Here is a 144,179-nt window from a genome sequence, read left to right as displayed (position 1 = left end):
GGCACACACACATGGCTAAAATTGATCATTCATTTAATGTGAATGCTAATAATTTGTTTATTAATCTTGGAGCAATGTATTGTGAATGTCAGCTCTTTAAGGCAATGTAAATGCCAATGCTTCTTCCTATACTGGGTGGTTGCTAAATGTGAACTTGTTGATTTAACCATATTAGTTTTAGTCATCACAATTGACTTGATCATTGTTCATTCATCCACTTTTTTAAAGTCTTCATCTCTGTCATTGGATTTGTACTTTTAGGCCAGCATTCTATTTGTTCTAAAACAATGATAGTTGTAAGGATGCTTGCATTGCCTTTGTTAGATTCTTTGGAAAGTAATTCTAGAGGTTCACATATACCCCCTAAAATTTCCGATCAACATCTGATTTTATTATGTAACAACATGATGCAAAACCCAAAACATGACCTGCATAGTTTTCAATTCATATGACACAAAACTTGATTAGACAACCTATATATTTGCTGCAAAACATATGGGAAAAAAGATAATCCCACATTTTGCCTGTAGTAGATCATTAAATAAAGTTGATTCTTTTTTTTTTTTTTTTGGATAAGCAAGAAGTAATTTAGCAGAAGCAAATGTTTAGTTGAAGTCACATGGATTGATTGGAAGTATACAAAAGAAAACCCCTCTTTACATTCCTTATGTTTGGGTGAAACAACAGAAACTCATGAGCTACAAAAGCTCCGTTAATCACTAAAGCAGAAAACCAAATCATTTAGAAAAGATGGGTTCAATTCCAAGACCTTGTTCAAAGTACTGGCCATGAACCAGATCTAATCATGTCTAGCAAGCATTGTCTTAAAAATATCTCAAGTTGAAGTAGGAACGTTAAATGGCAAAGGGTCTAGTGCTTGGTACAGGACCCCAAACTAGAATGTGTATGCATCATATTTCAACATACAACTATTGTAAAGAAAAGAAGCAGATAAATATATTGAATCCAGGTAAATCTAGTTTGAGCTGCAAACATACCTTTATGTACCTCCTTATCTGCTTAATAGAAGCTTACTTGTTCCCTTTCATTTCTAATTAATTTCCAATCATTATAAAATTCTTATCACCCTTTTCTTCATTTATTTGGAAATGTATACAATAAGAAGGAAGATCACTGGACAACAATCATGCTATTAATTTCCTGTCCTCATTTCCTTTACCATGATATGAAATATGGAGTTATAAACATTTGGCAATTTATGCTGAATGTATGGACACAAAGTTCCTGGGTTGAGGTTGTGCTTCATTGTTTATTTTCCCCAAGTGAAGAGTAGGCCAGGAAATTTATAAGCAGATGATTTTCCCAACTTGGCTTATGTAGTCCATATTGTGATAACAACAATCTTTGTCTATAGTTTTCTAGTATATTTTTTTACCCTGAATTCGTGATAAATATATTCTGGTTCGCCCTGAAACTGAAAAAGACTTGGATTTTCCCCTGTAGATTGCAACTGGACGTCGAGTTTCTTTTGACGCTAAAAGGCATTCACAATAGCCTTTGTTTGTATTGTCATTTGTTGAGCCATTTCAGCCAGGAGTGAGCTGAAACTCGACTTTGTCTATTGGTTATTGAAGGTAACCACAACATCTGCATCTGCATTTGTGATTCCTCGTTTTACTTTCGTTCCCACGAACTCTCATTTCATATATGGATGTTTTATGGCTTTGTGAAATAAATAGAACCATGCTTCCTCGTTACGTTGTATACTTCTCATATCCAACTTGTTTCTCAGTTTGTCGCATTACTTATGACTTTTCTCTGCTAGTTCCAGGGTATGTATGACTATACATATATAGATATGTATAGTTAGTTATACAATGCCTATATCGGCACATTCCTAGTCAGGGTGGTGGACATGTAGTTGTTTCAGATAGTTAATACTATCACATTCCCACATATATTTTCTTAGTATTGGCATGTGATTTGTAATCTTTCTTCATGGCCTGATCTAAATTGTCATTTCAATGCGTTATCTTTATAGATATTAGCTACTCATTTTGTGTAGACACGGCAGTGTTGGCCATAGCTTAAGGGTTGACCAGCCATGAATATACTATATATGCGTTTTTCACCTTGCCACTTTATAAAAACCCCTATATATACAACTACAGACTACGTTGCATTAGCGTTATTCACACCTTTTAATTGACCTTATCCAATACCATTCTTGACCTGTGATAACAATCAAGATCATAAACTAAGGAGACGTTTCAAATTTAGCTGTCCAATTGCCCGATTATCTTCATCTGGTTCATTTCTGTTTACACAGTCAATTATCCTTGAACCATACATGACTATAAATGAAGAATGTGACCCTTAGTATCCCCTGGTAATAAATCTTTGGGAAGTTAAAACTTTATCAAGGTCTGAGCCATGACTATTTTCGATGAAACCATCATGATTGCGCAACATCACTCAATCCATGCACCTCTTAGTGGACTCATGGATATAACTTTTGTAACATGCCTACCTTTCTCGTATGACCCGAACTCAATTCACATACACTTGCTAGTCCTATTGCGAAAATCTCATGTTTGAATGCCATGCCTTTATGAGAATGAATCAATATAGTTTTCAGCCCTCATCAACTATCTATGTTGACGGAGTTTTGTTTATCTAAATCTCTTTCCCACCATATTTTTCTTTAGATGGACAGAAGTTGGATGAACGAGCCCGATAGACTCTTATCACCTGTATATGCCGAGGGTGTTAAAAATTTCCTCACACAAGCACGAAATCATGCAAGTGGACGGGATCAAATTTGGTGTCCATGCCGTACATGCCTTAATAATCTGTGGCTGCCTATATTTGAGGTGGAAACCCATTTGTTTATCAAATGGATCAATCCAAATTACACGCAGTAGATATTTCATGGGGAGGATGAGACAACCTTGTACGTTAGTGATGATGATATTAGTGATGAGGTTATACCAGAAGATGATTACATAGATGACATGCAGCATATGTTGGATGACATCCAAGCAGGGACCTTTATTGATGTGGCCCAAGACAACACTGCTACGCCAAATAGGCCACCAATACCTGAAAATTCACCAACAATTACTTTTGACAAACTACTGGAGGATGCCTGACGTCCTCTTTTCGAGGGGTGTACAAAATTTACGAAGTTGTCATTCATTGTCAAGTTATTACACATCAAATTAATCGGTGGATGGTCAATTAAGTCATTTAACATGCTACTTGATCTGTTGCTGTCTACCTTCCCTGATGCACTCTTGCCACAATCATATGAGGAGTCAAAGTCTTTGGAGCGTGGGTTGGGTTTCAATTATCACAAAATCCATGCATGTCCTAACGACTGCATCTTATTCTGGAAGGAAAATGCCTCTCTTAATGAATGCCTTGTATGTAAGGCTTCGAGGTGGATGCCAAATACACACGGCTCACGAGTTATACCTCAAAAAGTATTGCACCATTTCCCGTTGAAACTGAGATTGCAGCGTCTCTTTATGTCTACGAAGATAGCAGGTGATATGAGATGGCAAAAAGATCAATGGCCGATAGATGATATCAGCTTGAGACATCCGGTTGACTCTGAGTGTTGGCAGAAATTTGATGAACATTATAGTTGGTTCACTGTGGATCCGCGCAATGTTCGGCTCGGTTTGGCCTGTGACGGCTTCACTCCATTCAACAACTTCGCTAAACCTCATAGCATTTGGCCAATGATTCTTATCCCATATAACTTGCCGCCATGGTCATGCATGAAAGATCAATTCTTTATGACATCTTTGATTATTCCTGGTCCAAAGTCAGCAGGGAATGAGATCGATGTTTACTTGTAGCCGTTGATCGATGAACTGCTTGAACTTTGAGAATATAGGGTCCCTACATATGATGCAGCAACTAAGGAGACGTTTATGTTGCATGTTGCATTGTTGTGGACAATAAAGTCAAATGACTTCCCTGCCTACGGGAATCTCTTTGGCTAGTCAACAAAGGAAAAATTAGCTTGTCCGTGTTGTAATGCTGACACAGACTCCAATTGGTTGAAATATGGCTGAAAACATTGTTATATGGGACATCGCCGTTTCTTACTGCCAGATCACATGTGGAGAATGAGGAAAGGGTTGTTTAATGGCAAGGAAGATCATCGCATGCCACCAAGGGATATAGGAGGATACGATATTCTAGGTCAATTGCAGATGATTGGGGATGTTCAATTTGGCAAATCTCGTAGGAAGAGAAAACGTACTGCTGAAGAGCTTAACTGGACAAAGTCTAGCATATTCTTCACGTTACCTTATTGGTCAACACTTCGACTTCGGTATAATTTAGATGTTATGCATATTGAGAAGAATATTGCCGAAAACATCTTATTCACTTTAATGAACACTCTAGGAAAAATTAAGGATAATATCAATTCAAGACGTGACCTTGAGATTTTGGCCTATAGAAAAGAATTACATTTGAGGCGTGAAGGTGATCATGTAACAATGCCACATCCACTATACACATTACACGGAGATGAAAGGAATAAATTTTGTGAGTGACTGTCCGATATCAAATTCCCAGATGGGTTCTCTTCTAATATCTTGAATTGTGTTTCTCTACGTGATGGCAAAATCAGTGGGATGAAAAGCCACGACTGTCACGTTTTCCTTCATAGACTACTCCCAATTGCTGTTGGGGGGGTTTTTACGAAGTGACATTGCCTTGGCTTTGACTGAACTTAGCATTTTCTTTAAAGAGTTGTGCGGTCAAACACTGGATGTCAATCGCCTATCACAGCTCCACACTGATATCGTAACCATTCTATGCAAACTGGAGATGATATTCCCTCCATCATTTTTTGATGTCATGGTCCACCTAGCTGTTCATTTGCCCCGTGAGGCCATACTTGGGGGTCCAGTGCAATATAGGTGGATGTACCCATTTGAGAGATATCTTGGCAAATTCAAGTGGTATGTTAAGAATAAAGCCCGACCAGAAGGTTCAATAGCCGAGGCCTACATTCACACTGAATGCCTTACATTTTGCTCCATGTACCTCCAAGATGTTGAGACGAGGTTCAATCGAGCGGACCGAAACATTGATGCTGACGAAGAGGAAACTATAGATGGATTCAAAATTTTCAACCAGAAGGTCCGTTCCTTGGGTATAGCTTCTAATGTGCAATTAGAAGGCAAACTCTTTAAGGCAGCCATCTGGTATGTGCTCAACAATTGCCCAGAGATTGGACCCTATATACAGTAAGAATCAACTAATTTCCTTGATCATTTACTTCCATTTCTCCATATACAAAATTTTATACATGTAATGCCCATAACATCAAATATTTTGCTTTGCGATTCTGTGCTCCATATGTAGGGAACACTACGAGAAATGTAAGGTGCAACACCCAAATTGCATCGATCGCACGCATCAAACTGACTTTCCAACTTGGTTCAAGCACCATGTAAGTTATTTTCCAACCTTATCTATGTACTGAAAACAAACAAGTTTCCTCGATATGTTTTTTAACAATGACAATTAATCACATTGTGAATTTTCAACAATTTTGGTATAGATCTAGGAACATTGTATCAAGAATCCACATGATGTGTCCGATGATCTTTATGCATTAGCTTGCGGGCCTGATCGTTGGGTTGTATCATATGCAGCAAGCATAATAAATGGAAAAAGGTTTCATACGAAGCAGTGTGAACTTCGCCGTCGTACGCAAAATTCTGGGGGGTGACTGGGGATGAGGATACAAATAATGCCGACTTTTAAGGTGTTATTAATAATATCATAGAGTTACGCTACATGGAATGGCGTCGGATGTACCTATTTCAATGTGATTGGTTTAACATTGGTGATAAAAAACGAGGGGTGCGGGTGGATGACCATATGATTAGTGTCAACATGAACAAGACTTGGTATAAGGATGAACCATTCGTGTTGGCGAGTCAGGCAGAACAATGTTTCTACATAAGAGATTTAAGGGCGAAAGGGAATTGGGGTGTTGTGCAGAACTATGCAAATAGGAAAGTATACAACATTCCGTCAGTGTCGCCTACTATAGAAGATATTAATGATGGTGATTCAAGTATTAATGAGGCCGATCAAGAAAATGAGTCATCACATTATTATGAACCAGTGCAGAGTGGTGATAAAAATCCAGTGTCAACTCCACTTGATAGGCTTGATATACCACCTAGCCATCTTGATGCACGAGAAGTCATGGCTAGTGATGGTCAATGCAACTCTTCATCCGGGTTTATTAATGATAACATGCTTACTTCTGGTTTTGGAAATGCGGATAGTGAGGGGGAATATTCAGATGAGGATGACCTATCAACAGACGAAGAGTCTATGTTAGATTTATAATCAAAAGCTAGAAACTTCACATGAGTTGAGGTTGGTACATTCATTTACCTATTCCAAATTGGTGCTAGTGCACAGACAGCACAATTTCTGCTTTACTTGCTTAAAACCACATAGTATCAGATGTTTGAATTCTAGGAATGAACTAATATGTTGAAGATAACATTTATGTTTTCTTATATTTAATACCTAATAAACTTGTTTGACTTATAATGTGTATCATATTATTCTTGGTCAGGTCACAAGAAAACAAAACTGTGTTGTCATCTTCTTGGCTTTACAATTTATCATGCAATCCCATCTTGAAGTTGGAGGCATGAGGAGGCCGTGGAATTATCAAGGTATATACTTTTGATCGAGAAGTTATTCATTTGTCTATAGTATGCTCATAATGTAAGGGTTTTTCTTGCCAAAAGTAATTAAAAATGTAGGATATTTGGAGTTATTCGAACCATGTCTGTGACTCTTTCAGATTATTTTGTGGAATGAGATTAATTTTTATTACAATCCTCATAACTCATACACATGCAGGTGACCGAGCGGGACCCAGTTCTAGAGGCGGAGGGAGAATCCGGGGTATTCGTGCAAGGCGCCATGTACCGTCCTCGGATGATTCCACACAGCTCCCAAGCCGCCCACCATCCACCAACCCAATTCCCACACCAGCGCCTATTCGAGAACCCTCACCGGTGCGGGAACAATCACCTACTAGAGAACATGCAAGATTGGAAGACTCTAGTATACCCTAAACTGGTGGGTGTTTTTCATATACATATTTAATTCATTGACATATTTAAACCCATTTGTAAGAGTTTAGATAATTTATAATTACATACACTAATCATCTGAATTTTGCTATACAATTGCAGACGCCCCCACCGAGCCCGTACTAACGTAGCAACAGAGGAACAGAAACGATGGTGAGACTGCCCCTTGTTGTGATCATGCCCCTATGTTCACAACACGAGTATCATGGATTGTGAAACAATATTGTGACATGAGTTATGCACGATGGACTGATGTCCCACAAGCGATGAAAGAGGAGCTAATTGACCGTGTTCGGGTAAGTTTTATGTGTTAGTAGTGAAATGTTACTATGGAAGTGTGTTATATAGTATAACCGTAGCACAAATACTAATTCACCGATTATTGTAGGCTGACTTTGTGTTAGATTGGGAAAGGGAAAACCACCGGTTGACGGTGACAAAGGCACTTCGTAAGCGCTTCAACTCCTTCCATCATGACTTGCACAAGATTTACCAATCATTTAGAAGCCATGAAGAAGCTTTAGCTAATGGCACAAGCATGGTGGACCCACTTGTATGGGTGAAGTTGTGTGGCAGGTGGGACAGTGATGCCTTTAAGGTATATATGCTCTGAAACTATTAATTACCATAAATCCTTCCTTGAAATAGTGGAGCAATATAGTTGAAACAATCTGGTTGTATATTATTTCTAACATTGGGTGTGCGTGCATCGCAGAAAATGTCATCTCAGAACCGGGAGAACCGAAAGAAGCAGGCAATTAATCACACATCAGGACGTAAATCATTCGTCTGAATACTTGAGCAAAAGGTATGAGGAAGCCGCCTTATATAAATCAATACACTTCAATACACTGGTCGAAATTTTGAACTCATATGCCACAATAAATATTGGCATCCGAATCTGTTGAAATTAGATTCCCTTTTTTGCAGTCGATATGTTTTTCCTTATTGATTGGGTAGTGGTCTCATTTCAGCCTCATTGAGATTAATTTGCAAATGGCAACCACAATAAATTAATTTTTCGAACTTCAAACATATTCTGATTCCCCATATGTCACACATGTGGCATGCTGAGAATGGAAATTTGGTGGACTTCTATAAGGAGACACGTTGGTCGAAGAAAAAGAATAAGTTTGTTACAGATGCTACTGAAGATACTTACGTGAGTAGTACACTAGTCCTTCCACTACTACAGTAGTACTAGTACTTATAGTCATGGCTACTTGATCTATTATTATTTCTGATAATAATAAATAAGAGCATAAGGTTGTTAACGATTGTTAATAATCGTTATTTTGCATTTGTGCAGAAGGAGATGCAAGGTAGATTGTATGGCCTGGAACTAGAGGAACGAAGTGGTGAGGCAGCAGCGACGGTCTTTAGGGAGGTCCTCGGACATCGACGTGGATATGCACGAGGACTTGGGGAGATGGTCATCCCCGAGTTAAGTAGACAACGTGACCAAGTTAAAATGCAATGCTACCAATCAGAGATTGAAAGATACAAGAAAGATGCTGAACAACATAAAAAAGATGCTGAAAACTATAAGAGTTAGTTGGATGAAGTGAGATCAGAGGTGCAGGCTCTTAGGGAGCATGTGATTCAAACTGATAGGTTGCTGCAGGCGTTCTTTAAGGATCATCCCACATTCACTGAGTCATATCGCCAGACTCAGTGTAATGATTGCCCCGACCCATAAGGGGGGGTCGAGTGTTCTTTGGCATTTTGGGTGCTTTTTTGTTAGTCAAAAAGACAGCTGGGCAATATATATATAGTAAGGGGTATATACCAACACTAGGGATATTGGGGAAGTTTACTTCTCACGACTAGATCTTGAGAAGTTTTTGAGCAAATGGTTAACACTTCATTACTATTGATATTTATTCGATGGTTCCAGTTCGTCGTTTCAATGGCAATTTCGAAGGACTTCAAAACCAGCAGGTAAGTACTCTCTAAATCTTCAAATAAACCAACCTGCATTGGCCACAACCCTAGTTTTACGGATTTACATATGAATTTGCATGCACACTTATTAGATTAGTCTAATTATTTGTTGGTCTAGCCCAAAGGTTTTATAGATTTAATTAGAACTCAATTTAAGACAAATAAAATAGGTAATGTAGATTTCTTTATAGCCCTTTTGTGTATGCTAGAAAAAATTTATAAGAAATTTATACAAAGACAAGTAAATAGGCATAGCCTGGTATATTTGTTATTATTATCTAAAAGGGTATGCAGTTTTCTCATATGACTTGAAAAGTATTGCCAAGTTCTTTTGTCAAGGAACGTATTAGACTCTGTTTTTAAATTTTATGATACTTGTTTGTTATGTCTATTGATTCCTTAGGTCAGTTGAGTTTTCTTCTTTATAATTGTTGTGAAAAGTTTTGTTGTCTTTCCTTTCCTTTTTTTAATATAAGCATACAAGCGTTCTTCATGAATATTTAAATATCTCACATTTACTTTATCAAAAAAAAAAATTAAATATCTCACAGGCAGAGTGCAGAAGGAGAGCATATTGGCGGGCACACACACCTGCATAAATACATGCATATGCAAATGCGAACACACCTATTATGTTTATGGGCACATTTTCTTGACTCTTTAATCTTCTTCTGAGATGAATTTATGTGTTTTTCAAAAACTACTTGTTTGGCATGCCTTAATTCATTTATCAATTCTTGGAGATGGAATTCCATATGGAGTGCAACAAGAAATATTTGTGGAGTAGGATTTTGCTGTCTATTGTAGTTGTTGCGTACCATGACCAGGAACAATCAAGATCTGCAGAAGTAGATTGGGTGGCTGAATGGATTTTGTCACCTCTTTACAAAATCCATCTGCAGAAGAGAAAATGTACTTTACCATTTTCTCGCTGGGCGACGCATCAACAGCCATGACCACAAGAGACTTCTTCAAGGTATTCCTCCATTCCATGATGGTATGTTTCAGGTTTCAGCTAACCTCAATTATCATAATAATGTGGACCTCCAGTCAGCGAGTTTGAGACTTCTTTGCTGGTGTTGTTGTTGAGACAAAAGAAACACATTTTCTCTTATATATTAGCTTTTCCATTTCTAATGTTGTTGTTGGGCCATTATGCATGATGGAGTGTGATTGGTGCCACATCACCAATGTAACTGATATAGATTTGACTCGCCTAATTTTGATTTGAACTTTGGAAATTGATTAAACTATACATCAATTTGTAGAACTTATAATAATATATTTAGGGGTGATGATCAATTGGAACTACTGGGATTTATTTTTCCAAATATTTCTAAGTACATATAATTTGGTGCGGATTAGGGGTAAATAGTAAGATAGACACTCCCAGGCGGTCGGGTGACAAACTCCCTTTTGCACTCGCAAATAAGATGCTGCCATGTATAGATTGTAGCAAAGTAGACAATAAACCACATGTAGGTGATCACGTTATATTATTTTTTGTTTGTCCAATCTGTTCCCCTCTCTCTCCTCCTCTCCCCTCTCTCTGTCTCTTTCTCTCCTCCTCCCCCCTCCACACCCATCATCCTACTCAGATTTCTAACAACTCGGAAATAGCTTTTCTCGTTTCAAGCAGGAATTTGAATGATGTGGTGTTGTCTCAGCAAAAACCATACAAATGAGTTGTCCTTAAGATTCTGGTATAGTCAATAAATTTTGAACATCAATAGAATTTTAGACATTCAGATTAAGGGAAAAGAGCACTTGGTCGATATAGTCAGCGAGTTTGAGACTTCTTTGCTGGTGTTGTTTTTTATTGGATCAGGTGGTGTACTTCTTATAACTTAACAGGAAAATATGGTCTTTAGCTTAAGGGTTTGAATATATATATATATATATATATATATTTATATATTAGCACTTTGTGAAAGGAAACAATATAATCTTTAAGATCTAGTGATTTTAAGGCCTGTACTAAAAATATAACTTGGGAGGATAATTCTACATGTCTGAATTATTCAAGATTGAATAAAACAACCAGTAGTAGGATTCAGCAAGTAATGTTTCTATTACTCGTACAATTAATATTGCAATAATGGAAGTTGCTTGGGAATCATTCACTTTTTTCTGTTTTACAAGTTGGTAGAGATGTTATTAGTGTATATTAGCTAGAGATGGTGGCAGCTTTTGGTCCATCTTCCCTCTGGCATGCTATTGTGAAATTATGTTCTTCATTGTATGAGACGAGTTTCTGTGTGGTGCAACAGAGATATATAAGGGGTCCGGTAAGGGAGATTATGAGCTCCCAAGCTTAAGGATCTTAAGATTCATTATAATAAATTTAATTTATCTGACTGTGCACCAACTTTATGTATTGATGCATCCTTTTATCACCCTTTTAGCTAATATCAATAATGAAAAAGGTAATATCAGTAATGAAAGAGTGGTGTGTCTTGTTTTGTGCTGTCTAGTTTTCAACAAAAGTGATGGCAAACAATTCTTTGCTTTTATTTTTAGCAATACTTTTTAGAACATAAACGGAAACAGCTGTGAGTTTCCTTTACACGCTGGATCTGGAAAAGGATATGAAATGGGAAGAAAAGGTATAAATGGGAAAAAATTTCTGTCGTAGTTCTGTGTACCATACTCTTCCTTCCATTCTCTTTGTTTATTTTCATGTGAACTCTTTGCTGGGTTTGTTGATGGGGAGGTTGTTAAGAAAAACGAGTAGGGGAAATGGAAAAGTTGATCTTTACCTTCATTTTCCTCAAAGGTGTTTATTTTTTCTGGAAAGAAAAATAGGGAAAATGGAGGAAATGAAAAGGCTCCGGTTAAATTTGGCATAAGATCTACGCTTTGGCTAAAAATGGGTGATTTACACGGCAAAATATGAGCAGCTTCCAAGTTAAGCCATTTAAAGAAGATTCAAAGGCAACTTTATATTTTACAGTGCGTCTTACTAAGTGCAGTGCTTGGAAAGCTGCGAACTTTAGTTGTGTAAATAGGGAAGCAGGTGCTTGGAAAATGAGAACTTAAGCAGGAAAGTGCTTTTGATTTTGGGTTTCTATATAAATGCTCATTTATGACTTAAATTTTTGGTAATATCAAGCCAACTTATGCAAAATTTAACGTGGAATACAAAGATAGCCAGCTTTTCTAGATTTCCCCCCTGCCTCCCCGGTTTCTCTCTTTTCTTTGACTCTTATGCTGGTATGGGTAGATTTGCTGGATAACTGTGACCTTTTGTCTCTCTCGTTTTTCCTGAATTCTATATTTGGAGTGGAATTGTGGGAAACTCACTGAACATACTTTCCCATTCGATTGCAATCACCTGCTAAACTATTGCATCTCTGTGTTTTAGATTAGGGTCAATTACAAGGTCTTTCAGTCAAAAGTTTCTTCTTTGTTATTACTGACTACTTGTTAATATTTTCCCTTTGTTGTAATGCAGGGCAACCTGATCCAGACCTCTATATTGGAATATGACTTGGGAGGAGAAGGGGATCTGTTCAAAGCTCCAGAACTGATCATTGAAGAACCGGTTGTGAGCCTTGATCCATTGACGGCGGCCATTTCAATCATAGCTTGTGGGGAAGATGTTATGTCGACCCAAGGACTCAAGGTTGTAGACATTGAATCACTTCAAAATGAGCAGCTTTTGAGTGAGGTTTTCTATGAGTGCAGGAAGGATCAATATATCAATAAAAAACTTCATGTATTGATGCATCCTTTTATCACTCTTTCACATAATCAGTAGCTCAGCTTGTACTTGATATAACAGTATAATGCACCACCTAGTGTAAAAATATATATGACTTTGGTCTCATTGAAAATATATATGACTTTGGTTTTGTTGACGACTTTACTTGAATATTGATATATTCCAAATTTGTTGATGTATGGATAGTTAATTAGCTACTCATGTCAATCAAGTACATTTGGATGAATGACGGGAAAATATTTGGTTTTCATGATTAATTGATGGGTGAAAGATGACACCCAGTATTCTTACAGGGTTTCATTTAAATGAGAATAACTCAGTATTCCAAATGTAGGAATACTAGGTTATTAAAATTTGAAATTTTTAGGACTTTCCAGCGATTTTTCAATCGTCGCCAAAAACTTACAAAACACCGTAAATTAAATTATAATGCAAAAAACTGCTGGTATTCCAGCGATTCAGAAATCGTTGGAATATAATCAAATGGCCGTTATAGTATTTTCCGGCGATTTATTAATCGCTGCTATATTGAAGAACGGCGATGACAAAAATGCTGGAACATATGTTAATGGCAGTCTTGTTATATACCGACGTTTAAGAAATCTCTGGTTTTATATTTACCAGCGATTTCTTAAACGCCGGCATATAAATTTTAAATTGTAACGTGTATGCCGGCATTTCCAGAATCGCTGGTAAATATAAATGCCGACGCTTTCTTAAACGCCGGAAACTAAATCCCGGCAATTTCTTAAACGCTGGGAATATATTTACCAGCGATTCCTGAAACGTTGGATAATTAATTTCCAGTGATTTCTAAAACGCCGGATAATAAATTACTAGCGATTTTTCAAACGCCGGAAAATATATTCCTGGCGATGTCTGAAACGCCGACTAATGAATTACCAGCGATTAACAAATGTCGGTTAATAAATTACCAGCAATTTCTCAAATGCCGGGTAATAAATTACCAGCGATTTCTAAAACGCTGGTTAATAAATTCCCGTTTTATAATTTATTTACCGGCGATAAATAAATTGCCGTTTATTAATTTACCAGCGATTTGTAACTTGCCGACATCTAATTTTAGGTTTTTGAAATTGTATTCCGGCGATTAGAAAATTGCCGGTAAATAGGGTGTATAAGACGACGACTATTTGTGTTCGCTGCTGTATAGAAGAAATGGCTGAATAGTTCCGGCGATTATGCGGTGAGTCTGTAATCGCTGGTATAGGTGTATAGCAGCGATTTTTGTTGATTTCTCGGTGATTTATAAGCGCCGGGAAAAGTGATTTCTGTTGTAGTGTACAACCTTTACATTTGAATAATGGTTGATTTTATATATAGGTTTTATTAGATTATTTGTAAAAAAAAAAAGGAAAACTTGGTTTTTCTGTCAATGGCCACCATATTTGGCTGGGATTCCTTTCATTTTCATGGCCACTGAGTTGACTCAGCCATGACTGAGTTCGATATAAACTCGTTCGAACCGTAGGAACACAAATGTCAAATGGTTGATCGGTTCACCATACGTTTGAACTAAATTTAATTTTAGTGTTCGAACATATATGTTTCACATTCGAATGGTGTTGTAAGAATTTAACGTTCAAACGGTTAGGGATTTGATCGAATGGTATAACAGAAAATAGTTTCTCATTGTTTCAACTAGTATATAATTTTATGAATATTTATGTATTATATTTTATAACTAATTTTGCATATATATATATTATTTTTAAATTTTAGGTTGATAATGTCATATATAGGATGTAAGCGTGGCTAACTAGAGCAACCTTCCATTGAAACAATTCGAGAGAGGACTATTTTATTAGAGCGTAAGGTGAAGATCTCTCACTTTCTAACTCTTATCTTGAAGGGTCATTCCTTGACATCAGTCTTCATTGATCGTGGTCGGACACCAACCCTCGACCAGAAGGATGAAGCATGAGATCTCATTTCTTATATTGAAATCATCTCTGAGTTCTCTAAAGAGTTTGGAGGTGCCAGCCCAGATGACAGAGGGGCATACCAGATCTCGATTTAAGGAGCTTCACTTATATTTTCAGAGAACAAACTTGCTAATTTCATTGGAATTCATCCATTGAGCACTGCATATCCAAACGTACTGCATAGAGAGTCTCCAACTTCGGGTTATGGGGAGCGGAGAACAAGGGATCTTATATAGATGAATTCGATGGTCTCGCTGATTATGAGGTGAGGGAGTTGATTATTGGTCTAAATTCTCCTCCCTATGATGGGACAAAGAGCATCAAACAAGTAGATTTATCTAATTTCTTAAAGATCATGAACTTAATTATCGTCAACAACATTGATCATCGACGATACAAGATAGAGGTTGGCATAAATCGGACAAAGTTGATGATACGCGTCGCTCGTGAGGTTTCTATTGACCTAGTGGGTTACATATTCAATAGGATTTGATTAGAGGCCTGGTACATTACGACAAATATATTGCTATTCGGGATCCTGATCACATGATTTATGCTACATGTCGGGGTCCTACCAGATATTGCTGAGCGTGTCCAAAAGCTGATTGGACCGATCAACTTCTCTACCTTATTACGAAGCATGGGACACTCGAGACTTCGTCTTAATAGTCCTATTCTAGACTTGGTCGATACTCAGAGAGATGCACACTCGAGAGATTGTGGAGTATCAACCAGTGAGACATTCACGCAGGTTGAGGCATCATGCATAGCTACTCATGAGGAGATGACAAATATAGTGTGTCCAATGATCATCGGACAGACATCAACAGTGATTGATGCAGTGTGTACGAAGATCCGTAGTGCCGTGTCTGACTTCCATACAGAGATTAATGCTAGCATCTCTGACTTATATATAGAGATTGATGCCATATCTGTGACTTAGATCATGATCACTATTCACTGACATTGCTAGTGACATGCATAGCTATAGTCGAGGATGCGTACATAGATTTGGGATCTTAGTAGTCTATGTCTTTTATTTACATTTTTCTTTTGTTTTTGGTATGAACAATATTTGGTGGTTTGTAAATTGAATTTAATTATGAATTAAATCTATTTTTATCTTTTCTAAATTAATTATTTATTTCTATTATTTCTATTATTTAATTGCTAATTTTTATATAAATTAAATATTTATCCATAATTAAGTAAGGTATTTTGTTGCCATCAATAATTGTAAAACGAACGGAATATATCATGTTCGAATGTTTCTCCATTCCCTTTAGATATTTCTGCATTAAATCTCCGTTTGAACTCTTTATTTTAGGAATGAAATTTGAATTTCATCCCTACATCTCATTTTTTGGAACATTTTCATTTCGCCCCAAACAAAAATCCTCCCAATTTTTGTTGTAGTATTACAAGTACGTGTACGTGCACGTATATATGCTTAACCGGCCAATATCCAAATCATGTCTAGAATAGCTAGGTAGAGGAGAAACACGACAATACATGTGGGTTTCTAACCTTGGAAAAGCTCCCTGCAGATCACGTACAGGATGATCATGTTGACAGGTCCCGATGATCCCTTTTTTGATCGATCGAACTAGTACTGATCATTCTCCCTGACTTGGTGATCAAAACCTAAGCAGATCAATCAATTAAACACGATTAGATCATAAAAATTACATAACATGAGTAGTACTGATCTTAAAACTGAAGAATTAAGCGAAAGAAATTAAAAAAAGTAAGAAAAACTATCTCAAAATTTCTGTTGGATCTGATCTCATGCGAACAAAATCCATGTATATCGCACTTTCACAGCTTTGAGCTAGCGATGGTCAAGGCGCAAGCTCTTGAATATATTAATATATATGATCATGATAGCTAACCATGCATGCATGCATGTAGCTTCTTATGATTAATTCACCTTGTTACAGTGCTAATTTGAATTAAGCAGGTAATTATAAGGGTTGCTGGATGCATGCAGGAACAATATGGATCACGCATGCATGTGCCGTCGGTTGAAGTATCATGCATGATGTGTTAGTGTGAGAGAGAGCATTAATCCACGTCGATCATATAATAGCCAGTATAAGTAGTACTATATAATTAGTCATATTTAGATACAACATAATTCGTGGTCGACCAATTATTAATTAATGATATATATTTTTTAAAACTTTTATTACCATTTTCATTCTAGGGTTTGTCGATCGAAGACTCCAAAGACTACCTCGATTTTATGTCCCTAAATAGTACTATAAGTATCAAAGCAAACCTACCTAAAAGCCAGCTTATATATATATATATATATATATATATCATGTGGAGGCTCAAATATTTCAACTACCATCTTCATTTGGCTTTATACATTGAGACAAAAGTCAGTAACGGCTGATATGATGACCCCTCGTACACTTGCAATCACCTCCATTGGTCCCAAATGTCTGCATTTGTAAACGAAAAGAAAAAGGAGAATAATAGGCAAAGTCATACCGAACCCTTTCATATATATATAATATATGTCCTAATATATATATATATGTATGTATACCGACAGGGTGTTAAGTTTGAGTCCAAAATATACACCAATATATAAATATATATCTAGGCAACAGCAAGCGGAAACTAAAAAGAGTTCTGAGCAGTGAAATATTGGCTCTAGAACCACTTTAGATGCTCGACAATGCATGCCCATGTGTAAGACGTCACTCGATCTCGGCATCAATAGTGAGAAATATTCTACAACATTAATGACACTATGCATTTATGTTATATAAACAGGGATAATCTTATATATTTATAATTTGCCATGCATAAGTTATTATATATTAATATAGATCAGGAATGTATATTACATAATATATAATATTATATATATCTCTTGAAAGGAGAAAATTCTGAGGAAGAAAAGTCTGTCTCGAACTAGGATCTCGATCTATGCATGTTACAGTACATGAGTTGTATGTGAAATCTAACTCAATATTCATGTTATCTAAAAATGGAAAATCTTAGCATGTAAACTTGACCACTCGTGGCAGCTGTTCAACCCTGACATAGTTACTGCTGTGGATGTGTTTTACAACAGCATACACACAATCACTTGCAATTAAATAGTTGTGTGGCATGGGGGTTCTGGAAAACTCCTTTGATGCCTAAGTCAGTGATTATAATAAGAAACTCTTTTTCTAGACAAATGAATAAGATGATCTTCACATACATGAGTGATATGTATATATAGAGCCCATGAGAATTCTGTTGCCATGCGGTAGTGGGCTTATCTATTATTTGAAATTAAAGTCTCGGGACAGAGAGCTTAGCCAAATATAAATGATCGCATAGCTCTCATTGCCTTGGAGACTCTCAATCAGTTATTCTTTCAATGATTGTGATGGATTGGGCTATCAGGGGATTGGGTTATTGGCCTGAGTTGTAGCCCAGGCCCAATAGGCCTCGGAGTGGTATTAAGCTCCTTCTAGTTACCTCGCGAAGTCTCATCACGCGCAGTGTGATGAGACTTGTAATCATAGTGTTGCCTTGTTATTTGAATTTTTTGTCATTTGTGCCCCTTCTCAGTTTTGCCTTTGCGCCCTTTCACACATTTCCCTTTAACCGTCATGGATACTTATAGTTTTCAGACACTCTCTTTCCCATTGCCTTCTCTTTTGATTCTCTCCTTTCTTCTCTCGAGCGCTCTGTTTTCTTTCTATACACTCTCTCAGCTTTCACTGTAAATCTATGGCTTCCTCTAAGAGCAATCCTATGGCTTCCTCTCATGGGCTGGTTCTTCACAACCCAGCGATTCCCCTGTTCGCCCTGAAGGGGCCATTGCTAAACCTATAAGGGAAGGGGAGAATGCTCCTTGCTCGATTTTTTAGGGTCATCGATGGTCCTCAACCATTTCCCGTTGCAAATAGGACGTCACAAGGGACAGCTTCAACATCCTGGATTTGATGGCTTTAGAATGACTTGATCAGCGTCTTGGAGCCGTCGACGAGAGATGTATGGTCATTTTTGTTGCCCTGTATATGGCCATGTTTATGATGGGGCTTCGTTTTCCCTTTGTACGACCTGTCCGTGATGTGAGACCTCTTGGGACTTGCCCTAGCCGAATTTGTGCCTAATGCTTGGAGGATTTGACGGTGAGCCTACATGTGATGAATATCCCGATCTCACGGCTCGTGAGCTCCTTTCTCTTTATAGATTTAGACGCTTGGATGGGAACCTTTGTAGTTTTAGAGCTCGCAATAAAATAACCTAGTTAGAGTGTAAATATTCCCACACTAAGGATTGGCAGAGGAAATTTTTCATCGACTCGGGTGATGGTTGGGAATTCCATACGGATGAGGTCTTGAATCAGGAATTCTGCATTAGGGCTTAGTGGTCTCCAATTCTCGAGGAGTGTGGATTCGAGATTCTTCTTTCTACTCGAGTGAGGCTCATATTCAATTAATGTAGGCTTGGGCAGATCAAAATACTAGCTTTACCTGGTCGGATGTCATTTTGACTCCCTATAATATTGATAGATTTTTAATGGTGCCTAGTCGGGCCCTCGTTCTTGGGCGTGAATTTTTAGGATCCCCATCATTGGTGAGTGGCTTAAAGAGGGGGCCACAACCCACTGCAGGGGGAGGAAGAAGATGAAAGCTCGTACGGCTGTGGCAGCTTTAGATGAGTCCAGTTCCACAAGGGGTGGGCCCTCTCCACCACCTTTGGCAAGTGGCCAGGGAAAATCAAACCCTCTCCCAGTACCCTTAACCAATTCCCTTGATGAGATTATGGCTCCACTTGAGGTTGATCTCGAGTCGGTGATAACGTTTGAAGCTGCCTTGTCACCTAATAGACCATTCGTAGTTACTCAGTAGATAGGCCGCTGAAGTAGGGTATTGATCCCCTCTCCATCTTTCAACATTTCCCCCGTTGAGGGTGGTGAGCCTTCTTCGACTTTTCTAGATGATAACCCTCTCGCCGATCCTTCTTGGGCATCACCTATTCGGAAGGATGATGTAGAGTTGCCTCCCAATCAATAGGCGGGAGCGAATATGAGCATTCCTCCAAGCTTTCCGTCAAATTTTGTTCAAGATACTCTTGCTTTGGTGGGTTTCACTCGTGTTTCCTTTAAGGTTCTTGATCCTCAAGGTTCATCTAGTTCTTGCCTAGCTAGTTCCTCTCAACACTGGCGTGCTCGTCGTGAAGAGAACATTCACTCCACCGTTTGTAACCTTCGCAGTATCCTCTCGCCAGCGAGTTCCTTTGCCTTAAGAGTTTTCTTTCCTGCCCTTTTGTTACTCTCTCTCTCTCTCTCTCTCTCTCTCTCTCTCTCTCTCCCCTATTTTTTAAAGGGAGTTGATCATTGCTTTGGTTGAGGATAGTTTGGAATTAAAGGAAGAAAAGCAATTTATGTGATCCTTTATCGGTCAAGCCCATAGTGACGTGTTGCTCGGGCCAAGAAAGAGGAGATGGCTCCCAAATTATCCTGAGTTGAGTCCCCTTCCCGTGAGCTTGAAGGCTGGTTGGCTTCATTATACGCCCAAGTTGACTCACTTAGAAGCGAGTTCGCTAGCTCTTTGGAAGAGTCCGACTGTTATTGTCACGAAGTAGAAACGAATGGGAATGAGAGGAATGATCTAGTTGCTCACCTTAACCAAATGAAGGTAGAAAATTAGGAGCTAAAAAAGGTGACGGTTGATTACACTGATTGCCTACTAACCTCCAAAGAAGGGCACCAAGAAGCCAATACTAGATTGAGCATAGCGAAGGGTGAGAAGGTCAGGGTTGAACAAGATTTGGTGGAGGCGAAAAAAGGACTTAAGGAGTATGACCACCATTATTTGCAGCCGAATCAAGTTCTTGAGACTTGCATAAAACAGTTATCAGACTCGAAAGTTAAGGTGACCGAATTGAACACCGAGTTGGGCTGCTCTTAGAGTGAGTTTGCTCACATTCTTCCTTAGCTGACGACTGCTTACTTAGTTTGAGGCCGAGCTTGGGGTCTTGGGTTCAAGCTTGGGATTAATGGTTGTGTGAGTTCCTGCTTAACCATCCCTAGGCGGATCTTCGCATCCTGAACTGGAAGTCCATCCGAGCTAGCTCCTTTGCTTAACATATTTAAAATCTTTTGGAAGGGATACTATGCCGGACCCTTTCCCCCCTCCTCGCATTTTCTGAAGTTTTTCTCTTTAGAATTTGTATTAGGGACAATACACTTAGATTTTTTTTTTTTAAAGGACTATGCTTTGCTTGCAATTTGGTTCCTTACTTTAATGATGTAAATGTTACTTCAATATTGTTGTATTGTTTGCCTTGTTATCTTTCACTATATTGTGTTATTTTCTGAAAGGAATTCAACTGAAATATCAAATATGTTGCTCTACCCCGTGATTTTCTCCTCTTAAAGGAGATGGTTGATCATTAAGCTATGCATGCCTACATTTTTCGGATATTTTGGTTAGAGTTAGATTACTCCGACTGCATAATCTTGGCGACAAGAGTGTGGCAAGAGGGAGCCTTGATTGTGTAACTCTGGCGAGTGGTGGAGTCGAAGGATGCCTCGACCATGTAATCTTGGCGATAAGAGTGTGGCAGGAGGGAGCCTCAACTGCATAACTCTGGCGATTGGTGTAGTAGGAGAGTGCCTCAACCGCATAACTATGGCAATAAGAGTGTGGCGGGAGGGAGCCTCGACCATGTAACTTTGGTGATTTGTGTAGTGGGAGTATGTCTTGACTATGTAACCTTGGCAACAAGAGTTAGATGCAAGAAAATATTCCCCAGCTAAATTAACTGACATAAGTATTCAAAGTAATGACAAAGTGACATAAATATGCAAAGTAATGATAAAGTGTACACATGCTTTCAAACTTATTGCACTGAATAAAATACACCCTGGGTTAAATGTAGTATCTTCTTAAGTGCTCGACGTTCCAAGGGTGAGGTAGTTCACGGTCGATAGTGTCTTTGAGTTGATATGCTCTTGGGCAATAGCTGGCTGCCATGACGTTTGGCCTTTCCCATTGGGGTCCCAACTTTGTGCTTTTTTTAGGACTTGAAACAAAGGGAGACACCTAACTATCGATCTGGACACAAACCTGTTGAGCACTGCTATTTTTCCCGCCAACTTTTGAACTTCGTTTAGGTTTGTGGGCAACTTCATCTCAATGATTTCCTGCAATTTCTCAGGATTTGCCTCGATGCCCATTTTTGAGACCATGAACCCTAGGAATTTTCCTAATTATACTTTGAATGTGCACTTAGTTGGTTAAGTTTCATCTTGTATCGGTGTAGCACATCAAAGGCTTCTCTTAGATCATCCATATGTTGTTTAGAAAAGGAGATTCTTATTGTGATCATTGACTTAGACATCAGAGGAGTTCCCTAGAACCCTCATGCCACACAACTCTTTGGTTGCAAGTGATCGTATGTGTGAAACACGTCTACATATACTTCCATGTTTCGGCCCATTCGATGTTTGAATATCTTGTTTACTAATTTCTGGTAAGTCACCCCTACATTGTTCAAGCCGAAAGCATTGACCTTGTAGCTGTATAATCCCCGATTAGTTATGAAAGTCGTCTTTTCTTGGTCAACCTGATTTATCTGGATTTAATTATATCTTGAGTAGTCATCCATGAAACTTAACACCTTGTGTCTTGCTGTGGCGTCGACTATCAAGTCTATGTGCAAAAGAGGAAAACTATTTTTTGGGCAGGTTTTGTTAAGTTTTGTGAAGTCCATGCACATTTGCCATTTCCAATTGGATTTTTTCACCAATACTATATTTGACAACCACTTAGGGTACTGAGTTTCTCTAATGAATCCCGCTGCTAGCAACCGATCTACCTCCTGCAATCTCCCTGTACTTCTCGGAACTAAAACTCATTTTCTTCTTTTTGACAGCTCTAGCTCTCAGATTGACATTTATTTTGTGTTCTATCCTCCACATCAATTCTTGGCATGTCTTTATGACTCCATGCGAAGACATCTTTGTGCTCGAGGAGGAGTTGTTTCAGTAGCCACCTTTAATCACTCATCATTCTAGTTCCAATCTTCAAGCAGTTCTCCGGTTGAGCTGAGTCATTGTTGATAAGCTTTAAGTGTTTGTCTGCCTCCCTTTGTCTCAAGGTGTCTTCGTCTCTTATTTTGGCTTCTATCATGAAATTTCTGGTGGCAGTGGGAGGATCGCGACAACATCGTCCTGTGTCTTGGCCACTTCCACTTTTCATTCCCTTTGCTTAAGCTCTTGGATGTAGCATTCTTGGGCAAGCACCTGTTCACCACGTACCTCACCAATCCTTGTTCTTGTGGGAAATTTCATTTTCAGATGGTAGGTGGAGGTGATTGCCCTTAAAGCATTCAATGTGGGTCGGCCAATAATAACATTATATGCTAGTTAGGTTCTTACCACTAGGAATTCTGTCATGGTAGTGGCAAGGTGGGGATCTGTCTCTACTGACACCGGTAACGTGATGGACTCTCTAGGTTGCACTGCTTCTCCAGTAATACCCTTTCAAGTAGTTTGCATCGGGTTCATCTGGTCTACATTGATTGCCATTCTTGTGAATGAGTCCCAAAATAGGACGTCTGCAGAACTCCCATTGTGGATCAATATTCTTTGTGTGGTGTAATTTGCTATTAGTATTGTTAGCACTAATGCATGTTCATGTAGGTAGACTACCCCTCGACAATCATCATCATCAAAGGAGATCACGGGTGAAACTTGCACTTAGGGTTGCTTGGCAGGTGAAGCTTCATATGTTGTATACTTCCTCATACTTGGCCCACCTAGCATATGCTTTCCTCCTGGAGGAAGTGAGACCACCCTAGGCATATCCTCTAGCGATTGTCTGTATCTCACCTACATGAGGGTTCCTTCGATTTCCATCTTTCCTAGAGTGACACTCTTGTGGTTCTTGTGATCTCCTTTCTCTTCTTAGAGAGCCTCTTCTTCTTGGGCTTTAGCTCCGCTGGCGCTTGAGCTCTTGCCTTCTGTCCCCCAGGCGTCGCTAAGGGGGGGGGGGGGGGGAGTAGCATTCCAGGCGACAATGCGTTCTAGCTCACTGTTTCCCCTCATCTCCTCAATCTTTTGCTTCAATGTATAGCAATCTTCAGTTCTATGGCTGCTCGTATTGTGGTAGGTGTAGTACTTCTAGGTCTGTCACCCCTACCCCTGTTCCTCACCATTCTTGGCCTCTTTAACTTTGTCTTGCATGTATACACTTGAGTAATGCATGTGATTACTTGTGCGGGTGTCTCGTCTTCCTTCGTGTGGATTTCTCCTCGATCTCAACCCTCCATCTCGCTCCTTTTTTGAATTCCCTTTGGGTGCTTGTTCTTTTTTCTTCTCCGGTCTAGTTGTCAAGGCGATCAATGTATCTTCAGCGTTGACTTATCCGCCCTATCCATACATTCTTGCAAGGTAGAGGAGGTCTTCCTTGCGAACTTGGCCATAAAGGGACTTCTTGGCCAAATTCCACTAAGTAGAGCAACCAACATAATTTCTTCATCTTGATCGTCGGTTGTCATTTTCTCATTATTGAATCGTGCTAGATATGCCTTCAGGCTCTCCTCTTCCCTCTTCTTCATAGTTAGTAGGTACATCGCTGGCCTTCTTCGCCTCCAACTAGCCATCAACTAGGTTAAAAACTAGCTGCCCAATTCTTCAAAACTGTCGATGGATCCTGATTGTAATGTTTCGAACCACCCTTGGGCCATTCCCTTTAAAGTTAAACGGAAAGCCCTATATGCAATTTCCTCAGAGAATCCGTGCAGTGTCATGTGAGCTTTGAAGGTTTCTAAGTGATCCACTAGATCTTTTGATCTATCATACCTGTCTATTGTTGAGACTTTGAATCTTGGTGGTAGGCATATTGCCATGATTTCTGCACTGTACGATAGATTAGTGTTGGTCAGCAATTGATCCACTCAAATAGCCGTACCTATTTTCTTGGCCATCTCTTCATATTTGTCCATTAAACTACGTAGGTCATGATGCAACTTTATCATTTCCTCATTTTCTTGAGGAGGTTGGCTAGGTCCAGGGCTGTGTGCTTCCATCTCTACCCTTTCGGTTTGGCTGGACGTGTTTCCTGGGCATGTGAAAAGCATTCTAGTCATAGGACAAATAGAGATTCCACAGATGACGCCAATTGTTGCGGACGTGTTTCACAGCTTCACACACACGATCACTTGCAACCAAAGAGTTGTGTGGCTTTGGAGTTCTAGGGAACTCCTTTGATGCCTAAGTTAGTGATCACAATAAGAATATCATTTTCTAGACAAATGAATAAGATGATCTTCACATACTTGAGTGATATGTATATATAGAGCTCATGAGATTTTTGTTGCCATGCGATAGCGGACTTTTCTGTTATTTGAAATTCAAGTCTTGGGATGGATAGTTTGGCCAAATTTAAACGATCAAATAGCTCTCCTTGCCTGGGATACTCTCAATCAGTTATTCTTTCAATGGTTCATGGGATGGATCCGGCTCTCAGGGAATTATTGGGTTATTGGCCTGAGTTGTAGCCTAGGCCCGTGAAGCAGCCCAATAGGTTTTAGAGTGGTATAAATCCCTTTCTAGCTACTAATAGTGGCAGCTGCAAACTTGAGCGCTTGACGTTGTAATGGCAATATTAACCTCAATTATATACTATGCATATATGCACCCTTGTTTGTATATTTCCCTAAATTAATATTCGACCAAATTTATTGTTGGCCAAGTAAAATCTATCTTCTTCTTCTTCATTCTCAACAGAATGGCAACGACAAAGCTATCAAATCCCTAATTTTCCTCCTTATATATGGTTAGTTTCTCCACGATCAAATAATAACATGCATTAATGATCAATTGTCTACACATATATACAAGTAAGCTTGATGTTCATGTAAGGGTGTGTGTATATATATATATATATATATTTATATGCACCTTTGTTACCTTGTTATACGTACGTACGTAGATATATTTTCTTTCTGAAATTAATATGCGACCAAATTTCTCGTCCAAGTAAAATCTATCTTCTTGAGATCTTCGTCATGATTCTCAACGTACAGAAACGCCACGACAAATTAGCTAGCTAGGTGCTATACATAAAATCCAGAATAGATTTTCTTGCCATGGATTGATTATATATCCAGCATCGACCATATGACAGTCATAGACTTTCTTGCCTCGCCATGCTCATGTTTGGGTAGTGCATGACTGATTGAGGGTTACCCCACATGTCGATCGAAGCTGCTCCAAATCCTGATCTAACTCATGTGTATATAAAAGATCAACAAAACGGAGATCAGACCATGGACAGACGTGGAGAAACTATTAACCAACGATATATAGCTCTATATCGATCTATCTCAAGCTTTCTTAATAATTCGAGGCGTGATCTTTCCATGGCTCTGGTTTCATCCAAACAATTAGTTGCTGTCACAGTTGCATTTCTTCTCTTCTCCATTATCTTAATCGCCATGGCTGGTATAATTATTATTATTGTTGTTGTTTTTATTGCTGTTTTGATCGTTGTTGTTTATTTTTATTTTCTGTCATTATAAATTTCTTAAGATAGTTCGAAGAATTTGTTTTCTATATATAAATGGAAAGTAAATGTCCAACTGAGTTAATTCTTCTCATACTTCTCAACTGAGTTAATTCTTCTCATACTTCTGATAATATGGCAGCCGGGTTTACTAAGTACATGAGTACTGATCAGGAAAGGGCTGGCCTCGACGTTCCTCGTGATCACGAGTTTGAAACTGGCGATGGAGATTTATTGAAGAAAAACAAAGCATATGATGATGATCTCTGGGGATCAGCAGAGTTTGATGCGATGGATTATACCCCAGCAAGGAAGAAGCCACCTATTCATAACTAATTATATGCGTGCATGGCTTGAGTGCTTATAATTATAAATATTCATGAAGAACCATATCCTATGTATATATATTATATTATATGATTACTTATGTGTATATGTCTAGCTATCAAGAATGATCTCGTTCGAAATGCATGCCGAGTTCGAACAAACTTCAACATCCTAGGCATGGCCGATTAATGGAGCTAGTGAGGGCATCAATATGATTCCCATGTACAAGGATTTGAAACTTTTATCAGTTGGTTTTTGTATTTAATTATGCAAGGATAATCTCGATCTTCTGTTATTGTTTTACTAATTTATTTCCCAGCTCCTAAATATATGTGTGCGCGCATGGGTGCGCGCCTATTATGACTGAATTATTCTTTCTTAATTTTTCAAGTGGTCTAGCAATTAATTATGAGACTTGCTATAGAGAAAAGTATTGAACTCACAAATTGAGATAATTTCATGGGATTTGTTAGATCTACTTTATAATAAAAGTAACTTTATAATTTGACGTAACATGATATCAAGGACGTCAGTTTGTAGGTTTACTTTTGTATAATCCTTTTATAGTTAAAGTATTTCCCATTAATTATACCATGGTGTTGCAGGTCATCATGCACCTAGCTAATTCTCTATTGACTATATATATAGATAACAGCTAGGATCGTTCCAAAACTATGGTGCATGACGTTTCTTATTAATTCACTGAAGACTTGTTCTTTCACTTGATCTTTAATTATACCTAATTAGTATATTTGTCACCGTAAATAATTATTACTATTAAGGCTACAGATTCTTCAGAATTAGAAAAGGACCTTGCCAACGTAGCATAAACATTCAGAGCTGCCTCTAGACAGAAAATAATAAACTCTTACTCATGGAATACTCTGGAATTCTTACGCATAACAGAATGTGATGAGGTGTACGATTGAGATCTGATCTTGTATTATGTTTGTTATGATTTGGTATTGTAATACTGCCTATAAATGCTTTGTATTCGAGCACTATTGTAATCAAGGAATTTCAATATATAGTTTAAACTCTTGAAAGATTTTCTCTCTTTTCTGGCCTTTTGTTAAGCACATTCAGTGCTTTACTTCTTTTTCTCAATATGGTACCAGTAGCCTAATCTAGGACTCACGTCCAACCTTCCTGACTTGTTATAGCTTCTGATAAACCCACATCCTCTTCCCCTCCCCCCTCCCCCTCCACCATCACCAACCTAGCCACAAATTTGATTATTGTTAAGCTAAACATCGACAATTTTCTTCTTTGGAAAGCTCAGGTCCTACCCTTCCTTAAAGGTCATCGCCTTTTCAGTTACATCGATGGCTCTATACCTTCCCCTTCACCCACTGTGGATTGCAAACACTCTTACCCAATAGTCTCTTGAAGATTAGCTAATTCTCTCGACAATCAAGTCTTCCTTGACAGATAATGTTCTTGCTCAAGTGCTTGAATGCACCACTTTGAGTGAAGTCTGGAATACTCTTTATTCTCTATTCTCTGCTAGCTCAATAGCTTATGTGATGCAGACCCAATTTCATTTGGCCACCTTGAAGAAAGGCTTGGAAACAATTTCAGAATACTTTAACAAAGCTACGACACTTTCTTCCTCGCTCAGTGCTACGAGTTATCCCCTCTCCCTTTCGGAATTCAATATCTATCTCCTAGCTGGTCTAGGTTTCAATTATGAATCAATTGTCACCTCCATTACAACTCGACCCGATACCCTCTCGTTTGCCCAAGTTTTTAGCTACCTTCTCAATCATGAGTCACGACTAGCACACCAAACACACTCTCTACTCTCTGCGAGTCCCATCTCTGCCAACTCAACCATCACTCAGACCTCTTCTTGCCCTTCAACCTCTAATAGAGGACGTGGTCATATAAGAAGACGCTATGGTCGAGGTCGTGGTCCGCCTACTCCTCATTCCAATTTCTTTCCTCCTAATTCATCTCAAGGCCCAACATGATAGGTCTATCACAAATCTGGTCACATGGCCATGTCTTGTTACCATCGTTTTGATCATGCCTATCAAACCCCTCCTCCTTCTTCCATCCATACCAACTATACTGCCTTCCCCTATGTTCCTCCCTCTGTCGCCAACTGGTTTCCAGATACCGCTGCTACTAATCATTTTACTCTTGAGTTTGCTAATTTGAATCTCACTTCCACTCCTTACACTGGACCAGATCAAGTTGGCATTGGTGATGGATCTGTGCTTTCTATCCAAAACATTGACATGGTTGAGTTTTCTTCATCCTCTTGCAAATTTTTTCTTAAACATTTATTACATGTGCCTTTAATCACTCATAATCTGCTTTCAGTTAGACAATTTTGTATGGATAATGATGTATTTTTTGAATTTCACTCCTGTGGTTTCTTTGTGAAGGATCTACGTACCTAGGAGGTACTTCTTCAAGGCCATATTAAAGATGGACTCTATGTATTTCAAGCTGATGTAGAGGCCATACCGCAATCATCTCAGTCACCTCTTCACCACATTAATCCTACTCAACCTCATGCACTACTTCGAGAACGTACAACCTCTCAGATTTGGCATTATTGCTTGGGACATCCCAACCCACATCTCACCTCACTTACCATCCAAAATTTTCATTTACTTGTCTCTACAAATAAGTCATCCTTTGTGTGTCCTGCTTGTTTACAAGCAAAATCTCATGTTCTTCCTCACCCTCCCTCTCCTTCCCTTTCATCTGTTCCTTTTCAACTATTATTTTTAGATGTATGGGGACCAGCTCCTGTGTTGTCCACCAAAAGTTTCAGATATTATCTTTCAATTGTAGACGACTTTACTAAATACATATGGTTTTTTCCTTTGCATGTTAAATCTGATGTTGTTTCAATCTTTCTTGCCTTCTTACGCTATGTTAGTAACACATTTTCTTCCAATGTTATATCAATTCAATCTGATTGGGGGGAGGGGGGGTGAATTTCGCTCACTTAATATTATACTTAAACAATTCGGCATATCTCATAGAATATCATGTCCTTACTCTCATCCCCAAAACATGAGTGTAGAGCATTGTCATCGACATATTGTAGAAACATGACTCTTCCTTCTAGCTCATTCTTCCATGCCCACTAAATACTGGGTTGAGGCTTTCCAGACATCTACATTTCTCATTAGCCAAATGCCTTCCCCTCTTTTAAACTATGTTTCTCCATTATAGATCTTATTCAAGAAAATACCAAACTACTCCTTACGCTTTTTCAGCTTTGCTTGCTAGCCAAACTTAAGGCCTTATAACAAGCATAAACTTGAACTTCGTTCCCAACTATGTGTCTTCGTGGGTTACACCCCTGATCACAAATCCTATAGCTGTCTTCATGTTCCTTCTGGTCGTATATATCTTTCTCAAGATGTCAGATTTGATGAATCACGTTTCCCTTTTACTTCCCAGGCTGCATCTTTGAATACTGGGCCTTCCACAGAGCCCAATTCTCCACAACCCATTACCTTACCTTGGATGCCTCTTATACCTTCACATTCCTCTTCCTCACCTACAGCTTCTTATTCTCATCCCATACACCCTACAAATACTCAACCCACTACCCCGTTAGATACATCACTCCCACTTATTCCTTCCCCAAATCGATCCCCATCTTCATCCGCTAGAATCTTCCATTCCTCTCCTTCCTCAAACTTCTTGTTAGACCCTAACCCTAATTTCCCTCCGCTGCCCTCCACCTCTCCATCGGTGCTCTTACCATCTGCCATCTCCTCTACCCATCAAATTATCACAGTCTAAAACCAACACACATCGTCCCCTTGTGCGCACCGATGGCACCATTCCCTAGCCAAACCCTAAATCGGCCTCTCTCACCATCTTTGAATCATCCTCCATTCCTGAAGAATCCTCATGCTATATAGAAGTAGCTAAATACCCTGAGTGGTGTGATGCAATGGCCACTGAATTTCATGCCCTTCTTCAAACCTGTACCTGGGATCTTATACCTTTCTCCCCTCAACTCAATATCCTTGGTTCCAAATGGGTTCTTAAGACCAAAAGGATAGCTGATGGCACTCTCGAGTGACGAAAAGCTCGTCTTGTTGCTAAAGAGTTTCATCAATAACCTGGTCTTGATTACTCTGAGACTTTCTATCCCATTTTCAAACCAGTCACTATCAGACTTCTCCTCTCTATTGCTGTAACCCGAAACTGGCCGCTCCATCAGCTTGATATATAGAATGCCTTCTTTCACGGTAACTTGGAGAAGGATATATATATGCATCAACCTGTTGGGTTAGTGAATCCTGATTTTTCGCACCACAACTGTAAGCTACGAAAGTACCTTTTTGGTTTGAAACAAACCCCTAGGACTTGGTTCTAAAAACTGAGCTCCAAATTATTTTCCTTAGGTTTTCATGCTTCTGTTTCTGATTCTTGCTTGTTTATTCTCTCTGCTGGTTCTAATTCTATTTATATTCTCATTTATGTCGATGACATTAGTGTAACTGTTTCTAATATCTCATTGATATATGATTTTATTGCTTCTCTTCGTAGCGACTTCCTTGTTAAGGATCTTGGCATGTTACATTTTTTTTTTGGGTGTTGAGATTTCTCATATGACCTCTGGATTGTTTATGTCATAGATCCGTTATATATATATGATCTTTTACATAAAACCAACATGCACAAGTCTAAACCAGTGTCTACACCTATGTGTGCCACAATTAAACTTTTGGCCCTTGATGGGCCTTCCTTTGAGGACCCTCAACTTTATAGAAGTGTCGTAGGGAGTCTCCAATATCTTTCTTTTACACGGCCTGACCTTTCTTTTGCTGTCAATAAAGTGTGTTAATTCATGCACTCCCCTCGTATCTCTCATTGGCAGGCCATCAAACGTATTTTATGCTATCTTCGTCTCACTTCTAATTTTGGTCTTTTTTCACCATCCTCCTCCTTTAACCTTACTGCCTTGTCTGATGCCGATTGGGCGGGGTGTCCAGATGACTGCAAGTCAACCGGTGGATTCTGCATATATTTTGGCTCTCACTTGATTTCTTGGGGCTCTAAGAAGCAGCCCACTATAGCTAATTTTTTAACAGAGACTGAATACAAAACTGTGGCTAATACCACATGTGAAATGCTTTGGATTCAGTCACTGTTAAAAGAGCTAGCTATTTCCTTAATTGATTCACCAACTTTGTGGTGTGACAATTTAGGGGCCACTTATTTGTCTATTAATCCTATTTTACATTCAAGAACTAAACATGTTGAACTTGATTTTCATTTTGTACGAGAAAGAGTTGCAGCTAGAACTCTCAAGTTGCATTTGTTTCAAGCAAGGATCAAGTTGTTGACATTCTCACAAAGCCTTTATCTCTAGTTCAATTCCATCTACTTCGTTCAGTTCTTTCTATCTCTCTTGTGCCTATTGAATCGAGGGGGGCTATTAAGGTTGTAGATTCCTAAGAATTACAAAAGGACCTTGCCAACGTAGCATCAACATGCAGAGTTGCCTCTAGACAGAAATAATAAACTCTTACTCATGGAATACTCTGGAATTCTTACGCATAACAGAACGTGATGAGGTGTACGCATAACATAATGCAGAGCTACCTCTAGACATAAATAATAAACTCTTACCCATGGAATACTCTGGAATTCTTGTATTATGTTTGTTACGATTTGGTATTGTAATAGTGCCTATAAATACTCTATATTCGAGCACTATTGTAATCAAGGAATTTCAATACACAGTTTAAACTCTTTAAAGATTTTCTATCTTTTCTGACCTTTTGTCAAGCAGGTTCAGTGCTTTACTTCTTTTTCTCAATAATTACTAACTCAACAAGTTAAATTTTTTGAGAAGAAGGCATGCATTTTGATACATATCCATGCAGCTAGCGCAGGTCGATGTCATGTGATGTTGATAGCTAGAAGCCATAATTAATTAGGCACTATATACTTTAGTTAGATATTGATCCAGTAGTAGTACAATTAATTAGTGTATTAATCTTATGGTATATTTCTTAAGGAGAAAAAAGGGGATATGTTTGAAGACTTGTGACAAAAAGGGGATATGGTATTAATCTTATGGTATATGTCATGCCCTAAGAGTACGTTTCACGTGCGTGCGTACAGCAGCTAAGGATCGAACACGACTATGTGGCACTTAATTCTAACTCCAATATATATTTTCATTAATATTAGCTTGTTTAATATTACCTTCTTTTCCTTTTAATATATGTCCTTAAACGTCTTAATTAATTGCCACGACTTTGACTTATAAAAACAGATTTTTCGTCAAAGTCTACGGTACGTAATGTAATTCAATCCTAACTTGTCCATTAATATGAATCTCATCATCTCATTCTTCCTACTTTCTTCTTTCTTGTATATTAATATACAGTTTGAGTTCTCGACGGATGTTATCGCTGAGTTACTCCAGATTCTGCGGATACTGCCTGAGGCGACAGCTGCTCAAGCTGGTGACACAGCAGCTGCATTTGCTCCTGGCACCTTTGAGGCAGATCAGGCCACTTCTGCTTTATCTACGGGCCCTGTTGACACAATGCCCAGTGAACAAGGAGATCGGCCCGAGGGCGATGATATTGCTCTTGAGGTTAGTGATGACTAGCGGGATCAAGATTTCTACATCCTCACTAGCACAGACCGCACAAAGCTGGATAGGCCGAACTCTTTCAGCCAGAATCAGCTACTGCCTTTCTTTCACATGTTGCAACAAATGTAGACCCTATGGCACATAAGACCACATTCAATCGGGCTCGCGCACAGTTCCTTATTCGCTTGGCATGTGAAGATCCCATTGACTTGCCACTCGTTATATTTGAGCGGATTCGTTACGAGGCCAGCATTGTTACAACGGATAATCTCCCATACGGAGTCATCATTAGCCGCTTATTACTAGCCCGGGGAGTGCCACTCCAGGCAGAGAAGATGATACTAAACTAGATGAGCCCCATCGACATGACCACACACCGTCGGAGCATTGCACAGGGGAGAGGCTCAGCTCAGCGTCATGCTGCTCCTATATCAGATCTTGTTCCTCCGACCGAGGTTGGGGCCGGTGTTGCTCCCCCGTCTATGAGTACTAGTCAGCAGCCGGTGACTGCATCTGTAGGGGATGTGCGACCTGCTTGGGTTGATGCAGTGATGACAGATATGAAGGCGCATATAGACTGACAGATCAATAGACAGATTGCACATATAGATCAAACTGTCGCACATCTTGCACATAATGTTGATGTTCTAAATAATAAGGTTGAGACATTCACTGAGGAGTTTCGATCTTTTGTAAACCAGCAGTTCTAAATGTCATTTGTAAAAATTAATCATATTTTGTTTTCTATTTTCGACATATGTAATGGACAATATTATTTAATGTATGTATTGTAGCTTAATTTATACTCTCAATTTTCTTTAATATTATGCAACCTTAATATTAAACAAATATATATTATGATGAATTTTTACAAATTAACATATAATGTTCGAACTTTACAACTATACGTTCGAACTTTGGCGCTAATAATTGTTATGTTCGCACATAATTACATATAACGTTCGAACGTTGGCGCTAAAAGATTTTATTCGCACGTAAATATACATAACGTTTGAACTTTAAGGTGACGTGCGAACAAATTAACTAAAACGTTCGAACGTTAAAAATTTCTTCCCCAACATTTAGTGACAGTTCCCATAAACCGTCACAAAAAAAGACTTTTAGTGACGGTTTGGAGACTGTCACTATCTTTAATCCATCACTAAAAACTATATTTGTTGTAGTGCCCAGTGCGAGTCACATCGACAAAGTTATGACCAACTAGGTTTGGGGCTTTGTATATCCATCTACTGCTAGTGGTATCGATAATTCTATTATCAGTTTGACTATTCCAGGAGCGCCAAGCTTGGTTGGACTAGGGTGTTCACGGTTGCTCGTGACTGTGACCAAGATGGATGTGATGAGGGATTGAGTTGTTGCTTATTATGATGCAAATTGGAAGAGCAACTAGGAAGGAGAAGTTGAGTTAATTCGAGTGGACAGAGAGGATCAAGCTTTAAATTTGAAACAAAATCTATTGTAAAATGGTTCAAATTTCTTGATAATGCAAGAGTCAAATCTCTTTTTCTAAAAATAAGTAAACTTAAATGCATGCAATCAAAGAAGATTTATAAAGTACTATACGTACAAAGGTAATGTACATAAGATAAAATCAAATGATCGTTTATTCTGTTTTTTAATAAAAAAGAATCATAAATAAACACACTTTGAATGAATGAAATTTTTATTTATAAGTCGATGTAAATAACACACTTAGGTAAAGTGTTTATATGGTATTATATTTAGATGAAAATTTTAAAATTTGAATCTTACAAATCAGATCTTACATTTTAAGTGATGTAGATGATGAGAGTATAATAACTCTCTTAAATAAAGTGTGAAATTATGGAATTTCTTACTGTTATACGTGCGCGTGTTAACTACAAAACATTCACATGCAAGAAAAATTAAGTATAATGTTCACACTTAAAGAACTTGAAAGTCCAAAGTTTGCACATTAGTTTGCACTTAAGGAACTTGAGAAAACACACGTGGTTTTAATATACCATTCAAATATTACGTGTCAATATGTACAACATCCTAACATGAAACCTCATTTTCACTCAAACACCAAATCATTTGTTGCCTCCTCTACCATTCAATGCAACCAACGCAGTCGTTAAGCTACCAAATTTGGTCGAAATCAACCCAAACAGGTTAGTGTCTCTATCCCTTATATTTTTATTGGGTTTTGTTGGCTTTTTTTAGTGCGTTTTGGTTCACATCGAAACCTAAAGCACCACCTTAGGAAGGTTACCAGTAATGTAACCTTCGTTTATATGGTGGCGATTCACCAAATAGTAGAGTGAAACATGAAGCTCAAATGTACGATCGTATATTCAAACATTTGCACTCAACAACCATATTAACTATGGCTGTACAAAATACTGAAAAACTGATCGAAACCGACTCAGACCAGTCACTGGAGATCAGAACTGGCCTGAACCAGAGTAGAACCAGTCGGCGCATGGTGGATTTTATTCAAAACTGATGTCCAGCAGTTTGATCCCGGTTTGAACTTGGGCCGGACCGCTGAACCGACCGATGGTTTAAATATTTTTTTTTGAATTATACATATATGAAACGATGCCGTTTCACTTAAACTGAAGTGAAACGGCGTCGTTTTAGGACTTAGTATTTGAAAAAAATAATAAAAAGAATGGCGCCGTTTAACCCTAGGGTTAACACAACGCACGTTCTCTTCCTCTTCTTTCTCGTTTCTGTTCTTTTTACTCTCAGACATTTTGCTGCCGCCCCCTCCTCTCTCTCTCTCTTTCTCTCTCTCTCTCAAGGCGCACGCATCCATGCAAGGCCACCTCTGTCGCCAGCTCCCTCCCTCTCTCTCTCTCTCTCTCTCTCTCTCTCTCTCTCTCTCTCTAATATCACCTCGCGGTGTCATATTTCTCTATCTCTCAAAAATCTTAGTCACCGTGGCTTTATCGCCCTCTCACTCTCTCTCACGGCGCACACAGCAATCGAAGACGCCGACGAACCGACCGGAGTTATGCAAAGATTGAGGACAACGGTTTCCTCTCCATTCTCCGGCCGGTTTTGGTCGAGATTTGTGTCATTTTTACCCATCGGTGTGGTTTCAGTTTTGGACGAAAAACAACACTGATAGGTCGGTTTTCACCCCTAATATTAACATTTGGAAGGTAAAAATAATATGGTCGCATTTAACAGAGACACTAAATACATTGTTCGAACATTATGGCATACATTGGAACTTAATACAAATACTCGAATGTATTTTAGTATAGTTTGAACGATTTTTTTAAGTTCTAACATTAGGCTGGTGTAGCGCTACAAGGGATGTTCGCCCTTCTTGGGTTGATAGGATGATGTCAAAAATTATGACACAAATCAATGGATCTCTTTGCATCATTAAAAGCCAAGATTCCTCACTTGGCCATCATCTAGATATCCTAAACAGTAAGGTCAATATGCTGCAAACGAGTTTCATGACTTTGCTAACAACAACTACTGATATGCACATCCTAAAATTAAGCTTTCGTGTGTGTGTATATATATATATATACTGTGATGTCCTAAAATGTTTTGCTCTTTATGTAATGGATAGTTATATAAATCGGGTACTATATATATTTTGTTTCTCTATAAATTCTAAATATTTATTTTCCTTGTTTTGGTTTTACAACATTTTTGACTATTTAAATTTCAAATTTTAGTAGTGTAATCACGATCATACATTCGAACGTTATGCACATGGGTTTGTACATTAGTTCATATCGTGGGCACACTACAAGAAATTTTCTTTTTAGGGACGAAATAAATTTCGTCCCTAAAGATACTTTTCAGAGACGAAATTTAAATTTCATCTCAAAATAGGGAGAACCTTATAAATCCGTTCGAACTAATAAATATTAGTTCGAACAGGAGATTCTGGGATGAATTAGATCGTCTCAAAAAATCGAAACCGTTCGAACTAATAAAATTTAATTCGAACATAAAATTAATCTATTCGAATGCAATATAATCTATTCGAATTAGTAATAATTCATTCAAACGGTATTATTTAATTGAAAATATATATTGTTAAAATTGTAATAATACATATTTTTTCTATTAATTTTTTATCATTTTCAAATTAAATAAAAATTCCTATATATTATATATTATGATTTACAATGAATTAAAATATTCACGAATTCATAAATTAATTTTATGTAATTATTTTAAAAATATTTTAGTTAAATAAATATTACTTAAAGATAGTGTCATTTTTTCAATTATTGTGAACATTAAGTATAATGAGAAGAAAATATAATTAACAATAAAGAGGCTAGCAAACACTAAAAATAAAAATCATACATTAATCACATCCCAAAAAGAGTTAAACGTTCTATACAACATAAAAAAAGTAAAATAATTACTAACAATATCTATTTATTAAGTAAATCAAAATCCTCCTGTAAGGTTTGTAAGCGTCCTTCCACGTCCTTCAGCCAATTCATAATGGGCTGAATGAAGTCCCTAAATATAATTTGGCGGTGCTCCACCAATATAGCTCGTACCTCATCCGGAGTAGCCCCAGCAGACTGTCTCTCAATAGGGGCAGCAGCAGTAGAAGCTGGATCAGTAGGCGCAGGCTGATCCTGATCCTGTACTGCATGAGTCCTCGGCAAGTGACCCTTGCTCTTGCTGAATGTGATCCTATTAACGGGCCCCATCTGTGGTGTCCTCCACTCAGTCGAAGTCACTTGAACCCCCGATTGGAGTAGGAGGTTAGATATCAGCAGTGCAAATGGTAGACTACCTCCACCCGAATAGCGTGACTCTGATCGAATGCGGAGGAAGAAATATAATGCCAGATCGCTCCCTCCGTGCTAACCGTAACAAAAATCTGGCCCGCTCGATCCCGAAATCAGTCTTGTGTTTTTTCGGATCAATATTATATCCAACAATCAAATTAAGCATTCTGAAAAATGCTATACAGTCGGCCTGTCAAATCACTTTACTGCCATCATATGGAGGAGCTAAAGGCTCTCGCACAATGCCACAAACCTGATCGTTTGTGAGACCATCATCAGGTACCTCAACGCGGCTTTCACTATCATCTGAGTAGATATCCAGCTCTGCGGTCTGTACATCCGGTGCTGGCGATGAGGATGCGAGTGGTGTGTCCTCTCCAGATGGTGCAGTCGATGCTGTCTCTGGTGCTGGTGCTGCAGGATATGCACCGGGCTCCCGCCACAGATCAAGAAACTCAGCAATAATGCGGGGAGAGAAGATAATACTCACTCCCCGGACTACTAAGTTATAGCACAGAGCGTTACCAGACTGCTCTCCCATGGCACGGTAAAACTCACCGACCATCTCAGGATATGCTATGCCCCTCTGCCGACAGATCGGGGTCCATCCATGATCGATGATGATGTCATGTATGCTCCGTCCCTCCCAAGTGAGATCACGAAAGTCATCCAGAATGATCTCCGGCTCAACAAGTATAGGCCGCACGACAAGCTGAGAAGGAGCTGCTTTGCTACTTTGGCCTGTTTGGGGTCGGGAACGTTTTCTTCCGCTGCTGCTTGCCATTAGAATACTGTTGATATACAAAATAATTATGTAATTTAACTAAAGTGAATATTGTCTACTGATGATGTTGTCTTGCAGTGTTTGGCAAGTCTTTATTCGAATGGATTAAAATCCTTTCGAACAAGGGCTGCCAAATATCATGTTTAGTTCGAATGATTAAAATTCAATTCGAATGGCCTCAATTTTCATTCGAATGAAGTAAAAGTCCATTCGAATGGAATTTAACGTCATTCGAATGACCATAAAAGTAATTCGAATGAGCTCATAAAACATTAATTCGAATGAGCAAGAAGTCCATTCGAATGAACATCTTTTCCATTCGAATGAGCATAAATTCCATTCGAATTGAAATAACTTTAATTCGAACAGAATATAAGCTCATTCAAACGAGACTGAGCCAAACAGACATGGCTGAGTAGACTCAGTCCTGAATCTACAAATTCAAACAACTTAATGTACCAATATTTTAATCGGTAGAAATGATTGAGGAGTAAAGCCCCATCATTTCTACCAATTACTTTTGGGTCATTTAACCCCAAAACAACAAAATGGGGTCGGATTGATTCAAAATCCGAACCCCCCCAAAACTTATATTTTAATCGGTTAAAACTCTAAATATTTAACCCATACCTCTTGTTGTAGGGGATTTGAGAACTTGGTCGGAGTTTGCGGCGGCGTTGGGGCTGCGAACGGCGGAGGATTCGATCGGACGGTTCGAATGAGAGGATGCACGAATGGCCAGAGAAGAAACTGTATCGCGGCTTAAATAACGTAAATTCGTTCGAACGGAAATGGTATAAGTTTGAACTGAAAGGGTATATGTTCGAATGGATATTGTAATAATTCAAAAATAATTTGATATATATAAGTACAAGAGGTAAAACAATATATACTAGTATTAGTACTAATATTTAAATTATGCATTAGCTGAGTATAAAATAGTCTCAGGTAAAGCATTGCATTATATTGTAATATACTAAGTCTATAGTAAAACATTGCATTAAATATAAGTATAAAATACATATATCTAATATATTTAGTTTGTGTATTAGTAATTAATAAACCAAGTACTTAGAATATATTAGAAAGTATTAAAGTACTATTAGTTTTCAAATATTTATGCTATCTATACTATAATGGATAGTATTATACTATTAGTGATACTTAGTGTTATACTTATAGTGATACTAATTATAAGTATAACACTATTAGTGATACTAAATAAAATATTAGTCTATTAGTAATACATAATATTATAGATTGATAAGAAACTTAATATTATGCTATTACTGACACTTAGTATTATAACGTGTATTGTATTTTATTATACACTAATAATAATATAATAAGTATATTTATATATTTCTATTATTATCTGTTCGAACGCATATTAAGTTGTTCGAATAGATATAAATTTTGTTCGAACGAAGTTTTTTTGTTTGGAGGGAAAATTCGCGCCAAATTATTGGTATATGCTGGAGAATATTCATTTTTTTTTGTTCGAACTGAAATATTATTAATTCGAACGGGAAAATATTGTGGGAAAAATTCGCGGTTTTTTTGATTTTCACATTCGAACTTGTAAAAAATCTGTTCGAATGTAAATTCACATATTATTAACCCGATCCTTTAACTTCATTTTCACTCGGATTGAAGTTTAAGAAGTGAGAGAGAGAGTGTTGTAGAGAGAGAGAGCTTCAAAGAAGTGAGAGAGAAGAGATTCTTGAGAGAGAAGAAAGAAGGAGAAGAGGTAAATGGTATTTTTGTTATTTTTCATTCCGATTTTCGTTTACAAGTACAATTTCATTTCTTGCATTTATTTGTTGGGATAGAACAGCTGTTTAATGTGTTTTATGCATATATAGGTATTGTGGATTGATATTTTTCTTGGATTGAAAAAATTGGAGGAAAGTTTTTATAGTTTTCTAAGTTATTTAATAATCATATTTAGGGATAATCATATAGTTTCCAATGTATCATATTGAAATATGCCATCATGTATGTGAAAATTGTGTTTTCGATTCAGTTTTTTGCTCTTTTTCGTGACTAGTTTCTAGTTTTGTCCCATTCGAACACTTTGAATACCATTCGAATTGAATGTAATCAGTTCGAACGGAATCAAATGATGGCTTTATTCTATTCGAACATATTGAGTATTTGTTCGAACAGTATCAATTAGATGATAGTTATAAAGTAATTATAAAATTTAATTATAATGTATAATTGTAAATATTTAAGTATTGTATTGTAATATTTGAAAACTTAAAATATAATTATTTGATATTTAATAAAAGAAGTTTAATGTATTAGTGAAAATATTTAATAGGTTAATACTAAAAAAAAAACCATAAAATATAAGTTATAAAAAATTATAACTACTATAATTGAAAATATTTAAGTAATCTAAATAAGATAATTAATACTCTAAATATTCTTATTGTACTTAATTAAAGAATAAGAATGTATAATTAATTCTATTTAAGTACTCTAATTAATAGATTAATACTTCAATTATAATTATAAAATATAAGTTATAAAAAATTATAATTAAATATGCAGAATTATTTAAGCTCTCTAATTAAGATGATTAATACTCTAAATATTCTTATTGTAATTAATTAAAGAATTATAATGCATAATTAATTCTATTTAAGTACTCTAATTAATAGATTAATACTTCAATTATAATTATAAAATATAAGTTATAAAAAATTATAATTAAATATGCAGAATTATTTAAGCTCTCTAATTAAGATGATTAATACTCTAAATATTCTTATTGTAATTAATTAAAGAATTATAATGCATAAGTAATTCTATTTAAGTACTCTAATTAATAGATTAATACTTAAATTATAATTATAAAATATAAGTTATAAAAAATTATAACTTATATTTTCAAAATTATTTAAGTATTCTAATTAAGATGATTAACATGATGGAATTTTTAAGTAAAGAATTATAAGTACTTAAATATATGGCAGGGCCCATCATGTATACTTGTAATGTAATCTTGTAATGTATTTATGATGTATACTTGTTATGTTTATTATTGAGGTATTGGATTTTCTAATTATTTTACATGCAGTTAAACCTTAGACCCGTTCGAAAGTTGTGGCCAAATATTCTCGTAAAGAATGTTTGGGTACAACTCTTGAATTGTCCAAAGTGGACAGTTTGGGATTCTATCATCTATATGGCATATATATTCAGTTAAAACTCATGTGTTAGTCAATTAAAATTTTGGTTTAGCATTTTCTTACATTCTTCGAGTATGTAGTTCGTAAGTTTCTCGGCCCATGAATAGAGTCGATGACTTACCGTGACTGGCATACTTGAAGAATTATAGGGAAATACTGCCGAAATTTTTACTAACATATGAGTTTTGGACTGAGTATATATGCGATATAGATGATAGTCTCTCGAATGGGATAGGACCAACTACCTTAAAAATAGATGGACCCAGACACATTTATTATAATAGTTTATTGATAGTGCTTATCCCATGAATTGGGTTTTTTATAGATGGATAAGAGTTGGATGTTGTTGGGAGATAGACTTGGTCGAGACTATAAGCAATATGCACAAGTAGTAAAGTCTTTCTTAGAATTTACTTTTGGGAGTGTTGATAGTCGAGGATTTATAAGATGCCCATGCAAGAAGTGCAAAAACCTTAGTTCATATAATATGATGGCTGTGGAGGATCATTTATTCGTAAATGGGTTTGATCCAAAATATTCACATTGGGTTTTACATGGCGAACCATTTCCTAAGGGAGTTCGATTTGGCAGTAATCTCAATCAGATGGATGAATGTAATGAGATTGGCACAGATGACATAAATGATGATGTTTCTGATGATAACAATGATAATGGAGAAGATATGACTGAAATGTTAGGGGATCTTGGCACAGGCATATTTGGTGCCAGGGATTGAGAAGGAACATCTGCACAATCATTTTAGGGAAATGAAGAATTTAGATTACCATGGGAGGATGCACAACGAGAATTGTACCCAGGGTGCACCCGTCATAGCAAGTTGTCATTCACTATCCGTCTGCTCCATATTAAGTTTATTTGTCGTATTTCTGCAAAGACCATTGATATATTGCTTGAATTATTTAAAGAGGCTCTCCCACAGGATAATGTAGTACCTCGAAATTTTTATGAAGCGAAGAAATTGAAGCGAGGTTTAGGATTTGATTATAATATCATCCATGCATGTAAAAATGATTGTATTCTCTTCTGGAAGCAATATGCAGAATTTGATTTATGTCCGGTGTGTCATGAGTCAAGATGGACATCAGATAAGCGTAATATACCCCATAAAGTGCCAAGACATTTTCTGCTTATTCCTCGACTTCAGAGATTGTTTACTTCCTGGATGACTGCGACAGATATGACTTGGCATCACACAGGGAGAGTTCAAAATGATCAATTCCTCATGCATCCTGCAGATTGCTTACAATGGAAGAAATTTGATGACGAGTTTCCATGGTTTGCCAGAGAACCTCGCAATGTACGTCTTGGGTTAGCAACCGATGGCTTTAATCCATTTGGCAACATGAGCACTTCTCATAGCACCTGGCCTGTCATAGTAATGCCTTATAATTTGCCACCATGGAAGTGTATGAAAGATCCCTATTTTATGATGACTTTATTAATCCCAGGGCCAAGGTCACCAAGAAATGAAATAGACGTATATTGGCAGCCAATGATAGCAGAGTTGAAAGAGTTGTGGGAGCAGGGTGTCAATACATATGATATGGCCATGTCGGAAGAATTCAAGATGCATGCTGCAGTACTTTGGACAATAAATGATTTCCCAGCATATGGTAATTTATCTGGGTGGAGTATGAAAGGAAAGATGGCTTGTCCTATTTGTAACAAAGATACACAATCTCAGTGGTTAACGAATGGTCGGAAGTTATGTTTCATGGGACACCGTCGATATCTACCTCATGATCATAGATGGCGTTCAAATAGAGCATTGTTTGATGGAAGGGTTGAGCGTAGGTCATCACCACCAGAGTATTCTGGTATTGATATTCTCACTCAATTGGAAGATGTTCCAGACAATAGATTTGGGAAAAATGTAAGATGTCGAAAGAGGAAAAGACAAGCAGTGGAATTGAATTGGACAAAAAAAAGTATTTTTTTTTGAGTTGCCATATTGGTCTACCTTGACACTCAGTCACAATCTAGACGTTATGCACATTGAAAAAAATATATGCGAGAATATTTTGGGTACCCTGATGTCAATACAAGGGAAGACAAAAGATACAGTAAACTCTCGTAAAGATTTGAAAGAGTTGGGAATAAGATCGGAGTTGCATTTGCAAGATACTGGGTCGTCAGCTTATATGCCCCTTGGATGGTATACACTTTCGAGTGATGAGAGAGAAATTCTGTGACTGGTTCATGACAATCAAATTACCCGATGGTTATGCTTCAAACATGTCAAGATGTGTCCGAGCTCATGATTGGAAGATAACTGGTCTCAAAAGTCACGACTGCCATATATTTCTGCAGGGATTGTTGCTAGTTGGTGTGCGCGGAAAGCTTACTCGAAATGTTCGTGCAGCTCTGACAGAATTAAGACGAATTTTCAGGAGTATTTGCAGTAGAACGTTGAAGGTTGATGCCTTAATAAAAATGGAAGCTGACATTGCATTGATATTGTGCAAGTTGGAGAGTTTGTACCCGCCTTCATTCTTTGATGTAATGGTTCATTTGGCTGTGCATCTACCTCGTGAGGTTTTAGTTGCTGGCCCTGTTCAGTATAGATGGATGTATCCTATTGAACGGTTTTTGGGAAAACTTAACCGATCTGTAAGGAATAAGGCTCGTCCGGAAGGATCGATTACAGAGTCATATATTCATAATGAGTGGCATACATTTTGTTCAATGTATTTTCGTGGGGTTGATACTAGATTTACAAGACCGGATCGAAATTATGAAGGTGGACAATTGGGAGTTTCGTCAGCATTTACTGTGTTTTCCCAGAAAGTATGTCCCATTGGTGCACAAGGCGGCTATGACCTATGTGGGCGAGAGTTTGAAAGAGCTCGCTGGTATGTCTTGAATAACTGTGAAGAGATTGAACATTATTTGAGGTTAGTGATGATCATCTAATTTAATAGTATTTTTAAGTGTATTTATAATAATATAATATATATTGATACCAATTATTAGCTCACATTAACATACGCAGTGAACATATATAACTACTTCGGACGAATGGTGTGACTGACGTAGAAAAGACGCACGAAGAAGAATTTGCCTCATGGTTTGAACATACAGTATTACTAAAAATAAATATGCACAATTATTTTAAATTTTATACATTTTGTATATGGTATTGATATTTATATATGATATTGATATGAGTAGAATAAAATTTATTTATGTAGGTTGCATCGAAATATAGTGAACATTCAGGTGAAATCTCACCAGAAGTATAGGCTTTGGCATGTGGTCCATCTAAGCGAGCTATCCAATATTCAGGATGTTTGGTGCGTGGATATAGATTTCACACAGTAGACAGAGAACGATATAGGAAAACACAAAATTGTGGGGTCGTAGTCGAAGGAAGTCATGGGATGATAATATCGACTTTTACGGAATTGCGGAAGATATCATAGCGTTAAAGTATGTGGGGGGATATATGGTCTGGTTATTTAAATGTAATTGGTGGGATGTCTCAAATCCTAGGTTAGGAGTGCGTAAAGATGAATATTTTGTAAGTGTCAATACCTCTCGCAAATGGTATGAGGACGATCCTTTCGTTCTCGCAAACCAAGCAAATCAAGTTTTTTATTTAGATGATCCGGAGTTCGGAAATCCATGACGGGTAGTCGAGAAATTTGCACCAAGAAATGTATATGATTATATTCCAGAGGCAGATAAACCACATGAAGAAGTTGATAGTCCAGGCCATGAAGAAGCATATCAAGAAAATGAATCAGACATCAATCTATTTGTTGATCTAAGCCAATATGACATGGTCCCATTACGCAGAGAAGATGTTCAACCCAAAGTAATTGAAGGTGACATGTCGGAAGAACATGAATCAGCTGAAGTGTCTACTGATGATGGGAGCTACTGGTCCAACAAAACTGATACCGAATGATTTTCAAACAGATATTTGTGTAGGTATAATTCTTATAAAAAGATTCTTCCATTTGTTTGAATAATAACTTATTATAATTTCAAACAGATATGCCTCCTAAACGCAGAAGAACACGTGAGCCATCCCCACCACCAATAACTCCCCTGTGATTCACCTGTCAATAATGGTGGGCCAATATCACCAGAACCAGAACAAGGTATTTTATCATTGTATATCTTTTAAATTATATGATTATTTTAATTAAAATATATGATTTAATTTTTGTATATATAGCTATTGTAAATCAGCGTCGAGTTAGAGGCATTACGAGGGGTGTCGGCATAGAGAAAGTAAGGAAAGTAGGTAAAATTAAAGTTGATATACCTGATGATCACACCGGTGGCTCTGGGGATTCAGCAGCTTGGCTTGCTTCTTATGTTGGTACACTTACTCGCACGTATGCACCAATGGCTACATTCTCCTAGGCTAAAGTTCCCCAAGATGTGAAAGATCACATAAAAAATTGTTGCTTGGTAATAAGTTACTCAAGAGAACATTTTTATTTAAATAACTTTTGAAATTATACTAATTGCTTCTAATTTTTTGAAGGATGAGTTTGAACTAAATTTTGGCCGACGAGAGGATCGACTAACGATTGAGGAACTGATGTCGAATGCATTCTGGAGGTACAAAGGTCGATGCCATGCACACTATCAGAAGTTCAGTACTACGACAGAGGCGCGTCAAAATCCATTCCAAGCAATGCCACCAAACGATTGGGAGAAAGTTTGTGATCTGTTTGAAGATTCTGTTTATCAGGTAATTTCACTGCTGTCTTTTTTTAATATGATAGATGTATTAAATATAAAATTATAATACTTTTTTTTAGCAACGGAGTACGGTGAACAAAGCAAATAGATCAAATTTAACGATACACCATCATGCGGGTTCTCGATCTTTTCATCGCTTGTAAAAAAAATGGTTAGTTATTTTATTTTCCATTAAATATTAATACATACACTTTTCTGATTTAAATTCTGATATTAATTTCCATTTTGCAGCAAGAAGAAAATCCTGCTGATTATGATCTGACACAATTGTATGCTAAAGTACATAAAAATCGTGATGGTGTTTGGAGCAATCCTGAAGCAGAGACAAATTATGTAAGTTTAAGTTTATTTAATTTCATTGTCTAGATATATTTTTGTTACCTATACTAATTTTAATTTTTTTCTTTTTGTAGGACAAGATGAAATCTCTTAAAGACACTGCTGCGGATCTATCTGATAAATCATTTGTCAACGATGCTCAAATCTTTTCTCAAGTTCTTGGATCACGCTCTGGATATTTGAGGGGCTTAGGAAGTTGCGTGAAGCCATCCTCAACATCGTCATCCTCTTCTAAAGCCAGATCAAATGACGACCAGACTAAGAGGTTAGAGGAAGCTATACTTGAGATAGAACAATTGAGGTCGAAGGAAAAAGAGTTGCTTACCCGATTAGATCAAGCAGCAGATTTAGAGGCAAGATTAGAAGAGAGGCTACAATTAAATAATCAAAAAATGTTTGAACAATTTCAGTCAATGATGTCTCAAAACCCTATGCCACCAGTATCACCACAATCATAGTTCATTTTATTTTTTTAATTACCTTTATTTATGATGTTTGTAAACAAATAAACCAATTGATGTATGTTTGATTAAATTTGTATTACTATTATCATTTTAATTAAATTTTATTCTGTTTGATCAATACCGTTCGAACTTTAAATAATGCGTTCGAATGGTAAATTACCATTTATGCATACATTCGAACAAAAACATATCCATTCGAATACAAAAAACTCATTCGAACGTATCGGGAAATACAATCAGTGCCTTTGTTCGAACAATTAAATATTCATTCGAATAACGATGTTTTCAAAACTTCGTTTGAACAAAATATTTCCATAAATATATTGTCTGTTCGAACAGTTAAAATTTTTCTTCGAACAAAAGTCACTTGGAACTGTGTTGTTCGAACGGATTCGATCAGAGATGGTTGTTGGTTCGAATTATCATTTCCTGTTGTTCGAACAGTAATTTTTTCATTCGAACTTCATTCTGAGACGAAATTTTTTTGTCTAAAAAAAAATTTCCCGTTCGAACGGTTTCGACTGGTTCCTCCCAATTTCGTCCCTAAAAGTACTGTTTGGAGACGAAATTCGATTTTCGTCTCCGAAAACTTTCTGAGACGGTCTTTCTGAGACAAAAAATTTTTGTCTCCAAAAACTTCTAAGGACGAAATTCTTATTTTTTGAGACAAATTTTTTTATCTCTAAAATCCAAATCTCTTGTAGTGGCACCATAGAGCAGGTACTTTTGCATATTGCTCATTACATCTGTTTAGCCAAAAAATTATAGATATAATTTCAAAAATTTGCATTCGCACGTAAAGCTATTAACTTCTGAATATATCCCGACACTGTTCGAATGTATAAATATATGCTCTAGTGTATGTTCAATGTTCAAACTTTTAATGAGATATGTTCAAACATATTAAACTTTGAAACGACGGCTTATTGTTGAAGTGTGAATTAAACACCATTTTTGTGTGCAACTATTATGTGTAGTTTGAACGTAATTTGTATATGAGTGAACGGTTTGTAGATATTATTCCCACTTTAGTGACCGTTTCATGGCCATCACATATTCTTAACCGAAACAAAATGTCAAATTTGTTGCAGTGATTTGAAATCAAGAGAGTATATCTCATTTTCCTTTTAATTAATTAAGGCCATGTTAGGGAAGTGAGATGAGTTGAAAACATAATTAAGAACATTTAATCTCATATCAAAATTCATTGTAATTTCATTCCCAAATATCACTCAAACATAAAATACTTTTAAATTTCAAATTTTCAGTTTTTTCATCTAATCATTATAATTTTTCCAAATTTCTAAACAAAACATAAACAACAATACAACCTTTTTAAATTTAAAAAAAATATATTAAAAAATAATATTCAAATAACAGGTTAATTTTATAATACTTTTTTTTCAAATTTTTCTCTCTCATTTTGTAAAATTCAATAAAATATCTTTAACTCTAACTATTTCACTATTATAAATATTCACCAACAATTTCAATGCTATTCACAAAATTTTTATTTCATCTTATTATCAAAACACGATTAGGGATCGAACACGACTATGTGGCACTTAATTCTAACTCCAATATATATTTTCATTAATATTAGCTTGGTTAATATTACCTTCTTTTCTTTTTAATATATGTCCTTAAACGTCTTAATTAATTGCCACGACTTTGACTTATAAAAACAGATTCTTCGTCAAAGTCTACGCGGGTACCTTCTTCCTACTTTCTTCTTTCTCGATCGAATCTATATTATATATATATATATATATATTATAGATATACGTATGTCTTTCCCTCCCATCTTGTGATCTCAACCTTAAATATATATTCCCTCTCTCACTAATTTCTTAGTCAAAGTCTAGGGTATTAATGTAATTCACTAATTCCTTCGTCAATGTCGACGGTATTAATTAATGCATGTCTTTTCCTCCGGCCATCTTGTGATCTCAACCTTATGTATATAGTATTCTCATGTGCTGTTCTTGCGTACTGTAACACGAGAGAGAGAGAGACAGAGAGAGAGAGATCGATCATGAAGGTGTTGTGGTTTCTTGTACGCTTGTGTGTTTTTCTGCTGATCTTCCTGCATGCATCCTTTGGTAGTACTGAAGAACGGTAAGTATGTGTACAATTAGCCCTTTTATAACTTCGAATATATATTGCCTATATCATTTCAAACTTTACGTTTCATGTTTTCATTGATCTGTAGGGGTAAAGAATATCGTGCTTTTTTTCATCCTGCTCTAGCAGGCCACGGGAGCTATGGCCGCGAGCCCTATGGCCCGATCAGAGGTAGTCCATCACCACCCATCGGAGGGCCCACAAGCCACCCATGAGATCATCAATCACATGCACCTACCTTGCTAGTTCAATAAATCAAGCTGCATACTAATTAATATAATATAGATATATATATGTTTAATAAAGAGATGATGAAACAGCAGATATTATATATAGCCTATATGCAGGCTGAGATCATTTCTTGTATGAAACTTAATTTGCAATTAATTATCTAGTGAGTTAATTATTTCCATCTGCTACTTCTATTAATTGATCGATCTATTAGAATTCGTATAATTTTTTACATTAATCTATATTATTAACTATTATTACTATTAATCTAATGAGTAATGCTACATGCAGTAGTGAAGTGTAAAAGCGTCGTGCAATTGATTTGAAAAAAAAGTGGGGTCCATTATTAAAATATTAAATCTCTTTTTATGTGAATCTCATATTTTTTTTTTTAAATGATTGCAAGAGGTTTACATATTCACGACTACAAGTATTATTTTTCATATTAATACGCTGCATGACTAGCTAAGAGTGCAAGCAAGGATATTGGAGTCAACTATCAGGAACATCATCTTGCAACAAGTACCGATCGTCGATCATCATATGCTCAATTTGCTGAACAAAATTAAAATTAAAGGAAACGAATTCTAAAATGCAAGCTTTCCATCGGTTGAGGTCATATATTCCTTTGGAGGCAATCTACTTTAATTTGGCCCCTAGCTAGGAATTACAACATGAGTGGCATCTCTCTCTCTCTCTCTCATCAACTGCATAAAAAACCATCATTGACCCAACAGTAGCCCACACTGAAGATCAAAATATGGCCGAATGCCAACATTATTTTTATTTATTTATTTATTTAAGGGAAAGGCAAGCCTTCTTATTAATTAATTATCCTCACATGTGGCGAAGGAAACTTATACTAGGACCTAAGCTGCAAAATACTAATTACAATAAAAACAATGCAGCATAAAACAGAAAATGCAAACATCCGTGTAATAACAAACCCCCAGTAGGCGAAATCAAGAACGCCCCAAAAACTCACCCAATTTTTTGGGTCTTGCATAAATAAGGTAAGTCACTACGATCAGTACAAAGGATGCCTTAAGCAAAAAAGAAATGTCATCTTGAGCAACCCAGTCTTCATCGCAGCCACTACTACCCATCCTAGCAAGGAAATTTGCTGCCATATTTCCTTTCGTGAAAACATGATGGTGAATCCAAAAATTTAGCCTTTATAACAGTAGACTGATTTCTTCCCAAAAATCTTCCAAATATCATAAACTACCACTACAAGAAATTTGGCATTTAGCCACGATTTTCCTTTCCATGACAGCCACTGGTGGGGAATAGATGGCTTATGACACAAAAAGTCATCAACGCAATAAAATTAATGAAATGTCACGAGATTATAATTCCGTGCGGCGAGCATTAAACCGTGTCAAACAGTTGCCTTTAACGATGAGTTCTCTGTCGTGTTAAAAGGTTTTGCACATTACCTTTTAGAGCAGTGGCCAATAAACAAAAATTTTTCACACGGTCAGTGTGTTGCTCCTTCGTTTACCACATACACGCCGAGTTGGGACCTGCGATTTTTGGTGGGAGGTCGAATACTCTCAGATTGTCCATACAATTGACGGTGGTTTCCTTGCACCGCCCCCCTTCGGCGTCCACGAACTCCCCACAGTTGCCGGTACGTTCCTCACTTGCCGCCAGGTGACGCCAGTAACGAGTAGGGCGTTCATCTCTCTTCTTGAAATCGAGCATCTCTCCCTCTCCCCTTGGTAAATCCCTTGCCTATTTCTGACTCTTCTTTGTGTTAACTGATCTCTGGTGATTGAGCCCGGTTTCATCTTCACAATTTTGTGGGAGTATTTGTTTAGCCCCGAATAGACATAATTAGGTTGAGGTTTCATGCCAAATCGAAAATGCAATTACCTTTCTTTTAGCTAGATCTATCCGCATGCTAGAAACGTGTTCGAACAACCCATCATGATCAGTATGCTAATTAATTGGGATGAGAATTTTCCCTAGTTGTCCTAAATTTTTCAATCTATGTAAACACCTGCTGCTTGCACATTCTTGAGGTCTTCACCCTGCGAAGGCCAGTTTTTTCCCCAAATTCCTCATGAATTCCTTGTTACAGACGAGGAAAACTTCATTTATTAGCAAATTAATGAAGTTTTTGGAGCTAGAAACATGTATAGATATCGAGATTGGTAGGAGCAGTTGAGACTCATGCATAAACTGGATGAGAAAAAATATTGTGATGTCTTCCCTTAGATCTGTAGGGATGTTGATGCAAATTACCCTGCATGTTTACATTAAGTACAATAACATGTTTGTTATTACATATACATATATATTAATACATATACACATATATTTGTGGCTATATGTGTATATGTAATAGGTGGGACAAGTTGGTTCCAACACGGAGTATATCTATATAGTTTTCCGGGCGTAATGCCTCAGGTCAGTTTTTTGTGCATGTTTATTTAGCCAAGAAATATGTTAGAGACAATTACTCCACTGAGATCTTAATTGAGAACTTTAATCATAATGCACAGAATGGAAAAATTCAGTTCTAGAACACAATTTTCATCCCTTTGTGGTTATTAAATGGGAAACCTTCTTAGATATAGTGGCTAATCTGACTTTTTCCCATGAGTATTTCGGCCAGCAAGAAAACAGTGTAAACCCTTGTAACTCAAAGTTTAGATGTTCGAATAAGTATTTCACCCCTGTGTAATCCCAACTATGTATTTAAATAATATAGCATGTTGCTGTCTTTCCAACTTGGTCTGCACTCAAATATTCTTGGGTTGTCATTTAATGCCTCAACTTTTTTGGCTTTACAGGGTGTTGCTGTAGCCATTCCTCTTTAAAAATACAACACAACGGTGAGTATCATATCCTACACCTTTGCTGATTGGTTTTAAAACTAATGTATTGCTGATTTATCTATGCCATATATGCACTCTTTTATTCTCGATTTTTCATTTTTTTGACTATGTTGCATTTCATAAACTAAACCATATATTGTTTATCATCATCAATATGAACATATTTTGACATTATCAGTCAAGTATCAATATGTGTTTAAACTGAGCAGTGGAAATCATCACTTCAATCAGCAACGTTGGATAGTGTGATGAGTTGTGGACATGGTTATTTTCATTACCTGGGAGTCATGGGTGAAATAAAGGCACTGATTTCTAGTTACAAAGTTATTGAATGTCGAAATTTTAAACTTGGATTAACCAATTGCACAAGTCTGGTTGTGCAATGCAGGATGCTGGTGGGGTTGGTTAGATTATCTCTATGGTATGCTGGAAAGATTTTGTGAATGACTTCTAGGAATTTGTTATTATTTTGTGCTTAGTTTTTAGGTTGAAATGGTAAAATGGTCCCTTACCTTAGTATGCTAGTCCATGTACTTCACATCCAAAGTTCCCCTTCATCTCTATGGTTGCATAGAGATTTTGTGAATGACTTCTAGGAATTTGTTATTATTTTGTGCTTAGTTTTTAGTTTGAAATGGTAAAATGGTCCCTTACCTTAGTATGCTAGTCCATGTACTTCACATCCAAAGTTCCCCTTCATGAACCTAAAAACTGTCAGAGGTTTATATTTGTCTCCATCAAATATTTATGTGGCCCTGAAATTATTGCAGAATTTTTATCCATTTCATCTAGATTCTCTGTTTTTCACTTTGCAGAACTTTATAACTGCTTTTGACTTGCCCAATAAATCATGGTAATAATTCTATATGTAATCAATATGGCCGAAATCCCTGTGTTTTTGGTTGACTTATCAGAATTTGGTGTATGTGACGATAATAGTCATAATGAAGTATAGTTCACCTGCAATTTACCCATGATAATTAGTTGATTTAACATTGTTATTAACTTGACTTTTCCATAGTCATATCGTCGATTACACACTGTTGGACATCAACCTATTGCCTATGTCATAGCTATCGCCAGCCCAAATTAAATCATCACCCTATTCTTGGCAGCAATAATATGCTTACCACTAGTCCATTATGGTTGCTGTGTCCTTGGGTGTTATATTTGTAGGAATGGAAGACTGATTTTAACATGCTATACAAGCCTATACAAGGTCTCAATATCTAAATCTGAAACTATGTGAAAACTTTAATCTAAGTTTAAAGCCCCTTGAAGCTGAGATTAATGTATTCTGGTTGACATGTATTGCACTAGCCCTTGATGTAAGTTTATGAAATGTATATGGGTTGCGTTGCTCATTTGCATATCATCTACAAGGGTCTTTTTATGTGTCTATGTAGCCTCCAAAACTATACTTTTTGGTGTTTCTGTTGAACCCTATCACTTCCCAAGCAGTGATAGTCCTGAAATTCAACTGTCCATCTGTGAACAAACCCTCTTTTACCACCATTGGTTTATCATGGACTTTATGTATTGCTTAGTTAAAAACTTAAATTTGATTACTATAATGCTGGAAAAAAATAGAGATATTAAGTCTATTTTACTGGTATAAACTTTCTGTTCAGATTGGGCTTCTCAGAATCTGCAATGAAAACCAATTTCCCTAACTGGTTTTCGATTGTATTCCATTTGGTTCTCAAAGCACACTTAAGAGCCCCTTGGGAATTGTCATATCTTGTTGAATTTTTTAATACGTCTAAATATGGCTGTGAATAAACATTGGTTATTTACTACTTGCACATGCAAGTTGCTTAAAACTTATTAAGCAACTGCATATAGCTTGCCATGATCAATAATTAGATGTACACTAAAAAGCTAGATGCGGCTTCTCTTAATTGATTTCATTATCTATAGTTGTTCATAGATCTGCTCTTACTTTTCTTTTAATTGTCATACATATACATACATATTTGTATATATATATATATGTATGTTATATATATACATGTGGCGTTTGGTAATTACTACACTAAAGGCTATATCATGTTGTATTCATTGACATTCCCGTCTCTCTTTTTCACTACATGAAGAATAAATTGTCCTTAGCCCAGTTCACAATAATAGGGAAATAGTGGACCAAATATTCTAGGTTATATCATCAGCTAAAATGTACCCCCTAAATTCATAACTAGACTTCCCAGGTCATATGACACCACCCTTTCAAACAACCATATCAAATGTCATGATTGTTCAATGATGAACGTTTATGCCCACATTCAATAACAGTTCATGACAGTTATAAATCCCTAATATGGACGATTGTCGATCAATCCACGACATTGATCCAACTTATTTCCTTCGATTTATAATGCTTGTTGAAGTTCAACTTGTTTCGCAATAAACCATTACAAACTTCCTTTATGTCCACTGTGTAACAAGAATTTCCTCATACCCTTGTTAACTTGTACATTTCCTTCTCACTCAACCAGATGGATAAGGCTTGGATGCATATTGAAGATAGATTGCGTTCCAGCGATTATGCTGAAGGCGTTAAACACTTCATAGATATGGCGAAGGCTCATGCCCTCGGTAGAGACTGCCTTAGGTGTCCATGTAGGAGATGCCGAAATCGTACTTTCCATCCCATTGCAGTGGTTTAGGATCACTTGTTCATCGTAGGTATTGATCCCTCTTATACCTCATGAATATTCCATGGCGAGGAGGAAACTTTCTCTGATGCCACAGATTCGGAGGAAGAAGTTCCTCCTACCTATACCGACAATGACTACATTGATGATGTAGACGAGATGTTAGATGACATCCGTGTGGGGTCCTTTATGGACAATCCTGGTAGAACAGAATTGAATTTTGATGGAGGGCCTTCACGACACACCTATGATGATCCGATACACCCCACCTTCGAAGAGTTGCTAGACAATGCTAGCAAACCACTTTATCCAAGCTACACAAACTTCTCAAAGCTATCATTCATAGTGAAGTTGCTTCACATAAAGACAGTTGGTGGTTGGACTGTGAAGTCTGACATGATTATAAAGCTTTTGCAAGCGGCATTCCCTCATGCACTGTTCCCTACCTCATACCACGATGCTCACTGCCTACAGCAGGGTTTGGGTTTTAGTTACACAAAAATACATGTATGCCCAAATGATTGTGCCTTGTTTTGGAAGGAGCATGCTGATAAAGATCACTGCCCTAAATGTAATGCATCTTGGTGGGCCTCAATTCCATCTAACCAATAGAGGATACCCCCAAAGATCCTCCGATATTTCCCGTTGAAGCCGCGGTTGCAAAGGCTGTTTATGTCAAAGAAGACTGCCCAATCCATGAGATGGCATGCAGAAGAGCGTGTTGTTGATCCTAACTTCATGAGACATCCAGCTGATTCCACTGTATGGAAAGACCTCGATGACAAACATGCTTTGTTTGCCCAGGATCCTCGTAATGTCAGACTTGGTCTAGCGAGTGATGGGTTCAACCCATTCAATAATATGAGCAAACCGTACAACATTTGGCCAGTACTACTTGTGCCTTACAACTTGCCCCCTTGGTTATGCATGAAAGATCCATACGTATTGATGTCATTATTAATCCCTGGACCAAAGGCACCGAGAAATGATATTGACGTATTCTTGCATCCCTTAATAGATGAGTTGACTGAATTATGGGAAGAGGGAATTCATACATATGACGCTTACAAGCGAGAATCGTTTCAATTAAGGGCAGTATTACTTTGGACCATTAATGACTTTCCTGCATAAACTAATCTTTCTGGTTGGAGCACGAAGGGTAAGTTGGCATGCCCTACATGTACCTCTGAAACAGATTCACTTTGGCTTGTGCATGGCCGGAAACATTGTTATATGGGCCATCGTCGGTGGTTGGTGTGAGATCACAGTTGGAGAAGGAAAAAGTCAGCTTTTAATGGTAAGGAGGAACACCGTCTACAATCGAATATTATAACGGGACAAGCATTAATGGAGCAATTACATGAGGTCTCGAATGTGCAGTTTGGTAAATCAGCAAAGAAGCTAAAACGTGCGCCCAATGAATTGAATTGGACCAAGAAGAGTATCTTCTTTGAACTTCCGTACTGGTTAGATTGGGATTGCGACATAACTTAGACGTCATGCATATTGAGAAAAATATTTGTGATAATGTTTTGGGAACATTGATGAATATTGAAGGCAAGAGTAAGGACACCGCTGCAGCGCGTAGGGATTTGCAAGATCTTGGACTAAGGAAAGAATTACATTTACAACATGATGGTAATCAAACTTCTATGAGTCTTGCTTGTTACATGTTAAACGTCACTGAGCGAAGGAGTTTTTGTGCCCGGTTGTCAGAAGTTAAATTTCCTGATGGCTTTGCCTCAAATATTGCCCGATGTGTCAACGTTACTGAAGGAAAAATAATGGGAATGAAGAGCCATGATTGTCATATCTTCATGCAATATTTGTTGCCGGTTGTTATTGGTGGGTACCTACGACCTGATGTGCGTCGATGTTTATTAGAGTTGAGTTCGTTTTTCAAAGAATTATGTTCACGAGCACTCGACATAACAGTCTTGAAATGGCTTCAAGCTAATATTCCCATCATTCTTTGCAAACTGGAAATGATATTTCCACCTGCATTTTTCGATATCATGGTGCATCTCGCTATTCATCTACCAGATGAGGCTTTGCTAGCAGGACCTGTCCAGTACAGGTGGATGTACCCTTTCGAGAGGTATATGGGTAAGTTCAAACGGTATGTCTGCAACAAAGCCCGTCCAGAAGGCTCAATTGCTGAGGCATATTTGCATGTCGAGTGCCTGACATTTTGCTCCATGTACCTTAATGATATCGAGACGAGACATAATCGAGAGGAACGAAACACTAACACAGTTGGCCTGGGCCCCGTGGAGCCAAGTTTATCGGTTTTTTCTCAAAAGGTACGCCCACTAGGGGCAGCAAGAATGGCAAAATTAGATGACTCTCTGTTGGCCAAGGCCACGTGGTACGTCCTTAATAATTGTCCGGAGATTGAGGACTATTTAGAGTAAGTCCTCCCTCGTTGTCCATTTCAGCACTGACTTTTTGTGTATTTGTCATTGGATAATGTTTTAATGTTCTGGTTTTTAACTATGGTGTAGGGATCACCTTAACAAGATGAAAGAAGAGGACCCAAGTAACTTTGAGCGTAGGCACCAAATTGAATTCCCAACATGGTTCAGAACACGCGTAAGATTTCTCTTTTTCATATACAGGAATATCCCTTTATAATAACTTAAGTCTTTCGATAATACCCTTATTGATAGAAACAATGCGTCAATCCTAGATTGTCGAGTTGCATGCAAAGAGTCCCCCCATTGTGACCGATGACATATTTGCATTAGCGTGTGGTCCAGATCCACTTGTCGCATCCTATGCCGGCTGTATAATGAATGGAATTCGGTTTCACACGAAATAGCTCGAAGGGCGTCGCCGCACCCAAAATAGTGGGGTTGTTGTTCATGGCGAACATCAAGGATTTCCTATTGACTTTTACGGTGTGTTGCAAGATATCATAGAATTACGCTACATGGGTTGGCGTAAGTGTTTCATGTTTAAATGTGATTGGTGGGACATTAGCGATACAAGAAGGGGGATACATGTTGGGGACCACTTCACGAGTGTTAATACCAACCTGCAATGGTATAAAGATGAGCCTTTCGCCCTTGCATGCCAAACCTTGCAAGTATTTTACATCAAGGACCCGAATTGGGGGGAAGCTGGCACGCGGTACACAAGATAACCAATAGGAATGTTTACAATATTCGCCAAAAAAACTCAGACTTGCATGAGGATTACATTGATGATGATGATGAGTCCGACACTATTGAAGCAGAAGACGAGAGTGACACTGATGTTAGGCACTATGCATCTGTTAATGAAACTAGCCCGGAGAGGCTCAAATCCACTGACCCGCGGCGATTCTGACCAGTTGCTCATTGATCCGAATACCATGTCACATGCACAAGTGTATGGAGATCCCGACGATGATGACCACATTGATGTTGAAGCTGAAAATGAAGGTTTTCGGATGGAGAACATACATGTTGTGGAGGGCGATGGTACTGATTGAAAACCTCAATCCCATAATGGGTAAGTTTCGATGATGGTTTAATGGACATCAGGATAGTAGCTCTAGTGGTTTCGATTTACAAGTACTTGTTCTATTTCTTTATGTTCTACCTAGGTACTGATGCTATTAATTTACCAGATTGTTTTTCCCACCATACATAATTAATGAGGACAAGTGGACTTGTTGCCGATGATGCTATTATGTTATTCTAAGACTGAACTATCGTTGTACCAACTTGATTAATTAATGTTTTCATCTCTATATGATATTGGTGCCTGACTTGGTTTTAATTTAATTGGCTTGCAGACAGCGTGTGAGGATTGTCAATGCCGAGGGATCACCTTATTTCATGGAAGCCCATGTGAAGGCATAAGGCAGATGAAACAGTGGGCTAGTCTGTATGCTTTCTTTACTTTGACTTGCAATGAGGAAACATGCCTATTTCATGGATACCTGTTATAATTCAAGTTCTGAATGTTGCTTGTTAGACAAATGGTAATGTTTTTCAAAGTTCATGCCATATGAAGTTCAAAGCAACTAGTTGAATTTTTGTTATTTTTAATTGCCAGTCGCATAAACAGAATTAGGCATCTTATAATTTCTACATTGACCGAAACATAATCTTTTCTTAAGATTGCTGAACGTGGATAGCCCCTCCTTAGAAGCTATCCATGTAAAGGCATGTTAGGGCCTGGGAACCTGTATCTGAGGAAGTTACCCCCACTAACATTTAATAATAATGACTTAAATAATAATGGACCTCATCGAGCAGATGAAAGAAGGGGTATTGTTCACCGGATTCATACTTTATTCAAAGCAACAGGAAAGGTGGGAAAGTAGTGACACTGAATATTTAATTACAATGCATCTGTTGGTTATAAAATTAAGACACAGAATTGGGAGACATATAAAGTTATTTCTGGACTTTCCCCCTTGGTACACGCATGGAAATGGGAGGTGAGTCAAATAATCAGTCACTCCATACTAAACTGGCCATCATTTCTATACAGTTGGAGTGATGAATACACTCCCATTAAATCCTTGATTTAATGCCAATGTCCAACCTTTATTGTCCCATCGTACTCAATGAAATTTGGTAAATCAGCTTTCAATACTACACAGATGCTGAAATAGAGTAGTGCTTTGTGCTGGAGCAGAGTTGGTTAAAGCCACAAACATGAACCACCCAACTACTATTTGCATGGCTGTATTAAATTTAAAGAAAGTGATATGTCCAAATATTGTCAGTCCCAGTGTCAATATAATTACCAGCCCTGCCAACTACAATTGTGATCATGCAGTAGTAACATGTATGGGAAAGATTATTTGGGTTACTTCTTGCTGGGCCATTTTAGCAAATGCAAGCATTGTCAGTATCCGTTTGGTAATGCAGATATATTGCATTAATTAAGATTACAGATTAGCTCAAGCCATCTGTACGTAATAAAGATGCAGCCAATCATTGGGATATAAACCAATTATAATTTCCAATGGTTCTGTAGTATTAAACCCAACAACAGCATTGGTGAATATTTGTAATATTCCTGGATGGACAATTAAGCCCGAAAAGTTAGGGAGATGTTACAGTCCAGATTAGGGAAGAGTGATGGTGGTTGCCATTTCATTGATTCTAGTGATAAATTAAGCTAAAAGGTTATGGTAACATTCCTAATATGGACAAAAATTGAGCTAAAAGGGCATGAAAGGTGGATTATGTAAACGAAGGCATAAAGCAAATTAAATTAAGTGGTTTAATATATTGGACAGATAGAGCAGTCCATAAAGGGCAATAAAAAGAAGTAAAAAAATAAGGGATAAACCAATGCTATATAGAATATTTTTAACTGATACCTGTTTGGGGCAAGATCGTGAAAAGTTAACGACGGAGTTTTACTATTGTATGCTGGTAATTATAGAACCAATGGAAGGATAAATCGAGCTAAAAGGAGGTGGTATTGGACAATAGAGATAATGTTACAAAATAATATTGGAATGTTTATCAAGATGGATTTTGATAAATCGAGCTAAGAGGGCATGGAATGGATATGGTAAAAAATTAGGCATTCTTTAATACTGGTACCATAGGCCACTATGAACACCGTGGCTGACTATTGCCTATGTGAACACGGGTATCCACAACCAATTTTCCAAAACATTCCCAATTAACGAGAGTGACGATGGTATTATGTTAACACATCTTTGCTGCCCATCTTTACTTTCCCCTTGTTAACACAACTTGTTACCCCGACGCACATTTCAACTAGAGTAAACCACTATGGACATAACGATGATTGAAAGTCACCATTGTTTATGTATAATGGAAAAAAAAGAGAACGTTCTTGCAAAGACTAATGTTAATTTAATTGAAGAATAGAAATAGTAGCCTTGCACTATTAAAGGGAACTAGCGAGTGACTCTTCTAAGTACATGATACATACAGCGTATACGGTATGTGACATACAAGGATATCATTTCCTCATCCAATATATGTCGACTAGTTCTCTCATTTTTTGATGAGAGAACTAGAAATTAAGATGTTAACAAAGTGGTGTCTATAAAGGGCATGTGGATAACTTTTAGCTATCTGGGATAAAAAGTTAATTACTTTTCAGCAATGTTAGACGAATGGTGTACAAAGGTGAGAAGCCATACAAAAAAAACATTTGGGTCCCACAAAATGTATTTTTTTAACATGTTAGAGGCTGTACGTAACAGTGAACACAGCGTACGAACAACTTAAAGCCAAATCTATACAAAGTTCATCATCTTTTAAATTTACCAATGCCGTATTTAAATATTTGGACACAAATGTGTATGTTAAATATTCGGACACAAATGTGTCAATGTGAGAAGGTTGTTCACGAAATTACAGTAGGATATAATAATTCTAGGTTAAAATGTTTATTATTTAGTTGCCATATAGCATGTTCTCAAGCAGCCCTATACATGTGTAGCATACATTGGCAGGTTAAATTTGAACAAAGTATATACGTGACCACTACAGTTTAATGCCAATCACTTATTGCTGGGCCAGCCCTATTAAAATACATAAGTTATATATTATAATATGAGATACAGCTTGGATGTAAAATAGTTAAATGGCCGAGGAACACCGTACGCGGGAAAGGAAATCCCAAATTTCCACTGGCGGGATTTTAACTTTGGACTGCAGGACTGACCTCGCGCCAGTCTCTGAGCATGAAGTGACAAAAGGTATAGCCATGTACACATCATTTGCGTGTGGCTACCAAAGGGAAGAGTGATTGTGAGACAAGTAGCTCTGGTTCCAGAAGGATGAGGAAATAATCCTTGGTGGAGTTGGGTTATAGTCATCTGCAAGTCCCTCACAAGATTCTATCACTCACATAGCGGGTGAAGGAAAACTCACCTTTCCAAAGTCACCACACAGCTCACCATTTCGCTGCCAAACTAACCAACAGAGGCAAGATAAGGTAAACCCTTCTTTAACCCATCTGCTGGCACATCTTTACTTTCCCCTTTATGCAAAGTCATACATATGTGATGGTTTTTCTGTGGGACATATAATGTTCATAATGATCTGATATTGAAGTTAAAAGTCAGCATATCCCCTTGATTTAATACATGAAAGTGGTGTGTTTCAGTCCAGATTTGTCATATTTGGTAGGAACCAGGATAGATATTGAGCCCAAAAAAATAGATACATGGGTTTGCATATAAGGGAAAATATTTGAGAACATATATGAAAAAAATGGACATGGGTTGTTGTGGTTGTTGTCCTAGTGGTGAGGGGGATACAACTATGAAGCATGTTGGTAAGGATAGTGAGGAAAGCACAGTAGCAGCAGAACAAGTGGTGAGGTGTTGAGAAATCAGTCCATTTAAAGAGCGTAATATTTGTTAAAGCATAATATGCTAGTCCAGAAAATGTATGTTGGCAAAAAAGCTTAAGTTCTTTTTTGCCGCAAACAACTTAAAAGGAGACATTAATACAGAAATTCAATGATGTGGAGTTGTAACTTCCTGCTATTTCACTTGGAGGATAGTGATTAGCACCAGCTCAACATGTTTAATGTTGACCCAGGGTTGATATTCCTTTGACTGCAATGTGTTAACTATGTTTAAAGTGATAAGATGGAACCACTGATGAGTAAACATTTCTGGACTATGAGGGAAATTCCTCATAGTCCATTATCAAAATTATCCAAAATAGATGATAGATATTTGTTAGGGAAAGTTGGTGGGAAAGTGTTTCCCTTTGTTGCAGACAATATCTTTCAATTCCCTAACAGTTTTATTCATTTAGCAAGAAAAAAACTGGTAGGCACTTAGGTGCATTGTATTTTGTAAGTCTATGAGGAACTGCAGCATGTTTCCAGGCAAATTCAAACATCCTTACATACTTGGAACAATTAATGGTGGGGTATTAGGAGTAGATGAAGTTAGGAAAAAGTTACAATCATGAATATGGTGGTGACTGAAATTGTTATGAAAACCTGGATAAATATAAACAAAGTGATTGCTGTATCACTAATATGGGAATATACATAGTAGGCAGTAATGGTGACATCTGTAAAAAGAGGCCGGAGGGGAAGAATTAGACATGGACGTCCACTCATAGCATCAAGCCAACCTGATGAAGCTCCATAATTGGTGCCTCCAACAAGGAGACTAAGAGATTACGTCAATCCCATTATTAATGCCTCAGCCCATGCAGTACCAACAGAAGGGTTGAATAATCCAGAATTGGTGGCTCCGACAAGGAGCTTAAGAGATGAGGAGGATCCCAGGCTTGATGCCTCATGGGAAGCAGTACCAGCAGGGGGGGTTGAAGAGTCCATCCAAACTGATCAACATGAAGTAAATGAGGGGGATAACACCACAGGTTTGGTTGTTACATGTCATATAATAACTGGATATGTATCTGTACATAAACTCTCAGCTATTCAAATTTGGTTAGGTTAGATTTTACATTAACTAACAACTTTATTAACTTGGTGGTTATAGTTCAAGCCATAAAAAAACGAGGCCGCGGCCCAGCTAAGGGTACAACATTTGAAAGGTTACGAAAGATTGGTAAGATACCTTTAATTATAAAGGACGGGCATAGAGGCCCATCATGTGAAAATGCCACAATATTCACCAGTCGGGTGAGCTGGATTATAAGAGTACATGCGGATATGAGACATGCAAGTTGGCGTGAGGTAGATGACAAGGAGAAGCACGAGCTCATCAATCGTGTTAAAGTAAGGGTCATTTGCCATATGCCTATTGGTTGATATTAATGATTTCAAAAGGTTGTATTTGAGAATGAAAAATTTGATGTTTAATGATACAATATTTCCAAGCAGGCTGATTTCGTGTTGGATTGGAGTAGAGAAAACCATCGCGAAGCTGTAGTAAACACACTAGCTAATAGGTACAATGCTTACCACTATGAATTACACAAGCACTACAAGAAATTTGCTTCGCATGAGGAGGCATTAGCTGGTCGGAAGGAATGGGTGGAGCCACATGTATGGGAGTGGCTATGTCAAATGTGGGCCAACCCCAAATTCAAGGTGAGTACCACTAGTGTTTAATCCTGAATGTCAAATGGGAATTAATGTTTTTGGCTGTTTTTGGCTATGACAACAGCATATATTGCTGTTTTTGGCTCCAAAACCACTGAGTGTATAATAGTCATACATTCAGTCCATTGAGTACATAAGGGTAGCAGAATAATAATGTTTAAATTGAACTTTCTTTCAGGAGCAGTCTCGTAGGAACAACAATAATAGGAAAAAGCAGAAGGTTAGACATACAAGTGGGAGAAAATCTTTCGTTAGGCTGATGGAAGAGAGGGTAAGACGTCACATCCAAAGTGAGTGTTAACAGTTTTGAGTTGAAGTTGTTGAGAGTTAATTAAGTATCATTTTATTTGAAGGGTGAGGAGCCAAGGAACATGATTGAATTTTACAAAGAAACACACTGGTCAAATAAGAAGGGCAAATTCATCAATGTAGCAAGTGAACACAACTATGTGAGTTAGTTCCACTGTAACTGATTTTTTAATTACAAAATGGTGTTACTTTTCTTATTTTTATGTTAACTGAGAAATGCATTTCTTTGTCCTTTCAGAATCTGATGCTAGAGAGGTTGAATGAGAAAGAAACTGAAGAGGATGTTGAGGAGATTGCAGGTGATGTGTTCAAGGAGGTGTTGGGGTTCAAATCTGGCTATGCAGTTGGCCTGGGGCACTCAGTCATACCTGAGCCCTCCCCGTTCTTGAGAAATAACAAGGCATTTAAACGTATGGCTGAAGAGAATGAAATGAACAAGGAATGTGCAGACTTGTATAAGAGTAAACTAGAAGCAATTATGGGTGATATGGCTGAGCTGCACAAACAGTTTTCTGAGCATGACAAACAAATCATGGCCATGTCATCATAGTTGGGGTCAAGTAGGGAGTCTCAAGAAGAGGCTCAACGAGATGCATAACATCTCAACTAAATATTAAAATTTTTTGAAGAAGGTCATGGGTCTTTTTGTGTTTTTTGTTCCCCCTATTGGAAATGGCAACTGGTAAAAAGTGAAAAGTATTGATGCACTAGATGTGGTGGGCAGGTTATTAGGTCATGTTTTTTTGAAAAAGGGTTTTGGGTTGTAGGATGTAAGTGGCGCCAGATTTTGTTTTGGGAATATTATAACCGGGTATAATATCAGTCAAGTGGTTGCAATTTCTGTTTGGTGGTCAAAGAGGATTTGGAAATCTGTTGCAGCTTTTTAGTGAGTATCAAATTGAATTATAGTTGAGAAGTAGTTATAAATGGAAGGCTGGTGTATATTCATTACCTGAGTAGGTACATAATATAATACACAATATTTTTGTCATGCAGGGAAAAATTCAGATTGCATTTTACTGGATCTGCATTCTTTGGTGTTAGAGCAGGGTGCATATAACTGTGATGGCACCAGTTTAAATCATGCACAGAAGGCATTTCAGAGGTTTATCAGAAAGGCAACCATGCTGATCTTGTGAACAGAATAACTGATAGGGACTAGTTCCACACACTGTGATGGTAAATAATACCCACCTCATATATTCTTTGGTATATTCAATGTGATTATGCTGATAAGACAATTATGTGATGATGTTGTTATTGTTTCATCAGGGTAGACCACATGTTTGTTTAAAACTTTAACTGATTGGGTTGTTGTTCAGGGGATGAAAGAGTAATTAGCTGGAAAAGATAAAGGTGGGACTAGACTGATTTTTGAGAAGTTATTGGATTAACCAATGCAAGTTGGCTGGAAACAATGAGTAGATATTTATTGACAACTTTGTTTTAAATCTGTTTAATAGAAATAGATTTGGGGTATAATGCAACTGTTTAGTTAGAAGTGGTTATGCAGTTCTAAATCGATCATAATATATTATCGATTGTGATGGTATGCTGCCCAGAACCTTAGTATTTCAGCTGTACAACACTCCCTAGTTGGGATGAGAGTTGGGAGCTTATAAGTTCACCGTGCATTAACTGATCTCTTAATGGTACAAGGAGTTTGGTTAGGATTGGTAGCAAAGTTTAGTTACTGGACCTGAAATGCCATCATTGGGCATCTTGCCTCCTATTTATGCAATCAGCTTCAGATCCAAATGAAGCTGATTGCTTGGGTTTTGAGTTATAAGATGACCATATTGGAAAAACATGTGGACATGGTATTCCTTGAAGCAAAGGTGTTGACACAGTTTTGTAGATTGAGATATGTTCAATGTACATATCTACTCATTAATTTGGAATTGATCACACTTGTAAATTACCATAGGGGATATTACAAAGAAATAACTCAGCTTTTAACACTATCAATAGGGAAAGATGAGAGATTCTAACTTTTGAGTTAGAAAGCAATTCAGAAGATTGTTATTTTCATAGTATAACTTGAATTGATTGACAAGTAATAATCAATTATTAGCAGAAGAAAATTACTTTCACTAAATAGGTCCGGTTTTGGCATATTACACAAGCATCATCAATATAAAGATGTCAATTATAGCAACACAAAACAGGTGGGTACTTAAATAACTTTAAATAACGGTGGTGTAGCTCATTGTATCTAGGTTTGGTTAGAAGGTAATTGGGCACTCTATGCTATAAGCTGACCATTGTTTCCAAATTAAAGTATTGGGTGTCAATATTTCAATTTTCTGCTTTGAATTGTTGGATGGTTTAATGTCATGGCCGCAAATATATACATTTTTCAGCTACCATGGGATTACATTCAAACATCCCTGGGTGAAATATTGGACATGACCAATCATCACACTAATAAATATATGTGGATAGACGAGGATTAAATATATTGTTTGTTGAAGTTAGATTGTAGTCAGTTGGACTTTGAGATGAATCATAACATCATGTATACACCAATTTCAGGTCTTCTTCATGCAGACAGTGGGAAATTTCTGACATAGAGAGGTAGTAGGGATAAGCTGGTGTTGCATTTCAACTGGTGAGATCAACCACGATAATCTGACAAATGAAGGAAATGGAGATATCTGATTACTTTAATTTGGAGGAAGTTGAACCTGAAAGTGTATGCATGTAGAACAGGAATTGTTAGCTGGTTGTGTAAATGTATGTAGTTGTAATCATGCTGATGACCCTCTTCTCCTTCCCACTACAGTTGACATTAATGTATAATTTCCATTTCCATCAATGAATATGGGAACTAAGGCCTGAATGTTTTCAATATATATATGGGAATTATGTTATATGTATGTTGTGAGAAGTGTTTATTCTAATTTTGCTGCCTATCTCGATCATCATGGGTAACATGAATAATTGTGGGAATCACTATTAGGTTGACTACAATGTTTGGATCAGCAGATGAAACAGGGACCATTCCATGTAAATAATGGGATTTACATGGAACTCGGTTGTGGGGAAAAAGTCATGCAGGGTTGATTTAATACACATCTCCTACAGGGCCACTTCATGGAAAAAACATTGTTCCTACGGGGTCAGATTTGTGGGGAACCATCCGGTTTATGCCTGGTATTTGACTAAGTAGCCACAAGCCCTACTCATGGCAGTTAACTAATTCCCACCGAAACTATCATGGGTAATGGGCAAGGGATCAAGTGGAAAATAGTTATACATTATTTCTCACCAAATGAGTAGTGGCTAATACTTATATCCACAAGCATGCTATGGTGGTGTTTAGCATCTTTACCCACGATCTCCTCTGGTGGAATAAAATAGCTATTCCCATGAGTTGCTATGGCGGGACTTGTTCCATGCTGGTTGGTGCTTGCTCCTTTACCCACGAGTCGCCTTGGTGGTTGAAACCGCTCTACCCAGGAGTTGCCATGGTGGCATATTGTTACATTGCACACGAGTTGGTGTGGTGGCAGTGACACCTTTAACCATGAGAACATATGATGGGAATTCCTCACATTAGCCACGGTTTTCAGTCATGGCATTATCCCTAGTACCAACCAAATTGTGTACCATTACCATCAATATTTCCCACGAGAATACAATCTTTTGACATGGAATATGTCGTGGTTAAAAACAGAGAGTCCCCACCAATTAAAGTCATCATGGCAAATACAACTATTTGCGGCGAAGTATACGCCACGAGAGCCCCACGGGTAGAATTTGTGGGAAAAAAAAATTAGCCACAAAACATGGATTTTTCCCCACGAATACCCTCCTTGGGGAAATGCCAAATTTCTTGTAGACACTTCCCTTCTTTCAACCAGTTGACCACAACAAGATGACGCTTCAATTAAATCTTGGCTTGCATCCCACCATAGCTAACCCTAACCCCTTAATTAATTCAACAGTATTTGCAAAGTTGGTTAATGATGATCTCTACAGATCAGAGCACAAAATCAAGACTAGCTACGTACATGAGCTAGCTAGCAAGTAGTAATTGGCATCAAGCAGTTGATCGGCTCTTAATTTGTTGAAATCATTTTTAATTAAATCGAGTAATGTGACGCTCGTCCTTGTGGTGAGATTTTAAAAACTGATTTTAGAAAATCAGACAGGAATTACTGACCATCTTAAAAACTTTTCTCTTTCCTTCCCATAATATAAAAGGTTCTAAGTTTAAAATAAAAACTCACTCTATAAGTTTTAAAAGAGAGTTTGCAGCGAAAATTTTTAAATTAAAAATAAAAGTCTTTTTACAAAATTATCCTTTCATACGTTACATGAAATTAAGGAGAAGGGGAGGGGGGGCATACATAAAAATTAAATAGATGAGTCGAATACTCAGTAAGTATTACTTCACACAGTTAAAATATACTAATGTAGGTTTTCAGTCATGTATTTACATTCATCTACGTACTTTACATTTTCAGTCATGTGTTTACATTCATCTACGTACTTCACATAAAATATATATTTCATTTAAAATATTATAAGGTGAGATTTTTCTTTAAAAAGATTTTCCTTTCATATATAAAACATTTTCCACACCTCATACATTCATTCATAAAGAGCTAAATGATCACACAATATCCATTTTAACTGTTATCACATTCATGCCATGTGTTGGGGTTAGCAGTTTTTTAGACTTGGATTTCGCCCATAGGTTGGGAATCACTTTCAGTCAGAGGGGTAGCACTGGATGCATCACCAATACTACTTACTCAGCATTGCAATTTGCTCAATCCTTTGGTATCCATTCATCCAGTCATGGCTGTTACCTATTTCATACGTTAAAACATTCATTCATTTAGTCCTTTTAGTCCTTTCCTTTTCATTCTTTTCATTCATCAATCCATTCATTTCATAAACATCATTTAAAAGCATAAGTTTAAACATATCTTTTAAAAGCATAAGCATGAGGATTATCATAAACATCAGTTCATGGCATCATTTAAAATCCATTTCATAGTCTCATTCAAAATACCTTTCATAGCTTCATTTTAAATGTCATTTAAAAACATCAAGCATAAACCTTAACATTTCATTTCATGAAAATAAAGGAAATAGCTACTACCTATATCATCCATTCACATGCATATAAATATTATTTTGGGGTGTATAAATAGGGCCTGCTAAAGAAGGCCATACATACTTATACCTTTAAACCTTCACACATAGCCTACTTTCATAAAACATTCTTTTATTCATTTCATTTCATAAAGCATCATAAAGAAAACATAATACCTACCTGGACTCCATGCTATTCTCATATCATACAATCCATTCGTGTGCATGTCAGATGAAAACCTACATGTATACATAACCTCACATTATTCATTTCCTCAAGCGCATAAGTAACTTAAACTTAGAAAATGCATAAATTATTCTTGACTTGGAATTCCTTCATCAAGACATACACTTCCATCCAATTTCCATTTTCTATGCTTTCCTTTATCACATTTCTTAATCCCAAGATGGTAACTTGTGACCCACTTGAGGTCACCTTTCCAACACATAGCCTCCTATCTCATGTTCTTATCTTTCAAAATGAACCTCCTTGATTCACTTTAAAGGCTAAGACACACAGTTGCCTCCATCATTCTCTTTACCTACCAAATTATCCATTTCGATGCATAACTTAGACCAACCAAGTTACATCTCTCAACCTTAATTATGCATAGTACACAACCTTAAGCCAATCTTGAGGCTTAAACATCTTGCACTCATGCTTAGGATATATTATCCATTACATATGGTAAATTTGTCTAGCACATGCGTTTAACCAATTTACACATGTACCTCACCCTTTTATTACCTAAGATCAACTTATAATCCACTAAAACACCAGCTTGTTTACACAAGCATCATTCACACCGATACTATGTCCAACTCAAATCCAATCAGTACAACACTTCACACGACCTGTCCAACTACATAGCTTATCCTGACACTTCACTCGACCTACGTGGCATACGGTCACATCACAGCTACACTGCATCTAATCACTTTACACAGTTCATAACTCCGAATTGTACAGTGACCCCATCACATCACTTGGCATCCGACCATTACATAGACTACACAATCACCCCATCCTTCACACGACACGACACGACTTCACATCACACCTTTGTCACTCCACAATACACTGCCACATCGCCCACTACATCACATGGCACAACACTCCATCATTTCACACTACTTATGGCCATAATACAAACTGCATAGTAATGCCCAATACTTCAACTACATCACCATAGAATATCCTTCACAACTACAAAACAACTTATTGCTTCAACAGATCACATTTAAAAAACTACACAACCATGCCACAACTTCACACTCCACAGTCAAATCACAACAACACAAGGTGCCCAATACTTCATCTTACACAATCACAACTACTCTGTTCACATATTGCAACATAGGACAATATTTCAACTCACCAGTCAAATATCAAATTCGCAACAGTATAATTCTTAATGAAAAATGGATAGGAATTATACCATAGCAAGAAGCTAAAAACTCGAGTCCCTTGCTACTCGGCATGATCCCACAATGGCGACTACGCATGTGCAAGAAGGGGCCGGTTGAGAAGCGATGGTCACTGCTGTGACCTTAAAATAGGGGCTGTTTAGGTGGAGCAAGGGTTCAGAGGTCTTCGTGGTGGTAGAAGTAGGTGGGCTTTGGTCTTACTATGGTGGTTGGTGGGTAGCTTGGTCGTGCACAGTGGTGGGGGTGTGCGTGGGTGCTAGAGGCCAAAAGAGAAGAGAGGTAGGCAAGGCCTCGGCTGGCTGGGCATGGTGGTGTTGGGACTAGGTCATGGGTTGACCCTGGGTGGCCATGGGTGCCAACAACCATGGCATGGGGACTGAGCACATAGCAAAGCATGGATCGGGTGAAACTGGTGAGGGAGAAAGGGAGTGAGCGGCATGCGATTGAGGCTTGACGTTGGATCTAGGGAGAGGAGGAGGGAGAGGAGAGGTAGGCAAGGCCTCGGCTGGCTGGGCATGGTGGTGTTGGGACTAGGTCATGGGTTGACCCTGGGTGGCCATGGGTGCCAACAACCATGGCATGGGGACTGAGCACATAGCAAAGCATGGATCGGGTGAAACTGGTGAGGGAGAAAGGGAGTGAGCGGCATGCGATTGAGGCTCGACGTTGGATCTAGGGAGAGGAGGAGGCTAGGATGGTGTGGCATGGTGGCTCGACGTTCCAATCTAGGTTGAGCATACATACGTAGATATATATATATATATTATATGCACCTTTGTTATACGTAAGCTTGATGTTCATGTAAGGGTATATATATATATATACACACACACACACACACACACATATGCACCTTTGTTATACGCACTTACGTAGATATATTTTCTTTCTAAAATTAATATGCGACCAAATTTCTTGTCCAAGTAAGATCTATCTTCTTGATCTTCGTCATGATTCTCAACGTACAGAAATGCCACAACAAATTAGCTAGCTAGGTGCTATACATAAAATCCAGCATAGATTTTCTTGCCATGGATTGATTATATATCCAGCATCAACCATATGACAGTCATAGAGTTTCTTGCCTTGCCATGCTTATGTTTGGGTAGTGCATGACTGATTAAGGGTTACCCCACATGTCGATCGAAGCTACTCCAAATCCTTATCTAACTCATGTGTATATAAAAGATCAACAAAACGGAGATCAGACCATGGAGAGACATGGAGAAACTATTAGCCAATGATAGCTATATATCTATCTCAATCTTTCTTAATAATTTGAGGTGTGATCGATCCATGGCTTAGGTTTCATACAAGCAATTAGTTGCTGTCACAGTTGCATTTCTTCTCTTTTCCGTTATCTTAATCGCCATGGTGGGTATAATTATTATTATTGTTGTTGTTGTTGTTGTTGTTGTTGTTGTTGTTTTTTAATATATTTTTTTTATCTTTGTTGTTTATTTTTTTTCATGTCATTATAAATTTCTTAAAATAGTGCAAAGAATTTGTTTTCTATATATAAATGGAAGGTAAATGTCCAACTGATTGATTCTTCACATACTTCTGATAAGATGGTAGCTGGGTTTACTAAGTACATGAGTACTGAGGAAAGGTCTGGCAGTGACGTTCCTCGTGATCACAAGTTTGAAACTGGCGATGGAAATTTATTGAGGAAAAACAAAGCATATGATGATGATCTCAGGGGATTAGCAGAGTTTGATGTGATGGATTATACCCCAGCAAGGAAGAAGCCACCTATTCATAACTAATTATATGCATGCATGGCTTGAATACTTACAATTATAAATATTGAAGAACCATACAATTATAAGTATTGAATAACCAAAAGCAAGCCTTAGCAGCTTGTGGTGCCATGAAAAAGGGTGTGTAGGTCACCAGACCACGCCACCCATAAACACCAAAAGCAAGTTTTAACAGCTTGTGATGGCATGAAAAAGGGCACGGAGGTCACCAGACCACGCCACTCCTAAACACCAAAAGTAAGCCTTAGTAGCCTATGGTGCCATGAAAAATGGCTCGGAGGTCACCAGACCATGCCATCCATAAACACCAAAAGTAAGCCATAGCAGTTTGTGGTGTCATGAAAAAGGATGTGGAGATCACCTCAAACTGGCCAAGAACAAACAAAAAGCCAATAAGACAGAACAATCTAAGCATAAACAAAAGACCAAAGAACAAAGATGCGCAATAGCAGAAGTAATAGATACTCATTGTTGTAAACCAAAGTTTATTAACAAAGCAAGATTACAACATGTGAAAAGTACAAAATTTTCATAAAAACAAAAGGAAGGGGGCCAGAAAGCTAAGGAGCATCGTCGGGAGGCAGCAACAGAGGTATGCCTATAAAAGCATCAGGCATATCATCCCACCCAAATGTGTTGACTCGACAGCAGGCATTTTCCTCAGGAGAAAATAAACACTGATCTAGAGTTTCGAGATTAGTGGCAGGGTCAGCTAGAAGGCAGTTCCTAAGCCTCAAAATGACAGAGCCATGGTCGTAAGCAAAGGCGTGATCCCTAGTAGTAAGGATGTGAGCTAACTGGGCACGAAGCCGTGCGATCTCCGCCTGAGCAACAGCTAGCTCATCCGTCTTCTCAATCAACCTCTAGTGCTTGGTAGCAAGAGCCAAGTTTGCCTTCCTAAGATCCTCATCGAGGTTTTTACGACTGTCCTTGTACTGCTCATGGCGATTCTGGAGTTCTACCAAGGACCCCTGTGCCTCTAAAAGGTCAAGGGTAGTAAGGCAAGCTTTCTCCACAGCAGCCGCTAGCTCCTGTGACAACTTGCTACGGTTTTCTTGCGAGCACACTTATTCTTCATGGGTTGAGTTTAACTCTCCATCACGGGCGAGAAGCTTAAAGTTTATGCGGAAAAAGTGTCAGGGCAAAGTCGTCCCTGACCTTCGCCTCTTGGGCGAGGCGAGCGGCTTCACGGAACTCGAGGACTTCTCCCCCGTGCAGTCTCCAAGTCGCCCTGCAACGAGTGGGAGTAGCCTTCTGACTGCTCTAGCAGAATCTCCAACTCCTTTTTCTTCTCAGCCAAGGCTTCCAATTCAGCCCTGTCAACCTGCCAATTCTCAGAAGCGCGCTTGGCAATGTTGCATAACTTATGCCGCTCCTTGACCTCCTCCTCTAGGCAGGCATGATCTGCCACAATCACTACAAGAAATTAGCCCTTTTGCAGCGCTTAAAATCGTTGCAAATACATTCAAAAAATGCTGTAATTGATCAATTGCAGCGTTATTACCCTCCTTGCATGTTCGACAGTATAAACGTGATTTTTTTGATCAATAGCAACGTTACTGAAAAAATGCTGCAAAGTCACTAAATTCACGTTGCAAAAGTCGACCCCACGAGACTGCCATGGCGCTGCATTTGATCAATTGCAGCGAAATTTATCCTTGCTATTTCATAAAATTTCGCTGCAATCGCCAGCCAACAACAGCAGCGCTACAATGATTTCGTTGCTTTTGACCTCGTTTACAACACCTAATATCGCTGCAATTACTCTATTGGCGCTGCAATTGATGTACGTCTAAAGCAACATATCATTTTAGCGCTGCTTTTGTTGCTAATTGCAGCGTCTGATAATCGTTGCAATAAACAAGAAAAACGCTGCAATAGGTCATGCCAAAGCAACAATTTATTTTCGTTGCTTTTGTTCACTTACAACGTAATTAAATCGCTGCAAATAGATAAATAGCGCTGCAATAGAATAGAAACCAAATGCAACATATTTGGTTTCATTGCTTTGAATTGTTGTTGCAAAGCTATTTAATCGTTGCTTTTGAGTTTTTGCAACATTAGGAAACGCTGCAAATAACTAATTGCAGCAATTTGGAAATATGATTAACGCTCGGAATCAATGGTTCTGTATTTGCAGCGATCAAAAAACGCTGCAAAAGATGGCTTTACAGTTTTTTTTTTCCTCCGCTTCGGCTTATAACTAAGTCAACTAACTTAGTTAAATGTCCAATTTAACTAACTTAAAATAATAAATTAATATGTCCAAATATTATTATTAATTGTTAGTAATTTATATGTCCAAATAATAGTTTATTTGTGTTTTAAATCCTTAAACCACAGTAAAAATATTTTCAATATTTTTTCACTTATATGAAACGACACCTAGCTAATAATCACATTATTAAGTACTTATAAATTAGTAATACCTAATAAAAAATTCATGGCCACGCCTTATATACACTAATAAATATCTTGGATAAAAAATCTTGTCACTTATAACATCAAACACAGAGGGAATCTAATCCTCTTTGGGAATTCACATTAATATAGTTATGGGCTATACAATGGGGTGGACCAAATGGAACCAAGATCCTGCAATTTTTCTAACTACTAAATATATAGTGCAACCAGTCTTGCTCTTTTATATTTAAAAATGTTATTTACACCAAGTGCACCTGGGCATTGTAGGCAGGATATATCAACTTCGAAGCTTGCATCATGCCGGGGAAATTGATCTGTTGCATTCTTTATAACATCTTTCTCTCCAACTCCAACCTAGCAGTGAAAAAGGAAATGACTAGTCAAGTGATTGCAAGCTGCCCGAAAGTAGAGATTTATTATTATCAATAACAGAAAGAAGTCCCAAAAATTCACAAAGACATGATACTTCTAAAAACTATTCTAGTAATATGGTATTTTTTATTATCAAGAACTCAACAAATGCCTGCTGTAGCAACTTAGCTGAAAAACGTACACGGGGTAAGTGTGCACTGGAGAGTCATGCACACTCTCTACTTCACTATCCACTATTTCTGCATCCTTAGGATACATCTATAGCAGGACAATCATCAAATCCAATCAACCAAAAAAACACTAGTCACTGGTATGGAATGTCCAATACATTCAGCAATAGATGGCATCATATTCAACAGTGTTTAGCTAAAAAACAGTCTGCATTACAAATTCCAAACATTTCCAACTCATTACATTTAATTAGAATATGGACATATCTAATTAAGGACTGCACCATGCAATACCCAGCAGTTTACAACATGGGTATTTATGATGGCTACAAAGAAATTTTTCCAACATCTAACCAATAACAATTGCTGCTCCTAACATTTAATATGGAGTAGAAAATCTCCAGGTGAATACAAACCACTTGATTTGGGGAGAGGGAGGGGGAGAGAGAGAGAAAGAGAGAGAGATCTCAGTGCATATACAATAGAGGCACCCCATGCAGTAAAAATGCAAACCTAACCATGGACTTCCTAATTTCTTTTCTCATTCTTTGCTTTTATTCCTCACAGTTTTTATTTTTTATTTTTATTTTTACATTTGTTTCCCTCTGCTGAATGGATCCCTGCTATGTCAGAAAATAGATAAAACAAATTGTCATAGTTATTGTGAAGACATGCATATCTTGATGAACTTCATCAATCAATGTTGTAGAACACTTGATCAAGTTAGCACTGAATTTTTCATCATTACTTGTGCATTACAGCAATCTGGTCTCCTATTGTTGGCCAGACATTATTCTTTTATCTAAGTTTCTTTTGCCATATGCTGGACATCCAATCCCATCACTCAGCAGTCAAGATAAAAAAATCAGGGTATGTCATTTAGGTAGTTACAGCTTAAACAACCCAAACACTGTGTTTTTACCTGCTCTACGGCTCAGTGCAGAACTTCTACCATTATCTATAGCTATTGTCATGATCTACCTACTTACAACCAACAATAATTGAACTTCAATTATGCTGCAGCAGGCTTAGAAGAATGTCACTGACTCAAAACTGATTAAAGTATCATCAACCTTACACCCCCTACACTTATATCACATCCTAAAGTTGAATCAAATCCAACATTTCACCCAAGCATCATAATCAGCAAACCACAGTTATAGTTCATATACAGCCTTGATAATGTTTTAATCAGAGAGTGATGATTCTAATTGCCTTCATATTGGATATTAATAAATATGAAGTAGAAAACACACCAAATCATAAGATAACACATTCTTATGATGCTTGAGAGTGTAGTTGAGAAGAATATGTTGTATGCTGGTTGGTCTACTTTCATTAACCTTTATTGCCATGAAATACTTGAAAATTCTCCTAAACAGATTTTTCCAAGTAGCTCAATTATTTCTTCCAGTCATCCATTTTTACCTGTCAGTGCTCCACTTCCTCATTTCCCGTATACTTCAAGACCAACTGCTCTGGTTGATAAGTTAATGCCCACTCTAAGAATATATTTCACAGATAATCAGAAAAAGTCTCACTCTTATGAGCAAACATAATCAGAAACATGAAGCAAGACAGTAATACTTTAGGACAATTTTTTGGGATTGTAAAAAAGGATGCTAAGACAACATTGAGATGTGCACAAATTTTTCTGCACTTGTTTCTGCTTGTTTTAAGTCCATAATTGATTAAGGTACATTGAAAAATGAAACCTCCAATGGCAATCAAACCAGTAACTCCAGAATCCAGCTGTTAAACCCATACCCAGAGGCGATGGATATAGAAATTCATGGTTTTTTACCTACCCATCTGTCCAGTATTTAAATAAAGTCGTGGCCTATACAATTTGAATCAACCTCCATTCATTTATGGTTGAGTTAATAAAAGCTTTTCACATCTGTTTGGCCATGGCTATAACTAATCATGGAATAGCATTAGATTGGAAATATGTAACAGATTTTTTTTTTTTATCTAACGTGGATTCCAAGGGAACATATATTCTATATTCTCCTTTCCTATTCACCTAATGAACAGATTTGCTATATTCATCTGAATTCCCATTAAAAAAAAAAAAAACAGATCCAACCCTTTTTTAATGTGTAATGTTCATGGCTCTAAAGTTTATTAACTGGTACATCTTCAGCCATATTTGCAGATATGGTATTTCTTGATGGACCATTTGGACATTTGTTCTCGGGAGTACTAATACCTATCCTGGTTTTGCATTAAAAACAGGGGGAAAATGACCAAGGCATTTTCCCCGATCTGGTCTTACAGTTTGGTGTGTCATGTTCAAAGTTACCTAAATGCCATACTCATTGAATCCTTTCAAGGACTAGATTGTCAATATAGATGAAACCCACTTCAGGTTTAACCCATTTCATATTATGAAAGTGTTGTAGGAGGCTTTGCTTGTGGACAAGCAAGCCAAATTATAGACATATCTCAATGAGTCCTAAACCTGAATTTGCAGTAGCATAAAACACCTCAACATGAAGATCCAAGTTTCTGCCATCACAGAGAAAAATATTTGGAGTACTGGTTGGAAGATTCAATACGTATTACACATGTTGTGCAAAACCATACCTTGAATTATAAAAGCTAGGAAAACACCTTTATGTGAAGTGTACCATTGAATCCTCATATCTGAAGAAAAAAAAAAAAAAACATGAGATTTATTGACAGTATGGGAACATATGAATGGTAAACCAAGACCAAGACGGAAAACCTGAATTAGAAAAGGGAAGAGACCGTATTACCTACTTTGGTCTAATAAGTTTCCTCGGCAAAGGATGGAAAAAATCACCTGGGAACAAAGTTTGTAAAAAATCAGTGATTAATACTCAAATGTTGGTGCATAAGTGGTAAGTGAATAGAAAACTACTACCCCAATAAAAAGCTATTTCTCTTTTCTTTACCTGTCTCTCTTTTCTGTTACATTAACAGATTCTCTCCATATTGTTAGACACACAATGTAACCATAACCTTAAACGAATGTTTTTGTCTACATTTACTGATTCTTATAGCTGTCACTTCACAATGAATGTCTCGTTTGATCAACTATTAACACTCTCCAGAATTTCAGAAAGCAAAAAACATTTTTGTTCATCTGAATTTATTTGCAACTCTATAAGTAAACCTAATATCATCTCTTTGGATACACTAGATCCTAAGGGCATCACCTAAACTCTAAGGCAAGACTGCATTGATTATGAAAAAATAATGCAGTAATTTCCATAGAGGCTCCATAAAGCTTGGTATTGTGTTCAGCCATTAATTGCCTGTCCCCTAAAAGTGCTATAACAACAGAACAGATTCTATTTCAGATTGGGACGAAGTATTCTTCAGTACAATAATGTGTTTACATAAATCTATATCCCAGGTTTTGCTTCCACCCAAATGGAGATGTCCCAAATCTATAATATAATGTCTGCTGGTCAACTATCACATACCACTTGGTGATGTATTAAAGGAGTATTATAGACATAACCAAGGTGGCAAGTAACCAAAAAAATAAGGATACACTAGCATTCAAATAACCATAAAACGAAACCATACCTGAAGAGATATCATGTGTCCCTGGTCACTCCAATACACTTATGAATGCAAGATAATACTGAAGTGCTGCATACCAATTGCATCATCTGTCCTATTATTTTAGAAATACATGATAAGATCAGAAAACCACGACAATACTATAAATATACTGAACAAATTATGCCATTCATGCCTTATCCATCTAAGGTAGTATGTATAAGAAGACAGTGTACCCATAAACCCAAACCCATAAATTCATAGATCACTTTCATTACTTATCCATCTATCATGTAGCCTTAATGAAGCTGTTCAGACTGAAGTTAAGCATTTAGAAACTACAAAATATGCACATAACTGTGGATAAATAATCAAAATGACAGGTTGCTTATAAGTCCATCACTTGGTGTAAACATGTATAAGCAACCTTAATTATCACCACAATTCACTTGTGTAAAATAAAATTTAAGCGTCTGGCATCACTTATAGACTTACTTAACTTCCATAGAATCATGAAGGATTTTGCTTATGCCTATAATCCGTCACATAATTGCGTGATATGGTCAAACCAATTCTGGAATTTCCCAACGCCAGTCACATGCATCCTTATCCAACAGCAATGCGTGACTGTATGAATATTCATACAGTCACGCCCAAAATGCCCCTCAACTGCCCAATGCCTCTGACCCTTTACAAAAGTAGACAACCTTCCTTTATATATATATATGTATGTATATATATATATATTGTGTTTATACTATTGGTCACCCACCATCTCCAACAACCAAAAAGTGGCCAACCCACTCAAAAAATACCATCTCTTTACTTATGTACGACGCTCACGGAGTCTCTCCACGAGACTGGAGCGACTCTGTGTTCCTACGGAAATTGAGTAAAAATTCCCTCATGATCTTATCTGTTTCATTTTGCCTCTCACGTAGTTTCATTACTTCATCCTGAAGTACATCAAGCTGTGTCTTGTACTTGTCGGCATCTTTTCTGTAATTCTCTGCATCTTTCTTGTAAGTGTCTGCATCTTGCTTGTGTTTTTCAATCAAGGCTAGGTACTCTTTTTCTCTTTGGATGTCCCGTTGTCTTGTCGACTCCGGGATGACCATCTCACCTAGCCCCCTTGCATATCCTGGTCTAGAGCCAAGTACCTCCCTAAATACACTTGCTGCTGCCTCATTGGTGCGTTGCTCAGGCTCGAGACCATCCAGCTTCCCAACCATCTCCTTCTGCACGTCGAAATTTTAACATGAAGTTTTTTCAGTCGTGTAGTGACATGAAAAATCTCTGTTAATGTAACAAGCTGGAAACCATCATATAAAAAGAAATATATAACCTAATATATTGATCATACTCACATAGGTTGCTTCAGTTGCTGAGGTGACAAATTTACCAGTCTTCTTTGACCAATGCGTCTCCTTATAGAACTCCACCAAATCCGCATTTGCAGCCCTCTACAAGTGTGTAATTTTGTCAGGTAGTTGTTCAATCAAGAACATCAATATTAAACACAAAGCACAGATTTTACACTAGACATTGTACATGAAGCTAATTGATAGCCACAGGTGCAATTGTTATGGGCTGCAATAAAACCCCAACCCAAAAATCCTGCCATTGACTATGCCACTCCCATACGTCATCCTCACTAACTAATTCTCTCATTCTATATAAGAGGTCGTTCTAACTCTATATAACAGCGTATGTTAAATAACCCACGGAAATTGAAAAGACGGGGGAAATCATAGACCAGTGAGATGGTAGCAATAGGGTTGTGATAGAAAGATTTAATGGAGAATGGGTTGTGACATCATACTACGCTGAAATCAGTTGAAATTACATACCTTTTCCTCCAATATCCTAACAAAGGATTTCCGGTCGGCTGTGTGGTTGATGGTTAAAGCCTTTCTATTTTTCCGATTTTGCCTTGACATTTTCTAAAATTAACACGCATATGTCAGCTTACCCAAACCACATAATAAACGGAAACTGAGACATTTCTAAAGTTAAATTCCTTCAGCTTAATTTTTTGAGTAACCAATCATTACCTTGAATTCGTCGCTTCCCCACCTTCAACACAAGGTTTCCCAAACGTTCACATCAACCATTGAACAACCAGAAGCCAATGCTTCTTCGTGGCTTCCGTATGATTCATATTTTTTGTGTAATTGGTGATGGAATGCATTGAACCTCTTACACAGCTGCTTGAAGAACGTCACCCTACATGGATGAACGTCACGTTAAAACAATATAACAATCTATTGTACTCCCACTCCAATGAGTCAATATGAAAGGCACATATCTTACCCTCACACAGTCGACCAACTCGTCCTTTTGTGCCTGTGGCACATCGGTCCATCTTGCATAGCTCATGTCGCAATGTTGTTTTATAATTTGCGTGAGCCGTGCAGTAAACAGGGATGAGTTCGTACAGCAAGGTGCGGTTTTGCCGTCATTAATCTTCAACAACACTTTTCCTTGCTTTCTCAACATCTCGAACGCAATACACTTAGCCAGCCCACGTTTCCGTTTGGGTGGCTCCTGGTTTGTTGCAGTCATTGTGGGGGCAGTCGCGTCTGTATTACAAGATAACAAAAAGTACTTGATCATTATTAAGAAAGCATCATACGTAGTTTACACATGTCCCGAGGGTTTTGTAGTAAAAGCATAGAACATAACTGAAAATCGTACCGATATTGTCTCCGTTGGGTGGGGTGACAACAGTAGCCGTATTTTCTCTGTTTGGTGGGGTCACAACCGTAACAATATTATTCCCGGTAGGTGGGGGTTCTCTAACTGGTGAGGGGTCTCTATTTGGCTCAGGTGGGGGCATCGGAATGGGACATGGAGGCTCCCATGGATGATTAGGAGGCTGAGTTGAGTCATCCGAGCCTGACTCATTATCTTCAAGTGAAGGGCTGTGGTATGAACTAATACGAACTCCTCGTGGTCGGCGTGCTCTACATGAGTATGGTACAAATCGGCGACCTCGGGCACGTCGTCCAGCCCCTCTTCCTCGGGAACTTTCTTCCATCGTGTCACCTGCATTTATTTAAAAAACCTCATTTAAGTTAGAAGTAATTCAAACCAATATAATATAGCATGGGATTGATATTTAAATTAAAAGCACAAAAAATATTTTCGCTATATTTTTTCATGCTTTTTATGTACATCATTACAGCTACAATCATAGTAATAGGTTTTCGGAAGTAAAGTATTTTTCAATGTAAATTTAATATGAAATCTTACATAACTTATTTCCCAATTGGTAAACTCAAAAGTATCGAAATCATGCAAACTTAGTTGAAAGGAGCAACAACTGTATTTCTTGATACCTTATATTGTACATATACACATTACTAAAAAGGTAAACTCAAATTACGCAAGCAGTTCCGCTACGAGTAATAGCCAGTTGCCTAGGCTGATAGAGACTCATCGTCTGTGGAAAGGTCCTCCTCATCTAAATATTCCCCATCACCAGAAATCATCTCCTGAACCAGAATCCATCATGCCATCGTCAATAAAGTCTGTCGAACTCGCGTTTTGACCAGCCGTACTTGTCACTTCTCGTGCATCAATCAATATAGGTTCTATGTCATTCCTATTCAGTGGAGTTGACACTGGACATGCATCGCACTGCAATGGTGCATAACTATATGTTTCCTCAGTTTCTTGATATGCATCATCATCACTCGAGGAGCCATCAATATCTTCTAACACTCTTGGCACCGATGGAATGTCATAGACATTCCTGTTCGTGTAGTGTTGCACCACAAACCATCTCCCTTTGGCCCTTATATCTCTGATGTAAAAACACTGGGAAGCCTGGCATGCCAACACAAATGGTTCATCTTTGTACCAAGTCCTATCCATGTTAATACTGGTCATATGGTTATCAACTCGTACCCCTCGTCTCGGATCACCAACGTCAAACCAATCACACATGAACAAGTACACCCGCCGCCAACCCATGTAGTGCAACTCCACGATCTCATTAATAACACCGTAGAAGTCTACATTATTAGTATTTTCATCCCCAGTTACCACTACCCCTGAATTTTGTGTACGACGCCGAAGTTCACGTTGTTTCGTATGAAATCTTTTGCCATTTATAATGCAAGCAGTATAGGATGCAACCCACCGTTCTGGACCACAGGCTAATGCATATAGATCATCGGTCACCTCAATTGGGTTGGTGATACGCTGGTCCTGAACCTACAATAATATTTTGGTGGAAAGTCATCACTTATAGATTTTTTATAGTAGTTAGAAAGGGTCAGGTTCATCTAAATATAAAGGGAGCGAGCTAACTTACACGTTTCTTCAACCAATTTGGAAATTCAGTACGATGTATTTGATCGATACAATTAGGGATGTGCACCCTACATTTCTCGGCGTGCTCCCTGCATTTTGGAGAACACAAAATCATGCAGCAATTTCAGAAAGATACGCTAAGGACATACAACATAAATGGAGATGGCCCAAAAAGCCATCAACAAATATTGTGATCACTTAAGGGATAATGGATGCTTACTCTAGGTAGGGTCCAACCTCAGCGCAGTTGTTGAGGATGTACCATGTTGCTTCCGTTAGGAGTTTATCCGATAATTGCCTATTGGTAGCTGTACCAATGGGCCGAACTTTCTGGTTGAAAATTTTGAATCCATCTATATTCTCGGCTTCACCATCAATGTTGCGGTCATTTCGAATAAACTTCGTCTCAACATCTTGGAGATACAATGAACAAAATGTCAGGCATTCAGTGTGAATGTAGGCTTCGGCTATTGAGCCTTCTGGTCGGGCTTTATTCTTAACATACCGCTTGAACTTGCCGAGATATCTCTCAAATGGATACATCCACCTATATTGTACTGGACCCCCAAGTATGGCCTCACGGGGTAAGTGGACTGCTAGGTGGACCATGATATCGAAAAAAGATGGGGGAAATATCATCTCCAATTTGCATAGAATTGTGGCAATATCAGTTTCAAACTGGGATATTTGGTAAACATCCAGGGTTCGAGCACACAACCCCTTGAAGAAAGTGCACAGTTCAATCAAGGCCAATGCAATATCAGTTCGTAAAAACCCCCCCACAGCAATAGGAAGTAGTCTTTGCATGAAAACATGACAGTCATGGCTTTTCAACCTTGAGATTCTGCAATCTCGTACAGAAACACAATGTGAGATATTCGAAGCGAATCCATCTGGGAATTTCACATCGGCCAGCCATTCACAAAATTTCTTCCTTTCTTCACCGTGTAATGTATACAATGCTTGTGGCATTGTAACACGTTCTCCATCATACTTCAAATGTAATTCTTTTCTGAATCCCAAAATCTCCAGGTCACGTCGAGAATTGATATTATCTTTAGTTTTACCAGTTATGTTCATTAAAGTGCACAATATGTTATCGAAAATATTTTTTTCAATATGCATGACATCTAGATTATGTCAAAGACGCAGGGTTACCCAATACGGTAGTTTGAAGAAAATGCTATATTTTGTCCAGTTCAACTCTTCAACAGTGCGTTTTCTCTTTCGATGAGATTTACCGTATTGCACATCCCCAAGCATCAGAAGTTGAGCTAAAATATCTGATCCTTCTAAAACTCTTGGTTGAATGCGATGATCTTCTTTACCATTGAACAAATTTTTCCTCTTTCGCCACATGTGATCAGACGGCAAGAAACGATGATGTCCCATATAACAATGTTTTCGACCATACTTCAACCAATTGGAGTCAGTGCCCTCATTACAAGATGGACAAGCCAATCTTCCTTTTGTTGACCACCCAGAAAGAATCCCATATGCTGGAAAGTCATTGATTGTCCACATTAAAGCAGCATGCAACATGAAGGTTTCCTTCGTGGAGGCATCATACGTAGGTACCCCCTGTTCCCAAAATTCAAGTAATTCATCGACTAATGGTTGCAAATAAACATCAATGTCATTACCCGGAGATTTTGGCCCAGGAATAATGAGGGATGTCATGAAGAATTGGTCCTTCATACACAACCAAGGTGGCAAGTTATACGGTACCAGGATTACTGGCCAAATGCTATACGGTTTAGCCATATTATTGAAGGGATTGAAACCGTCACTTGCCAGGCCAAGCCTAACATTGCGAGCATCCTGTGCGAACCAACTATGGTCCTCATCAAATCTCTTCCAGGACTCTGCGTCTGCAGGATGTCTCATACTGGACTCATCGATTGGTCGTTGCTCTTTATGCCATCTCATTTCACGGGCTATATTTGCAGTCATGAAAAGACGTTGCAATCTTGGCTTCAAAGGAAAATGCCTCAACACTTTTTGAGGGATAAGACGAGCCCTGTGTGTATTAGGCACCCACCTTGAAGCCTTACAGGTAGGACATTCATGAAGATTAGCATTTTCCTTCCAGAATAAGATGCAATCATTGGGACATGCATGAATTTTGTGATAACTCATACCCAAACCCCGCTCCAATGACTTTGATTCCTCATATGAATGTGGCAATTCAGCATCAGGAAAGGCAGTCCGTAACAAGTTAAGTAGCATATCAAACGACCTTATTGACCATCCACCGAGTGTCTTAATGTGTAACAACTTCACAATGAATGATAGTTTTGAGAATTTTGTACAACCAGCAAAAAGTGGACGTCGAGCATCCTCTAGTAGCTGCTCAAAAGATGAACTTGGAAAGGGATCTGGTATTGATCCTTGGGTTGGCAATGGATTACTATGATCTTGGGGCACATCAACATATGTGCCTGCCTGAATGTCAGCTAACATATGGTCCATGTCATGAATGTAGTCATCGGCATAATCAGCAACACTATCGTCGTCGTCGTCATTGAAAGTTCGTGTTTCCTCCTCCCCATGAAAGATCCACTGGGTATAATTTGGATTGATCCCATTCAAGAACAAGTGAGTCTCCACATCAAATATAGGCAAGAAGAGAGTGTTACAACATGAACGGCATGGACATCGAATGCGATCACTTCCTCCGGAATGGTTTCGTGCTAGGTTGAGGAAAGTGTTAACCCCCTCGGCATATTCAGGTGATCGAAGTCTATTGGGCAAGTGCATCTAGCTTTTGTCCATCTAAAATGGTTGAAATCAGCATATTAGTATAATCGGTTTCTTTTTTAAGGTTCAATTTAGCTATACGATAGATGGGTAAAGAATATGGAGGTGTTTATACTAACCGGGGCTGTCATGTTTGTCGTAAGGGAATGACGAAGGTTGTGTATTCACTTGTGGTGTGTCTATGCCAGGAGTATTGAAGTGCTGCAGCATATGTCATCATGTTAAACATTGTAATATCTGGGATATTTGTTGGTATATGGCGCAGGAATGCATATAAAGATGCTATGAAGAAAGGCCATTGATATGGAGGTTGTATAAGCTTGTTGTTGGTATACTTTAGTACTTAAATTATTTAAAACGAAGACAATGATTTAATGAAGAAATTGCAAACATATCTCAATGAACTGCACTTGTAAACGAAGGTACTTGGGCAATAATCGGCTCAGGTTGTGAAAAAGGCGATGGACGTACTCAAGAGATTTAGTATGTGCTTGAGAGAGAGCAAGAGAGTTTAGGAGTGATCAAAACCCAGCAAGGTCCTCCACATGAGGCTAGAATAACACAAATTTCGTCGTTATTTTGAAAGCCAAGCCACAAGCAACAAAAGCCCATATATGGAGTTTAAGGGTTCTGTTCGTTTTGTAGTAGGGAAGTTAATGATCATATGGTGATTCTAAGGTAGCAACAAAATTAAAGTTTATGCTGAAAGAATCGAAGCTAGATTTTCCAGTCATCCAGCTGGTTTTTCTATGCCCAGCATACACATTGACCAAAAATTCCCATGTGCAACCATACCACAACATTGGACATAATTCACAAAGAAGAGAAGGTTGGGGCAACAAAAAACATGAGCTTGTCAAAAGATAATTTTACCTAACAATTTAATAGTTATGGGCTGTGTGTGTATGTTTTCAAATATAACAGACATCCAGCTGTTACATGGTTCAGGCTTTAGGACAATTTCTATTCATTTCAATAAAAGTCTTTTCAACATAGTAACTCCATGTACCCATTAATTTTCAATCCAACAACCACTTCAAATTAGCATACCTTGTCCAATTCTAACATAGAAATTAATACACAAATTTTGTCTATGCTAGTCAATTCTGTCTTTGAGTTTAAAAGCCCATAGAATTTAAGCGTAGTTGAATGTCCAGTAATTCTGAGGTATGATCAGAAAAATATATTCCATCGACACTTAACTCTTCATGACTCTTTTCAGAGGTTTTGATGCTCTATAATTTCTAGCCTCACTACTTTCTTGAATAATTGATCATTATTCGCTGCTATCATCGATTCAATCTATTTGGGATCAGTGCTGGGCCTTCGAAAGATATTTTAATAGAATATCTTTAAGTCTGTTTTATTCGGTTTGTATCTAGAACTCTCACTTACTATCTGTGTCACTGTCTATCTCTATCGAGAAAGTAACACCAAGGCTGCTCAGCAACATACACAATTGCATATTTAGTTTATCCACCACAGCAGCGATGGCTGGAAAGGTCCAAGCTGCTCAGCCTCTTACTAGGCTGTAGTGTTTAGCACCTCTCTCTCTCTCTCTCTCTCTCTATCTATCTATCTGTGTGCATAGGGCACTCATGACTACGCTAAGCAATCTTGTTGCCTAGCTTTCAACATTGGTAAGTCTCGGAGAGTGAGCCCTTCTTTGCAAATTGCTACTCAGCATCTCTCACTATGATGCTGTTTTATGACCAGTGGAGACCTAGAGCCTCACAGACATGAAAAAGGATTATAGCATTAAGCCAGCTCACACTTTATCTATAGATAAACATGAAGGATGTCCATGCAATTCCCTCAATTATTTAAAACCTTATAGTTCTGCATACCAATTAAGTGTGATGAGGGAAATATGATTTAGGTAGTGAGGTAATTTTAGATATTTTGTAAATGGTAATAAAAAAATAATGTAACGATGCTAAAAATAGTGAATACTAGTAAAAATAGTTTGAAATACGTAAAAAATAAAAACTCAAATTAATGAATAGTGAACTAAAATTTTTAGAACATTCGACTACCCAAATGGGGCCTTAAGCTTTTTGGCATCTAACTAATCTTAGGAATGTTTCTATATGCAGCTTCTTGAAATGCATGTAAAATTAGTTGGCTTAATTTCTGCTTTGTCACCTAAATTAGCTATCCCACATGATTTCTTATTATCCATAAATGCCACCTAAAAAGTTCTTCAATATCTGATCTTTCCGAGCATCAAGATAATCACTTTCTCACTTATCCAAACTATAAAGTAAACGTACATGATCACATTTTTCTATCTTCATTAACCTTAGGACTTCCAGTATTTCACCACTATATATTGCCTGTAACTAAGAGATCACAGCCACCTAACAAGGCCAAACCTCTCACAATTTCCTATTCTGTTTGGCCAACATTACGGCAGAAAGTGGAACTTCTATACAGTGACCTATTCTGAGTTTCCATGCTTCCTTCCATGCCACCCATTTTTGTGGTTAGCAGAGAATACAAATGCTAAAGACATCTCATGTGATATTCCTAGTTTTACATGAAGCATTTAGAGCCATTCTATAGATATATAAATTCATACAACTATCAGTATGGCCTTATGATATGTCAGGCCCATGTATAAATTTCTGGAACTTTTTCTTATCTTTTTCTCTTTCACACACTTCGATATTTTTCCGGAGAAAATCTTGATACACCCAAACCTTAGGAGTACATCAGAATGATTTCGTTTTCTTTCCAAGAAAAATAAGTAAAAAGAATGGTCATGATCATGAACATGTAGACAGCATCGAGTTATCCTCATTATTATATTATCATTAATTAGCTTTTTTTGCTGGGGAGAGACCAAAATTTGTGATCTCAAAGAACCAAAGACCAATGCATGAGGAGGTATTGTCATGATCTAACGTGATAGACTGAGTGGGCCAGACATTATTGTCCTGCCCATGCAGTTGTGTTTGTGTCAACTGTCATCTATAATTTACAGCTTATATACACAATTGCATGCAAGAAGCTCGTGATCTAATGGGACCCTGCTCTAAGCTGAGGTGCTACTCAGTCCTCATCTTTCTTCCACCCCCTACACACCTTCAGCATGTATCCTTGATCACTAGCTAGCTTCTACCTCGTTCGTATCCTGGCGGCCTGGCCCCACTTGCTGTCGACCTTTCTTAATATGCTACATATGAACTTCATCATCCATGCATGCAATTATAGTACATTTATATATATATATGTATGTAAATTTTGGTGTATTAGACTAGCTAGGGTGAGATGTTTGGATGTTGAGATGGTCTCAATCCATCTCATCCCATCTCAACATCCAAACATCTCAACATTCAGAAAATATGCACAATTCTCAATGTTTATAATAAAATTACAATATATGTTATAATATCATGCATCATATTATAAATCCAATAGTAAACTATTTTTGTTTATGGCAGTAGCAAAAAGTAAAGACTGATGAGTTTAGAATTAGATGTGAAAAAACAGTTTCTGGTATGCTAGCAGAACAACTTATGCAAACAAAGCAAACCATATTTGCTTTATTGAGATTGATCGCTGCAACGGTCCCTTAAGTTCCACCATGCATCACATTAACATTAATAAACCAAAAAACAGAAGACAGATATGATGGAACTTGTGAGTTACAACATGGCAGATCAATTGAAATGAAAATTAAGTAAATAATTGTCATTTATAGGTCGGCTGGCTGGTTAAATGGTCATAAACTTATCTACCTCAATGAGGAAAAGATGCAGGAAAATGTAAAAAAAGAGCTAGAGATGGTAGAAAAATCCAAGAAGAGCCAAATTGTAAAGTGAGAGAGAGAAACAGGGTATGCACAAGCATGGTGACCAGACCAGAAAAACATTAGCAAGACAAACTCATGAGTTAGGCAGAATATAGGGTGCATCAATAATTTGGCAAAATGTAGTATTTGCAATCTACTTGAAAGAAATAATTAGTCCAAATAATGTACTAAACATATACTGCTTCAAATTCATTGGAAAAAAGTTCTTGTTGAAGTGCACTTGCTTCTCAAAATAAACCATACTCAGTGGGGGAAATTAACTAAAACTTGCAAATCATTTTAGACGTCTTTGTGGCACTAGACTTACACAACAAAGTGTATCTATGACCAAGGCATTGAACTCATATACTTTAATTGTTAGGTGATATAAGTTTGCCAAATTTCCACCTCATGTAGCAACTTAGCACCTAGTATAGGTCACTAAAAAAAAATAAAAACAAAAATCATTTCAATGCATCATAGACCATAATGTTCATCATCAATGAATATATTGGGTGCATCTTATACAATTTGTTCAAGAAGATAACAAATTTAGGAAAATAGATGTCCTAAAGATGTACCTATTGCATTCACGTTGGAATAAGCAAGAAAAGCAGAATTCCTCCAATACCTGATATACATAAACTTCCAATTTTTCGATGCTATTCAAATCCTAACCTAAAATCTGGATAATTAGGGATTTCAAACAAAAGGGAATGTCAATCAGCGGTTACGGTGCAATTGAATCCTCATAATCTAGTAAATTTAGGCCTAATTTCATAAAACCAACATCTAAAGCGATCAAAAAATGCAGATATAAATGAAATAAAATAAAAAATTGGTGAAAGCAAATAATGGCAGCTTTCAGATTCTAACATCTACCATAACCTCTACATGCTAATAAGCTCCCATTTATGCAAAGCAGCGACCTAAAGTTGAAGGGGGAGAGAGAAGAAAATGAGTAGAATCAATACCTGTGGTGATGGAAGGACTTCAACAATTGTTAGGTTCGACAATGGCAACGTCCGATGCAAAGAGAACCCCGGAATAAAATCACACCGACAGTAATCACAAACCCACACAGCGGGATGGGGAGGAAACGAGGACTGTGGCTTCCGCGGAAGGGAAATGAGGTGGTGGAGATTCTAGGGTTCGGAACGTAGGCGAGAATGGAGGTAGATTTCCAGCCGAAGATATGAAGTTGGTCTCCTGGGTACTGAAGGTAGGAGAAAAGGGCAAGAGGCGCAAAGTGGAGAACTTTGAACTTGGTAACAGAGGTTTCGGGGGGGGGGGGGGGAAACAAATTCTCCTCCGTTTTCGCGCTCGTAGCCAGTAGCAACGATATTAGGCCGCTGCAAGAAGTTGTTTTTTTTTAGCAACGCATATTGTCGTCGCTATAGACTCAAATTTCGCTGTAAAAAACTAAGTGAACCGCCCCGCTTCATTAAACCGTGGATCGATGTAAAAATATTGCAAGGAGTAATATTTCGCTGCAAAAGGATATCTATTGCAGCGATTTTAATTGCAGCATAATTAAAAACGCTGCAAAAGGGCTAATTTCTTGTAGTGAATCCACGTTGCCAGATCATTAATGCCCTACAGAAAGAAGGTAAAACAATGTAAGAAATGATGTACTCTTGAAAGATTTTCTATCTTTTCTGACCTTTTGTCAAGCACGTTCAGTGCTTTACTTCTTTTTCTCAATAATTACTAACTCAACAAGTTTAATTTTTTTTGAAATAGACTTCAATTCATTACTGAATGAAGGAAGTTACATCTGTGACCAATAACTACGGGTACCAAGTCCCGATTACAAGGCAACTAACCAACAGTTGTACGCCCCCCGTACGCAATTTTCATTACGCCGGACTGTGTCTAAAACTTCTGTGCTCTCCAATGACGACGCCATACTGAGATGAAAGACTCTGTCCAAACAGAAGTGTTCATCTCGACTCGTCTGCGAGAAAACAACACCATTCTCACCCTCCAAAGGAGGAGAGGCACTACCCACCCTTCACCCTCTATAAGAGGAGAAGACTCACAACCCTCATCCTCAAAGAGGCGAGGTACTTGCCTATTTCAAAAAAATTAAAACCTAAATAAAAACACCCATAACAGACTAAAAAAATCAAACTGAAAACACTCTATGCTCCCCTCAGCGCCGTACACTCACTCCCTTTTGCCCATCCACTTTCTGCTCATCTGTCTGCCTGCACCGTACGCTCATCTGATTGCGCCGTACGCTCACTCAACAAGTTTAATTTTTTGAGAAGAAGGCATGCATTTTGATACATATCCATGCAGCTAGCGCAGGTCGATGTCATGTGATGTTGATAGCTAGAAGCCATAATTAATTAGGCACTATATACTTTAATTAGATATTGATCCAGTAGTAGTACAATTAATTAGTGTATTAATCTTATGGTATATTTCTTAAGGAGAAAAAAGGGGATATGTTTGAAGACTTGTGACAAGGAGCTGATCATGCGTTATATATGGTTTATATATATTTTAATTAGAATAATGTTAGATATAGTTTTAGGGTATGAATGAGTAAGTCTCATGTACTTCTTTTATAAAAATAAAGTTTATTATTAAAAAATGAGTTTTTTTTTTTTTTTTGTGGATCTCAAATTTATATAATTTTTTTTAAAAAGAATGGACGAAACTTGCACATTCTAATTAATTAACTAAGAATGTACATTTCATTTTCCTTTTAGTTAAGTTTGATCATGTCGACCCACTACAAGAAATTTGATTAGTTGTGGCTAGTTATTTTCTATGAAAATAATTATTTTTTATCAAAATGAATCTGTTTTGATCGTAAATAGTCATTTTCATCGCATATAATTCGTTATAAATATGTATTTTTCTTGTAATACGTACACAACTGTATATGTTGCACTTGAGTCTAATTGATCCTATATATATATATATATATATATTCATAAATTACGAATTTGAATATTATTAGCTAGCTAGCCCGGTTTATAAATTTCCTAGCTTCTTTTCTTTTTAAATTGTCCAAAAAGGTCTTAATTAATTGACACAACTTTAACTTATAATTAAAACAAGATAATTCTCCATCAAAGCCTACACGGTTATGTAATTCACTCATTTCTTAATTCTTCGTCATAGTCCAGGGTATTAATGTAATTCACTAATTCCTTCCGTCAAAGTCTAGCTAGGGTCATGTAATTGATTACTAATTTCTTAGTCAAAGTCTAGGGTATTAATGTAATTCACTAATTCCTTCCGTCAAAGTCTAGGGTCTTAATTAATGTCTTCCCCTCCTGCATGTGTTTTTCTACTGATCTTCCTGCATGCATCCTTTGGTACTGCACTAATTAGGTAAGTGTGTGTACTGTATATATATAATAAAATATGTACGTGCAAAAAATTTAACCTTTATAACGGTTTAATTTTATAATATTTTTATTTAACTTTTTCTCTCTCATTTTATAAAATCTAATAAAACATCTTAACTCAAACTATTTCATTATTATAAATATTTACTAACAATTTCAATGTTATTCATAAAATATTTATTTCATCTAATTACCAAAACATGCCCTAAGACGTTTGATGTGCGTGCGTACAGCAGCTAGGGATCGAACGCGACTATGTGGCACTTAATTCTAACTCCAATGTATATTTTCATTAATATTAGTTTGGTTGATATTACCTTTTTTTCTTTTTTTAATATTTGTCCTAAACGTCATAACCAATTGCCACGATCACGTTGACTTATAAAAACGGATTCTTCGTCAAAGTCTACGGTAATGTAATTCACCCTAATTTCTCCACTAATATGCATCTCATCACCTCCTTCTTCCTACTTTCTTCTTTCTCGTATATTATATATATAGATATATGTATTGTCTTTCCCTCCCATCTTGTAATCTCAACCTTAAATATATAATATTCTCCTGTGCTGTTCTTGCGTAGTGTAATAGTACGAGAGAGAGGGAGAGGGAGAGAGAGAGAGAGAGAGATCATGAAGGTGTTGGGGTTTCTTGTACGCCTGTGCTGTGTTTTTCTGCTGATCTTCATGCATGCATCCTTTGGTACTGCACAAAAGTAAGTATGTGTGTGTGTATATACAAATTTACCCTTAATATATATTTATATATATATATATATACATATGCATGGATCCCAATTATTATTTTTACATCAACACTTCTGAATTAATATTTTGTACAATTAATTAACAGCTGCCCTTTTATAACTTCGAATATATATTGCCTATATCTTGTCAAACTTTACGCGGTTTCATGTTTCCATTGATCTGTAGGGGTAATATTTATCATCCGTTCACCCCATCAGCAGGCCGCGTGGACAATGGCCCGAGCAGAGAACCATCAAGTCCCATCGGAAAGCCCCCAAGACGCCCATGATCATCAATCACATGCACCTACCTTGCTAGTTCAATAAATCAAGCTGCATACTAATTAATAATATATATATATATATATATAGATGTTTAATAAAGATCAGATGATGAAACAGCGGATCATATATATAGCCTAGCTATATGCAGGCTGAGATCATTTATTGTATGAAGCTTAATTTGCTTCTTTCTCTGATGAGTTAAATATTTAATTCCGTCGGCTAACTTCTATTAATCGACCGATATCTTAGAATTCGTATAATTTTTTACATTAATCTATATTAATTATTATTAATATTAATCTAATAAGTAATCTATATACAGTCGTAAAGTGTGCAAAGTGTGCAAGCGTCGTGCAGTCACTTTAAAAAAAAGTGGATGGGTACTCTACTATTAAAATATTAATTTTATTTTCACGTGAATTTTATTATTTTTTTAAATGATTGAACAACGCTTACACATTTATAAATATCATTTCTCATATTAATACAATATAAGCCTAGCTAAGTGCATGCAAAGATAGAGTCAACTACAGGAACTGTACATAATCTTGCAACAAGTACCGATCATCATCATATCCTCAATTTGCATAACAAAATTAAAATTAAAGGGAACGATTTCTAAAATGCAAGTTTTCCATCGGTCGACTAGGGATCGAATTAACACGACTATGTGGCACTTAATTCTAACTCCAATATATATTTTCATTAATATTAGCTTGTTTAATATATATTACCTTCTTTTCTTTTTAATATATGTTCTTAAACGTCTTAATTAATTGCCACGACTTTGACTTATAAAAACAGATTCTTCGTCAAAGTCTACGGTACGTAATGTAATTCAATCCTAATTTCTCCATTAATATGAATCTCATCATCTCCTTCTTCCTACTTTCTTCTTTCTCGATCGTACATATTATATATATATATTATAATATATAATTCCTAATTTCTTTGTCAAAGTCTACGGTGTTATTAATTTAATTCACTAATTCCTTCGTCAAAGTCTAGGGTACTATAATTAATTAATGTCTTTCCCTCCAGCCATCTTGTGATCTCAACCTTATAATATATATAACATTCTCATGTGCTGTTCTTGCGTACTGTAATAAGAGAGAGAGAGAGAGAGAGAAAGATCATGAAGGTCATGTTGGGGTTTCTTGTACGTCTGTGCTGTGTTTTTCTGCTGATCTTCCTGCATGCATCCTTTGGTACTGCACAAAAGTAAGTATGTGTGTGTATATACAAATTTACCCTTTATATATATATATATATATGCACTAATTAGGATCCCAATTATTATTTTTACATCAACACTTCTGAATTAATATTTTAACAGTTAATAATTTGTACAATTAGCCCTTTTATAACTTAGAATATATATTTGCTGGAAATATCATGACAAACGTAACGTTTCATGTTTTCATTGATCTGTAGGGTTAATAATATTAATCATGGTTCTCCTACAGTCCGCGAGGACCACGGCCCGAACAGAGGTAATTCTCCATCACCACCCATCGGAAGGCCCGGAAGCCACCCATGAGATCATCAATCACATGCACCTACCTTGCTAGTTCAATAAATCAAGCTGCATACTAATTAATATAATATATATATATATATATATATATATATATATATATATGTTTAATAAAGAGATGATGAAACAGCAGATATTATATATAGCCTATATGCAGGCTGAGATCATTTCTTGTATGAAACTTAATTTGCAATTAATTCTCTAGTGAGTTAATTATTTCCATCTGCTACTTCTATTAATTGATCGATCTATTAGAATTCGTATAATTTTTTACATTAATCTATATTATTAAATATTATTACTATTAATCTAATGAGTAATGCTACATGCAGTAGTGAAGTGTAAAAGCGTCGTACGTGCAATTGATTTGAAAAAAAAGTGGGGTCCATTATTAAAATATTAAATTTCTTTTTATGTGAATCTCATATTTTTTTTTAAATGATTGCAAGACGTTTACATATTCACAACTGCAAGTATTATTTTTCATATTAATACACTGCATGACTAGCTAAGAGTGCAAGCAAGGATATTGGAGTCAACTATCAGGAACATCATCTTGCAACAAGTACCGATCGTCGATCATCATATGCTCAATTTGCAGAGCAAAATTAAAATTAAAGGAAACGAGTTCTAAAATGCAAGCTTTCCATCGGTTGAGATCATATATTCCTATGGAGGCAATCTACCTTAATTTGGCCCCTAGCTAGGAATTACAACATGAATGGCATCTCTCTCTCTCTCTCTCTCTCTCTCTCTCTCTCTCTCTCTCTCTCATATCAACTGCATTAAAAAGCATCATTGACCCAACGTAGCCCACACTGAAGATCAGAAGATGGCCGCAATGCAAACAATTTTTTTTTTTTTAAGGGAAGGGCAAGCCTTCTTATAAATCAATCATCCTCATATGTGGCTAAGGAAAACCTTATAAAAGACCTAAGCTGCAAAATACTAATTACAATAAAAATAATGCAGCATAAAGCAGAAAATGCAAAAATTCGTGTAATAACAAACCCCCAATAGGCGAAATCAAGAACGCCCCAACAACTCACCCAATTTTTTGGGTCTTGCATAAATAAGTCAAGTCACTACGATCAGTACAAAGGATGCCCTTAAGCAAAAAAGAAATGTCATCTTGAGCAACCCAGTCTTCATTGCAGCCACTACTACCCATCCTAGCAAGGAAATCTGCTGCCATATTTCCTTTCGTGAAAACATGATGGTGAATCCAAAAATTTAGCCTTTATAACAGTAGACTGATTTCTTCCCAAAAATCTTCCAAATATCATAAACTACACTTCCCTTCTTTCAACCAGTTGACCACCAACAAGATGACCCTTCAATTAAATCTTGGCATGCATCCCATGGCCACTATAGCTAACCCTAACCCCTTAATTAATTCAACAGTATTTGCAAATTAGTTGGTTAATGATGATCTCTACAGATGATCAGAGCACAAAATCAAGACTAGCTACGTACATGAGCTAGCTAGTAAGCAGTAATTGGCATCAAGCAGTTGATCGGCTCTTAATTTGTTGAAATCGTTTTTAATTAAATCGAGTAATGTGACGCTTATCCTTGTGATGAGATTTTAGAAAATGATTTTAGAAAATCAAACAGGAATTACTGACCCTTTTAAGAAAATTTCTCTTTCCTTCCCAGAATATAAAAGGTTCTAAGTTTAAAATAAAAACCCACTCTATAAGTTAAAAGAGAGCTTGCAGGGGAAATTTTTAAATTAAAAATAAAAGTCATTTTAGAAAATTACCCTTTCATACGTTACATGAAATTTGGGGGGGGGGGGGGGGGGGGGAGGGGGTGGGGAGGACATATATAAAAACTAAAGTGATGAGTCGAATACTCAGTAAGTATTACTTCACATAGTTAAAATATACTAATGTAGGTTTTCAGTCATGTATTCACATTCATCTACATAGTATTACTAATGGGGTTAGCAGTCTATTGGACTTGGATTCTACCCATGGCCATAGGTTGTGAATCCCTTTCAGTCAGAAAGGTAGCACCAGTTGCACCACTAGTACTACATACTCGGTATTGCAATTTGGCCAATCCTTTGGTACCCATTCATTCAGTCATGGCTATTACCTATTTTCATATATTAAAACATTCATTTCCTTTCATTCATTTAGTCATTTCAGTCATTTCCTTTTCATTCTTTTAATTCAACAGTCCATTCATTTCATAAACATCATTTAAAAGCATAAGCTTAAATATCATCATTTAAAACATCTTTTAAAAGCATAAGCATGAGCATCATCATAAACATCAGTTCATGGCATCATTTAGAATCCATTTCATAGTCTTGTTTAAAATCCATTTCATAGCTTCATTTTAAATGTCATTTAAAAGCATTAAGCATAAATCTTAACATTTCATTTCATGAAAATAAAGGAAATAGCTATTACGTATATCATCCATTCACATGCATATAAATATTATTTTGGGATGTATAAATAGGGGCTGATGAAGAAGGCCATACATACTTATACCTTTAAACCTTCACACATAGCCTATTTTCATAAAACATTCTTTCATTCATTTCATTTCATAAAGCATCATAAAGAAAACATAATACTTACTTGGTCTCCATGCTATTCTCATATCATGCAATCCATTCATGTGCATGTCAGATGAAAACCTACATGTATACATAACCTCACATTATTCATTTCCTCAAGCGCATAAGTAACTTAAACTTAGAAAATGCATAAATTATTCTTGACTTGGAATTCCTTCATCAAGGCATACTCTTCAATCCAATTTCCATCTTCTATGCTTTCCTTTATCACATTTCTTAATCCCAGGATTGTAACTTGTGACCCACTTGAGGTCACCTTTCTAACACATAGCCTCCTATCTCATGCTCTTGTCCTTCAAAGTGAACCTCCTTGATTCACTTTAAAGGCTAAGACACACAGTCGCCTCCATCATTCTATTTACCTACCAAACTATCCATTTCGATGCATAACTTGGACCAACGAAGTTACATATCTCAACCTTAACCATGCATAGTACACAATCTTAAGCCAATTTGAAGGCTTAAACATTTTGCACTCATGCTTGGGACATATTATCCATTACATATGGTAAATTTGTCTGGCACATGCGTTTAACTAATTTACACATGTACCCCACCCTCTTATTACCTAAGATCAACCTATAATCCACTAAAACACCATCTTGTTTACACAAGCTTCATTCACACCGATACTATGTTCAACACAAATCCAATCAGCACAACACTTCACACGACTTGTGTGACGCCCCCAAATTCCGTTTGGGATTGGACGGACATTTGAAGCGTCGAGACATGCAACACAAGGTTACATGCCCCCGTTTATGACATATAAGATGCAATATTCCTAACATGCATCTAACATTATGCAATATTCGCAGCGGATGAATTTTTTTTTTTAGCAATACTATGCACCAAACTGAAAATATCCCAAATACTTAAAACATACTTCATATATAAAGATCCATTGAATAACTAAGATCACAGCATTAGTTCAAAATAGTTATGATCCAAAAGTACTGGAGATGCAACTCCATCGTACAAGTAGTAATTTAACTACTATATTAACATTAACGACGCACCGTCGTTCAGTCGACTGTGTCTAATTGGTCAGCTCCTGATCCTCCTTCAGGTCCTGTAACAAGATCTACCATTCGGGGGGAATGGTAGTTGGGACTACCACAGTGAGATTTGATTACAAATCTCAGCAAGTTAACAAAAAACTTCTACACAGACTAATGATGCATGGATGACAGTAAAAGCATAAATGCATAATCAAATTCATAAGTAATTAAAACATAACTTAACGTACAATATAGCATAATTGACATAACTTAAATTGAAACATGAACTAAACTTGACTTGACATGAACTTGATCTGAAACTTGACTTAGCATGAACTTGCTCTGAAACTTGACTTAACATGAAAAATACATACTCCACAGTTGTTGTGGCCCCGTGTATTCTACGTGTAAATACATACTCCACAGTTGTTGTGGCCCCATGTATTCTACACAAACTTGACTTAACATGAAAAATACATACTCCACAGTTGTTGTGGCCCCATGTATTCTACGTGTAAATACATACTCCACAGTTGTTGTGGCCCCATATATTCTACACATCACAATGTAGTTTAATAAATACTCCACAGTTGTTGTGGCCCCATGTATTCTACATAAACTGAATGTACTCAAGATGAAACGTGACTGGAATATGAAATGACTGAAACCCTGACGTAACATAACGTGACTTGAACATAACTTGAAATACATGACCAACTTGAGATAGAAACATTTCGTAACATGGCATAACATATAATAGACAACATATTTAACATGACATACTTGTAATGTACAACAATACATGACAGAATATATTATGTAACAGATAAAAATTAATGACAGAATAAATTCTGTATAACAGACAATTACGTGATAACTTGGCATGGCAAGACATATAAGATAACATACATACATATACTGTAGTTCCTTTACTTAGCACACATACACAGTAGACTGTTAGTAAGTTAAAAACTAACTTACCTCGATCTCCGCATTTCTTATAAAACTTCAAGTGCGATCACGAGGAACTGTAATTAGTGATTCTAAAAATTAGAACTAAATCACTAATAATTTGAAATATGAAAAATACTAACTTAAAGAGTAAAATTTCTATTTTACTCTTTACATGTGGGAAAATGACCGTTTTACCCATAACTTAAGGATTTTGCATACTAACTCCAAAAGTTTTCAAAATTTACATTCCTCATGTAAATTTTGTCCTAAACTTAAATATCAACTCAGAAAAATTTAAAACAAAATACAACTATGGAAAACACACTATGGCCGAAACATCCATAGGCCATTTCTCTTGATTTTTGTTGCAATTTCTTCCAACTTCAAAACTCATGCTTAAACCAAAATTTTGTAACAAACATCTTCCAATCCTAAGTTCAAAACCATACTTAAAACATCCATTTAGAAAAAGCTAATAATCAACATCAAACTTTTTTGTAAAAAGATCCAAGCATTTAAATCACAAGTTTTGACCTTAAATCAAAACATCTCCAAGAATTTCAAAAATCAAATCTTACTTCTAACATATTCATAACATCATCCTAACATCAACCATGCTTTAAATCATCAAACTAAAGTTACCAAAATCACAAAATAACATTTGGATTTTTTGGTTTTACACTTAGTCCAAAAACAGAAACTTTTTCCTCAACTAGTTTTGATAAATCTCTTGATCAATGGCTTAAGAAGGTGAGATCTTCGAAATAAAGCATCACATGGTTTAATGATGTGTCTTAAATAGGATCCAACCATCAAACTTAAAATCACATAGCTAGAAAAAAATAAACATGGATCTAATTCAAAAATATCAAATCTTAGGCCTAACCGAAATCTTCTTGCATAGAAAAATCATATATTTGAAACTAATACTAAATATCTCCAAAATAACATTCTAACATGAAAATAAGAGACTTAGGATCATCATATAAAAATATCAAAACCTTTAGAGTAAGATCAAACCTCGAAATATTCAAACTTTCTCCAAATAAAAACTATTTTGCCACTTCCAGTTTTCAAGTTTCTAGATCTAAGCAAATCTATCATCAAAAGCTTTAGTCATGCAAAAAACTCAATGAAAACTCTTAAACACATGCTAAGAACACTCCATAAGATTTTCGGACCAAGATATGTCCATTAGATTGGTCAAAAACTCCAAAACATAACATACTCTCCAGATTCACGTCCAAAATGACCTTTCTATGGTTAAAAATACTTTTGACTGACCAAATGACCATGGAATGATACGAAAAATACATCTATGGAAACTAGACTCAAAGAGGAACAACTTTTATGAAGGAGTTATCGTGTGAAAATATTTACAAAAGCTTCGAAATAGGAGTGCAAAATAACTCCTAAAAGCTGTCCGAGAGAGAGTGTTTGATAATCTTTTATTGGAAGGTGTAATTGAAGATAAGTTCGTGGGTGCTGGCTGGACATACTTATGGACGAGATAAGGGAGATGATAAGGCTGGAGTTGAGAGTTGAGTGTGGTTTTCTCCTACCCAAAATATCTATAAAAGATTATCTCAAAATATTCTATCCAATAATATCTATAAAAATCAGCTCAATATATTTTCCAATTGTGGAGTAAACTTGGAAGAGTAAGGTGGATAAAATATTTCCACGTGTCCAAATAAAATTTCGCTAACCTAATTTGGACATTACACACTGTGATTTTGAAAAACACTGCGCTTAGTACGTTTACCGAAATTACTATTCACTCCAAAAATAAACGTAACAAACTTAGTACTGAAAAATCCTAAATATTCAATTAAGCCTAGTGGTGTAGACTATAATGTATTCTGACACTTCTAACTATCTCAAATAATTAAAATCGCATTTCTGGCACCATAGTAAGTGATAACACTAACTATGTTGACAGGCTAAAACCTATGCGATTAGTCGATTCGTGTAAACTTACGGAGTTTTCACGAGATTCCTAAAGTCAATAGAAATTCCACAATTGAATCTCTAGTGGGCTGTTACAACTTGTCCTACTACATAGCTTATCCCGACACTTCACTCGACCTACGTGGCATACAGTCATATCACAACTACACCACATCTAATCACTGTACACAGTTCATAACTCCGAATTGTACAGTGACCCCATCACATCACATGACATCCGACCATTACACAGACTACACAATCACCCAATCCCTCACACGACACGACTTCACATCACACCTCTGTCACTTCACAACACACTGCCACATCACACTACATCACATGGCAGAACACTTAGTCATTTCACACTACTTATGGCCATAATACAAATCGCATAGTAATGCCCAATACTTCAACTACATCGCCATAGAATATGCTTCACAACTACAAAACAGCTCATTGCTTCAACATATCACACTTCACAAACTACACAACCACGCCACAACTTCACACTCTACAGTCAAATCACAACAACACAAGGTGCCCAACACTTCATCTTATACAATCACAACTACTTCGTTCTCATATTACAACACAGTACAATATTTCAACTAACTAGCCAAATATCAACTTCGCAATAGTATAATTCTTAATGAGAAATGGATAGGCATTATACCATAGCAAGAAGCTAAAAACTCGAGTCGCTTGCTACTCAGCATAATCCCACAGTGGTGACTATGCACGTGCAAGAAGGGGTCAGTTGAGAAGCGGTGGTCACTGCCGTGACCTTAAAATAGGGGTTTTTTAGGTGAAGCAAGGGTTCAGAGGTCTTCGTGGTGACAGTAGGAGGTGGGCTTTGGTCTTACTATGGTGGTTGGTGGGTAGCTTGGTCATGCATGGTGGTGAGGGTGTGCGTGGGTGCTAGAGGCCAAAAGAGAGAAGAGAGGTAGGCAATTTCTCGGCTGGCTAGGCATGGTGGCATTGGGACTAGGTCATGGGTTGACCCCGGGTGGCCATGGGTGGCAACAACCATGGCATGGGGGCTGCGCACGAAGCAAAGCATGGATCGGGTGAAACTGGTGAGGGAGAAAGGGAGTGAGAGGCATGCGATTGAGGCTTGACGTTAGATCTAGGAAGAGGAGAAGGCTAGGATGGTGTGGCATGGCAGCTCGATGTTTGAATCTAGGTTGAGCATACATACGTAGAAATATATATCTATATATATATATATATGTATATATATTATATATGCACCTTTGTTATACGTAAGCTTGATGTTCATGTAAGGGTACACACACACACACACACACACACACACACACACACACATATATATGCACCTTTGTTATACGTACTTACATAGATATATTTTCTTTCTGAAATTAATATGCGACCAAATTTCTCGTCCAAGTAAGATCTATCTTCTTGATCTTCATCATGATTCTCAACGTACAGAAATGCCATGATAAATTAGCTAGCTAGGTGCTATACATAAAATCCAGCATAGATTTTCTTGCCATGGGTTGATTATATATCCAGCATCGACCATATGACAGTCATAGATTTTCTTGCCTCGCCATGCTCATGTTTGGGTAGTGCATGACTGATTAAGGGTTACCCCACATGTCGATTGAAGCTGCTCCAAATCCTGATCTAACTCATATGTATATAAAAGATCAACAAATGGAGATCAGACCATGGAGAGACATGGAGAAACTATTAACCAGTGATAGCTATATATCTATCTCAAGCTTTCTTAATAATTTGAGGCGTGATCGATCCATGGCTCTAGTTTCATACAAGCAATTAGTTGCTTTCACAGTTGCATTTCTTCTCTTCTCCGTTATCTTAATCACTATGGCGGGTATAATTATTATTATTGTTGTTGTTGTTTAATATTGTTTTTATCTTTGTTGTTTATTTTATTTTCTGTCATTATAAATTTCTTAAAATAGTTGAAAGGATTTGTTTTCTATATATAAATGGAAAGTAAATTTCCAACTGATCGATTCTTCTCATACTTCTAATAATATGGCAGCTAGGTTTACTAAGTACATGAGTACTGAGGGAAGGGTTGGCCGCGACATTCCTCGTGATCACGAGTTTGAAACTGGGGATGGAAATTTATTGAAGAAAAACAAAGCATATGATGATGATCTCAGGGGATTAGCAGAGTTTGATGTGATGGATTATACCCCAGCAAGGAAGAAGCCACCTATTAATAACTAATTATATGTATGCACGGCTTGAGTACTTACAATTATAAATATTGAAGAACTATACAATTATAAATATTGAAGAACCAAAGCAAGGCTTATCAGCTTGTGGTGCCATGAAAAAGGGCGCGAAGGTTACCAGACCACACCACTCCTAAACACAAAAAGCAAACCTTAGCAGTCTGTGGTGCCATGAAATAGGGCGCAAAGGTCATCAGACCACGCCACCCCTAAACACCAAAAGTAAGCCATAGAAACTTGTGGTGCCATGAAAAAGGGTGTGCAAGTCAACTCAAGCTGACCAAGAACAAACAAAAAGCCAATAAGACAGAGCAATCTAAGCATAAACAGAAGACCAAAGAACAAAGGTGTGCAATAGCAGAAGTAATAGATACTCATTATTGTAAACCAAGGTTTATTAACAGAGCAAGATTACAACGTGTGCAAAGCACAAAATTTTCATAAAAACAAAAGGAAGGAGTCCAAGAAGCTAAGGAGCATCGTAGGCAGATGGCAACGGAGGTGCACCTATAAAAGCATCAGGCATATCATCCTGCCCAAACATATTGACTCGACGGCAGGCATTTTCCTCAGGAGAAAATAAACCCTGATCTAGAGTTTCGAGATTAGGTCAGCTAGAAGGAGGTTCCTAAGCCTCAGAATGCTAGAGTAGTGGTCGTAAGCAAAGGTGTGATCCCTGGTAGTAGGGATGTGAGCTAACTGGGCACGAAGCTGTGTGATCTTCGCTTAAGTAGCAACTAGCTCATTCGTCTTCTCAGTCAGCCTCTAGTGCTTGGCAACAAGAGCCAAGTTTTCCTTCCTAAGATCCTCGTCGAGGTTTTTACGGCTGTCCTTGTATTGCTCATGGCGATTATAGAGTTCTACCAAGGACCCTTGCGCTATTGAAAGGTCAAGGGTAGTAAGGCAGGTTTTCTCCACGGCGGCCGCCAACTCCCCTGACAACTTGCTACGGCTTTCTTGCGAGCAAGCTAATTCTTCATGGGTTGAGTTTAACTCACCATCACAGGCGAGAAGCTCAGAGTTTAGGCCAAAAGAAGTGTCAGGGCAAAGTTGTCCCTAACCTTCACTCTTGGGTGAGGCAATCGTCTTCACGGAGCTCGAGGACTTCTCTCAAGTCACCCTGTAATGAGTGGGAGTAGCCTTCTGACTGCTTCAGTAGAATCTCCAACTCCTTTTTCTTCTCAGTCAAGGCTTCCAACTCAGCCTTGTCAGCCCGGCACTTCTCAGAAGCACGCTTGGCAATGTAGCAACTTATGCCACTCCTTGCCCTCCTCCTCTAGGTGGGCACGATCTACCACAATCCACATTTCCAGATCTTTAATTCCCTGCAAAAAGAAGGTGAAACAACCCAAAGTCGGTGTGTAAGCACAAAAGGAAGAAAAACAAGCCGCATTGTACCTAAGAGAAACAATCCTTTAAATGATTGACCATCTGAGTGATGGCTTCAGCTTGGGCACCAGTAGAAGTAGAGGAGGCACTGCCACTATCATCACCCCCAAGGATTTCCCCAGGGCTAGAAACCAACCTGAGCGAGGAAGCCTTCTTAAACCTTAGAGGTGAATCTGCCACCTTTTCTGACAGACCCCTGAGGCGCAAGTGGAAGGGGGGCATGGTGTAAGCCAGGTCAGCCTCGATTTAGGCATCCTCTGACAAAAAGTTACCCCAATCTTTCTCGAAGAAGAAGTTAGTGTCTCCCCTAAAGGATGAGGTATGGAGGAAGAGAAAAGCCTTCGCCACTGCCAACCATCAAATGAATGCTTCCCCTAGAGACAGTGATTGGTGGGGTCATTGGGGTGGTTTGTTTTTCCCTTGTCTCATCACATTCATCCTCACAACAAGAGGGTGTGCGCTTTGCTACATCATCATGGTTGCCTTCTGGGAGTGTGGAAGGTCCATTTGCCCCACTGATGGGAAAGGCACTTGCCACCTCTCCACTAGCAGCTCCAGTCGAAGAAGGTGGGTGAGTCTTCACACCTGTGATGGAGTCTAGATTGAGGGCGGCCACCAGTTTAGTGTCCAGCTCGCCTTCCCTCACCAGACCCTCTAAAATAGGAAACTCAAATATAGGGTTGGACGTCGAAGGTCACGCCTACTGGGGGGCACGAGTTGGAGGGATGCAACCAGATCAAAGAGAGCTATACTGGCTAAACCCACAATATCCCTTAGATCGAACGAACGCGGTTGAGTGGGGGACCCACGAGGTGATGGGAGCCCAGAAGTAACTGGCGGGGTGGACAATTGGACCTGATCACCCTCTGGGGGTGTGGCAGCTTCCTCTAACCGCAGCGGTGGCTGGCTACACAGGTGTATGAATCTGGGCGTCCTCTGAGGGTGCCAAAGCTTTTGCAGGTAATGGAACTGGAGGCACAGTTGTGGTTGGCGATGGGCGTTTGGGCAAGAACGCCCTTTAAGGGCGCCGAAATTTTCTTTTGTAGAGGCAAAGAGAGATGAGAGTCTTCAGAGCGGGTCCTTTTTCTCTAGCTTTCATCTTCATTCTTTTTCTTGCTTCTTTTTTCCCTGTTCTATGCATTCTCCTCATTCTCAAATCGCCTCTTTTTCTCTTTCTTTTCTTGTACGAGGCGTGGTCATGCCTCTTATGTTTCTTGGAGAACTTCGGTAGAGGAGGGGGAATAGGGTCTGAAATAATGAATGAATGCCCTTGAACATAAGATCAATTGGGAGACATTAAGAACCGATCCATATAAATGGGCGTCAACAAAAAATTGATCTAGAGATCATCAGGATGAGCTTCAGCCTAGGAATGGACGGTTTCAATTCGGGCTAGTTCCCGACATGATAAAGGTTTCATGGTAGCCGACAAGCTCTTGTCATTAGGTAGAGGGTGCCAGATCGCTCTAACTGGAAAACATATGAAAATGTCTTCTTGGGCGGGAAACGCCTAGCCTTGACTAGTAATAAAGAAAAACTTGGTTATCCAAGTTTTGGCATTGGAGTACCGGGTCTCAAACCTAGCCAAGGTCTGCCCGTTATCTTTCTTACAAAAGTTGACGACTTTGCCATTGGTAGCAGCCCTTACATTGTAAAAGGCTAAAAACTCCCGGGCAGTCAAATCGAGATAGGGATCACCAAGTGGCTCCAGGGCCATATGAAAAACAATACAAGTACAAAGATATGCCCTCAGCACAAAGGGGTGTAGTTGAGCCGGCACTAGACCAAGAAGATCCAAGATATCGAGAAGAGGGCGGCAAAAGGGGAGCCTCAAACCATGTGACAAAAGGGATACGGTCATAGCAACTTTACTCATGAAACCCTCATCATCACAACATCCAAACGAGAGAGCCTCCATCACAGTTGTTTTGGGGATGCGATATTCCTCCCGACTCTGTGGTAGATGTTTCTCTCGGAGGCCTTAGTGCTACGCGTACCCATCGAAGGTCGTGCCTTCTGGGACTTGGAAAGGTTGTATGGAGCTGTTGCCTTATTCAGCCATAGAAACTGGAAGGGAGAAAGGAAGTAAGGAGGCAAAGAAGACAAAATGAGCAAGAAACAAAAGCAAGAAAGGAAGCACAAGGAAGAAAAGCTAGTGGAGAAAAAATTAAAGCAGATAGAGAAGGCGTATTTAAAGAAGAACGAATACGGAAAGCCAATAGCTATAGACATCATGGCTTGACACTGGAACAGAAAAGTAACCATCGCACGAAAGCTCCCCTCCTCTTTCACCACGACAATAGGAAATCATGGGGGCTCCTAGATTTTTGAAAAGTTGAAACAAAGTAGGAAGGAGAGTATGAAAGGTCGGTGGACGCTTAAGGGTTCATAGATGGGCCTAGCTTATACCAATAGTTATTCTCTTTCCGTAAGCCCAAGCCCTTGGTAAACCATCAAAAGATATAGGGTTGGAAACAAGAAGAGGGTCCATAGTGAGGTTCACGACATTTATAAGGTGGCAGGATTAATCAATACAAATTCCCTACACCTGGGAGGCGAAGAGAATTAATAGTGCCTAATTAATTATGGCCTCTATCAACATCACATGAGATCGACCTGCGCCTAATTATGAAGCTGCCTATTAGTACCTTGCCTGCAGCTGATAATCTTGTATGGAAAGGAACTGTTAATGGGCATTTTTCTATGAGAAGTTCCTACCACTTGCATAAACAGGTTCTTTCAAGAGTTAAGGGTGAATCTTCATCTAATGGACCACAAGGATTACCATGGAGAAGATTTTGGTCCTTGCAAACAACAAATGCTGTTAACTTGTCTGATTCTTCCTGTCCTATTTATGTGCTTGAAGAGGAAACACTTGCTCATCTTTTATGGAACTATCCATCTGCTCAGGATGTTTGGATTCTGTGCTTTAAGTCTATTTAGAAGGAAAAATTTCAAGCACTTGATTTCTTTTCTATTTTGCAGCAACTAATTGACAGATTATCAAGTCAGAATCTTGTGTTGTTTGCTACCCTAGCTCGTCTCATATGGTTTAGAAGAAACACACTTATTCATGATGGCACTTTTCAACCCCCTATGTGCTCTATGGAAATGCAGTTAAAGCTGTTGAAGATTACTGCAATGCAAGAACCAAGTCAGTAGGGTCAGGGCCTCAGCTACCTTTGCTTGCCTCTCGATGGGAATCATCTTCTTCACCTTGGGTGAAAGTGAATTGGAATGTGGTAGTACGAGTTGAGCTCAACAAATTGGTGTTGGTGTGATGATAAAGGATGCAAATGGTTATATTTTAGCAAGTTTGATGCAACCAAGGGTATTTTGCATTGATCCTGTGCTGGTAGAAGTAAGAGGCTTAATCACTATTGTGTCATTTTGTCTTGAATTGGGTTTCGATTTGTTAATCTTTGATGGTGACTCAAGTGATCAAGTGGTTCAAGCCACTAAGAGTTGTGCTTCTCTTGCTTGGAAACTACATAATTTTATTTCAGATTTTTTCAATCTTATAGGACATATTTAGTAAAAAATACAGCATGTCAAATTGAATGGTGTTACCCATCAACTAGCACAATCTGCAATGAATTTAGAATATATATATAAATTCTATGTACAATCACTTTTATATACACTTATGTACATTTTATTGATGTGATTAGTTGTATATTAAAACAATTAATATTATCAATCACATCAGTGGAGTGCACATGGAATACGCAAAAATGACTATATATTACAATATTACTCATATATATATATATATATATATATTTATATAAACTAGTAGATACTGATTGTGTTGCTAAAAATCTCTTGTAAAGGTTGAGTGCAATATTTCAGATCAATAAGATCATTGACTGCTATGTTGCCTTTCAGGAAGGGGAAAAAAAAAATCCCTCTTCACACCGTAATCTTTCCGATTAGAGCCGCAGCAAAGCAAGACAGTCCATACACCACCATAAAAATATTAGTATGTCCCAAGCAACCACCTCGTCGAAAACCATTACAGAAAACGTCGTCGGTAAGCTTCCTTCCCCCCACAGACCTCTTCTCTGTCGTTTTCTCCCTCCACTGTTAATAACCAAACAGCTCGTGTGGTTTTGCTCAGCCCATCGACGACCGCAGGGAACGTCGAAGCACAACCCAGGCTGCCTGGAACCCGCCGACGAGGCACACCCTGCCACCTCGAGCCATTCCCTTAAGCCAAGGTCGGAATCTTCCTCGTCTTCGCGTTGGTCCCTCGGTTTGACAGTTCTCTCTTTCTAAACTTTTTTTCCGTGTCTCACTGTCACTTTCAGAGGAGTCTTCCATTCTCCGCCGCCGAAGTCCACTCACCTCCACCACCGCACCTCACCTTCTCTCTCATCCCAAATCTCCCCGTTGCACCATCCTCTAATTCCCCCGTAAGCCTCTGCTTCTTTATATTGTCTTCTTTTCAGCTTTCCCCGAAAAAGTACATGCTTGTTTTTTGATATTACATAAAACAATATCCTCCAACCCACTGCTCAATGACTGCTCATGGCCCTTCCGTAAAATCTCTCTTGAAGGAACTTTTTGTTTAATTACATTTCTGCCCTAGCTTAAGTGCCTGTGACAGATTTTGTGTTATAACTTTGTTCAATACGTGGGCTGATTTCACATGTAAAAGCCCGTTATCCTTTATATGAACTTAATTTAATTGAATAAATATATTACCTATAAGTATTAAATTATAATTAAAATTATTTTAATAATTATATCACATTAGTAATTATTGAATTCAGTATATAGCTAAATATTTTACTAGATTAAAGTTTATGATATGTGTTCAATTGGGTAGAATCCTACGACACATTTTTAAAATAATTTATTAACATTTAATATCTCGTATAGGTAAAGAACTACGTAGTAGAATCCAATAATTAGCAGTGATAAGAAGTAAGTAGCATGTTCATAATTTTATGTATTGTAAATATTTTATTTTTGCTTGAAAAATGTGAGGTCTAATTATTATGGTAGATCATAAAATGAGGATGAGGAAGTCTCTACAGAGGTTGATGATTCGATGTGTTGTTGTCTTGTTTCTTGTTGTTGGGAAGGGAGTCCATTGAAATATTTTATGTACTATAGAAATCACTTTTGATGGCATATTCCATTATTTCTTGCAAATTGAGGCACATGGTGGACAAGTCCTGACTTTTTCAGGATAAATGTTTCCAAACAAGCCGAGGTTGAATCAATGGTTAAAATTGTAAGCCCATCTTTCCCTTGCTTAGTGATTTATTTTTATGCCAGTAATTTCTACTTCTGGCATGGTTAATGATACCAACAAGCAATTGATGCGCGCGTGGGGAACTATTGAAATATTGATAAACAATGCAGTTGACTGGATGTTAATTTTACTTTGATCACCATTTAACATCAAATGCTACTCTCTTTAACTTATCCATCATATTTGCAGGAATTACTTTTGGTACTTTATTAAAGAGGATGAAGAAATCTTAGTGGCAGGAGGTTCTTGATTTGAATCTCACAGGGGTATATCTCTATTATCTTTTGCATATTTTTTATTTCTTTAACTCGATATTTCTTATTTTTTTTAACATGACCCTTCTTGCTAAACGAGGGATATGGTAAGCAAGAGTTTATCTCAAGCAGGGTTGTCAAAAAATAGTGTGGGATGGGAAGACAATCAATATTTGACATGATCCATGGGTTCCAAGTTATAGAAATTTGCAACTTGATCCTATTGTGGAGTTGCAGAGTGAATTACTAGAAACAGTGGATTCTCTCATCAATTTGGAAACAAGATGGTGGGATATTAATAAAGTAAGGGCTCTCTTCAATTCAAGGATAGCTTGAAATTTTTTTAAGATTATCATATGTCCAGTGGGTTATGAAGATTAGTGAATCTCGTTTGCAAAAAGAAGTGGTGAGTTCAGTGTTAGGAGTGTTGCAGATGGAGACAAAGAAGCAAACGGTTCATGGCTCACCGTTTACTATTTTGGCTCATTAGGCACCGTTCGGTGCTTTTGTATTGTTAGGCACCTCCCCACCTCCCCAAGAATCATGCAGCAAATTGCTGCAACGTAGTGATCTACTCTCCTATAAATAGGAGAGCTTAAGTGTGAGGAGTGTGTGTGCAGCAGAGAGTGCAGACGGAGTGTGGAAGAGAGGAAGAAGAGAGGAAGAGAGTGGGTGAGCAGAGAGAAAATTTTTCTGTAAAAATTATTTTCATAGTGAAATTACAGCATTTGTAGACGTAGGCAATTGCTAAACCACGTTAAATTCCGTCCCTCCTTTATTTAGAATCGTCTCTGTGTCAGAACAGCTCCCAACAACTGGTATCAGAGCACTGGTTCGAGTTGTCCAAAAATTCAAGTTGTTCAAAATCAATTTTTGACAACTCCACGGTGTTCCTCGCGTCGAGACGAATCCGTTGCCGCAAACGGAATCGAAAACGGAGGTCGGATAAGGCTACACGCCCCCCTAGAAGATCGGCGCGTGCATCTGCTGAAACCCACGCGCCCCACTCTCTCTGGAGGTTGAAGACGCATGCACCACACGCGCCCCCACGCACGCCAGAGGTTGAAGACGCGTGAAGGACACGCGCCCACACACCCCCACGCGCCCTAGAGAGGTTCGGCGCGTGTGTCACACGCGCCTCACTCTCCCCCACGCGCCACAGTACTGTACGCGCGTGTATTACATGCGCCCACGCGTTGCCCACGCGCACTGTGCAGCGCGTGTATCTCACGTGCCAGACAGATCAGAACCGTCCATTTTTCAAATATGTTTTTGGCTAGATCTAAGCCATTCGGAGTTCGATTTCGACAATCAAATAGTGCTTTCCAACTATTTGGATCATTCCGGACTCATCCGTACGGTCGAAATTTTGAGATTCGGCATCAGTACATTGGATCTGAACCATCCACGTGTTGCAGATCAATTTGGGCTAGATCACGCCAGTTGGAGTTCCATCGCGACGATCAAATAGTGCTGACAAACTATTTGGATCATTCCGGACTCGTTTCCAGCTAATTCGAGTGTTTCGGACGCAACGATGATCTTTGTTTGTTTGAATTTGAACTCATTTGTAAATTTATGGCTGGAGAAGAAGCTAAAGGTGTTGGTATCGAGAAATTTGACAGTACAGACTTTGCCTACTGGAGAATGCAGACAGAGGATTATCTCTATGGGAAGAAACTACATCTTCCACTCCTAGGAAGAAAGCCAGATGACATGAGCAATGAAGATTGGAGTTTCCTTGACAGACAAGTGTTGGGAGTCATTCGACTAACACTGTCAAGATCAGTTGCACACAATGTGGGAAAGGAGAAGACCACAGCGGATTTGATGAAAGCTCTATCGGACATGTACGAGCAACCATCAGCCAATAATAAAGTGCATTTGATGTACAAGCTATTCTACTTGAGAATGGCAGAAGGAACTCCAGTTATTCAGCATCTGAATTAGTTCAACACCATCATCAATCAATTAGCTTCAGTGGGGATTGAATTTGATGATGAAATACGTGCATTGATTGCTCTAGCTCAATTGCCAAAGAGCTGGGAGGCCATGAGAACAGCTGTCAGCAATTCTTATGGCAAAACAAAGATGAAGTATCAAGATATCCGGGACCATATTCTTAGCGAGGAAGTTCGTAGAAGAGATACAGGAGAAGCATCAACTTCCAGTTCTGCCTTAAACCTCGAGACGAGAGGTAGATGAGCTAATAGAAGTTCAAATCGGGGTAGATCGAAGTCCCGAAGAGGCAGAAGTAAATCTAGGTCCGGAAAACAAGTACAGTGCTGGAATTGTGGCAAGATTGGCCACTTCAAAAATAATTGCAAGGAAGCAAAGAAGAAGAATGAGCATGACTCTGTTAATGCCACAACAGAAGAGCTCCGAGATGCCTTACTCCTTTCAGTCGACAACCAAATTGAATCTTGGGTGTTAGATTCAGGAGCCTCGTTCCACACTACAACACACCGAGAAATCATGCAGAATTATGTCACTGGTGATTTCGGGAATGTGTACTTAGCAGATGGTGAAACATTGGAAATCGAAGGCATAGGAGATGTACCAATCAATCTGCCCAATGGAAGTGCATGGTTGCTACAGAAGGCGCAACATGTTCCTAAGCTCATGAGGAACCTTATTTCTGTAGGACAACTTGATGCTGATGGGCATTTGGTACTATTTACCGATGGCACGTGGAAGATAACAAAAGGAGCTATGGTAGTAGCTCGAGGCACAAAAACAGGTACTCTATATATGACTTCAAGTATTAGAGATACTATTGCAATTGCTGATGCAAATGCCAACCTATGGCATCAAAGGCTTGGTCATATGAGTGAGAAAGGAATGAAAGTACTATTATCCAAGGGGAAGTTACCAAAGTTGGAATCAACTGATTTCGACATGTGTGAAGGTTGCATTTTTGGGAAACAGAAAAAAGTTAGTTTCCTGAAAAATGGTAGAACTCCAAAATCTACAAAGTTGGAGTTGGTGCACACAGATTTGTGGGGGCCATCCCCAGTTGCTTCTCTTGGAGGATCGCTGGGTACTATGTTTCCTTTATTGATGACTCAAGCAGGAAAGTATGGGTTTATTTTTTGAAAAATAAATCTGACACATTTGATACTTTCAAGAAGTGGAGAGCCATGGTTGAAAATGAAACAGGCTTGAAGTTAAAATGTCTGAGGTCAGACAATGGAGGAGAGTACATCGATGGAGGGTTCAAAGAATTCTATGCTGCAAATGGGATTAGATTTCAGAAGACTATTTGTGACGCCCCCAAAATCCCCATGCCCGAACACGGGGAAATTGAGACGTCCGGATGGTGACAACCCGGGTCACCATCCCATCGACGGGTGCCGAGTGTGTGCAAGGCAACAGATGTGTACAGAAAAACACGCAGCGGATAACGAAAGTCATAACTAAGTACCAGAATTTTTCTTAACGTAGCTGATAAAATATTACAAAATACAAATACAGCTTTAACAAATATAAAAAATAGCATCAGCAACCCGGCGGAGCCGCATCCTGGGGCTCAGCCTCCTCCTCTTTGTCCTCTAACTCTGCACCAAAAGCTACGGAACCACGAATGGTACCGCAGGTAAGTAAAACCCAAACACTACCAGATAAAAACACATAAAACTCAAACAAGATGCATGATCCATGCCCAATGCACAAAGCCCATAAAACACAAGTTTTCCACACACGCCAAAAAACCCATTTGGCCCAAAACATATCCTTTCCGAAAAACACGCCAAAAGTCTCATTTGGCCGCCAAAAGTCCATTTGGCCCAATATCTCGCCAGAAGTCCATCTGGCCCAATATCTCGCCAGAAGTCCATCCGGCCCACGCCAAAAGTCTCATTTGGCCTCATAAACCCTTATCCAATTTTAACCGTATGCACCATGACCTCCCCTAGGGGTCATCTGCACACCCTGGCTCCAGTGTCACACCGTAGAATACCACCACGCATGTGACACCTAACGAGCGATGCCCAGTTCCGCGCCACGCGCGTGTGCGTAGCCAAGCATCCTCTAGCCCTCGCCAGCGAAGGGCCACGGAGTCGGTGAGTAGGGCGATGCCCGGTTCCGCGCCCGGCGCGTTCGTAGCCAAGCATCCCCTAGCCCCGCTCCCGTCATCTCTCTCGACAACTCAGGGGACATCACTCAGTTTATTCCGCTCCCGAGTGACCAGAGGAGCTCCACCGAGATAATAACCCATCCCGGCTTGGGCTCGTGATACACACGCACCCGCAATACACTTACGCCAATACACAGGCTTTTCACATAAATCCACAAACACACGTGCATGCACCATGTAATGCCATAACAATGCATAATAAAATAATCCAACAATCATAAATCAAATAAACAGGCAACTCCGTCCTCCATCCATCTGACCCCCGAAACTCCTCGGACTCAGTCCGGAATCAACAACCAACAACTATAAATAAATTGAATGAGCGATATATATTTAAATCTGAAAATAGGGTTTGGAAAATACTTACGGCGCTATATGGCAATTTTAGAAAACAAGCGGCGTCGCAAACGGCGCCGGAAAGCAACGTCACAGTGAAAATTCACTGTGGCCATGGGTTTGAAAAACCCACTTTTGAACGGGGACAAACTAGGACACGAGATTGATAGGGGGTGGTCTAGGGATGGTTGTGAAGCTATTGGAAGTGGTGGTTGGCCGTGGGTGGCGGCGGAATCGCCGGAAATGGCTGGATTACCCAAAACGGAAACTAAGCTCGTAGGAGCTGTTCCGGTGGTCGTTGGAGGCCGGAAATGGGTGGGTTAGGACGGCAAGGAGTCGGTGATGAAGTAGTGAAGAAATGGTGGCCGGAGGTGGAGCGACAGCGGCGGATCGGAGCCAAAACCATGCGGCTTTGTTGGACTTTTTCCGGCCAAATGGCCGGCCGGTTGGGGGTGAGCTTTGGAGGGGTGGTGCATCGGAGGGAGGGGAAGAGAATGGGACCGGCGGGGGGTCGATTGGTGGCCGGACGGCGGCGGTCTGGTAGAGAGAAGGGGACGCCGGCGTGAGGGAGAGGGAGGAGAGAGAGAGAGAGAGAGAGCACGGGGGGGTTCCGGATCGGGGAGAGAGAAGAGAGAAAAAGAAAAAAGAAAAAAAGAAAAAGAAGGAAAAAAGAAAAGAAGGAAAAAAGAAAAAAGGAAAAAGAGAAAAAGAAAAAAAAGATGTGAAAAGAGATGAGGTCCAGTCCTCACTCCGGGAAAACGAAACAAACCGCCAAAAAGATTAAAACCACAAAACAACTAAAAAAAATAAAACACAACCTCAAATAAATTAAATTAAATCAAAAATCAATTTTAAAATGCAAATAAATTAAAAATTTTATTTCATCTTCTTACCCCTACATGCCATCAGACGTTTCACGTGCGTGCGTACAGCAGCTAGGGATCGAACACGACTATGTGGCACTTAATTGTAACTCCAATATATATATTTTTCTTAATTAAATACGGGTTTGAATATTATTAGCTTGTTTAATATTACCTTCTTTTCTTTTTAATATATATGTCCTTAAACGTCTTAATTAATTGCCACGACTTTGACTTATAAAAACAGATTCTTCGTCAAAGTCTACGGTACGTACGTAATGTAATTCAATCCTAACTTGTCCATTAATATGAATCTCGTCATCTCCTTCTTCCTACTTTCTTCTTTCTCCTATATTATATATATAGATATATGTATTTTCTTTCCCTCCCATCTTGTGATCTCAACCTTAAATATATATATAATATTCTCATGTGCTGTTCTTGCGTACTGTAAGAGAGAGAGAGAGAGAGAGAGAGAGAGAGAGAGCATGAAGGTGTTGTGGTTTCTTGTACGCTTGTACTGTGTTTTTCTGCTGATCTTCCTGCATGCATCCTTTGGTACTGCAAAAAAGTAAGTATGTGTGTGTATATACAAATTTACCCTATATATATATATATATATGCACTAATTAGGATCCCAATTATTATTTGTACATCAACACTTCTGAATTAATATTTTAACAATTAATATTTTGTACAATTAGCCCTTTTATAAGTACTTCGAATATATATTGCCTATATCATGTCAAACTTTACGTTTCATGTTTTCATTGATCTGTAGGGGTGCTCCGGTTAATATTGCCAGTCCAAATGGCCGCGAGGCCGATGGCGGCCAGATCAGAGCTAGTTCTCCATCACGTCCCATCGGAAAGCCCCCAAGCCACCCATGAGATCATCAATCACATGCACCTACCTTGCTAGTTCAATAAATCAAGCTGCATACTAATTAATATAATATATATATATATATGTTTAATAAAGAGATGATGAAACAGCAGATATTATATATAGCCTATATGCAGGCTGAGATCATTTCTTGTATGAAACTTAATTTGCAATTAATTCTCTAGTGAGTTAATTATTTCCGTCTGCTACTTCTATTAATTGATCGATCTATTAGAATTCGTATAATTTTTTACATTAATCTATATTATTAATTATTATTACTATTAATCTAATGAGTAATTCTACATGCAATCGTGAAGTGTACAAGCATCGTGCAATTGATTTGAAAAAAAAGTGGGGTCCATTATTAAAATATTAAATTTCTTTTTATGTGAGTTCCATATTTTTTTTTTTAAATAATTACAAGACGTTTGCATATTCACAACTGCAAGTATTACTTTTCATATTAATACCCTGCATGACTAGCTAAGAGTGCAAGCAAGGATATTGGAGTCAACTATCAGGAACATCATCTTGCAACAAGTACCGATCGTCGATCATCATATGCTCAATTTGCAGAACAAAATTAAAATTAAAGGAAACGAGTTCTAAAATGCAAGCTTTCCATCGGTTGAGATCATATATTCCTATGGAGGCAATCTACTTTAATTTGGCCCCTAGCTAGGAATTACAACATGAGTAGCATCTCTCTCTCTCTCTCTCTCTCTCTCTCTCTCTCTCTCTCTCTCTCTCTCTCTCTCTCATCAACTGCATTAAAAAGCATCATTGACCCAACATAGCCCACACTGAAGATCAGAAGATGGCCGCAATGCAAACAATTTTTTATTTTTTTTTAAAGGGAAGGGCAAGCCTTCTTATTAATCAATCATCCTCATATGTGGCGAAGGAAAACCTTATACAAGGACCTAAGCTGCAAAATACTAAATACAATAAAAACAATGCAGCATAAAACAGAAAATGCAAAAATCCATGTAATGACAAACCCCCAGTAGGCGAAATCGAGAACGCCCCAACAACTCAATCAATTTTTTGGGTCTTGCATAAATAAGGTAAGTCACTACTATCAGTACGAAAAATGCCCTTAAGCAAAAAAGAAATGTCATATTGAGCAACCCACTCTTCATTGCAGCCACTACTACCCATCCTAGCAAGGAAATCTGCTGCCATACTTCCTTCCGTGAAAACATGGTGAATCAAAAAATTTAGCCTTTATAACAGTCGACTGATTTCTTCCCAAAAATCTTCCAAATATCATAAATTACACTTCCCTTCTTTCAACCAGTTGACCACCAACAAGATGATCCTTCAATTAAATCTTGGCATGCATCCCATGGCCACTATAGCTAACCCTAACCCCTTAATTAATTCAACAGTATTTGCAAAGTTGGTTAATGATGATCTTTACAGATCAGAGCACAAAATCAAGAGCTACGTACATGAGCTAGCTAGCAAGCAGTAATTGGCATCAAGCAGTTGATCGGCTCTTAATTTGTTGAAATCGTTTTTAATTAAGGACAATGATACACCACCAACCACATTACAACCCATTTACCACTCATGTGCATTTCAAATTTTTTTATTTTTATTTCATTTTCTTTTAAGTATTTTTTTAACATCCTTAATCATTAAGAAAAAATTTTAAAAAAATATAATTTTATTAATACTCACTTCCTTAATCATTAAGTAAAATAAAAAATTAAAAAAAAAATCAAATACAAAAAAAGTTGTAGATAAGTTGTAGCTGAGTAGTAATAATATCATTTTCCTTTAAATTAAATCGAGTAAGATGACGCTTATCCTTGTGATGAAATTTTAGAAAATGATTTTAGAAAATCAAACAGGAATTACTGACCCTTTTAAAAAAATTTCTCTTTCCTTCCCCAAATATAAAAGGTTCTAAGTTTAAAATAAAAACCCACTTTATAAGTTAAAAGAGAGCTTGCAGGGGAAATTTTTAAATTAAAAATAAAAGTCATTTTACAAAATTACCCTTTCATACGTTACATGAAAATTTTGGGGGGGTGGGGAGGACATATATAAAAACTAAAGTGATGAGTCGAATACCCAGTAAGTATCACTTCACACAGTTAAAATATACTAATGTAGATTTTCAGTCATGTATTCACATTCATCTACATAGTTTACATAAAATATACATTTCATTTAAAATATTACAAGGTGAGGTTTTTCTTTAAAAAGATTTTCCTTTCATAAAACATTTTCCACACATACATTCATTCATAAAGAGCTAAATGATCACACAATAATCATTTTAACTGTTATCACATTCATGCTGTGTGTTGGGGTTAGCAGTCTTTTGGACTCGGATTCTGCCCGTGGCCATAGGTTGTGAATCCCTTTTAGTCAGAAGGGTAGCACTGGGTACACCACTAGTACTACTTACTCGGCATTGCAATTTGCCCAATCCTTTGGTACCCATTCATTCAGTCATGGCTATTACCTATTTTTATATATTAAAACATTCATTTCCTTTCATTCATTTAGTCATTTCAGTCATTTCCTTTTCATTCTTTTAATTCAACAGTCTATTCATTTCATAAACATCATTTAAAAGCATAAGCTTAAATATCATCATTTAAAACATCTTTTAAAAGCATAAGCATGAGCATCATCATAAACATAAGTTCATGACATCATTTAAAATCCATTTCATAGTCTTGTTTAAAATCCATTTCATAGCTTCATTTTAAATGTCATTTAAAAGCATTAAGCATAAATCTTAACATTTCATTTCATGAAAATAAAGGAAATAGCTACTACGTATATCATCCATTCACATGCATATAAATATTATTTTGGGATGTATAAATAGGGGCTGCTAAAGAAGGCCATACATACTTATACCTTTAAACCTTCACACATAGCCTACTTTCATAAAACATTCTTTCATTCATTTCATTTCATAAAGCATCATAAAGAAAACATAATACCTACTTGGACTCCATGCTATTATTATATCATGCAATCCATTCTTGTGCATGTCAGATGAAAACCTACATGTATACATAACCTCACATTATTCATTTCCTTAAGCGCATAAGTAACTTAAACTTAGAAAATGTATAAATTATTCTTGACTTGGAATTCCTTCATCAAGGCATACTCTTCAATCCAATTTCCATCTTCTATGCTTTCCTTTATCACATTTCTTAATCACAGGATTGTAACTTGTGACCCACTTGAGGTCACCTTTCCAACACATAGCCTCCTATCTCATGCTCTTATCCTTCAAAGTGAACCTCCTTGATTCACTTTAAAGGCTAAGACACACAATCGCCTCCATCATTCTATTTACCTACCAAACTATCCATTTTGATAAATAACTTAGACCAATGAAGTTACATATCTCAACCTTAACCATGCATAGTACACAACCTTAAGCCAATCTGAAGGCTTAAACATTTTGCACTCATGCTTGGGACATATTATCCATTACATATGGTAAATTTGTTTGGCACATGCGTTTAACTAATTTACACATGTACCCAATACTTCTCAACACTACTTCAACTATATCGCCATAGAATATGCTTCACAACTACAAAACAGCTCATTGCTTCAACATATCACACTTCACAAACTACACAACAACGCCACAACTTCACACTCTATAGTCAAATCACAACAACACAAGGTGCCCAACACTTCATCTTACACAATCACAACTACTCCGTTCTCATATTACAACACAGTACAATATTTCAACTAACTAGCCAAATATCAACTTCGCAACAGTATAATTCTTAATGAAAAATGGATAGGCATCATACCATAGCAAGAAGCTAAAAACTCGAGTCGCTTGCTACTTAGCATGATCCCGCAGTGGTGACTATGCACGTGCAAGAAGGGGTCAGTTGAGAAGCGGTGGTCACTGCTGTGACCTTAAAATAGGGGTTGTTTAGGTGGAGCAAGGGTTCAGAGGTCTTCTTGGTGAGAGTAGGAGGTGGGCTTTGGTCTTACTATGGTGGTTGGTGGGTAGCTTGGTCATGCATGGTGGTGGGGGTGTGCGTGGGTGCTAGAGGCCGAAAGAGAGAAGAGAGGTAGGCAATTTCTCGGCTGGCTAGGCATGGTGGCGTTGGGACTGGGTCATAGGTTGACCCTGGGTGGCCATGGGTGGCAACAACCATGGCATGTGGGCTGCGCACGGAGCAAAGCATGGATCGGGTGAAACCGGTGAGGGAGAAAGGGAGTGAGAGGCATGTGATTGAGGCTCGACGTTAGATCTAGGAAGAGGACAAGGCCAGGATGGTGTGGCATGGCAGCTCAACGTTTGAATCTAGGTTGAGCATACATACGTAGAAATATATATATATATATATTATATATGCACCTTTGTTATACGTAAGCTTGATGTTCATGTAAGGGTATATACACACACACATACACACATATATGCACCTTTGTTATACGTACTTACATAGATATATTTTATTTCTGAAATTAATATGCGACCAAATTTCTCGTCCAAGTAAGATCTATCTTCTTGATCTTCATCATGATTCTCAACGTACAGAAATGCCACGATAAATTAGCTAGCTAGGTGCTATACATAAAATCCAGCATAGATTTTCTTGCCATGGGTTGATTATATATCCAGCATCGACCATATGACAGTCATAGATTTTCTTGCCTTGCCATGCTCATGTTTGGGTAGTGCATGACTGATTAAGGGTTACCCCACATGTCAATCGAAGCTGCTCCAAATCCTGATCTAACTCATGTGTATATAAAAGATCAACAAAATGGAGATCAGACCATGGAGAGACATGGAGAAACTATTAACCAATGATAGCTATATATCTATCTCAAGCTTTCTTAATAATTTGAGGCGTGATCGATCCATGGCTCTGGTTTCATACAAGCAATTAGTTGCTTTCACAGTTGCATTTCTTCTCTTCTCCGTTATCTTAATCACTATGGCGGGTATAATTATTATTATTATTATTGTTGTTGTTGTTTAATATTGTTTTTATCTTTGTTGTTTATTTTATTTTCTGTAATTATAAATTTCTTAAAATAGTTCAAAGGATTTGTTTTCTATATATAAATGGAAAGTAAATGTCCAACTGATCGATTCTTCTCATACTTCTAATAATATGGCAGGTGGGTTTACTAAGTACATGAGTACTGAGGGAAGGGTTGGCCGCGACGTTCCTCGTGATCACGAGTTTGAAACTGGCAATGGAAATTTATTGAAGAAAAACAAAGCATATGATGATGATCTCAGGGGATCAGCAGAGTTTGATGTGATGGATTATACCCCAGCAAGGAAGAAGCCACCTATTCATAACTAATTATATGCATGCACGGCTTGAGTACTTACAATTATAAATATTGAAGAACCAAAGCAAGGCTTATCAGCTTGTGGTGCCATGAAAAAGGGCACGGAGGTCACCAGACCACGCCATCCATAAACACCAAAAGCAAGCCTTAATAGCTTGTGGTGCCATGAAAAAGGGCGCGAAGGTTACCAGACCACACCACTCCTAAACACAAAAAGCAAGCCTTAGCAGGTTGTGGTGCCATGAAATAGGGCGCAAAGGTCACCAGACCACGCCACCCCTAAACACCAAAAGTAAGCCATAGAAACTTGTGGTGCCATGAAAAAGGGTGTGGAGGTCAACTCAAGCTGACCAAGAACAAACAAAAAGCCAATAAGATAGAGCAATCTAAGCATAAACAGAAGACCAAATAACAAAGATGTGCAATAGCAGAAGTAATAGATACTCATCATTGTAAACCAAGGTTTATTAACAGAGCAAGATTACAACGTGTGAAAAGTACAAAATTTTCATAAAAACAAAAGGAAGGAGTCTAGGAAGCTAAGGAGCATCGTAGGGAGATGGCAACGGAGGTACACCTATAAAAGCATCAGGCATATCATCCCGCCCAAACATATTGACTCGACGGCAGGCATTTTCCTCAGGAGAAAATAAACCCTGATCTAGAGTTTCGAGATTAGGTCGGCTAGAAGGAGGTTCCTAAGCCTCAGAATGCTAGAGTAGTGGTCATAAGCAAAGGCGTGATCCCTGGTAGTAGGGATGTGACCTAACTGGGCACGAAGCTGTGCGATCTTCGCTTAAGTAGCAGCTAGCTCATTCGTCTTCTCAGTCAGCCTCTAGTGCTTGGCAACAAGAGCCAAGTTTGCCTTCCTAAGATCCTCGTCGAGGTATTTACGGCTGTCCTTGTATTGCTCATGGCAATTATAGAGTTCTACCAAGGACCCTTGCGCCGTTGAAAGGTCAAGGGTAGTAAGGCGGGCTTTCTCCACGGCGGCCGCCAACTCCCGTGACAGCTTGCTACGGCTTTCTTGCGAGTAAGCTAATTCTTCATGGGTTGAGTTTAACTCTCCATCACAGGCGAGAAGCTCAGAGTTTAGGCCAAAAGAAGTGTCAGGGCAAAGTTGTCCCTAACCTTCACTCTTGGGTGAGGCAAGCGTCTTCACAGAGCTCGAGGACTTCTCCCAAGTCACCATGCAATGAGTGGGAGTAGCCTTCTGACTGCTCCAGCAGAATCTCCAACTCCTTTTTCTTCTCAGCCAAGGCTTCCAACTCAGTCCTGTCAGTCCGGCACTTCTCTGAAGCACGCTTGGCAATGTAGCATAACTTATGCCACTCTTTGACCTCCTCCTCTAGGAGGGCACGATCTACCACAATCCACATTGCCAGATCTTTAATGCCCTGCAGAAAGAAGGTGAAACAACCCAAAGTAAGAAATGGTGTGTAAGCACAAAGGGAAGAAAAACAAGCCGCATTGTACCTCAGAGAAACAGTCATTTAAACGATTGGCCATCTGAGTGATGGCTTCAGCTTGGGCACCAGTAGAAGTAGAGGAGGCACTGCCACTAGCATCACCCCCAAGGATTTCCCTAGGGCTAGAAACCAACCTGAGAGAGGAAGCCTTCTTAAACCTTAGAGGTGAATCCGCCACCTTTTCTGACAGACCCCTGAGGCGCAAGTGGAAGGGGGCATGGTGTAAGCCAGGTCGGCCTCGATTAGGTAGGCATCCTCCGACAAAAATTTACCCCACTCTTTCTCGAAGAAGAAGTTAGTGTCTCCCCTAAAGGATGAGGCATGGAGGAAGAGAAAAGCCTTCGCCACTGCCAACCATCAAATGAATGCTTCCCCTAGAGACAGTGATTGGTGGGGTCTTTGGGGCGGTTTGTTTTGCCCTTGTCTCATCACATTCATCCTCACAACAAGAGGTTGTGCGCTTTGCTGCATCATCATGGTTGCCTTCTGGGAGTGTGGAAGCTCCATCTGCCCCATTGATGGGAAAGGCACTTGCCACCTCTCCACTAATAGCTCCAGTCGAAGAAGGTGGGTGAGTCTTCACACCTGTGATGGAGTCTAGATTGAGGGTGGCCACCAGTTCAGTGTCCAACTCGCCTTCCCTCACCAGACCCTCTAAAATAGGAAACTCAAATATAGGGTCGGACGTCCAAGGTCACGCCTGCTGGGGGGCACGAGTTGGAGGGAAGCAGCCAGATCAAGGAGAGCTATATTGGCTAAACCCACAATATCCCTTAGATTGAAGGAACGCGGCTGAGTGGGGGACCCACGGGGTGATGGGAGCGCAGTAGTAACTGGCGGGGTGGACAATTGGACCTGATCACCCTCTAGGGGTGCGGCAGCTTCCTCTAACCACAGCGGTGGCTAGCTACACAGGTGTATGAATCTGGGCGTCCTCTGAGGGTGCCAAAACTTTTGTAGGTAATGGAACTGGAGGCACAGTTGTGGCTGGCGATGTGGGCATTTAGGTACTGGCGCCCTTTGAGGGCGCCGAAATTTTCTTTTGTAGAGGCAAAGAGAGATGAGAGTCTTAAGAGTGGGTCCTTTTTCTCTAGCTTTCATCTTCATTCTTTTGCTTGCTTCTTTTTTCCCTGTTTTATGCATTCATCTCATTCTCAAATCGCCTCTTTTTCTCTTTCTTTTCTTGTACAAGGCGTGGTCACGCCTCTTATGTTTCTTGGAGAACTTCGGTAAAGGAGGGGGAATAGTGTCTGAAATAATGAATGAATGCCCTTGAACATAAGATCGATTGGGAGACATTAGGAACCGATCGATATAAATGGGCGTCAACCAAAAGTCGATCCAAAGATCATCAGAATGAGCTTCAGCCTAGGAACGGACGGTTTCAATTCGGGCTAGTTCCCGACATGACAAAGGTTCCATGGTAGCCCATAAGCTCTTGTCATTAGGTAGAGGGTGCCAGATCGCTCTAACTGGAAAACATATGAAAATGTCTTCTTGGGCGGGAAACTCCTAGCCCTGACCGGTAATAAAGAAAAACTTGGTTATCCAAGCTTTGGCATTGGAGTACCGAGTCTCAAACCGAGCCAAGGTCTGCCCGTTATCTTTCTTACGAAAACTGACGACTTTGCCCTTGGTAGCAGCCCTTACATTGTAAAAGGCTAAAAACTCCCGGGCAGTCAAATTGGGATAGGGATCACCAAGTGGCTCTAGGACCATACGAAAAACAATACAAGTACAAAGATATGCCCTCAGCACAAAGGGGTGTAGTTGAGCCGGCACCAGACCAAGAAGATCCAAGATATCGAGAAGAGGGCGGCAAAAGGGGAGCCTCAACCCATGTGACAAAAGGGATACAGTCATAGCAACTTTACTAGTGAAACCCTCGTCATCACAACATCCAAACGAGGGAGCCTCCATCATAGTTGTTTTGGGGATGCGATATTCCTCCCGAATCTATGGTAGATGTTTCTCACGGAGGCCTGAGTGCTACGCGTACCCATCGAAGGTCGTGCCTTCTGGGACTTGGAAAGGTTGTATGGAGCTGTCGCCTTATTCAGCCATAGAAACTGGAAGGGAGAAAGGAAGTAAGGATGCAAAGAAGACAAAATGAGCAAGAAACAAAAGCAAGAAAGGAAGCACAAGGAAGAAAAGCTAGTAGAGAAAAAATTAATGCAGATAGAGAAGGGGTATTTAAAGAAGAACGAATACGGAAAGCCAATAGCCATACACATCATGGCTTGACACTGGAACAGAAAAGTAACCATCGCACAAAAGCTCCCCTCCTCTTTCACCACGATAGTAGGAAATCATGGGGGCTCCTAGATTTTTGAAAAGTTGAAACGGAGTAGGAAGGAGAGTATGAAAGGTCGGTGGACGCTTAAGGGTTCATAGATGGGCCTAGCTTATACCAACAGTTATTCTCTTTCCGTAAGCCCAAGCCCTTGGTAAACCATCAAAAGATATAGGGTTGGAAACAAGAAGGGGGTCCATAGCGAGGTTCACGACATTTATAAGGTGGCAGGATTAATCAATACAAATTCCCTACACCTGGGGGGCGAAGAGAATTAATAGTGCCTAATTAATTACGGCCTCTATCAACATCACATGAGATCGACCTGCGCCTAATTATGAAGATGCCTATTAGTACCTTGCCTGTAGCTGATAATCTTATATGGAAAGGAACTGTTAATGGGCATTTTTCTATAAGAAGTTCCTACCACTTGCATAAATAGGTTCTTTCAAGAGTTAAGGGTGAATCTTCATCTAATGGACCACAAGGATTACTATGGAGAAGATTTTGGTCCTTGCAAACAACAAATGCTGTTAACCTGTTTGATTCTTCCTGTCCTATTTATGTGCTTGAAGAGGAAACACTTGCTCATCTTTTATGGAACTATCCATCTGCTCAGGATGTTTGGGTTCTGTGATCTAAGTCTATTTAGAAGGAAAAATTTCAAGCACTTGATTTCTTTTCTATTTTTCAGCAACTAATTGACAGATTATCAAGTCAGAATCTTGTCTTGTTTGCTACCCTAGCTCGTCTCATATGGTTTAGAAGAAACACACTTATTCATGATGGCACTTTTCAACCCCCTATGTGCTCTATGGAAATGCAGTTAAAGCTGTTGAAGATTATTGCAATGCAAGAACCAAGTTAGTAGGGTCAGGGCCTCAGCTACCTTTGCCTGCCTCTCGATGGGAATCATCTTCATCACTGTAACAGCCCGCTAAAAATTCAATTGTGGAATTTCTATTGACTTTAGGAACCTCGTGAAGACTCTATAAGCTTTCACGAATCCATTAATCATATAGGTTTTAGTCTAACTACATAGTTAGTGTTATTACTCATTATGGTATCAGAAGTGTGTTTTTGATTATTGGAGATAGTTAAAAGTGTCTAAATGTATTATGGTTTGTGCCATTAGACTCGAAGGGTTATTTAAGGTCTTATGGCGCAATAACACTTTTTCATATTTTCGAACGAAACGTCTGTTCAAAATTGTGGATATTATTGGATAAAAATATCTTGAGCTAAATTTTGTGGATATTATTGGATAAAAATATTTTAAGCTAATTTCGTGGATATTATTGGGTAAAAATATCTTGAGTTGATTTTTATAGATATTATTAGGTAAGAGAGTCCTACACTCCACTCTCACTTCTGGTAAGAGAGTCCTATACTTAACTCTCACTTCGGGTAAGAGAGTCCTACACTTAACTCTCACTTCAGCCTCATCTCTTCCATATCTCATCCATAAGTATCTCCAGCCATCACCCATGAAAATATCTTCATTTACACTTTCTATTAAAAGAATATCAAACACTAACTCTCGGACAGCTTTTAGGAGTTCTTTTGCACACCTATTTCGAAGCTTTTGTAAGTATTTTATCATAAAGTCTCCTTTATATAAGTTGTTCCTTTTTTAGTCTAGTTTACGTGGATATCTTATTTGCCCCATTTGAAGATCATTTGGTTAGTCAAATATTATGTAAACTATAGAAAGGTCATTCTGGGAGATAAACTGGAGAATATGTTATAGTTTGGAGTTTTTGACCAAGCTAATGGATAAATATTGGTCCGAAATTTTTATGGAGTATTTTTAACATGTATATATGACTATTGGTTGAGGATTTTTGCATGATTAAAGGTTTTGATGAAAGATTTTCTTAGATTTAGAAACTTAGAAACTGGAAGAGGAAAAACAGTTTCTGTTTTGAGAAAGTTTAACTCTTTGGTGGTCTAAACCTATTCTAATGACTTTGATAATTTTATTGGAGGATCCTAAGCATCTTATATACATGTTATAATATTATTTTGAAGATATTTGATGTTAGTTTCAAAGATATGAAATTTTATGTAAAGAGATATTCAGATAAGCCAAAGTGTGGATGTTCTTGGCTAAATTTATGTTTTGGTTAATTTTTAACCATGTGATCTTGAATTAGAAGCTTATATATGTTTTAGAACATCTTTTTAAACCATGTGATGGTTTGGTTTGAAGATCACATATTTATAAGTCATAGATCAAAAGGTTGATCAAAATAAGTTGGAAACAAAAATCAATAGAAATAACATATGAGAATTTCGGCCCTATAGAGTTTTAATAGTTGTGATTAGTTTTAAATTTCTCTAAATTTATATTTGAGTTGAGGATAAAATTTACATGAGGCATGTAAATTTTGGTGACTTTTGGAGTTAGTATGCAAAATCTTTAAGTTATGGGTAAAATAGTCATTTTCCTACATGTAGAGAGTAAAATGGAAATTTTACTCTTTAAGTTAGTATTTTCCATATTTCAAGTTATTAGTGATTTAGTGCTAACTTTTAGAATCACTAATTACAGTTCCTCGTGATCGCGCTTGAGGTTTTATAAGAAACGCGGAGATCGAGGTAAGTTAGTTTTTAACTTACTAGCAGTCTACTGTGTATGTGTGCTAAGTAAAGGAACTACAGTGTATGTATGTGTGTTATCATATATTTCATGCCATGCCAAGTTATCACGTAATTGTCTATTATACATAATTTATTCTGTCATCAATTTTTATCTGTTACATAATATATTCTGTTATGTATTACTGTACATTACAAGTACGTCATGCTAAGTATGCCATCTATTACATGTATGTCAAGTCATGTAATATTCACTGTTGCAAGTATGTCATGTTAAATATGTTGTCTATTATATGTTATGCTATGTTACGAAATGTTTCTATCTCAAGTTGGTCATGTATTTCAAGTTATGTTCAAATCACGTTATGTTACGTCAGGGTTTCAGTCCTTTCGTATTCGAGTCACGTTTCATCTTGATTACTTATGTATGGGGTCACAGCAATTGTGACGCATACACTACGTGAGACACAGCAATTGTGACACGTAGAATACATGAGGCCACAACAACTGTGGAGTATGTATTTACACGTAGAATACATGGGGCCACAACAATTGTGGAGTATGTATTTTTCATGTTAAGTCAAGTTTGTGTAAAATACATGGGGCCACAACAACTGTGGAGTATGTATTTTTCATGTTAAGTCAAGTTTCAGAACAAGTTCATGATACGTCAAGTTTCAGATCAAGTTCATGTCAAGTCAAGTTCAGTTCATGTTTCAATTTAAGTTATGTCAATTATGCTATGTTCTATGCCAAGTTATGCTTTAATTACTTATGAATTTGATTATGCATTTATGCTTTTACTGTCATCCATGCATCATTAGCCTGTGTGGAAGTTTTTTGTTAACTTGCTGAAATTTGTAATCAAATCTCACTGTGGTAGTCCCAACTACCATTCTCCCTGAATGGTAGATCTTGTTACAGGACCTGAAGGAGAATCAGGAGCTGACCAACTAGACATAGTTGACTGAGCGACGATGCGACATCAATGTTAATATAGTAGTTAACGTAAATTACTACTTGTACGATGGAGTTGCATCTCCAGTACTTTTTGGATCATAATCATTTTGGACTAATGTTATGATCTTAGTTGTTCAATGGGTCTTTATATATCAAGTATGTTTTAAGCATTTGGGATATTTTCAATTTGGTGCATAGTATTGCTAAAAAAATTATTATCCGCTGCGAATATTGCATAATGTTAGATGCATGTTAGGAATATTGCATCTTATATGTCATGAACGGGGGCAGGTAACCTTGTGTTGCATGTTTCGACGCTTCAAATGTCTGTCCAATCCCAAACGGAATTTGGGGGCATCACAATCACCTTGGGTGAAAGTGAATTGGGTTGTGGCAGTACGAGTTGAGCTCAACAGAATTGGTGTTGGTGTGATGATAAAGGATGCAAATGGTTATATTTTAGCAAGTTTGATGCAACCAGGGGTATTTTGCATTGATCCTGTGCTGGTAGAAGTAAGAGGCTTAATCACTATTGTGTCATTTTGTCTTGAATTGGGTCTCGATTTGTTAATCTTTGATGGTGACTCAAGTCAAGTGGTTCAAGCCACTAAGAGTTGTGCTTCTCTTGCTTGGAAACTACAGTATTTTATTTCAGATTTTTTCAATCTTATAGGACATATTTAGTGAAAAATACAGCATGTCAAATTGAATGGTGTTGCCCATCAACTAGCACAATCTGCAATGAATTTAGAATATATATATATATACAAAAATTCTATATACAGTCACTTTTATATATTTTTATGTACATTTCATTGATGTGATTAGTTGTATATTAAAAAAAAATTGATACTACCAATCACATTAGTGGAGTGCACATGAAGTACGTAAAAGTGACTGTATATAACAATATTACTCATATATATATATATATATATATATATATTTATATTTATATAAACTAGTAGATATTGATTGTGCTGCTAAAAATCTCTTGTAAAGGTTGAGTGCAATATTTCAGATCAATAAGATTGACTGCTATGTTGTCGTTCAGGAAGGGGAAAAAAAAATCCCTCTTCACACCGTAATCTTTCCGATTAGAGCCGCAGCAAAGCAAGACAGTCCATACACCACCATAAAAATATTAGTATGTCCCAAGCAACCACCTCGTCAAAAACAATTACAGAAAACGTCGTCGGTAAGCTTCCTTCCCCCCACAGACCTCTTCTCTGTCGTTTTCTCCCTCCACTGTTAATAACCAAAGAGCTCGTGTGGTTTGCTCAGCCCATCGACGACCGCAGGGAACGTCGAAGCACAACCCAGGCTGCCTGGAACCTGCCGACGAGGCACACCCTGCCACCTCGAGCCATTCCCTTAAGCCAACGTCGGAATCTTCTTCCTCTTCGCGTTGGTCCCTCGGTTTGACAGTTCTCTCTTTCTAAACTTTTTTTCCGTGTCTCACCGTCACTTTCAGAGGAGTCTTCTATTCTCCGCCGCCGGAGTCCACTCACCTCCACCACCGCACCTCACCTTCTCTCTCATCCCAAATCTCCCCGTTGCACCATCCTCTAATTCCCTGGTAAGCCTCTGCTTGTTTATATTGTCTTCTTTTGAGCCTGGAAAAATATAGTTACAAACATAGTTGTGTACTAATCTGTGCACCAATGTGATATGATTGGTCAAAAAGTAAATTTTATTGAAAACAGTGTTAATTTAAATTTTAAGTATGAATAAATCAGTATTGGTACATAGATTAGTACGCAACTATACTTGTATGTAGCAAAACTCTTTAAGCCTTCCCCAAAAAAGTACATGCTTATTTTTTGATATTACATAAACAATATCCTCCAACCCACCCACTGCTCAATGAGTGCTCATGGCCTTTCCGTAAAATCCCTCTTGAAGGAACTTTTTGTTTAATTACATTTCTGCCCTTGCTTAAGTGCCCGTGACAGATTTTGTGTTATAACTTTGTTCAGTACGTGGGCTGATTTCTCATGTAAAAGCCCGTTATCCTTTATATGAACTTAATTTAATTGAATAAATATATTACCTATAAGTATTAAATTATAATTAAAATTATTTTAATAATTATATCACATTAGTAATTATTGAATTCAGTATATACATAGCTTAATATTTTACTAGATTAAAGTTTATGATATGTGTTCGATTGGGTAGAATGCTACGACACATTTTTAAAATAATTTATTAACATTTAATATCTCGTATAGGTAACGAACTACGTAGTAGAATCCAATAATTAGCAGTGATAAGAAGTAAGTAGCATGCTCATAATTTTATGTATTGTAAATATTTTATTTTTGCATGACAAATGTGAGGTCTAATTATTATGGTAGATCATAAAATGAGGATGAGGATGAGGAAGTCTCTAAAGAGGTTGATGATTCGATGTGTTGTTGTCTTGTTTCTTGTTGTTGGGAAGGGAGTCCATTGAAATATTTTATGTACTATAGAAATCACTTTTGATGGCATATTCCATTATTTCTTGCAAATTGAGGCACATGGTGGACAAGTCCTGACTTTTTCAGGAGAAATGTTTCCAAACAAGCCGAGGTTGAATCAATGGTTGAAATTGTAAGCCCATCTTTCCCTTGCTTAGTGATTTATTTTTATGCCAGTTTCTACTTCTGGCATGGTTAATGATATTTTCCCTTCATCAACAAGCAATTGATGCGCGTGTGGGGAACTATTGAAATATTGATAAACAATGCAGTTGACTGGATGTTAATTTTACTTTGATCACCATTTAACATCAAATGCTACTCTCTTTAACTTATCCATCATATTTGCAGGAATTACTTTTGGTACTTTATTAAAGAGGATGAAGAAATCTTAGTGGCAGGAGGTTCTTGATTTGAATCTCACAGGGGTATATCTCTATTATCTTTTGCATATTTCTTATTTCTTTAACTCGATATTTCCTTTTTTTTTTTAACATGACCCTTCTTGCTAAACGAGGGATATGGTAAGCAAGAGTTTATCTCAAGCAGGGTTGTCAAAAAATAGTGTGGGATGGGAAGACAATCAATATTTGACATGATCCATGGGTTCCAAGTTATAGAAATTTGCATCTTGATCCTATTGTGGAGTTGCAGAGTGAATTACTAGAAACAGTGGATTCTCTCATCAATTTGGAAACAATATGGTGGGATATTAATAAAGTAAGGGCTCTCTTCAATTCAAGGATAGCTTGAAAAATTTTGAAGATTATCATATGTCCAATGGGTTAGGAAGATTAGTGAATCTGGTTTGCAAAAAGAAGTGGTGAATTCAGTGTTAGGAGTGCATACAAAATGATTCAAAATAGCAGGGATAACTTAGTAGGGGAGAGTTCTACAAGCAGTAAACTTAATAAGCTATGGAAAGCAATTTGGAAGATGAAGCTACCAACTTGTTTAAATTTGCTTCAGAAACATGTGGATATTGATCCAAAGTGCAATTTGTGTACTCAGCAGAATGAAGATTTGGCACACGCTATTGTGTACTGTTTTGAGTTGACTGAAATATGGAAGTGCTATCTGGCTGCTCTGTTTGATATTCCAAGGCACTCTTTGTTATAGATCTGATACAACATTTGCATAATAATTGTCCTGCAGAGGTACCGTGTTACAAACTTTTTTCTTGATAGCATGGAGTTTTTGGTTTAGGAGAAATAAAAAGATTCATGAATCTATTTTACTTACTCCTAAACAGGTTGTTGACCATGCTATCTCTTTGCAGAACTGTCGCAAAGTTTTATCTCAGCATAGAGGAATAAATCAGATCAAGTAATTATGCAACTGGAGACCTCCACCAGTGGGTTTTCTCAAACTTAATGTCGATGGGGCTTTATTTTTTGATCATATGAAAGTTGGAATTGGAGTTATCGTACGGGATAAGAGGGGAGATGTCATTCTTGCAGCAAGTAAGGTGGAACATTATATTGAAGATCCAGAAACGATAGAAGTAGTGGCAATGCTAAGAGGTTTATAGTTGTGCCTTCAACAACTATTATTAGAGTCAAATTGCAAGCTATTAGTTGATGAGTTACAATACGAACTAGCTGTTTCTTCTTCAAGATTAGGAAATTTGGTTATGGGGGTTAAAAGACTGATGTCTTATTTTGATGTTTGTTCTTGTCAATTCGTTAATCGCATGGGTAATAGAGTTGCTCACAAACTTGCTAGACTAGTTTGGAATGTTGAGGATTTAGTTGTATGGGGGGATTATGTACCTAATCCTATCCCCCAAGTTATTTGGGCCGATAAGAATCTTTTGTAATCCTTATGCAATAAATGAATATTTTCTTATAAAAAATATATTTTTTTTATTGTGGTATATCATATTATTATCGTGCTATTGGTTTCTATCTAAATTCGTTTGTATTTAAAAAAGCCAATAACTTAAATATTTTGATGCTTATTTAAAATTCAGAATATTGCTTGCTATTGTTTGGTGGAGCTTACAAAACCCCGAAAAAATATAGCTAGTGGAGTTTATATAATGCGTCGGCTACATACGAATATTGGCATTTAGATAAATGTCTTTAATTTATATAATGTGCTAGTAACGTATTAGTGGTAGCATTTAGATAAATACCGTTAATTTATATAATGCACCAACATCATAGTAGTGGCAGCATTTAGATAAACGTACACCATTAATTTATGCAATGTGGTGGCAACGTACTAGTGGCGGCATTTATCTAAACACCGTTAATTTATACAATACACCGACAACATACTAGCGGCGGCTTTTATTTGAAAAACTCTATATATTTTATGTCATGTTATGGTAACATATTAGTAGCAGCGTTTAGATAAATACCGTTAATTTAGACAATGTGGTAGCGTTTAGAAGGACACCGTTAATTTCTACAAAAACACCAGAACTTGTAAACAACAACCACCCACTACGGCATTTGGTTGTGCCGGTAAATAAACACCGTTAATTGATTGGCGGCATTTAGTTAAATTATTGTCGGCGCTTATCAAACACGGCAAATCACTTTTTTCTGTGAAAAGGAGCTGATCATGTGTTATATATGATTCATATATATTTTAATTAGAGTAATGTAAGATATAGTTTTAGGGTACTGCACATGAGCAAGTCTCATGCACTTCTTTTATAAAAATGAAGCTCATTATTAATTTATATATATATATATATATAAGTCCCAAATTTTATATAAAAATGAACAAGTCTCATTTTCCTTTTAGTTAAGAGAAATACTTTTTGCAGCCGGCGTGCAGTCGGCTGTAAAAAAGTGAATTAATACGGGACCTACATGAAAAAAAAAATTATTTTTATAACTTTTTTTATTCATGTAGATCTCCCTGAATATAAAAAAAAATTTATAATTTTTTTTTATTCATTCCGTATAGCCGACTGCACGCCGACTGTATTTGTCGACTGTATGTAGCAAAGCCCGTTAGTTAAATTTGATCATGTGCGTACACAGTGCTACTTAAATTGCCAAAAAAGGCCGGTCTTAATGGACACGACTTTAACTCATAATTACAACAAGATAACTCTTCGTCAAAGTCTAGGCCCGTAATGTAATTCACTAATAATTTCTGTCTGGGGTAATGTAATTCACTAATACTTTCTGTCTGGGGTAATGTAATTCAATAATCATTTCTGTCTGGTGCAATGTAATTCACTAATTTCTTCATGAAACTGCAGATGTAATTGATCACTCCTAATTTCTCCATTAATAATTTAATATGCATCTCATCCTACTTTCTTCTTTCCCTCCCATCTTGTGATCTCAACCTTAAATATTATATATTCGGTGCTCTTCCTGCGTACTGTAATACGAGAGAGAGAGAGAGAGAGAGAGAGAGAGATCATGAAGGTCATGTTGTGGTTTCTTGTACGCTTGTGCTGTGTTTTTCTGCTGATCTCCCTGCATGCATCCTTTGGTACTACTGCGGTCAGGTGCGTATGTGTGTCATGTGTGTGTATACTAACATAGATATTGAAACAAATTAACCTTCTAATTAATGAATTCCTTTCTGAGAAAAACAAATTAACCTTTTATAGGAGGACCTTCATAGCTCGCTTAATTACTTGATTAATACATGCATGACTACATTAATTATTAATTTGCATATATACATGAAACTTCAATAACATTAGTGTTTCTGTATTATACTGCAGGGGCGGTAATATTCTTCCACGATATGCTGGTATTTCAAAAGGCCGCGAGAAGGATCAGCCAATACCGCGTGATCTTGTAGTCCCATCGCCTGTTGTCCCCCCCCATAGCCATCCATGAATATATATATATATATATATAGAGAGAGAGAGAGAGAGAGAGAGAGAGAGAGAGAGAGAGAGAGAGAGAGAGAGAGAGATGATGGAATAATGAAGAGAGTTATCAGTCTCAGCTGATGATGATCATGCCCAAGCCCAAGCCATAGCTAGCTAGATGGAAGAGTTACCACTTACCTGGGCTAAAGATTATTCTTCGGTTGATCTTGGGATCGATCTCTTATAATTTTTTGTTTTTTAATTGTATGCCGAATTAAGCTATGTCCCAATGTTTTAGTACCTAAATATTAGAAGTCCATTTCATAATATGTGTGTTATCAATTAAATGTTTGTTTAAATATATTTACTTTGTTATAAGTTTAAATTAAATATTATATTTCATTTTAGTATTTTTGTTAGACATACACCTGAAATTTTTTGTTTTTCAATTTTGGCTTTGATTCTAGATATATAATTAAGACATGCAAGAACTTATCTTCACATTAATTCTATTTTTCAACTTTTTGCATTGATCATAGATGAAAACATTTTTCAAGTTGCAATTGGCTTTGAGAGATTAACAGGTTTTTTTTTTTTTTTTTTTTTTTTTTTTTTTTTTTTTTTTTTTTTTTTTTTTTTTATCAATAAACAAGATTTTATTGTTCATAGGAATAGGCAAGAACCCAAAAATATTCAAGAGTTAGTGGACATCTAAACACGTGTCCACTAATTCCCATACGTGCTTAAGGCTATTCATGTAATGTCACACAAAACTTTCTAAGAAAATATGCAATTTAATAGAATTAGCAAGTCCTGGTTAATTCATTTTTAAAAAAAAAAAAAAAAAATTGAATTGCTTCTAAATCAAAACCTTCTACAAAGGAAGTTATAGTGTTTAAGTGTGAGGGTTGGTGTTATATTTTCTTAAACCAACTAGTTTATGAAGCAAATAAATTAGACTTAAATAACTGCAAAATTATAAATTATGAAGATTTTTTAAAAAAAGAAAAAATGTAAATTATTGTATTAAAAATAAATAGATAAATAAACGAGAATCCTACAAAATATTAACCAAAATTAGAATCACTTCCAAACTGGAAATCAAATATTTATTAACAATGCAAGAATAATTATAAATATATTATTTGAATAAAAATAACTAATATCATAAATATATACGATTTAAGAGAAAAGAAATGATATCATTCAAAAGTAATTTAGATAAAAATAACTGATATCTCATGTCAATTTGGATTTGCACCAAATGCCTAATTTTCCCTCCAGAAAATTCCCATCTTTGAAGTATTTCTCCATCGTTATACACGCAACTAAAGTCAATTATAGTTTCTTTTTAAGTCAAATATTGAGTCTAAGTGTGTGAGTTGGTGTTAAGTGTTAATTAAAAAATCAAATGAGTTTCCATTTTTTAAAAAGTTTTATTAGACCTCGATCGACTCAAACCTCCTACGTACAAAGGAAGTTATAGTGCGAAGTGTGGGTTCGTGTTGATTTTTTTAAACCAACTAGCCATGGTTTATTAAGAAAAAAGGTAGTTAATTTCCTTTTAAGTACAACTGAATCTAAATTTAATTAACCTTGACCAGTTAATTTCCTTTAGGTTTGGGTATTAAGAAGTGTTGAGATACGTTGTGAATAGTAGTAAAAAAATAAGTAAAAAATAATAATAGAATATTAAATAGTAGTAAAAAGTAGATAAAAAGTAATAATAAAATAATGAATAGTAATGGAGTATGTTGAGAAGTGTTGAAGTACTCTCAGTACCCAAATAAAAAGATACGTTGAAAAGTATGTGCAATTATAGTGTCTAAGTGTGGGGGTTGGTGTTAATTAAAAAATCAAATGAGTTTTTTTCTTTTAGGTTGTGTTAGACCTAAACTTAAACCTCTTACAAAGGCAATTATAGTGTCTAAGTTTGGAGGTTGGTGTTAATTGTTTTAAAACCAACTAGTCATGGTTGCATTAAAACTGAAGGCAGTTTTTTTTTTTTTTTTTTTTTTTTTTTGAAGTTGATTTGGACCTAAATTTAAAGTTTAAACCTCTTATAATTAATGACATGAATTGTAATGTCTAAGGCCTGTGGGGGTTGGTGTTATATATTTTTTTAAACCAACTAGTCATTGTTAGTTAAAAATCAAATGAGTTAGTTAAAAATCATGTTTCTAACATATAAATTAATCAATACCAAAAAAGTTACCTAATTAATCCAACATCACTATACTTACAAAAACTCTAACCATCATTAAACAAATCCAACGTGGATCGCACTACCTGCGCAAATCCAAAACATCTTAATTAATTGCCGCCACGACTTTGACTTATAAAAACAGATTCTTCGTCAAAGTCTACGGTAATGTAATTCACTCTAATTTCTCCATTAATTATTATGCATCTCATCACCTCCAGCTTCTTCCTACTTCTTCTCGATCGTATATATATTATAGATATATGCATGTCTTTCCCTCTCATCTTGTGATCTCAACCTTAAATATTCTGTGCTAGCTGTTCTTGCGTACTGTAATACGAGAGAGAGAGAGAGAGAGAGAGAGATCATGAAGGTCATGTTGTGGTTTCTTGTACGCTTGTGCTGTGTTTTTCTGCTCTTCCATGCAGCATCCTTTGGTCCTGGGAGCAGGTGCATGAGTGTCATGTGTGTGTGTGTGTATATATATATATTACTCTTACATAAACACTTCCGAATTAATATCATAATTAATGATATTAGCCCTTTTATAACTTCGGATATTGCCTATATATATCGTGTCAAACTTAACGTTTGTTTTCATTGATCTGTAGGACTATTCATCTAACGTCTCGTACTTCTGGTCCCGCTCCAGGCGGCCGTGAAGTTGGCCCGGTCAGAGCTGGTTCTCCATCACCCGTCGGAAAGCCCCCCGGATCCGGCAGCCCATGATCATCAATCACACCTATCTAGCTAGTTCAATAAATCAAGCTGCATGCTAAATATATGTAATTTATATATATATATATATATAGATGTTTAATAAAGATCAGATGATGAAACAGCAGATCATATAGCCAAGCTATATGCAGGCTGAGATCATTTCTTGTACGAAGCTTAATTTGCAATTCTTTCTCTAGTGAGTTAATTATTTCTCTCTGCTACTTCTATTAATCGATCAATCTCTTATAATTCGTATCATTTTTACATTAATCTATATTAATTATTATTAATATTAATTAATTATTCCCATGCATGGTTTGAAAACCATGGAGTTATTTATTAAAAGGAGAATAATGATCAGTCAAACCGTAATGGATAGCAAATAATTAACTCAGGAAATCTCTCAGCAAAGTACTGATCAATTACTTACAACCTGTCAATGCATGGAAATTAACCCAAAATCTAGATAGCCAAGAGCAATCAATCGGGTCCACCTGGGAGCAGGATGTGGTGTAAATAAAGATTTTACACAACTCAATCGTTGTTTGACACGTATGAGTTTTATGAAATGTAAACTAGAATTGATTGTAGATGAAAAAATGAGTACCCCCCCGCCCCCCGGGCGTTTCTCACTTTCTCCCCTCCCCCTCACCCGTGTCCCTCTTTCAACTCTCTCTCTCTCTCCCCCCTCCGAACCGAAGGATGTCTTTTTAATTTTTATAAAATAATTTAGTATATTCTGAAATTAGAATTAATTTTCAATACATTATGAAATTAATTTTACAACGAGCAAACAAAAAGTACAAGATTTTACCAAGTATTAAACCACTTACAGTGAGCTTAGGTGAAATCAACGACCAAAAGGAAGGAGAATTTAAGGAAGTACTGATTCACAAGATGAGAGAGAGAGAGAGGAGATGTTGAGGTGGGCTGGGGATGAGAGAGAGAAAAGAAAACCCTCCAAAGGCAGACAACGAAAATAGTGGGACGGAACTGAGGGATTTGAGAGGAGAGTAATATTCTACAAACGCACCCATCATAAAATATATAAACTTCTTACGTGTTCTATTTTCATTAGAGGGTATAAACTTCTAATTTACACCTTTACCGATTTGAAGCTTTTCCCAAATCATTAATGGAAATAGCAAGCAATATTAATACACTGCATGCCTAGGTAAGGGTACTGCAAGCAAAGATGGAATCAACTATCAGGACCATCATCTTGTGTTGGAAACTCCCCAAGTGTGAAATTTCATTTGAACTTGCAGCCACCCATCCACCGAAACTCCTTTCTCTGGCAACAAATATTGACCAAGGGCTGAGGGCAAAATATAGGTTCTGGGGAAACCCAGAACAAAGGGCATTTGAGATAGAGAGCTTGTTTTGAATGTTTGTAATTTTGTAAAAACATATTCAAAATATTGAGTTTCCATTTCAGTAGATGTAGGCAAGTTGTCGAACTACCTAAATATTGTCTTTCTATCGTCTTGTGCAATTTTTGTGGACAAGCCAGAGGCGCAACAATATATATCAGAGCTTTGGTTTCGTGCTGTTCAGAAAAATAAAGTTGATCGAAAGTAACTTTTGATCACAAAATGATGTTTCTCGCGTCAAGACGAATCCGTTGCCGCAAACGGCATCAAAAATGGATGCCGAAGGAGCTCATACGCCCCCCTAAAAGTTGGAGAGTGCACAGACGCGCCTCAGTCGCACTAGAGGAAGAAGACGAATGGATAACACGCGCCCCCACTCGCAGCTAGAGGAAGAAGACACCCTCCCACGAGCCCCCACGCTCCTACACGCTCTCCCACGCACCACTGTAGCAGAAGATTGATCTGAACCGTCCAAAAGTTGCAGATCGATTTTTGGCTAGATCTCAGCCATTCGAAATCCGATTTCAACGATCAAATAGTGCTTTCTAACTATTTGGATCATTTCAGACTCATCCGTATGGTGGGAATGTTAAGATTCACCATCAGTACTTTCGATCTGAACTGTCCATGAATTACAGATCATTTTGGGATTGATCTACGCCAGTTGGAGTCCAATTATCATGATCAAATAGTGCTGACAAACTATTTAGATCATTTCGGACTCATCCGTATGGTGGGAATGTTGAGATTCACCATCGATACTTTCGATCTGAATCATCCATGAGTTGTAGATCATTTTGGGCTTGATCTACACCAGTTGGAGTTCAATTGCGATGATCAAATATTGCTGAGAAACTATTTCAATCATTTTGAACTCATTCGTACAGTGGAAATATTGAGATTCACCATCGGTACCTTCGATCTGAACCGTCCATAAGTTGCAGATCATTTTGGACTAGATCTAAGCCATTTGGGGTCCAATTGTGATAATCAAATGGTGCTGAAAAATTATTTGGATCATTTTGAACTCATTCGTACGATGAAAATGTTGAGATTCGCCATCAGTACTTTCAATTTGAACTGTCCATGAGTTGCAAATCATTTTGGGCTTGATCTACGCCAGTTGAAGTCCAATTGTGATGATCAAATGGTGCTGACAAACTATTTAGATCATTCCGGACTCATCCGTATGGTGGAAATGTTGAGATTCACCATCGGTACTTTCAATCTGAATCGTCCATGAGTTGCAGATCATTTTGGGCTTGATCTACGCCAGTTGGAGTTCAATTGCGATGATCAAATATTGCTGAGAAACTATTTGGATCATTTTGAACTCATCCGTACAGTGGAAATATTAAGATTTGCCATCGGTACCTTCGATCTGAACCGTCCATAAGTTGTAGATCATTTTGGGCTAGATCTAAGCCATTTGGGGTCCAATTGTGATGATCAAATGGTGCTGAAAAACTATTTGGATCATTTCAAACTCATCTCTACGGTGGGAATGTTGAGATTCGTCATCATTACTTTCAATCTGAACTGTCCATGAGTTGTAAATCATTTTGGGCTTGATCTACGCCAGTTGGAGTCCAATTGTGATGATCAAATGGTGCTGATAAACTATTTGGATCATTCCGGACTCATCCATATAGTAGGAATGTTGAGATTCGCCATCGATACCTTCAATCTGAACTGTTCAGAGTTACAGATCATTTTTGGGCTTGATCTACACTAGTTAGAGTTCAATTGCGATGATCAAATAGTGCTAAAAAACTATTTGGATCATTCTGGACTCATTCTTACAGTGGGAATGTTGAGATTCGCCATCGATACTAATGATCTGGACTGTTCATACTTTAGATCAGTTGTGGGCTTGATCGCAGCCAGTTGGAGTCGTGACGAACTCATTTGTTTTGGGCTTTATCTCAGCTAGTTGGAGTCGTGACAGACTCATTTGTTTTAGACTTGATCGTAGCCAGTAGGAGTCATGATGGACTCATTTGTTTTGGGCTTGATCGCAACCAGTTGGAGTTGTGATGGATTGATTTGTTTTGAGCTTGATTGCAACCAATTGGAGTCGTGATGGGCTCTTTTGTTTTGGGCTTGATCTCAGCCAGTTGGAGTCATGACAGACTCATATGTTTTGGGCTTGATGTCATCCAGTTGGAATCCAATGTTGCTGGACTCAGTTCTTTTGGGCTTGATTTAAGCCAATTGGGATCGTGAAGTTTGAGGAGCAAACTTCAAATCATTGGACGATGCTAATTAACTTGTTATATCAGCAGATTTTGGCAGTCATACAACTCATGGAGCATAATGTTATTAAGAAGAGAACCACACCAGATCTCATTGTGGCTTTCTTTGAAAAGCCAGTTGCAAATAACAAAGTGCTATGAAGAAATTGTTCAACTTTAGAAAAGGCAGAAGGTACTTTTGTTGCCCAATAGTATTTGGTGTTGCGATCAAAAAGTTGGGAGGTCATGAGAATGGCTATGAGTAATTTTGCAAAGAAGTCGAAGTTGAAGTTTCTTAATGTAAGAGATCTTATCCTAGATGAGGAGATGCGCAGAAGAGATTCTGGCAAGATCTCGAGTTTGTTGATCCTGAATGTTGATAATCAGGGCAAAAGCTTGGATTAGTCAAAATTAAAAAATAAGAGCAGAGGCAAGTCAAGATCTGGACAACAAATGACTTGCTAGAAATTGTAGAAAGACAGGCCATAAGAGACTGCTAAAATCAGGAGAAAACTGATAATGATGTTGTGAATATGGTGACTGAAAAAATCTTGCAGTGCACAATGTTGTTAAAGATAGCTTGAAGACACA

At 37.7% G+C, this 144,179-nt stretch overlaps 1 protein-coding gene and 5 long non-coding RNA genes across 8 annotated transcripts; all 6 read left to right on the top strand.

Moving 5' to 3' along the window:
* Positions 1-49,305: 49,305 nt before the first annotated feature.
* On the top strand, positions 49,306-50,025 carry LOC122297741. The gene is made up of 2 exons (XR_006238873.1): positions 49,306-49,605; positions 49,700-50,025. It is a non-coding gene; the product is annotated as an uncharacterized LOC122297741 (long non-coding RNA).
* Positions 50,026-64,616: 14,591 nt separating this feature from the next.
* LOC122296913 lies at positions 64,617-65,228 on the top strand. The gene is made up of 2 exons (XM_043106710.1): positions 64,617-64,818; positions 64,917-65,228. Exons 1-2 carry the CDS (start codon positions 64,741-64,743, stop codon positions 65,226-65,228), a joined length of 390 nt encoding a protein of 129 aa, XP_042962644.1. The 5' UTR covers positions 64,617-64,740.
* A 29,033-nt stretch (positions 65,229-94,261) lies between these two features.
* Positions 94,262-94,989, top strand: LOC122295398. Its single transcript, XR_006238053.1, has 2 exons — positions 94,262-94,437; positions 94,655-94,989. It is a non-coding gene; the product is annotated as an uncharacterized LOC122295398 (long non-coding RNA).
* Positions 94,990-117,630: 22,641 nt separating this feature from the next.
* Positions 117,631-118,464, top strand: LOC122297822. Its single transcript, XR_006238901.1, has 2 exons — positions 117,631-117,838; positions 118,049-118,464. It is a non-coding gene; the product is annotated as an uncharacterized LOC122297822 (long non-coding RNA).
* A 13,344-nt stretch (positions 118,465-131,808) lies between these two features.
* LOC122297410 lies at positions 131,809-135,087 on the top strand. Of its 3 annotated transcripts, none has more exons than XR_006238766.1 (5): positions 131,809-131,998; positions 132,085-133,398; positions 133,617-133,693; positions 134,280-134,422; positions 134,545-135,087. It is a non-coding gene; the product is annotated as an uncharacterized LOC122297410 (long non-coding RNA). The 3 variants fall into 3 exon arrangements; XR_006238767.1 differs by having other exon boundaries at positions 134,277-134,422; XR_006238765.1 differs by having other exon boundaries at positions 133,617-134,422.
* A 4,360-nt stretch (positions 135,088-139,447) lies between these two features.
* On the top strand, positions 139,448-140,208 carry LOC122295413. The gene is made up of 2 exons (XR_006238060.1): positions 139,448-139,711; positions 139,873-140,208. It is a non-coding gene; the product is annotated as an uncharacterized LOC122295413 (long non-coding RNA).
* Positions 140,209-144,179: the final 3,971 nt, after the last annotated feature.

The sequence above is a fragment of the Carya illinoinensis genome, chromosome 15 (assembly GCF_018687715.1).
Source record: "Carya illinoinensis cultivar Pawnee chromosome 15, C.illinoinensisPawnee_v1, whole genome shotgun sequence".
NCBI classification, from domain to species: Eukaryota; Viridiplantae; Streptophyta; class Magnoliopsida; order Fagales; family Juglandaceae; genus Carya; species Carya illinoinensis.
The sequence above is the reverse complement of the archived record's forward strand: the minus strand, read 5'-3'. Positions and strand labels throughout refer to the sequence as shown.

Bases quoted from the DNA above. Each gene is read 5' to 3' on its own strand.
- LOC122296913 (XM_043106710.1), top strand. From the start codon at position 64,741: ATGATTGAATTTTACAAAGAAACACACTGGTCAAATAAGAAGGGCAAA. The intron at 64,819-64,916 runs GTGAGTTAGTTC...TTGTCCTTTCAG, and splicing joins TAGCAAGTGAACACAACTAT to AATCTGATGCTAGAGAGGTT.